General features: G+C 41.5%; 2 protein-coding genes across 2 annotated transcripts; one reads left to right on the top strand and one right to left on the bottom strand.

Annotated features, from left to right (window-relative positions):
- Window positions 1-14863: 14863 nt before the first annotated feature.
- ZNF333 (zinc finger protein 333) lies at window positions 14864-38818 on the top strand. Its single transcript, XM_082836516.1, has 13 exons — window positions 14864-14919; window positions 17730-17773; window positions 18821-18944; window positions 19366-19464; window positions 22811-22893; window positions 25942-26058; window positions 27260-27347; window positions 32572-32618; window positions 32714-32768; window positions 34316-34401; window positions 35002-35128; window positions 36142-36218; window positions 36721-38818. Exons 2-13 carry the CDS (start codon window positions 17771-17773, stop codon window positions 37816-37818), a joined length of 2004 nt encoding a protein of 667 aa, XP_082692642.1. The 5' UTR covers window positions 14864-14919; window positions 17730-17770; the 3' UTR covers window positions 37819-38818.
- Window positions 38819-38987: 169 nt separating this feature from the next.
- On the bottom strand, window positions 38988-71144 carry LOC309959975 (adhesion G protein-coupled receptor E2-like; the record flags this gene model as incomplete). Its single annotated transcript, XM_082836515.1, is given in 12 exon segments — window positions 38988-39029; window positions 44396-44506; window positions 44590-44758; window positions 45740-45816; window positions 46180-46246; window positions 55561-55562; window positions 55564-55797; window positions 56072-56269; window positions 58970-59149; window positions 59333-59553; window positions 59743-59836; window positions 71106-71144. Coding segments are annotated over 12 exon segments (1434 nt in total).
- Window positions 71145-118736: the final 47592 nt, after the last annotated feature.

Below are 118736 nucleotides of genomic sequence, written 5' to 3'. Positions count from 1 at the left end.
GTTATTACAGCATAAAACTCCAGGGACTTCCTTGCTGAAAACCAGACCCTCTAAAATTGTCTCAGTATTTTTTTTAGCATTTCCTGCAGGTCCACCTTACAGATGCCTTTTCTATCCATCCATCCATCCATCCATTCATCCATCCATCCATCCACCCACCCACCCACTTACCTTTCCATCCATCCACTCACCCACCTATCTTTCTGTCCATCCCCAATCCATCCATCCATCCATCCATGCCAGACCTTTCACCTTACTGCCAGGTAGCTGTCTTTGCTACGTTTGACCTCCATGAGGTCACTGTCTTGTGCTGGTTCCTAGCCCTGACATTCATGCCCTAGACTCAGAAACTCTTTCTGCTTCCTCCTGGCTCATCTCAACCAGGTTGTGATGTTTAACAAGACTTTACTGAGGTCAGAGGTAATGTCATCTGGTTAAATCCATGTCGGATCCTGATCCTCCTCTGCTGAGAGTCCATGTGACTCCCACCTCACTCAGAGTAAAAGTCAAATTCCTCACTGTGGCCTGTAGGGCCCTGCATGATCTGCCCCTGTCACATCCTTGCCCTCACCTCCTCCCAGACTCTCCCTCACTTTTTCTGCTTTGACCACACTGGCTCTTTGTCTTTCCTTGAAGATGACAGGCACTCTCCTGCCTCTGGGCCTTTGCCTTTGCTGTTCCCTGTATCTAAATGCTTTTCCTCAGATACCTTCAGGTAACCATATGGCTCACTTCCTCATTTCAAGTTATTGGTTAAGTGTCCCCTTGTCAGTGAGGGCTTCCCTGACTGCCCTGTCTAAAATCACACACACACACACACACACACACACACCCCTTATCCCCATTGCCCAATTATTTTTATTCATTGTACCCACCACCTTCTAATATACAAAACAGTTTGCTGATTTACTTTATTTATTTTGTTTATTGTCTCTCTCCATACTGCAGTGCCAGATCCGTAGGGCAAGGATTTTTGTTTATTCATTGTTGTAACCCTTAGCATAGTTATTGGCTGCTTCAAGTCACTGACTAGCTCCTGAGAGGTCTCCTGATGGTGGGGGCCAGGAGCTCTCAGCAATGGGAATCTCTGGGCATCTACATATCGGAGTCCAGGCTCAATCTCCAGCCTCACCCCAGAGGGCACTGCTCTATTCTTGGTCCAAGGGATAAAATAGTGAACAGACAAAAATCCCCATTCTCATGGAGTCTTGTTTTTGCACACGCTGTTCCCTCTACCTGAAATTTCCTTTCTCTCTCTAACTCTAGCTCCCCTTCCAACTCCCAGACCCAGAAGAGATATTTCCTCCCAGGAAACCTTCACAATAGCTCCAAAAGTAACTTCTACTAATTGATAGACATTCCTTTATGATGTGGTTATCTTAGGCCAGTCTCCTTTTAGCAGATCTTGAGGTAGGAATTAAGATGCACATGCTTTGTTGGGGAATGCACATGCTTTTGTAAGGGTTTGGATGTACTTGATTTGTCTGAGAGGCAGGGTTGTGATCACATGGTTTGTTGGGTTAGTAAGGGTTGGGATGACCTAATTTGTTGGAGGAGTAAGTGTTGGCATGCAAATGATGTTTTTGGAGGGTAACAGTTAGACTGCACGTGATATGTTGGGGGGAACAGTTAGCATGCAAATAATTTGTTGGGGGGTAATTGTTGGGATGTACATGGTTTATTGGGGGCAGGGGGAGAAGGGGTTGGAATGCACATGATTATTTTAGGGAGGATATGGGTTGTCCCAGCTAATTCCAGGGGGGGAGCTCTGGAGTGGGTACCATGGAGATGATCCATCTTGAGGCAAAGCCTTTCATCCCCCTGTTTTAGTCAGTCGTTGGTTATGGGCTGCCTCTGGGGGTAGGGTGTTTACATAACTTGACAGGCAAAGTGATGAATGGGATCTGGACAGAGCACCAGGAGTGTTCACTACAGTACTCAAAACTTTGTCTGGTTATGTTTATCCACTGCCTCAAAAGTTGCTATACAGAATATGAATGTCACTTCCTCTTCATTTTAAAGTGTTCAAAATAATGATTTTCCATAGACCATGTTGCATCATCACATGATAAAGCCAGGGGTGAGCAGCTCACACGTAATTCTTAATTCTTTACAGTCTCAAGGATTATGATGTCACTCAGGCTTAATTCATGTTAAGTGTTGGTGTAGAGGATGATGTTAGTACCTCCCCTGGCCCCATTTCCTTAGAAACCAGTACTCCTTAGAACCAGTTCCATGAAAATATATTTTATTATTATTTTTTTAACATCTTTATTGGGGTATAATTGCTTTACAATGGTGTGTTAGTTTCTGCTTTATAACAAAGTGAATCAGTTATACATATACATATGTTCCCATATGTCTTCCCTCTTGCGTCTCCCTCCCTCCCACCCTCCCTATCCCACCCCTCCAGGCTGTCACAAAGCACCGAGCCAATATCCCTGTGCCATGCAGCTGCTTCTCACTAGCTATCTACCTTACTACGTTTGTTAGTGTGTATATGTCCATGACTCTCTCTCGCCCTGTCACAGCTCACCCTTCTCCCTCCCCATATCCTCAAGTCCGTTCTCCAGTAGGTCTGTGTCTTTATTCCTGTCTTACCCCTAGGTTCTTCATGACATTTTTTTCCCCCTTAAATTCCATATATGTTAGCATACAGTATTTGTCTCTCTCTTTCTGACTTACTTCACTCTGTATGACAGACTCTAGGTCTATCCACCTCATTACAAATAGCTCAATTTCGTTTCTTTTTATGGCTGAGTAATATTCCATTGTATATATATGCCACATTTTCTTTATCCATTCATCCGATGATGGGCACTTAGGTTGTTTCCATTTCTGGGCTATTGTAAATAGAACTGCAATGAACATTGTGGTACATGACTCTTTTTGAATTTTGGTTTTCACAGGGTATATGCCCAGTAGTGGGATTGCTGGGTCATATGGTAGTTCTATTTGTAGTTTTTTAAGGAACCTCCATACTGTTCTCCATAGTGGCTGAACCAATTCACATTCCCACCAGCAGTGCAAGAGTGTTCCTTTTCTCCACACCCTCTCCAGCATTTATTGTTTGTAGATTTTTTGATGATGGCCATTCTGACTGGTGTGAGATGATATCTCATTGTAGTTTTGATTTGCATTTCTCTAATGATTAATGATGTTGAGCATTCTTTCATGTGTTTGTTGGCAGTCTGTATATCTTCTTTGGAGAAGTGTCTATTTAGGTCTTCTGCCCATTTTTGGATTGGGTTGTTTGTTTCTTTGATATTGAGCTGCATGAGCTGCTTGTAAATTTTGGAGATTAATCCTTTGTCAGTTGCTTCATTTGCAAATATTTTCTCCCATTCTGAGGGTTGTCTTTTGGTCTTGTTTATGGTTTCCTTTGCTGTGCAAAAGCTTTGGAGTTTCATTAGGTCCCATTTGTTTATTTTTGTTTTTATTTCCATTTCTGTAGGAGGTGGGTCAGAAAGGATCTTGCTGTGATTTATGTCATAGAGTGTTCTGCCTATGTTTTCCTCTAAGAGTTTAATAGTTTCTGGCCTTACATTTAGGTCTTTAATCCATTTTACTGTAAACATTTAAATATACATTTATGCTTGGAAAACAATGAACACTGTACTTGGATCATGGCAGGGTGCAAATAAGATCCCTTGTTATTAATATTATTTTATTGATTATGATGAGGATGATGGTTGAATCCTATTTGAACTTAAGAGTACTTAGTCCTTACACCATACTGCCACCTTCCGGGGAACCTACGGAATAAGAAATTCAAAGCAGCTTCAAGTGCTGGGTTTATGAAACAGGTCGAAATCTTTGGGATGTGAGGAACTGAAGCAAATCCTACAGAAATATTAACTAGTGCCTTTTTATATCACCTTAAATCTATTAATATGTTCTTATTGCATTTGAAAATTCAGGTCCAAAGATACTCATTAAGTTAATAAGCTAAATTTTGTAACAAGTGCATAAAAATGGGAGGTAGGAACTTTATTCATCCCTCCACCTACCCACCCATCATCCACCCATCCACCCACCCATTCATCCATTCATCATCCACCATCCATTCACCCATCATCTACTCATTCATCCAACAAATGTTTAAGATATACCTTCTCTGTGCTCAGTGATTTTATGTCAGGGTTATTAATTTTACTCAATCTCAATTTTCTCATACTTCAAGTGGGGTTAATCATGCCAATCCATTTACTCTTTAGGGGAAAGAAATACATTCATGGCACTAACAAAATTTGATTTTCTTTCTTTTATTTGTTAAAAAATGCATTGTTCATGCAAATAGTTCTAGGCAATAAAATCAGATAGTTGGTGCAGAGCAAGTTTGGGAATAGAGAAATGCTAGGGGATTAAAATAAAGATGTTGCTATGTAGTTAACTCATAACACTGACATATTTTGAGTAGCTATTGTAAATTATATACCACTTCAAATTTAATGACTTCACCACATTGCATTGTGTGGAATTATTTATTCAATTCCCTACTGATAGACCAGACACTTAGGCTGCTTCCATTTTCACCCTATAATAAATAATACTGCAGTGAACATCCTTATGTGTTTTATCACTGAGATCTTGTGCAAATATTTCTACAGAGTAACTTGTTGGAACTGAGTCAAAGGGTAAAGACCTTTGAGATCCTGACTTATTCTGTCTAAATGGTGCTTTAAAAAGATTTATGATTTATATTCCCTCCTGCTTTGATTGTCTCCTCTTCACCTCTTGGATGAGGAAGGGATTCTTGCCCAACTGTTAATGGGGATAGTGGAACACATGACATCTGATACTGGACAGACAGCACTTTATTAGTCACATATACTCATAGCCCTGGGGGGTGGGAGGATGCCATGTGTCACATAGGATTCCATGTGGCTATACTCAACAACAGAGTGAATAGCCAGGCATTGTCAGAGGCAGGCTTTGTAGTGATAAGAGGATGAAGTGGCCTCTCGTTCCCATGGGTGGATGTGACTGGCTTGTTTGAATAATTCTGCAGGCTGGCAGGGCACTGAAGCCCACTATTCGGGGATCAGCAGGAACTGCTCCTGGTCCCCATGATAAGGAGGATTGTTTGCTAGGGGATCATTTCTGTGGGAGCAGAGCGGGGAGGTGAACTTACAGTAGGCCATTCAAGACCATCCCACTTTTCCCCAGATGTCAAGGCAGTACATAATAGTGGACCTTAATTTTAGGCCTTACACCACACCTCCCAAACAATAAGGTCAAGTCTAAGGAATAAAACAATGAATAATGTAAAAGCTCACCTCCCAGGCACAACCAGGATTAATAGTTGCGACCAGCCTTCCGTCTATCCCTGTCTGCATATCTGCAGAGAGAAGGATGGCAGACCAGGTCAACTGTAGGGAATATTTGTCATTCTTTTTTGACTGCCCAGATCATTTCAACACCTCCTATGCTTCTCACTCTAGAAGTCAGATCCCACCCTTCCTTGCCTCCCTTGTAACACAGGGCTAGGCTCCACAAAGCAGATCCAGCATCACTTGAATCCTAAGCTAGCAATGCAGAAGGCAAGAATTTCAGGGGACACATGCTGGGAGGGTAGTGAAATGGAGAGGACCCTATGGTCCTTCCCTGCCATGACCTCTGCCTGCCTTTTGTCTGCGGAAAATCTTTAGCCAAAGAATGTTTAATCAGAGAAGTGAGAAAATGCAGAAACAAAGGAAAACAGTCAAAGGAGACCAAATAATAGTAGTCATTAAACATAGTCAAGGACCTTTAGTTCCTTCTCAAGGACTATAGATAATATTCTGAGCCAGATCCTCTGAGCTGTCTTAGACATACTGAAACCCTCACCAGGTGGAAGATGTTAACTACATGATGACCAGACTGTAGCAATGACGTAAGCTGCCACAATTCCAAGAATTGGCCTCAAGGAAATGGGAAGAAACCAACCCTGGAAGTGAAGATTAACTGTACTTAAAACAATCAAAATGATGCTGCTCAGACCACTGCATGACCAATTTCAAGATGACTATCAGAGCTGACTGTGCTGTTTCTGCATGTAGCCCCCTCCCTCCGTCTATAAAATCTCTTGCCCACTGATTGTCAGTGGGAGAGGGAGTCAGCCTTTGGACAGGAGTCTGCCCTCCCACTGGTTGCTGTCGTCCAGGATAAAGCAAAGTTTCCTTTCCACCAACCTTGCCTCTTTATTGGCTTTTGAACAGCAAGCAGCTGGACCTCCTATTTTGGTAACAGTAGCAGCAGCTATACAAGGTTTTCTGGGGTTACCAGTGCCAGAGGATCAAGAGTTAGCATCCAGCACCCAGCGTTGGTCACATCATTGTCTGGGTTTTGGTGTCTGTGCCTGCCACGTGGGAAATTACCTTAATGCAATGACAGGCCCCAACTATATCACCAGGCAAGCCATGCTGGAGGTCACAGCATAGAAAGGTTCACAGGCCAAACTGAAATACTTAAATCACATGGTTTACTAAATCAACTTAAAACACAGTGAGGAACAAGAGGAGAGATGGAGTAACACACTTAGGTGTGTGAGTGGACAGACCATGCTGAGTTCTAGGGTACACAATGTTCGTATGTCTTGTCTCCTTCCCTTTGCCCAGTCAGGCTTCCCTGCTGCTGCTGAGGACAGAGCTGAGGTTTGAGCAAGCGGTCCCCAACCAGAAGGTGCCCTGGACAATGACATATGCTTTTGGTCACTGGCATTGAAGTCCAAGGAGCAAGTGAGGAATTCGAGGACTGCAAGGCCAGCTAGTTGCTTCTATATGTGACGGGGAGCTTAAAAAAAAAAGAATGACAAGCTCAAAGTCCTAAAATATTTGCTCAAGTCACTTGTCAGGGAATCAGGGACTCTATCGTACTTTACTAAAAGAATGTCTTATTTCCTACATCCTCAGGCTGAAATAATCTAAAACTAACCTTAAAGTTTTATCTTGCAGGTAGCAGAATTACAGCCACAGATAAACTCACAGCCTCAGTGGATTCTCAATTGTGACAGTGTTTGTGTTAAGGAGACTCCATAACTGTCCTAAAATAATCTCTGGGAACAAGTAAACTCTTAAGAACACTTTTAATTTGTATCTTCTAAAAGATATAACAAGAATAGTTGCAAGTAAAAAAAGAATAAGACAGAGCTTTAAGAAATTAAAATTATGGAAGCCAAGATGAAAATTCAATAAAAGGATTAGATATAAAGTGGTGACACTCTGCAAGAAAGGAGACCAAAAAGATGGAGTCTGAGGAGTTTTAGAAAGAAACAAACAAAAAAGAAAAAAAATCCAAGAGGAGCATGTTATCTAAGAAAATAATATAAAATACTTTCCCAGAGCTGAAAGACATGAATTTCCAGATCAAAGAAGCCTACTGAGTAAACCACAGTGAAATTTTGGAACATGTAGTATATAAAGAAATTATTTTTTCTATTTCTTCATATTTCCCATAATATATAACATTTTAAAATAAGTAACGTGGATGACTTTAAGTTGTCATAACCCTTTCTGTTCTATAGGGCATTTTTTTTTGTCAACTCCTGTTGGGTGTTATTCGTGTTTGTATTGTTGGTGTGGCAAGAGCTCTACTGAGGATATAATCTTCTCTTTATATGAGGAATATATCTCCAAGTTTATCACTTATCATTTACTCTTTACTCTTGTTTAATATAGAGAATGTTATAATTTAAGTCTATTAAATCCATCAGTGTTTTTCTTTGTGATATATTAGAAAAATAAGTATTGAATAACACGGATGATTTTAATAATATAAATACAAAACAAGGCAGAAAGGAAAAAATAATTGATAATCAAGAAACAACACCAAATACTACTCTTAAATTTGACCATAACTTGTACTTTTAAAAATTAACACACTGAAGAAAAGGTGGAGCAAATTGAGAAGAGTAAAGAGAACTGGCTCACCCACCACCAGTCCCTCCCATCAGGAAACTTGCACAAGCCCCTTAGATAGCCTCACCCACCACAAGGCAGACAGCAGAAGCAAGAAGAACTACAATCCTACAGCCTGTGGAACAAAAACCACATTCACAGAAAGACAGACAAGATGAAAAGGCAGAGGGCTATGTACCAGAATAAGGAACAAGGTAAAACCCCAGAAAAACAACTAAATGAAGTGGAGATAGGCAACCTTCCAGAAAAAGAATTCAGAATAATGATAATGAAGATGATCCATGACCTCGGAAAAAGAATGGAGGCAAAGATCGAGAAAATGTAAGAAACGTTTAACAAAGACCTAGAAGAATTAAAGAACAAACAAACAGAGATGAACAATACAATAACTGAAATGAAAATTACACTAGAAGGAATCAATAGCAGAATAACTGAGGCAGAAGGATGGATAAGTGACCTGGAAGACAGAATGGTGGAACTCACTGCTGCAGAACAGAATAAAGAAAAAAGAATGAAAAGAAATGAAGACAGCCTAAGAGACCTCTGGGACAACATTGAACGCAACAACATTCGCATTATAGGGGTCCCAGAGGAGATGACAGAGAGAAAGGACCCAAGAAAATATTTTAAGAGATGAAAGGGAAGAACCTACAACCAAGCTTACTCTACCTGGCAAGGATCTCATTCAGATTCGATGGAGAAATCAAAAGCTTTACAGACAAGCAAAAGGTAAGAGAATTCAGCACCACAAAACCAGCCCTACAACAAATGATAAAGGAACTTCTCTAAGAGAGAAACACAAGAGAAGAAAAGGACCTACAAAAAGAAACCCAGAACAATTAAGAAAATGGTCATAGGAACATACATATCAATAATTACCTTAAACGTGAATGGATTAAATGCTCCAACCAAAAGACACAGATTGGCTTAATGGATACAAAAACAAGATCTATCTATATGCTGTCTACAAGAGACCCACTTCAGACCTAGGGAAACATACACACTGAAAGTGAGGGGATGGAAAAATATATTCTATGCAAATGGAAATCAAAAGAAAACTGGACTAGCAACTCATATCAGATAAAATAGACTTTAAAATAAAGAATGTTACAAGAGACAAGGAAGGACACTACATAATGATCAAGGCATCAATCCAAGGAGAAGATATAACAATTATAAATATATATGCACCCAACATAGGAGCATCTCAATACGTAAGGCAACTGTTAAGAGCTATAAAAGAGGAAATTGACAGTAACACAATAATAGTGGGGGATTTTAACACCTCACTTACACCAATGGACAGATCATCCAAAATGAAAATAAATAAGGAAACAGAAGCTTTAAATGACACAATAGACCAGATAGATATAATTGATATTTATAGGACAGTCCATCCAAAAACAGCAGATTACACTTTCTTCTCAAGTGCACGCGGAAAATTCTCCATGATAGATCACACCTTGGGTCACAAATCAAGCCACAGTAAATTTAAGAAAATTGAAATCATATCAAGCATCTTTTCTGGCCACAATGCTATGAGATTAGAAATGAATTACAGGGAACAAAACATAAAAAACACACACACATGGAGGCTAAACAATACGTTACTGAATAACCAGGAGATCACTGAAGAAATCAAAGAGGAAATCAAAAAATATCTAGAGACAAATGACAATGAAAACACGACAGCCCAAAACCTATGGGATGCAGCAAAAGCAGTTCTAAGAGGGAAGTTTATAGCTATACAAGTCTACCTCAAGAAACAAGAAAAATCTCAAATAAACAATCTAACCTTACACCTAAAGGAACTAGAGAAAGAAGAACAAACAAAACCCAAAGTTAGCAGAAGGAAAGAAATCATAAAGATCAGAGCAGAAATAAATGAAATAGAAACAAAGAAAACGATAGCAAAAATCAATAAAACCAATAGCTGGTTCTTTGAGAAGATAAACAAAATTGATAAACCATTAGCCAGACTCATCAAGAAAAAGAGGGAGAGGACTCAAATCAATAAAATTAGAAATGAAAAAGGAGAAGTTACAACAGACCCCGCAGAAATACAAAGAATCCTAAGAGACTACTACAACAACTTCATGCCAATAAAATGGACAATCTGGAAGAAATGGACAAATTCTTAGAAAGGTATAACCTTCCAAGACTGAACGAGGAAGAAATAGAAAATATGCGCAGACCAATCACAAGTAATGAAATTGAAACTGTGATTAAAAATCTTCCAGCAAACAAAAATCCAGGATCAGATGGCTTCACAGGTGAATTCTATCAAACATTTAGAGAAGAGCTAACACCCATCCTTCTCAAATTCTTCCAAAAAATTGCGGAGGAAGGAACACTCCCAAACTCATTCCATGAGGCCACCATCACCCTGATACCAAAACCAGACAAAGATACTACAAAAAAAGAAAATTACAGACCAATAACACTGATGAACATAGATGCAAAAATCCTCAACAAAATACTAGCAAACAGAATCCAACAACACATTAAAAGGATCATACACCATGATTAAGTGGGATTTATCCCAGGGATGCAAGGATTCTTCAATGTACGCAAATCAATCAATGTGATACACAATATTAACAAACTGAAGGAGAAAAACCATATGATCATCTCAATCGATCCAGAAAAAGCTTTTGACAAAATTCAACACCCATTTATGATAAAAACTCTCCAGAAAGTGGGCATAGAGGGAACCTACCTCAACATAACAAAGGCCATATACGACACACCCACAGCAAACATCATTCTCAATGGTGAAAAACTGAAACCATTTCCTCTAAGATCAGGAACAAGACAAGATGTCCACTCTCACCACTATTATTCAACATAGTTTTGGAAGTCCTAGCCATGGCAATCAGAGAAGAAAAAGAAATAAAAGGAATACAAATTGGAAAAGAACAAGTAAAACGGTCACTGTTTGCAGATGACATGATACTATACATAGAGAATCCTAAAGATGCCACCAGAAAACTACTAGAGGTAATCAATGAATCTGGTAAAGTTGCAGTATACAAAATTAATGCACAGAAATCTCTTGCATTCCTATACACTAATGATGAAAAATCTGAAAGAGAAATTAAGGAAACACTCCCATTTACCATTGCAACAAAAAGAATAAAATACCTGGGAATAAACCTACCTAGAGAGACAAAAGACCTGTATGCAGAAAACTATAAGACACTGTTGAAAGAAATTAAAGATGATACCAACAGATGGAGAGATATACCATGTTCTTGGATTGGAAGAATCAATATTGTGAAAATAACTCTACTACCCAAAGCAATCTACAGATTCAATGCAACCCCTATCAAATTACCAATGACATTTTTTACAGAACTAGAACAAAAAATCTTAAAATTTGTACGGAGACACAAAAAACCGCGAATAGCCAAAGCAAGCTTGAGGGAAAAAAAACGGAGCTGGAGGAATCAGACTCCCTGACTTCAGACTATACTACAGAGCTACAGTAAGCAAGACAATATGGTACTGGCACAAAACAGAAACATAGATCAATGGAACAAGATAGAAAGCCCAGAGATAAACCCACAAACCTATGGTCAACTAATCTATGACAAAGGAGGCAAGGATATACAATGGAGAAAAGACAGTCTCTTCAATATGTAGTGCTGGGAAAACTGGACAGCTACATGTAAAAGAATGAAATCAGAACACTCCCTAACACCATACACAAAAATAAACTCAAAATGGATTCAAGACCTAAATGTAAGACCAGACACTATAAAACTCTTAGAGGAAAACATAGGAAGAACACTCTTTGACACAATTCACAGCAAGATCTTTTCTGATCCACCTCCTAGAGTAATGGAAATAAAAACAAAAACAAACAAATGGGACCTAATGAAACTTCAAAGCTTTTACACAGCAAAGGAAACCATAAAGAAGATGAAAAGACAACCCTCAGAATGGGAGAAAATATTTGCAAACAAATCAACGGACAAAGGATTAATCTCCAAAATATATAAACAGCTCATGCAGCTCAATATTAAAGAAACAAAAAACCCAGTCCAAAAATGGGCAGAAGACCTAAATAGACATTTCTCCAAAGAAGACATACAGATGGTCAAGAAGCACATGAAAAGCTGCACAACATCACTAATTATTAGAGAAATGAAAATCAAAACTACAATGAGGTATCACCTCACACCTGTTAGAATGGGCATCATCAGAAAAATCTAGAAACAACAAATGCTGGAGAGGGTGTGGAGAAAAGGGAACCCTCTTGCACTGTTGGTGGGAATGTAAATTGATACAGCCACTACGGAGAACAGTATGGAGGTTCGTTAAAAAACTAAAAATAGAATTACCATATGATCCAGCAATCCCACTACTGGGCATATACCCAGAGAAAACCATAATTCAAAAAGACACGTGCACCCCAATATTCATTGCGGCACTATTTACAATAGCCAGGTCATGGAAGCAACCTAAATGCCCATCGACAGATGAATAGATAAAGAGGATGTGGTACATATATACAATGGAATATTACTCAGCCATAAAAGGAACGAAATTGGGTCATTTGTAGAGATGTGGATGGATCTAGAGATTGTCATACAGAGCGAAGTAAGTCAGAAGGATAAAAACAAATATTGTATATTAACGCATATATGTGCAACCTAGAAAAATGGTACAGATGAACCGGTTTGCAGGGCAGAAATTGAGACACAGATGTAGAGAAGAAACGTATAGGCACCAAGCAGGAGAAAGTAGTGGTGGTGGTGGTGGTGGTGGTGGTGTGATGAATTGGGATATTCGGATTGACATGTATACACTGATGTGTATAAAATTGATGACTAATAAGGACCTGCTGTATAAAAAATAAATAAAATTAAGAAAAAAGAGAACTGGCTCAAACAACATACAAGAAACACAAATGATAAATAGAAAACATAAGATAAATGTAAAATAAGGTGGCAAAAGTACATTAAACATATCAATAATCACATTAAATGTAAGTGGATTAAGTTCCCCTGTTAGAAGAGAGTTACTTTCAGACTTCCTTAAAAAACAAAATCCAGCTACGTACTATTTCTTTTTTCTTTTGTTTCTTCAGCTATGTACTATTTATTAAAAAACATCAATTAAGAGAAAATGACAAAGAGGTTGAAAACAAGAGACATATCAGACAAATACTAACAACAAGAGCAAGAAGATGTTATGGCAATGTTAGACTAAAATTAAAGGCCAATTTTAAAAAGGGAAGAGGGGGAGATTTTATACTGATATGAGGTTATGTCATCAAAAACTATAATGATAGTAGCCAATATTTATTGAGCACTTATAACATGTCAGGTATTATGATAAGTGTTTTGCATATAGGCATTATATCATCCAATCCTCAGTGCTATCTCATTATTGCCCCCACTCAACAGTTTAGGAAACTTGAGGCACAGAGAAATTAGGTAGGTCACAGGTTGGCTAGTTAAGTATCAAAAACCAGTACTCTTAACCATTGGGCTATGCAACTGATACCATACCTTTGAAAAATATAAAGCAAAATCTGTTAGGAATACTATTCCTATACTTTCATCTAATATCTTAAAGTTCTTTTTTAAGTTTGAGTCAGTCTTCCTGGAATTTATTGTTGTGAATGATGTGAAATGGGGATCTAAGAACTTAATCCTTTAGCCAATTGTCCCACTGCCTCCTTCCCCCATTGATTTGAAATACTACCCCCTAACCCATACTAAAAGTCCATACATGCCTGAGTCTGCTTCTGAGCTATTGTTTCTTTGATCTATTTGTGTATTCCTGTGACAGTAACACACACAAAGAGCTTTAATCTCTAGCCATAACTCATTATTCAGTGTTCCCAGAACATGTATTCCCCCCTTGCCTCTGTGTTTTTGCTCACAATATATCCCCAAGTTGCAACATTTCTCACCCACTGCACTAACCATTCTCCATGACTTGATATTCATCCTTTAAGATCTACTTTCAACAAACTATGCCAAATTTCTTTATTTCTCTTCCACATATCCTTATCAGTTAAAAAAATTATGCTAATACACCACATATGACAATGTGTTGAGTCAGTTTTATTGGAATGGATCAATCTCATCTCTCTCTCCACATCTTCCCTCCAATCCTCCACTTGTAGCACCCTTGCAGAAAAGGGCTTTGTACCCTTAGCATGTAGCAATCAACTGATACTCTGTAGGTTACTTATTGAGAAAAATAATACACGCAGTGCTTGAAATATAAACGATATCAGGGAACTGGTCACAGTGGTTGTTTCTGGGGAGGAAAACTTAGGGATGGAAGGAGATCCCCCATTTGAACTTTTCCTATATGTATGTATTATCTGTACGACATAACAAATACATAATTTTAAAAAGAACAGTCAGATCTATCTATTGTCTTGAATAGAGTTTCACATTTTATTTTTAGTAAGAAAGGCAAATTGTAGAAGAAGTAGACTATATGATCTTATTTTTAGAAGAAATCAGAAATTCTGAACAAAACAATCTTACTTATGGGTATGTTTTTGCAGGGCATTGGGTTAAGGCAAAGGAGAAGGCAGGGCGGGGCAGGGTCGGGGGGAAGGAAGGGGGAGAGGAAAGTAGAACATCAAGCGTGCCAACGAGCCAGCGAGGCCCCGCCTCTATTCCGCCCACCAAGCCCTGGCCCTCTCCCAATCCCCACCCATCGGGCTTCAGCTCTGTCCTTAGCCCCGACCAGTCGGCGTACACTCCGCTCCAACCCCACTCTTTAGGTCCGGTCAGAGCCCACCCCAGAGCTTAACTTCGCCCGCAGCCCTGGGGAAGGAAACTAGAATTTTTCCTCCAAGGTTGGATGAAGGAGTCAACCTTTCCGCCAGTGCCCTGAGGTCCCCTGGCCCTGAGGGCCGGTGCCCCGACCACTTCCGCTCCCGGCGGCCCTGACACCGGAAGCAGAAGTGCGCAGCGGCGGCGGATGGTGGCTGCAGTACGCGGCCGCACGGCGCGCTGCGGTGGGAGTGTCTCCGGCCGTTCTGCAGGTGCGGCCAGGCCCCTCGGGAGGGCGGGGAGGGCTCGGCGGGTGCGGGGAGAGGCCGGAGGGCCTAGGACGGCTGCCCGGGCCGAGGTGCTTCCTCCCCGCGGTAACCCCGGGGCCGGGATGGGAGCCCGCACAGCTCGGCTCTGCAGCCGGGCTCCCCCTTTTCGGTCTGTCGCTCTCAGGTACCCCTTGTTCGGGCCAACAGGACTGTCATCCGCCTGTTGAAGGGGAAGTCACGAAGTACAGCCCAGGTCCCGCAGCTAACAAGTGGTGACACCAGCCGGCCCCAGTACTCACCCGTCTTCCCCGATTTGTAGGCCTACCGTATCTCCCATATGCAGGATAACTGTTTATTAATAAATCACGTTTTATTTCATATTACGTTTCAGGTTATCTAGCTCTGCAAATGGAAATTTAGGTCTGAGTCTACATGTGCAAACTGGTTTGAGTGACTTGGCATGTGAATTTAAAAAATGGAATGTACCCTATATCAAGGGATGAATTAGTTGGTGACTGACAATTTGCACTTGCTTACCTTAGGACCTGTTAACTTAGCTTTCTTTTCCTTTTCCTTTCCTTTCCCCTCCCTCCCTCCCTCCCTTCTGACTTTTACTTTGTATCAGTTTTCTTAACTGTAAGGGGAGCATGTCCTAATAAAAGCTATTTCTCACTTATGTCACAAGTCTTATTAACATCAAAGAAAAGTAAGACTATTCAGTTCTTTTCAAGTTGGCTCCAGCCTGTAAATCGCCGTAAGGCTTCAAAAGATGGGACTCCAGGAAAACATAAGCTTTGTTAGTACCGGGAATTGAAATTGAGTTGGCAGTAAATGGGATGTCTTTTTTTTTTTTTTTTTTCCGGTACGCGGGCCTCTCACTGCTGTGGCCTCTCCCGCTGCAGGGCACAGGCTCCGGACGCGCAAGCTCAGCGGCCATGGCTCACGGGCCCAGCCGCTCCGCGGCATGTGGGATCTTCCCGGACCGGGGCGCAAACCCGTGTCCCCTGCATCAGCAGGCGGACTCTCAACCACTGCGCCACCAGGGAAGCCCGGGATGTCTTTTTTAAATCATAGGGTTAAGACTCACTTCTAATGAGAAATGGAGAAAAAATTAATTCTGGAGGAAAATTAAGCATCAGATTTCAATTTGATGAGTGTGGTGTTTGTTTTTAGAGAGGATTCATGTCCCACCTTGTCTTTCTAGAAAGAGTTAACGTTTCTTAAAGACAGCTGAAATCTAGTGTTGTGATTTTTGTTATATGAACAGGCATTTTAAGTCATTTTTATTTTTGACTTGTGGTGTTGTCTTATGTGTTTGTGTGTGTGTGTGTGTATGTGAGTGTGCATGTGGGCACATGGCTTCTTAGTCTAACTATATTGAATTATTCTTGAGGGGTGTTGATTGTTTGGCACATTTTCATTGGGGGTGCCCTCAATGAGCCAGGCCCTGTACAGGGGAAACAATGTGACTGAAATAGATTTAGTGCTTGCCCCTGTGGAGGTTTTGTTCTAGCTGGGAAGACAGATTTTAAATTAATAATGACAAGGGTGATGTAGAAACACAGAACAGGGGAACTTGAGGAGGAGATCAGCAAAAATATCTTAAATGGGACAAATGTTTGAAATTAAAAGATGAGTTTTATGTAACTAGACAGGGGTCAGGCTGTGGAGTCGGAGTGGGGAGGAGATTTGAAAGAACGGTGGATGCGTAATCCCTCAGGCAGTACAAAGCCTGGTGTATTCCAGGAGCTGAGAAAAGATAGGGAAAGCTAAAACACAGAAGACAAAGTACCGAATGGAAAAGCCGGGAGGAGAGGAGGGCAGGGCCCTGAAGGCCATGGTAAACTTTGGACCTTGTTCTAAGGCCAGTGGGAAGCCACTGAATCAGTGTTTTAAGTAGGGAGTAATATGATTTTGTTTGTGATTTAAACAAACCACCAACTCCTGGGTTGAGCATGGTGCTTAGGATGGACAAGAATGAATGCAAAGTCCACACATATAGCAGCTTGGGTTAGTTCAGGACTCAGACAATTGTGGAGTTGGAAAAGTTGGGGCTTGGTGGTGATCGTGGAATTGAAAAAGTTGGAATGTTTGCGATGCATAAGAGGTAGAACTGAGAGAATTTGGTCCTCGATGTATTCTCTCTACCACATGATATAGAGTAGGGCTTGGCAAACTGTGGCCTGTGGGCAAATCTGCCCCAGTGCTGGTTTCTATTAATAAGGTTTTATTGGAACACGTGTTTGTGTGTTCCCTGTGGCTGTTTCTGTGCTATAACCACAGTTAAATAGTTGCCATACATGTGGCCCATAAATTTTAAGATATTTACTGTCTGGCCTTTTACAGAAAGTTTGCCAACCCCTAGTACGTAAAGTACTTAGTACTTATCAAGTGCGGTTCTGGTGGCAGGATTTGGAGTCCTGAAAAAAGTGGACACAGGTCTATACCTCGAGAGCTTACATCGTGGTTGGAGAGAGAGAGGCAAACTTACCTATACAAATACATATTAAAAAATCGCAACTTGATAAGGGCAGTGGAGGAAATGTAGAGGATGTTAGAGGTGTTTTGAGGGAGGATAAGAGGAGAAATGATCCTTGTATTAGGTGACTGGAGCCAGTAGAAACGGTCAGGGCCTGTGGTGTGAAAGGTGGCTCAGGGCCCAATATGTTCCTTATTGAGATAATTTCCGGGTAAGCATGTTTCGCTTGGCCACCCTGCTGGTCCACAGAAATGGAATTATCTGGGCCAAACCACTGCTTGGTGTTCTGCTTCCACTCTCATTTCTTCTTTTACCTCTGTCTCTCTTATTGCAGGAAGGACACCTACTGAAACTTTAAACCCTGGCGCTGGTGTCATGGTGAGGGGGAAGGAGGTGGTTAGGATGGATGGGGGGGAATAATTATGTACTCTGGGCCCTGTCTTCTCTCTGCCTGCCTCCCAACTGAGGAAGAAAGAAGAGGGAAGTGTGGAGCATCTTTAGCCCCGTCCCCAGGACCTGGCAACCTCTTTCAGTACATGACCTCCGGAGGGAACTGGTTTGGGTGGAGGGTTCCCAAAGCGACCCTGGGGTTCTGTGCCTAATTCCAGAGTCTGACTGCAGTGCGGGGCTCATTTAGAGCCGGCAGCAGCAGAGCTCCAGGGCCATCCCTGCCATTGCTCGTGAGACCTACCAAAAACACATGGCTCTATACAGTAAAATTAAAATTAATTAAAATCCAACAAAATTAAAACCTCAGTTACTCAGTCACCCAAAGTACATTTCTCAAATGCTTAGTAGCCACACGTGCCAGTGGCTGCCTTTTTGGAAAGTGCAGACATAGAACATTCCCATTGAGCTTTACCAGTCAGTGCTGTTGTAGAGAATTCTGAGATTAAAGGCCATCAAGTTTCTCAGATGCAATGAAAGTCCTATTTTAACAAGCATAAAAAATGACTAAATGCTTATCTATGTCTTGGGTGGCGTCCTAGGGACTTCATGAAAACTAAAAGATCAAACCCAAACTTTTGATGTCTTAAATAAGGAGTTTAGGAAAAGCTCTGTAAAGCTGAGAAGAACAGGCTCCGCCATCACTGGTTAGTGGAGTGACAGAGAGCCAAAGTTTATACTTTTGGATCTGTCCAAACGTTAAAAGAAAGTCAGTATTTTCTGCTGGGTCCCAGCAACTCCTCAGTTCTGCCCTTGTAGCACAAAAACTGCCATAGAGATAAACAAAGGGGTGTGGCTGTTTGCCAGTAAAACTTTATTCAGACAAACAGGAGGCAGGCCGGGTTTGCTAAGCCCTGCTTTGGAGAGAACACTCTCTGAATGTTCTTGCATTGGGTCTACCTTCCCCAGGGATAACCCCTCGTCCTGCAGAATGGTGAGGGTGGTCCTTGCTGAGCCGGAATATGTGTACTGTCTTAGGAATCAGTCACCTTGGAGGATGTGGCAGTGGGGCTCATCCAGGAGTGGGCGTTGCTGGATGACGCTCGGAGGAATCTGTGCAGATACGCGCTGCTGGACAACTGCAGGACCCTGGCCCCCCGGGGTAAGGCTGGTGCTACTCCGGTCCTTCCTGTATGCAAATGCTTTTTAAGCGCCTGCCACGTGACCATAGTGATGTAGTGTGGGTTTCCAGTTCATGGGCTTCCACAGGATAACAGCTCCATGCATTGCTTTTACTTAATTCTCTCCATAGTCACTCGTGTGGGTCTCACTGACCTTGAGCTTGGGCTTTGGGACTTAGAGAACCTCAGTTCCATGGGGCAGAGAGGGAGCGTTTGTAGTTTGGGCCCTTGTGAAAGAACCTCACTGAGTTCATTAAAAACTGGGTGTGATCACTTAGGTACCCCATGTACTTGCTCGGGGTCAGGAGCTGAGGTCCAGGTGGAGGGTGGGCAGGCAGGGGAAGCATTTATTTTCCTCTGCAAGCCCTCCCTTCTCTCAGCATGTATGTTTTTCTCCACCAGCAGGGACTCCATCCTGCAAAACCTGTCTGGTCTCCCAGGTGGGGCCAAGAGAAGAGCTGATGACAGCAGAACGAGGCATTCTCTGTGCCACGGGTGTGGGTGAGTACCAGGGGGCGTAGCACATTGTGACCCATCCAGACCGGGGTTTGAGGGTGGGTGCTACTGGGAAGTGTCAGTCTGAGGGCATTTTGAAGGTTCTTTATTTTGAGGGGAAATAAGGTTGTTTGGGGTGAGTTCCTTTAGCTCTTCTTTTTTCACTTTTTAACTCTCTTACTTTTTGTTGGTTTCAGAAAAAGATCTGTTCCAATTTCTCTTTTTTTAAAAAAAAATTTGAGATACATACTGTAAAATTCACCCTTTTAAAGTGTACAATTCAGAGGTTTTTAGTATATTCACAGAGTTGTGCAACCATCACCACTATCTATTTCCAGAACATTTCTATCACCTCCAAAAGAAACCCTGTACTTATTAGCAGTCCCCCCCATCCCCCTTCCTGCAGCCCCCAGCAACCACTAACTCACTTTCTGTCTCTGTGGATTTGCCTGTTCTGGACATCTCATATAAATGGAATCATACGTCTGTGTCTGTCTTCTTTCACTCAGCATCATGTTTTTGAGGTTCTTCCATATAGTAGCATGAAATGCTTCATTCCTTTTTAAGGCTGAGTGATATTCCATTGTGTGGATGCACCACATTCTGTTCATCCATTCATCAGATAATGGCCATCTGTCTTGTTTCCACTTTTTGGTGATTGGGAGTAGTACTACTCTGAACATTCATGTATAAGAATTTATGTGGAGCAAACATCATTCTCAATGGTGAAAAACTGAAAGCATTTCCTCTAAGATCAGGAACAAGACAAGGATGTCCACTCTCACCACTATTATTCACATGGTTTTGGAAGTCCTAGCCATGGCAATCAGAGAAGAAAAAGAAATAAAAGGAATACAAATTGGAAAAGAACAAGTAAAACGGTCACTGTTTGCAGATGACATGATACTATACATAAAGAATCCTAAAGATGCCACCAGAAAACTACTAGAGGTAATCAATGAATGTGGTAAAGTTGCAGGATACAAAATTAATGCACAGAAATCTCTTGCATTCCTATACACTAATGATGAAAAATCTGAAAGAGAAATTAAGGAAACACTCCCATTTACCACTGCAACAAAAAGAATAAAATACCTAGGAATAAACCTACCTAGGGAGACAAAAGACCTGTATGTAGAAAACTATAAGACACTGATGAAAGAAATTAAGGATGATACCAACAGATGGAGAGATATACCATGTTCTTGGATTGGAAGAATCAATGTTGTGAAAATGACTATACTACCCAAAGCAATCTACAGACTCAATGCAATCCCTATCAAATTACCAATGACATTTTTTACAGAACTAGAACAAAAAATCTTAAAATTTGTATGGAGACACAAAAGACCCCGAATAGCCAAAGCAGTCTTGAGGGAAAAAAATGGAGCTGGAGGAATCAAACTCCATGACTTCAGACTATACTACAAAGCTATAGTAATCAGAACAATATGGTACTGGCACAAAACAGAAACATAGATCAATGGAACAAGATAGAAAGCCCAGAGATAAACCCACAAACCTATGGTCAACTAATCTATGACAAAGGAGGCAAGGATATACAATGGAGAAAAGACAGTCTCTTCAATAAGTGGTGCTGGGAAAACTGGACAGCTACATGTAAAAGAATGAAATCAGAACACTCCCTAACACCATACACAAAAATAAACTCAAAATGGATTCAAGACTTAAATGTAAGACTGGACACTATAAAACTCTTAGAGGAAAACATAGGAAGAACACTCTTTGACATAAATCACAGCAAGATCTTTTTTGATCCACCTCCTAGAGTAATGGAAATAAAAACAAAAATAAACAAATGGGACCTAATGAAACTTCAAAGCTTTTACACAGCAAAGGAAACCATAAACAAGACAAAAAGACAACCCTCAGAATGGGAGAAAATATTTGCAAACAAATCAACGGACAAAGGATTAATCTCCAAAATATATAAACAGCTTATGCAGCTCAATGTTAAAGAAACAAAAAACCCAATCCAAAAATGGGCAGAAGACCTAAATAGACATTTCTCCAAAGGAGACATACAGATGGTCAAGAAGCACATGAAAAGCTGTGCAACATCACTAATTATTAGAGAAACGAAAATCAAAACTACAATGAGGTATCACCTCACACCAGTTAGAATGGACATCATCAGAAAATCTACGAACAGCAAATGCTGGAGAGGGTGTGGAGAAAAGGGAACCCTCTTGCACTGTTGGTGGGAATGTAAATTGATACAGCCACTATGGAGAACAGTATGGAGGTTCCTTAAAAAACTAAAAATAGAATTACCATATGACTCAGCAATCCCACTACTGGGCATATACCCAGAGAAAACCATAATTCAAAAAGACACATGCACCCCAATGTTCATTGAAGCACTATTTACAATAGCCAGGTCATGGTAGCAACCTAAATGCCCATCGACAGAAGAATGGATAAAGAAGATGTGGTACATATATACAATGGAATATTACTCAGCCATAAAAGGAGCGAAATTCAGTCATTTGTTGAGATGTGGATGGATCTAGAGACTGTCATACAGAGTGAAGTAAGTCAGAAAGAGAAAAACAAATATCATATATTAACGCATGTATGCGCCACCTAGAAAAATGGTACAGATGAACCGGTTTGCAGGGCAGAAGTTGAGACACAGATGTAGAGAGCAAACATATGGACACCAAGGGGGGAAAGCCACGGGGTGGTGGTGGTGGTGGTGGTGTACTGAATTGGGCGATTGGGATTGACATGTATACCCTGATGTGTATATAATTGGTGACTAATAAGAACCTGCTGTATGAAAAAATAAAATAAAGTTCAAAAATTTAAAAAAAACCGAATTTATGTGGATATGTTTTCATTTCTCTTGAGTATATACTTAGGTGTGGAATTGCTGGGTCATTTTTTAAACTTTTTGAAGAACCGCCAAACCGCTTTCTAGAATAGTCACACTATTTTACCTTCCCACCAGCGGTGCATGAGGGTTCCAATTTCTCCATATCATACAAACAATTATTGTCCAATTCCTCTTTAAACCAAACATTTCTTTGTATGTTCCTTTTCTAATTGCTTCTTCCTTGTTTGCCTGATAACACTGTCTGATAACGTCACTTTCAATCTCCACGGATTCCTTTGCTGGGAAAAAAGTCTCTCATTTCCACCTCATTCCCATCCCTGCCCAGTTGCTACTCTTAGAGCCTCACTTTCTCACTGATATCTTCTTCCATTTCAGTACTGACCCAAGTTTAGGGTCAATATTAAAAAAAAAAAATACATGTTGTGTGTGTCAATATCATGCCACTACTTCTTTCTGAAAGAAGGTAATTTTTTTCTTTCCAATTCATTTTAGACTGGGAATCTCAACTTAAACCCAAAGAGTCTACTCCTCTGCAGGATATTTTGGAGGAAAATTCATCCCATGATTTGCAAATGGTAAGATTCACGGGTGATGATTCTTTACTCCCTCTCATAGAAGAAGTTGAGGAATACGTGAGTTGGACACGCACACCAGCGCCAGGCAGATATTTGAGCCAGGGCTTTTCCTCAAGGACATGAAGTGTCTGGAGGGAGCATCCATGACCCATGAATTTGGGCAAATCCCACCTATCACTTAAGATTCTTTCTTCTTAGAAAGTTCCCCTGAGTAAACATTTCCATCAGTGAGAGTCAGACATTGATTGTATGCAGTGTGATTTACTCTTCAACAGTGATCAGAAACACGCTGTCTGTTAGAGATGCCCCATGTAAGTTCAGGATGTGAGAAAGCCTAGTGGTGGAACCTGCCACATCCTGGAAGAACTCGACCTGTCTGAACAAGGCGCACCTTTGAAAATGCTGAAAACGGGCCCCTGACAAGGAGCATCCCTGGGTGACCTTTTTGTCATCATCCACCGCTCATCAGGAGCAAACTCCTCCTGGAGAGAAGCCACCTGCTGATTTAACCGTGGTGAGAAAGGCTCCTGGAGGAATTATAACTTGGAGCTGAACAAGAGGACCTGCAGGAGAGGGCCACTCTGATAGTAAAGAATGTGGGAAAGTTGTCAGGGGTCCCACACCCCTAGGGAGACAAGTTGAGACCCCACACTGGAAGGAAGCCCTTGTCAAAGAGTGGAAAATCATTCAGAACCAGCTTGCACAGTATGGTGCGTGAGAAAATGCAGAGTCCTGCCATCCCCCCTTTGACCCTGAATTCCTGCCTTCCTAAACTACCGAGCCTCCAAGTTTGAGTTCCCATTCTTGGGGTTTTGAAGCTTAGGGTTAGGGCTAAGATTTGGATAGAGGGACATACAGAGCCCATCTTCACCCCCAGGCCCAGAACCAATGAGGTATCTAGCTTCCCTTCCTCTCCACCTCTATCACGGATGGTGTCAGCCTCAGAGTGTCAGAGACACTGGCACAGTGCATGGGGTGGTGAGGCCGGGGTAGTAGAGACCCCTTTTCCATTCCTGTGCCCTGAGCACGCGGAGCCTCAACCCTGCACAGCCTCGTGAGGAGTGGGCTGCCAGGCAGCTGAAACTCTCGCCCCTGCATGGCTGGCATCAGACCCCAGGGCAGCCGAGCCCTCTCCTTAGTGCCCAGATCCTCCTTGTCCTTGGTTTACACTCTTGTTTTGGAGGAGAACGTCCTCCACTAGCTGCTTGGGAAAGGGCGCTGGCTTTTGAGACCTTAGGATCTGCAAATGTCTTACTGGAGCTGCTGGATCCCAGGGGCCTCGTCTGCTGTTGTTGTTGCAGTAACCCCATTAGAGAGTGTTCTGCGCGCCATTATAGAGCTCTCGATTGATGCCTGTTGAATGAAGGAGTGAACGGATGGGTGCTGGTAAAGATGGCTCCAGGCCCCTACCGGCACCATGCCTCAATCAGCAGATGGACCGTGTGAGGGCGGGAGTACGGGATGATGAGGGACGGGTGTCCTCTGTGGTTTCTGTGGGCTCTTTCCTCTCAGTATGGGGTTCCAGCACTTTCCACAGAACTTCACTGCTAGCTCAGTAGTGAGTACTGAGTGTGGGAGAGGAGGGGCTTCTGCTGTATCTGGAAACACAGGCAGTCACAGAATGTTGTGAGTGGACATAAGTGGTCCACTTCCTTCTATATAGAGGAATCGCCCTACAGTTCCTTCTGTGTAGAGGAATCAAGCAGCTCATCCCTGAATATGCCCCTGAGTGGTCCAGCATATGTGAGGTCGGGAGTCCAATCCAGGCCTGTCTCTAGAGACTGCCGTCTTAGCCACCAGGGTCTTCTGCTTGAGGATCGCACATCCTGATACTTGGTCGATGTGGCTGAACCTTTGGTTATCCCTTCTAGGCCACGTGGGTGTCACTGAGCCTTGTCGCAATCACTGGGGCCCCTTATGGCAGCTCTGAGGTCACGTGTGAATAAGTGCTGGTGGCCAGGGACAGACCAAGGCCCTGTAGCCCCAAAGAATGGGCATCTCCAGGCTCAGCCTTCCTACTGTCCCAGGGCCACCCACGCCACCTCTCCTGCACAACACCCAGCTCCTCCAGGCTGTGGTTTCACCTCTTCTGTTTTCTGCTGGATCCACAGTGCCTGTACTAGCAGTGCTCAATAAGTACGTGTTGAGCAAATAGGCAGAACTCCTAAAAACCTTCAAGAAGAGTGATCTGTGTCAGAATTATTCTGATGAAAACATTTGTCTCAAAATGGTACCCCCGGGATTTCAATTTACGGAGGTGACTGAGTGATGACATGGAGAGGCCAGTGACAGTGACTTAACATTTCTTGAGAGGAGGGGGCTGGCCACGCCACACAGGGCTACACGAGGAAGCACCAGCATCAGTCAGGAGGCTGACAGGAGTGAGGGGAGACTCTAGGCCAGAGCCTTCATTGGTTTTCTGTAGGAAAGGCGAGGCAGGGCAGGGTAAACATCTTAGGATTGGTGAGTTTGAGTAATAATTCTGAGGGATCTTGAGGCGCAGGGGCTGTTCCCAGTTGTCTGGTTCCTGGCCTTGGTGATTTAGGGCAGGGGGAATGTTGGCTTGGTGCGTGAGAACTAGATAAAGGAGGTGGTTCGGAGTACGAGCTGTGGATCACAGGGGAGATGTAAACAGCTGTGGCCATTAGTTTGGCCCTGTGATTGATGGATGCCAGGGGCATCCTCAAATGTGGAATCTAAGAAAACAGAATGAAGTTCATATTCAGAGCCAAGGGCTCCCAGCCTTTCTATAGCAACCTTTCTAGTAAAATATCTTGTAGCACCTCCAAGGGCTTGTGGCCTGACCTCCAGACAGGGCCTCTCCAGAACCAGAAAGGGGTCAGGTCTGTCTCTTAAGTCTCTGGCATGATCAGTCCTCATTGGTGGCAGGGGCCCACAGTGCAATAGGGGGAGTCACGAGGTCTGAAACTACCCGGCCCACGTTCCCCAAATTCTGATGGCACGAGCCCCAAACTTAGGGTCTCTGAGGGTGAGAACAGCCTCCATACCGCCTCTGTCCTGCTCAGCACCCTCCATGCCTTTTCCCAGGGGCTGGGGCTGGACCTGAGGATGCAGATCAAGCCCATGATGGGAGAGAGGGGGACACCTCTGACTCCAGGGGACCGGTCAGCTCTCCAGGAGTCACCTTGGTCTTCTGAGGACACAGTAAGCCTGGGAAGTGGTTTGCTGGGAGGGCCCCAGCCCCATCCAGGAAAGCCTAGGGTTCAGGAGTTTTGTTAGGTGGGGAGGCAGGAGGGAGGGATGAATCTAGGGCCAACTGCCAACTGTTGGGGGAATTGGGAACATGCTGGAGGCCCAGGCTTACCTCCTGGTAGGAACTGCTGGACATGCCGTGGCATTTCTGCGTTGAATGTAAATATCCCTAGTGTGATGTCAGGCCCAGAGCAGTCCTAGGGGAGGGGCTAGCACCTAGGGTTCAGGCCCTGCCTCTCTTCGTCCAGTCCTTCCACCCTCATTCCCACCCTGTCCATGGCCAGGAAACCTACAGGAATGAGTGGGTCCAAGGGCTGTGTGAAGAGTGTCCAGGCCGGTAACCAAGCACTTGGCTCAGGGCCTTGTGTTTTGGTACTGAGGTGGACAGAGTTACCGAGAAGGACACTTCAAGGTGTGCTATGAGCCCCGCGCTGAGGAGGAGGGGCCTCCTCTCACCTGTCCCTGCCCATCACCTGCCCTGAGGGACCTGCCACATTTACTTCCCATCCACCACCAAGTCCTACAAACTTTTCCTCCAAAATATAAACCTACCTCTGACTGCTCCTTCTGTTCCTGGTGCCACCACCCTGCCCAGAGCCACCGTTATTTCTCCTGGACCCCTGGGAACTGCTCCTGACAGGCTCCTGCTGCCACTGGGCATCACCCTGGACACCGAGGCCAGAGGCATCCCTTAGAAATGCAAGTCAGTTCAAGTACCCTTCCCAAGGGAGTGGCTGGCGGTAGAGGAGAGTTCAGGTCCTTTCTCCCACAGCAGGGCTTCCCCTCCGGAATAGTTTACTAATGTCCCCTCATTTGCAGGGATCCACCTCTGCATCCTCCCTCTACCCCTCAATCTGCTGGCCATCCACTGCCCCTCTCTGCTCCAGCATTTCCCCCACTACCAGAGGCTGCTCAGAGGAGGCCTCCCTTACCCAGGCCCCCTCTCTCCATCCCATCTTGGAGTTGAAATTCCACGACAGTGGCTAACTTTATACTGAAGAATTGTAAACCTGGACAAGGGAACAGGGCCTGTCCCTGTATGTTCAGTGTGTTTCCCCAAAGCAGGGCCAGTCATGCCAATTCAGTCTGGGTGAGCAGGTGTGAGTGGATCCCACTGACTGTGTGACTAATATGTTCCTGTCACTCTGTCCAGGGGCTGAAGGTGGCTGTGCAGATTCAGAGGGTGGCCACGCCGGAGCCTGCGCTGCGCCTCCTCAACCTGTTGGGGGCTGGGGATTCTGGTGAGTGAGAGCTGGGTGGAATTGACAGCCAGAGGGCCCCGCTTTGCTGTGTTGTGTCTGGGAACTTGCATCCGCCGCCTTTTCCTCTGACTGCAGTCGTTGCCACAGGGAGAGAATGTATGAAGCAATCTCTCATTACTTACATACGCAAGGGGAAAGGCACTTTCTAGGGATTGTGGGCTGGGATTCTTTTTTTGTTTTTTTTGGTCTCGGATCTTTCTGTTATGGAAGAGCAGTCCCCACTCAACTATGGCAAAGGCCAGACCTCTTTTGGGGCATGGTTAAATTCTCCACTGCGCAAGCATGTCGATGCTGAAGGTTACAGTTGAATTTACTATAAGTGGCACATGTTTGAACTGAGCTTTTAAAAAATGAGGCTAAAAGCCACATCTCCTGAGAAGTGGGGGAAAAAAATTAATTCTGGAGGACAAATAACATTGTAGCTTGTACTGCAAGGCCTTTGTTTCCTTCCATCTTAATTTATTGTAAGAATAATAAATTTTGATTATTAATCATATCATCCAGTCTTGCATTTGGAATCTGTATTATGCCACTGACAGGAAGTAATGCTTAGATTTGGGTTATATGTTGTTGTTCTATATATTTTTGGTACGCCTTCTGGGCCAGGCTCTGCCATAATGTACTCGTTTTATTTATTTATTTTTTAAATTTTTATTAGCGTATAGTTGGTTTACAATGTTGTGTTACTTTCTGCTGTACAGAAAAGTGAATCAGTTACATATATCCATATATCCACTTTTTTTTAGATTCTTTTCCCTTTAGGTCATTACAGAGTATTGAATAGAGTTCCCTGTGCTATACAGTAGGTCTTTATTAGTTATCTGTTTTATATATAGTAGTGTGTATATGTCAATCCCAGTCTCCCAATTTATCCCTCCCCCCCTTTCCCTCCTGGTAACCATAAGATTGTTTTCTACATCTGTGACTCTATTTCTGTTTTGTCAATAACTTCATTTGTACCGTTTTTTTAGATTCCACATATAAGTGATATCATATGATATTTGTCTTTCTCCGTCTGACTTATTTCACTCAGTATGACAATCCCTAGGTCCATCCATGTTGCTGCAAATGGCATTATTTCATTCTTTTTTATGGCCGAGTAATATTCCATTGTATACGTGTACCACATCTTCTTTATCCATTCCTCTGTTGATGGATATTTAGATTGCTTCCATGTCCTGGCTATTGTAAATAGTGCTGCAGTGAACATTGGGGTGCATGTATCTTTTCAAATTATAGTTTTCTTCGGGTATATGCCCAGGAGCAGGATTGCAGGATCATATGGTAGCTCTATTTTTAGCTTTTTAAGGAACCTCCATACTGTTCTCCATAGTGGCTGTACCAATTTACATTCTCACCAGCAGTGTACGAGGGTTCCCTTTTCTCCACACCCTTTCCAGCGTTTATCGTTTGTAGACTTTTTAATGATGGCCATTCTGACCTGTGTGAAGTGATACCTCATTGTAGTTTTGATTTACATTTCTCTAATAATTAGTGATGTTGAGCATCTTTTCATGTGCTTTTTGGCCATCTGTGCCATAAAGTACTGTTGAAGTACTTGGTGTGCTCTGTGCTTTTGAAGTACTCTGGAAGGTACTCTTGAAGTACTCACCGCTGTCATCCTGTGGTGAGATGGGCACTGGGAAACAATTGCAGACCAAACCCTGAGGCCCTCCCCCATGGAGTTCACAGTCTGGCTTGGTGGTCAGATTTTTCAATGGAGACTGGAATGCAATGGAAGCATATAACAGGAGGGCTTTATCTTGGGGGGCAGGGAGGAACTCTGGGAAATTTAAGTTTAGACCAAGTTTCTCAACTGCAGCACTGCTGATACAGGGGCTGGATCTCTGTGGTGGGGGCCATCCTGCATGTTGTAGGATGTTTAGCAGCATCCCTGGCCACCACTCCCTAGCTGGCAGTACCACCTCCCCCTGTATTAGTTTGCTAGGGCTCCCATAACAAAGTACCACAGGCTGGGTGGCTTAAACAATAGAACTTTGTTTTCTCACAGTTTTGGAGGACAGAGGTCCAAGATCAAGAGGGCCGTGATCTGTTCTTTGGCTTGTTGATGTCCGTCTTCTTCCTGCATTTTCCCTCTGTATGTGTCTGTGTCCAAATTTCCACCAATTACATTGGATTAGGACCCATCCTACTGACCTCATTTTAATTTAATGACCTCTGAAAAGACCCTATGTCCAAATACAGTTATATTCTGAGATTCTAGGGGTTAGGACTTCAACATATGAACCTTTGGAGGGACACAGTTCAGCCCATAACACCCTAGTCATGACGACCAAAGACATCTTCAGGTGCTCTGGATTGTCCCCCTCTAATGCATATGTTGATGCTGTAACCTCCCATGTGGCTGTATGGGAGACAGGGCCTTTAAGGAGGTTGTTAGGGTTAAATGAGGTCTTAAGGGTGGAGCCCTGATCCCATAGAATTGGTGTCCTTATAAGAACAGGAAGAGAAAAAGCAGAGTTCTCCACCATGTGAGGACACAGTGAGAAGGCAGATGTCTGCTAGCCAGGAAGAGCATTCTCACCAGAGCCGGACCATGCTGGCACCCTGGTCTCAGACTTCCAGCCTCCAGAACTGTGAGAAAATAAATTTCTGTTGTTTAAGCCACCCAGTCTGTGGTATTTTGTTACAGCTACCCGAGCTAAGATACTAGACACTGCCACCTGACCTCTGGGGACAGGGGTGGCTTAAGACCATAATAATTACTGTATCGTTTAAATGTTGGTCTGTTTGGAGGTTTGGGGAGAGGAGTTCAGGCCTAGGAATGGCATCTGTAAAATCCACTGGGCACCGGGGAAGAAGAGCCTGGTCCTTCAGCACCTGGGAGGAGGATGGGCCTCGGGAGGATATGAGTGGTGGGTGGAGGCAGTTAGGAAAAGGATGGTGGTGGCCCAGAGTTGGGGGTGAGTGTGGAGTAGGTGTGTCAGGGGTCCCTAAGACCACTCCCAGGTTTGACGATTTGCTAGGAGGACTCAGGACTTAGCTTACAGTTGTACTCATGGCTATGATTTATTCCATTGAAGGGATGCAAAGCAAAGTCAGCAAAGGGAAAAGCCTCATGGGGTGAAGTCTGGAGGAATTCAGGCACAAGTTTCTGGAGTCCTCTCCCAAGGGAGTCGCATGGGACACGCTTAATTCCCCCAGCAACAAGCTGTGACAACACGTGTGCAGTATTATCTACAGGGAAGTTCATTAGAGACTCAGAGCCCAGGGTTTTCCCTGGGGGCTGGTCATGTAGGCACCCTCTGCCAAGCACATACCTAAATTCCAGACTTCCAGAAGGACAACAGGCATTCAGCATAAACCACACTGTTTGTACAAACAGTTTAAGCAGAGAGTGAGCCCCTCTTATCAGTTAGGGTGGTGGGAACCCTCTCGAAATCCAAGTTCCCAGAGGCCAGCTAAGGGTCAACCTTGCTGGCAGGCCTTGCTGAGGAGAGCAGTCAGGCCTGCTGTGTTAACTCTTGTCTGCACACCAGGTAAGCTAGGAACCATGTAAGATGTACACAGGAGGTCGAGTTGAGATAGTTTGGTGAGTCATGTGTGCATTCGTTTACCAGACATTCCAGGGCTTTTTTTTTTTACATCTTTATTGCAGTATAATTGCTTTACAATGGTGTGTTAGTTTCTGCTTTACAACAAAATGAATCAGTTATACATATACATATGTTCCCATATCTCTTCCCTCTTGCGTCTCCCTCCCTCCCACCCTCGCTATCCCACCCCTCCAGGCGGTCATAAAGCACCGATCTGATCTCCGTGTGCTATGCGACTGCTTCCCACTAGCTATCTACCTTACGTTTGGTAGTGTATATATGTCCATGCCACTCTTGCTTTGTCACAGCTTACCCTTCCCCTTCCCCAGGGCATTTTTATATGCCAAGCACGGTTGGGGGGTGAGGGTGTAGCAAAAGGAAAAGGACCCCAGGCTTGTTCTTCCGAAGCTGCCAGTCCATTGGGGGAGATGGAAGATAATCACCTAAGGTAGCAAAAAAAAAAAAAAAGTAGCTGGTTATAGATAGGTAAGGGCTGTGAAGAAAGGAGAGGGTCTTTTTAGAGAAAAGAAGGGTATTGGGGAGGAGAGACTCTCCGAAGGAGTGACATTTAAGTGGGTCCAAATGAGAAGGTATGATATAGGCATTCCCCATAGCAGGGACAAGGTGGGAGGAAGGGGAATGGGGTGGGTGGAGGTGGGGAGGTGGGTGTAGAAATGTCATCACTGATTTTTTTTTTTTTGACTGATCGTTGGGGTCAGAGGGGGGGGATTGCTCATCTGAGATCAGGGACACTGGAAGAAGGACAGGCTTTGAGAAGAAGGTGATAAGTGCATTTTTTTTTTTTTTTTTTTTTTTTTGGATGGAGTGGGTGAAACAACAGAAATTTCTATCTCAGTTAGAGGTCAGAAGTCTGAAATCAAGGTGTCGGCAAGGCCATGCTTCCTGTGAAACCTGTAGGGAAATAATCTTTCTTGCCTCTTCCTAGCTTCTGGTGGTTGCTGTAAGCCTCAGTATTCCTTGGCTTGTGGATGCATCGTTCCCATCTCTGCCTGCCTTGCCACGTGGCTTTCTCCCCTCATTCGGTATCTCTTCTCCTCTTACAAGGACACCATTTGTATTGGATTAAGGGCCCTCTACTCCACCATAACTTTATCTTAACATCTGCAAAAACCCTATTTCCAAGCAAGGTCATATTCTGAGGTACTGGGGGTTAGGACTTGTTATTTTTTGGGGGGACACAGTTCAACTCATAAAGTCTGCTCTCTGAACCCCCCCAAATTCATATCCTCCTTACATGCAAAATACAGTCACATGATCCCAACATCCCCAAAGTTTTTACCCATTCCAGCATCAACTCTGTCTAAAATCTCATCTAGATATTGACCCAGAATATCCCAGATCTTATCATCTAAATAATCTAAATCAGGTATGGTGAGACTGGGGGTGTGATCCATCCTGGGGGCATAATTCCTCTCCATTTGTAAATGGGTAGAACCAGAAAACAGGTTCTCTGCTTCCAAAATACAATGGTGGGGCAGGCATTGGATAGACATTCCCATTCCCAAAGGGAGAGGAAACAAGGGTCCCGGGTCTCACGTACGTTTGAAACCCAGCAGGGCAAGTCCAAAGCCTGAGAATGATCCTCTGTGGCTTGAATCTCTGTCCTCCGCCTCCTGGGGCAACAGCTCACCCCATCCAGCTCATTTTGGATGTTTCATTCGTATTCCCCCAGGTAGATGAGTGGAGATATCGGAGCCAATGGTTGTGTATATGGGTCTGGAGTGCAGATGTGAGAGTCAGCCTGGAGATTTGGGCCTTGTCAGGTAGTTGGGAATTGACGCCCAGAGCCGGGGACGGTGCCTTCCGAGGCGGAGACTACAAGGTGAGAAGAGGAAGGTGTGCACCTTGGGGACACCAGCAAGTGATGGAGGAGGAGCCTATACAGGAAACCGGGAGGGAGGCTGCGGGGTGGGGGTGGGTTTTAAGATGGAGGGATTGGATGACTGAACATGTCAACTAGATCCCCACTCTGGATGGAGGTCACAGGTGATCCTAGTGAGGTGCTGGTCCTTGGAATGGTGATGTTGGGAAGTGAGTAGGAGGTGAGAAAATGGATACAGAGATTGCCCACGATGGGGAACAGAGAGATAGAACAGTAGCTAGAGGGAAGTGTGGAGTATTACAGCTTGAATTGTGACCACCCCCAAAAAAGCTATATTGAAGTCCTAACCCTCAGTACCTGTGAATGTGACCTTATTTGGAAATAGGGTCTTTGTAGGTGCCATCAAGTTAAGATGAGGTCATGATGGTGGGCCCTAATCTAATATGAATGGTGCCCTCGTAAGAAGGGGAAAATGCCATGTGAAGACAGGAACACATGGGGGGAGGACAGCCATGTGATGACAGAGGCAGAGATTGGAGGGACACGCAGTTACAAGCCCAGGATTGACCTTCACCACCAGAAGCCAAGAAGAGGCAAGGAAGGACTCTACCCAGAGTCTCAGAGAGAGTGTGACCCTGCCCACACCTTGATTTTGGGCTTCTGGCCTCCAGAACTCTGAGAGAATACATTTCTGTTGCTTTAAGCCACCCAGTTGTGGTACTTTTTTACAGCAGCTCTGGGAAATTAATGACATGGGGTCAGGGATTGGATGTGATTCAGGTTTAATTACCAAGGGGAAAGGTCCCATCGAGAGGGGAGGTGAGGGTGCAGGGAGACAAGGGTTGGCTGGGGAATCACTTGCTCCTCTGTAACAGGCCAGAGTGAGGAGGCCTGGTGCGGATGAGGGATGTTACTGATTTGAAGGCAGGAAAGGAAGGATGCTTCCTTCTCAGGCACACTCACAGGGAGGTGGCGGTTTCTCTGTCCCCTACTTGTGGTAAGTCCTAGGGTGCTATCGGCCCTGCAGAGTTGGGGCAGAGGAAGGGGCCCAGCAGCTAAGGCAGGACAGCTGACCCAGGGCTGAATCAAGGGGGGTGAAGGGGTGCCCCAGAAGCTTCAGAGTCTGTTGGTGACTTGAGACTGTGGCTCCAGAGATTTGGAACAGAGGAAACGTGTGTGTGTGTGTGCATGCGTGTGTGCATGCATGTGTGTCTGTGTGTCTGTCTGTATATTTCTGTGTGTTTGTGCTTGTCAGTGTGGGTATGTGCATACTGTGTATGCGTGGTGTGTATGTAAACATTTGTGTGAGTGTATGCATGCGTGTGTACTGGTGTGTGTGAGTGTACATGTGTGCCCAAGCAGCTGGGAGTGTGTGCAAGCATATGTGCATGCATCTCTCTGTGTACATTACATGTGTGTGTCCCTGGGAGTGTGTGCATATGTGTGTGCACATGCGGTCATTCACAGGGTGGGCAGCCCTTGGCCCTGCAAGTGGGGTCACTGGGCCAGGGCCAGACCCTAACGGCTCCCCTCTTCTCCTCCAGCAGTGCTTGCTCAGGACCCCACCTGGCTCCGGGAGGAGAGCACAGAGGAAGAAGCCGTGGCTCCTGGGACACTGAACACTTGTCTGCAGGTAAGTAACAAATACTTGTTCTTCTTGCTTTGCCTCCTTGTCCCCTTCCCCTGTCTGGGAGTTTCTTGACCCCAGAGGACTGGTCTCCAGGCTTCCAGGCACTGGGCCTCTAGTGGTGGGTGGGCAGTGACCCCACTCCCTCATTCAGGCCTTCCCCCGGTTATCAAGGGCCATGTTCAGCTGAATGTCAGGAGGGAAAGCAGGGCGAGGACGTGAGCTGTCCTTGTCTTATAGTCATCATGGTCTCCCAAGAGCAAACAGTTGTCATTTACCAAACATTTTTCTCTTGCCTGTAACGCGATCAGGTCTGCTGGACCCTGGGGCTAGAGGGGAAGGACTTCCCAGCTAGTTGTTAATAACTAAGTCCTGTCATGAAGTTTAGGTCCTTTTCTGCCACCCCTTGGGATGCTGTCATTTAGGGAGGGAAGAGTAGATGGAGAAGAGTTCTAGTTCTGAGGCCTGAGCAGAGAGACCTCAGAACTGTGTCTGAACATCTTCTACATGTAAGTGTCCCTTTCCCAGGCCTGCAAGCCCCACACTGTCCTCTTGAGTATTGGTCGGGGTGGCCCCTGGCTGAGCAGGGACGGGTGTGCGTTTTAGGAACCAGTCACCTTTGCGGATGTGGCCGTGCTGTTCACACCGGAAGAATGGCTGTTTCTAGACTCTGCTCAGAGAAGCCTGTACAGAGACGTGATGCTGGAGAACTACAGGAACCTGACCTCTGTGGGTAAGGCTGGCCTCGCTGCTTCATCCACACACTTGCGCAGCTACTATGGTTTCCCGGAACTGTGCTGGTTTCGGAAATCGAGAGGTGAAGAGACAGGAAGGTCCTGCCTTCATTGTGCTTATAGTCTAGTGGTTTCTTCTTGGAAATGAAGATCTGTCCATTGTTTCTGGTCTTCTCAAGTTTGTCCCTGAGCCAGGCGCCGGGTTTTGGGGACTGGAGAATCCCACTGTCCTTTGGGACCCAGTGAGGGAGCTTGTACTTTGGTTCCTTAGTGAAAGAGCTCAGCCGTGTCATCAGAATATAGGTGTGTCCATTTTGCTATTCCTATCTCCAGTGACCCTAAAGACTTCAGAATATCGGCTCCCGTTGCATGGCAGGCACAGTTGCTCATACCCTGCATCTTTTCCCATGAGCAGGAGATCAACTCTGCAAAGCCAGGACATTTTCCCATTTGGAGCAAAGAGAAGAGCTGTGTGTCACTGAGAGAGGGATCTTCCCAGGAACCCACTTAGGTGAGCACCAGGCAGATTAGGGGTGCTTAGTGCCCTTGATGGGGAAGGCTGTTGGGTTGAGCTCCCTCAGTAAATTCCACTTTCTTTCCTCTTTCTCTTCTCTTTTTATCTCTAATGCTTTACTTTGGCTTCATAGAAAGATTTATCCTACCTCCTTTTCACATTTAGCACGTCCATGTGTATATTTCATCCAGTTCCTCCCCACTGTATGTTCTTACTAATACTTCCTCTCAACATCAGTCCCAATCTTCATAGAATCCCTTCTTAGTAAATTATCTACTATTTCCATTCCTTGTTCCTATGATTATGTGACTCCTCACGTAGCCAAATGCCTTAAAATTTTCCTTTACCCTCTGATACATTCCTCTTATTCATAGTTTCTTCCCATATTTAGGATCAGTATTAAAAAAAAATCTGCACATGCCTAGCTTTTTTTGTCATCTTGATCCCACAGTTTCCTTCTCTGTGCGCTTAATATTTCTTCCCCTTAATTCATTCCAGAACCTCAACTTCAATCACAAGACTCAATTCCTAACCAAGATATTTTTGCAGAGATTTCATCCATTGGCACAAAAAGGGTAAGGCATAAAGGGGTTATTCTTGTTCCTCTACAGTAGGAAATGTCTGGGATTGCTGTAGGTTAGAAACACAAGAAACCCAGAGAGAGATTCAAGGCAAGTGGTACTCACCTAGGAGAAAGCAGTTTCTTGGGAGAGAGTCTGTGAATGTCATGAATTGGGGGAAAACTCTAAATGTAGATCAAGACGTGGCTTTACAGAGTTCCCAAAGCTAACCATTTTCGTAAATTTGACACAGATGTAGAACATTTAAAACTTAATTTAGCCTTACATAATACAGAAAAAGTCTACATCTAAGAAGTCCCATGAAAGTAATGAAAATGATAGCTCTTTGTGGCAGAGTATCTGCTTGAAGGAACTCAGGGTAGAAATGGTATAGATACGCTAAAATGGTAAAATCTTCAGCTATAGGAATGTCTCTTTCCTACACTCAGTTCACTTGGGGGAGAATATCTGTGAATGCAATAAAGCCTCTGGTCTTCCCATTTTCCTCAATTGACAGGAGCAACCTCAGACTGGAGAAAAACTCTATAAATGCAATGTACTAGGGAAACCTATTAACAGCATCAAACCACTTTTTCAGTACCAGAGAATTCCTGCAGGAGGGAACCCCTGTGAATGCCGAGAGAGTGGAAAACCCTTCTTCCAGACTGCTCACCTAATCGTGTCTGAGAAAATCCATAGCGGGGATAAAACCTATGCATGTAACAAATGTGAAAAATCGTTCAGATACAGCTCCGATCTCATCAGGCACGAGAAGACTCACACTGCGGAGAAGTGCTTCGAGTGTCAGGAGTGCAGGCAGGCCTTCAAGTATTCCTCAAATCTGCGGCGGCACATGAGAACTCACACTGGAGAGAAACCCTTCGAGTGCAGTCAGTGTGGGAAAACCTTCACGAGGAACTTTAACCTGATCTTGCACCAGAGAAACCACACGGGCGAGAAGCCCTACGAATGTAAGGACTGTGGGAAAGCTTTCAACCAGCCATCCTCTCTGAGGAGCCACGTGAGAACTCACACCGGAGAGAAGCCTTTTGAATGTGGCCAGTGCGGGAAAGCCTTCAGGGAACACTCATCACTGAAGACACACCTGCGGACCCACACCAGAGAGAAACCGTACGAATGTAACCAGTGTGGGAAGCCCTTCCGGACGAGCACTCACCTGAACGTACATAAGAGGATCCACACAGGGGAGAAGCTTTATGAGTGCGCCACCTGCGGGCAGGTCTTGAGTCGTCTCTCGACCCTTAAGAGTCACATGCGGACCCACACGGGAGAGAAGCCCTACGCGTGTCAGGAGTGTGGGCGAGCCTTCAGTGAGCCCTCATCCCTCAGGAAACACTTGAGGACCCACACCGGCAAGAAGCCCTACGCGTGTCAGGAGTGTGGGCGAGCCTTTGGCCAGTCTTCACACCTTATCGTACATGTGAGAACCCACACTGCAGGGAGACCCTACGAATGTAATCAGTGTGAGAAAGCCTTCAGGCACAGCTCTTCACTTACTGTGCATAAAAGGACTCACGCCAGGAGAGAAAACGTCAGGACTGGCGCCCTGCCTTTATCAGTGTCTCTTGCATACAGTGGGCCCCATGCTGATTAACTTCCAATTTGTAAAAACATAAACATCCAAGGCTGTGATCATCTCTCATAGTACTCGTTAAGCAACATCCCATGTTTTGATGTATAATATTTTCATTTTGGTTTAATTCTCCATATTGTCTTAGTTTCTTTTACCACTTATTCTTTGACACACGAGTTAAATGGAATTAGGTTTTTAAATAAAAGTACATGGGTATATTTTTATAGAGGCATAATTGTAGTGAAATGCATAAATCTTAAGTGTACAGTTGGATGAGTTTGACAGATGTATACTTGTATGTAATCAATACTCCATTCAGGATATAGACTGTTTCTGTCGTCCTGGAAAGTTCCTGCATATATATGGGTGTTTCTTTTTAGTTGCCTTTTTGTTGTTGGTTTCTAATTTAATTACACTCTTAGCAGGGTGTGTGGTCTTTATGTTGTTGAATGTTAAGTATTTGTGGAGATTTGCTTTTAGGTCTAGTGTGGCGCGTCCTGTTAGTTGCCTACCAAAATTGCCCCTTCTTGCTTACCAAAGCACTTAGGTTTTTTTTTGTTCAGATTGGGTCTGTGCACTATTTTTTTTTTTTTTTTTTGTGGCTTAAAACAACAGAATTTTATTATCTCAGAGTTCTGGAGGGCAGAAGTTGAAATCAAGGTGTCTGCAGGACCACACTCCCTCTAAATGCTCTAGGGGAGGTTCCTTCCTTGCCTCTTCCAACTTTTGGTGGCTCCAGGTGTTCCTTGTCTTGTGGCAGCATCTCTCCCATCTCTGCCTCTGTTTTCAAATGGACTTCTCCTCTGTGTGTCTGTGTCTTCTCCTCTTCTGTCTCTTTTAAGGACACTTGTCATTGGATTTAGGGTCCACCCAGATATCCAGGATGGTCTCATCTCAAGATCTTTAATTACATCTGCAAAGACCCTTTTCCAAATCAGATCACATCCATAGTTTCCAGGTGGACATATCTTTTGTGGGGGCATCATTCAAACCACAACACCATCAGGGAATGTGCACTATTAAAACACCTCCATCTTCCTGTCCTTGCTGCCAGGCGAGGCCACATCCTCCAGTCCTGGCCAGTATGAGACATCGCTGGGTGTGAGTCCTGGGAAAGATGTTGCAAAGGAGTGGTTTCATTTAGCCAGATCCCTCTCCTTCTTCTGTACAAGCAGACACCATGTCCAGGGCTAGAGGAGCCATCCTGTGACCATGAGGGTGAAAGCCACAGGCTAAAGAGAGTGTGGCCAGAAGTCACAACCATCCTGGTTCCCCAGTTGGTGTCCTTGTATGGCTGTACCAGCCCTGGATTGTTTATTTCTGGACATTCTGTTACACGAATAAGATGTACCTCTTGCTGGTACATGACATTGTCTTTTTTGGGGGGAGGCTGGGGGAAGGCAGGGATGGGTTTATTATGGCTGAATGCAGTCTCTAACTGGTACACTTAGTATATGGTCAATTTTTATAAATGCTTCATGGGTAGTTGAAATCAATGTATTCTACATATATTCACTAGATGGAGCATATTATTTGTGTTTAAAAGTCTTTTACACATTTTAAAATATTGATCTCTGTCTTAGCTCAGGCTGCTATAACAAAAATACTGTTGACTGGGTAACTAATAAACAACAGAAATTTATTTCTCACAGTCCTGGAGGCTGGAAGTACAAGATCAAGGCTGGTAGATTTGACGTCTGGTGAGGGCCCACTTCCTGGTTCATAGATGGCCACACTCTCGCTGTGTCCTCATGTGGCAGAAGGGGGAGCAAGAGAGCTCTCTGGGGTCTCTATAAAAATAAGGGCACTGATCCCATTCATGAAGGCTACATCCCCATGACCTAGTTACCTTCCAAGGGCCCCACCTCTTAATACCATCCTCTTGGGGCTGAGGCTTCAGCATGTGAATTTTGGGGAGCACAAACATACAGTCCTTAGCAGTTTCTGATCTATCATATACTGAGAAGCCTCTCAGTATATGATACTCTCCCACCATAAGTATGGATTACTGAATAAGTCTTGTAATTCTGTCAATTTTAAGTTTCATATATTTTGAAGAAATGGAATTAAATGAAAATATTTTTGACATTTTATAAGTTTCCAGATAATTGTTCCTTTTATTCTTATAGTGACCATCTTTCTCCCTAGCAATGAATATTCAACCATTCATCATCATACTAGCAAATAATTATTTAGTGCTTATTATTACTAGATAGTAGCTACTACCCTAAACTTCGTATCTTTTAGGTTATTTAGTCCTCACAGACTTTCAGGAAGGTACTGGTTATTATCCCCAATTCACAGATGAGGAAACTGAGGCCTGGAAAGTTGAGGTGAGTTTACAGAGGTATGTAAGGTGGTAAGTGACAGAGTCTGGCTCTTTCTACAGAGCTTCACCCCAGGGGGCCATTCTCCATTTTAACCTGTACTCACATGATTCTATTTTTGTGTTTTAAAGTTCTTTAATTGAGGCATAAATTAGGTAAAATTTCATAAGTTTTAGTATATACCTTAATGAATTTTATATATGTCTATACCACCCACATCAAATATAAAATATTTTATCTCCCCAGAAGTTTCCCTTGGGCCCTACCCCAGTCAATAAGCCCCATCATCAGAGGTAACCAGTATTCTGACTTCTATCACCATAAATCTGTTTTTCCTGTTCAGAGAAATAGAACCACACAGTATGTGGTTCTATTTCTGGTGTCTGGTGCCTGGTGTCTGCTGTTTTCACTTAATATAGTGCCCATGAAATTTATCTTTGTCACATTATCAGCAGTTTATTCTTTTTTTTAATTAAATTTTATTTTTTTTACATCTATATTGGAGTATAATTGCTTTACAATGTTGTGTTAGATTCTACTGTATAACAAAGTGAATCAGCTATATGTATACATATATCCCCATATCCCCTCTCGCTTACGTCTCCCTCCCAGCCTCCCTATACCACCCCTCTAGGTGGTCACAAAGCACTGAGCTGATCTCCCTGTGCTATGCAGCTGCTTCCCACTAGCTATCTATTTAACATTTGGTAGTATATATATGTCAATGCTACGCTCTCACTTCGTCCCAGCTTATGCTTCCCCCTCCTTGTGTCCACAAGTCCATTCTCTACATCTGCGTCTTTATTCCTGTCCTGTTCCTAGGTTCATCAGAACCTTTTTTTTTTTTTTGATTCCATATGTATGTGTTACCATACGGTATTTGTTTGCTTTTTCTGACTTACTTCATTCTGTATGACAGACTGTAGGTCCATCCCCCTCACTAAAAATAACTCAATTTCATTTCTTTTTATGGCTGAGTAAAATTCCATTGTACACGTGTGCCACATCTTCATTATCCATTCATCTGTTGATCGACACTTAGGTTGCTTCCATGTCCTGGCTATTGTAAACAGTACTGCAATGAACATTGTGGTACATGTCTCTTTTTGAATTATGGTTTTCTTGGGATATATGCCCAGGAGTGGGATTGCTGGGTCGTATAGTAGTTCTATTTATAGTTTTTTAAGGAACCTCCATACTGTTCTCATAGTGGCTGTATCAATTTACATTGCCTCCAACAGAGGGTTCCCTTTTCTTCACACCCTCTCTAGCATTTATTGTTTGTAGATTTTTTGATAATGGCCAGTCTGACTGGCGTGAGGTGATACCTCATTGCAGTTTTGATTTGCATTTCTCTAATGATTAGTGATGTTGAGCATCCTTTCATGTGTTTATTGGCAATCTGTATATCTTCTTGGAGAAATGTCTATTTAGGTCTTCTGCCCATTTTTTGGATTGGGTTGTTTGTTTTTTTGATATTGAGCTGCATGACCTGCTTGTATATTTTGGAGATTAATCCTTTGTCAGTTGCTTCATTTGCAAATATTTTCTCCCATTCTGAGGTTGTCTCTTTGACTTGTTTATGGTTTCCTTTGCTGTGCAAGAGCTTTTAAGTTTCATTAGGTCCCATTTGCTTGTTTTTATTTCCATTTCTTTAGGAGGTGGGTCAAAAAGGATCTTGCTGCGATTTATGTCATTGATTGTTCTGCCTATGTTTTCCTCTAAGAGTTTTTGAGTGTCTGCCCTTACATTTCAGGTCTTTAATCCATTTTGAGTTTATTTTTGTATATGGTGTTAGGGAGCGTTCTAATTTCTTACTTTTACCTGTAGCTGTCTAGTTTTCCCAGCACCACATATTGAAGAGGCTGTCTTTTCTCCATTGTGTATTCTTGCCTCCTTTACCAAAGGTAAGGTGACCATATGTGCGTGGGTTTATCTCTGGGGTTGCTATCCTTTTACACTGATCTATATTTCTGTTTCTGTGCTAGTACCATATTATCTTAATTACTGGGGCTTTGTAGTAGAGTCTGATGTCAGGGCGCTGACTCTGCCAGCTCCGTTTTTTTTTCCTTTCCCTCAAGATTGCTTTGGCTATTTGGGGTCTTTTGTGTCTCCATACAAATTGTGAAGCTTTTCGTTCTAGTTCTGGGGAAAATGCCATTGGTAGTTTGATAGGGATTGCATTGAATCTGTAGATTGCTTTGGGTGTATAGTCATCTTCACAATGTTGATTCTTCCAATCCAAGAACATGGTATATCTCTCCATCTGTTTGTATCATCCTTAATTTCTTTCTTCAGTGTCTTATAGTTTTCTGCATACAGGTCTTTTGCCTCTTTAGGTAGGTTTATCCTTAGGTATTTTATTCTTTTTGTTGCAATGGTAAATGGAAGTGTTTCCTTAATTTCTCTTTCAGATTTTTCATCATTAGTGTATATGAATGCAAGAGATTTCTGTACATTAATTTTGTATCCTGCTACTTTACCAAATTCATTGATTAGCTCTAGCAGTTTTCTGGTAGCATCTTTAGGATTCTCTGTGTATAGTGTCATGTTACTGCAAACAGCTTTACTTCTTTTCCAATTTGGATTCCTTTTGTTTCTTTTTCCTCTCTGATTGCTGTGGCTAAAACCTCCAAAACTATGTTGAATAGTAGTAGTGACAGTGGGCAAGCTTGCCTTGTTCCTGATCTTAGAGGAAATGGTTTCAGTCTTTCACCATTGAGAACGATGTTGGCTATGGGTTTGTCATATATGGCTTTTATCTGTTGAGGTAGGTTCCCTCTATGCCTACTTTCTGTAGAGTTTTTATCATAAATGGGTGTTGGATTTTGTCAAAAGCTTTTTCTGCACCTACTGAGATGATCATATGGTTTTTATTCATCAATTTGATAATATGGTGTATCACATAGATTGATTTGCGTATATTGAAGAATCCTTGCATTCCTGGGATAAACCCCACTTGATCATGGTGTACAATCCTTTTAATGTGCTGTTGGATTCTGTTTGCTAGTATTTTGTTGAAGATTTTTGCATCTATGTTCATCAGTGATATTGTCCTGTAGTTTTCTTTTTTTCGTTAAATCTTTATCTGGTTTTGGTATCAGGGTGGTGGTGGCCTCATAGAATGAGTTTGGGAATGTTCCTCCCTCTGCTATTTTTGGAAGAGTTTGAGAAGGATAGGTGTTAACTCTTCTCTAAATGTTTGATTGAATTCGCCTGTGAAGCCATATGGTTCTGGGCTTTGGTTTGTTGGAAGATTTTAATCACAGTTTCAATTTCATTACTTGTGATTGGTCTGTTCATATATTCCATTTCTTCCTGGTTCAGTCTTGGAAGGTTATACCTTTCTAAGAATTTGTCCATTTCTTCCAGGTTGTCCATTTTATTGGCATAAAGTTGCTTGTAGTAGTATCTTAGGATGCTTTGTATTTCTGCGGGGTCTGTTGTAACTTCTCCTTTTTCATTTCTAATTTTATTGATTTGAGTCCTCTCCCTCTTTTTCTTGATGAGTCTGGCTAATGGTTTATCAATTTTGTTTATCTTCTCAAAGAACCAGCTTTTAGTTTTATTCATCTTTGCTATTGTTTTTTTTGCTTCTATTTCATTTATTTCTGATCTGATCTTTATGATTTCTTTCTTCTGCTAACTTTGGGTTTTGTTTGTTCTTCTTTCTCTAGTTCCTTTAGGTGTAAGGTTAGATTGTTTATTTGAGATTTTTCTTGTTTCTTGAGGTAGGCTTGTATAGCTATAAACTTCCCTCTTAGAACTGCTTTTGCTGCATCCCATAGGTTTTGGGCCGTCGTGTTTTCATTGTCATTTGTCTCTAGGTATTTTTTTATTTCCTCTTTGATTTCTTCAGTGATCTCCTGGTTATTTAGTAACGTATTGTTTAGCCTCCATGTGTTTGTGTTTTTTACGTTTTGTTCCCTGTTATTCATTTCTAATCTCATAGCGTTGTGGACAGAAAAGATGCTTGATATGATTTCAGTTTTCTCAAATTTACTGAGGCTTGATCTGTGACCCAAGATGTGATCTATCTTGGAGAATGTTCTGTGCACACTTGAGAAGAAAGTGTAATCTGCTGTTTTTGGTAGGAATGTCCTATAAACTTTCTTTCATGATAGATGAATGTCTTGGGTGATTCTAGATGTAAACCACTGTGAGCTATCATAGGGTATCACCTGCTTTATACCCAATTATTCAGCATGATAAGCATGTGCTGCTCAATGGATCTTTTAGTGAAGTGCTCTGGGAGCAGTACATGATCTTACCACACTGTGTTTAGAGGGATCCGACAAGGTCTTGCTGGAGAGTGTGTACTCCTCAGACTCGGCTTTGGTTTTCTTCATCCTTTTGAACCATGTCCTGTACTGCTCTTTGACCTGTAGATGCAAAACGTGGTCTGGGTCAGAACAGAGAGGAATGAGGATGGGAAGAGTTTTGAGTAGGAGTCAGACAGTGATACCTGATGGCTTAGGAGGCAGTACACCAGGAAGATGAAGACACCCAGCAGGCTGTTGATGATGGTGAAGAGGTAGGCCATGATGTGGGCAGCCGGTCCCACCTGCAGGATTCCCAGACACCATGTACATCCCAAGATGAAGAGCTGAGCTGTGGCTTTAAATGTCATCATCCTGGGTAGGAAGCGAAAGGAGGCTCGTGATGCACCCTGAGCAAAACAATCAAAGCCATTTCTTTTCTACACCATGGATGCCTCTGACTGAGTTGTGGCCACTCTGATATTTACTGTCAGTGATTCTCGAAAAGAAATGCTTTTTCGATCCTGGATGGCATTTAGACTTGGACTGAAGTTGGTAGTGACACTTCATAATGTGGGTTTCAGTAGTATGATGTTGCATGAATATCCCCAGTTTCAATCAACTGATATTACTGTGGATGTTCTGTACACCTGGCTGTGTGTTGGACCCTGTGCATTAAAAATAACAAGGGCAAGATTTTTGTTTTCACAAACCTTACAGTCTACTGGAAAGCCAAATACAAATGGTCAATGATTAATTTGTGAATATTAGGTACCTCTGTCCTTGGTCCCTCCGATGCTGTTCTTATCCTTTTCCTCTCTATGAACTGACCCAGAGCATGCTTTGCCCAGATGATTCATTCTTTGTAAACTTGAGGAAAGCAAAGCACATCCCTAGCCTCTTAGAAGATGTGATATGTGGCTAATGAACCTGATTTCATCAGGTAGCGCAGTGTGGTTGAGGGTAGCAGGAGGAGCTTAAATAAAGGTATGGGCAGGAAAGGGCATCCTGGGTTCTGGGTCAGGTATGTAATTTCCTAAGTGGTTTATAAGTATGTAAATGTTCTCAGGACCTTTCTCATAGAGCCATGGTAGTAATCCCTGTTTTTCAGAACAAAGTTAATTCTCTTTGTAGCTGATGTAGTTTCATTCTTGGGTTATAGACGAATGGAATGTTTCCGGCTTGGGTGTCAGCAGAAAAACACTGTATCTGAACTTCCAAGGTGTGTGGCTGTACATCTTCCCTCAAGTCTGCTTAGAATTCCTGTGAATGTACATCAGGAGCTTGGAACCATATGGCCTCACTCCCGGGTCATGCTTTTTATGAGGAGCAATGTGTACCTCTGATCCATCTCACCTAGTGATCCAGAGAGTGGACATCATCAGTGTTGAGAGCTTGTTTTTCACAATCCAGAAGGTTATCAGGAAATTAATCTGCAGAAACACCATAAGGCATATTGAATACATCCACACCTGCTAAATGTTCCTCCTGGCTCATCCAACACCTAAACCAGCAGGTAGGAAGGTTTTTTATTTCACTACAGTCATAGAACACCAGACCAAACACCCAGTAACTCAGTTTGCATGGGAATTTACATCTTTAAACACTGAAAGTCCCGTGTCTAAGGAAACAATCCTTCTTGGTTTTAAAGTGGAAATTCCTGCATCCTGGGGGTCCACTCATTCCTGAACAAACTGGAAAAACTGGTCACTCTGCCTATACTCCTCTTTAGACCTCTGCTTTTGATTCACGCTCAACCAGATAGGAAGGATGCTCTGACGTCATCCATTACTCACAGAGAAGATGGTGCAGACAGGGCCAAGAAAGGTCCATATAAATCCTTTGTCTGTGTGGAGCCAGCATCTATGAAAGAGGTGGAAGGAGATTCAAGAATATATTGGCCTTACCAGTCCCCTCCACCAGGAAGTCTACACAAGCCACTGAACCAACATTACCCACTGGGAGCAGACAGCAAAAACAATGGGAACTACAAACCTGCAGCCTGCAAAAAGGAGATGCCAAACACAGTAAGTTAAACAAAATGAGAAGACAGAGAAATATGCAGCAGATGAAGGGGCAGGGTGAAAACCCACCAGAGCAAACAAAAGAAGAGGAAATAGGCAGTCTACCTGAAAAAGAATTCAGAATAATGATACTAAAGATGATCCAAAATCTTGGAAATTGAATGGAGAAAATACAAGAAACGTTTAAAAAGGACTTAGAAGAAGTAAAGAGCAAACAAACAATGGTGAACAACACAATAATTAAACTTCTCTAGAAGGAACAATAGCAGAATAACTGAGGCAGAAGAATGGATAAGTGACCTGGAGATTAAATAGTGGAAATAACTACTGCAGAGCAGAATAAAGAAAAAAGAATGAAAAGAACTGAGGACAGTCTCAGAGACTTCTGGGACAACATTAAAAGCACCAACATTCGAATTATAGGGGTCCCAGAAGCAGAAGAGAAAAAGAAAGGGGCTGAGAAAATATTTGAGCAGATTATAGTTGAAAACTTCCCTAACATGGAAAAGAAAAGAGTCAATCAAGTCCAGGAAGTGCAGAGGGTCCCATACAGGAAAAATCCAAGGAGAAACACACCAAGACACATATTAATCAAACTATCAAAAATTAAATACAAAGAAAAATTATGAAAAGCAGAAAGGGAAAAGCAATAGATAAAAAAACAAGGGAATCCCCATAAGGTTAACAGCTGATCTTTCAGCAGAAACTCTGCAAGCCAGAAGGGAGTGGCAGGACATATTTAAAGTGATGAACGGGAAAAACCTACAACCAAGATTACTCTACCCAGCAAGGAACTCATTCAGATTAGACGGAGATATTAAAACCTTTCCAGACAAGCAAAAGCTAAGAGAATTCAGCATCACCAAAGCAGCTTTACAACAGCTGCTAAAGGAACTTCTCCAGGCAGGAAACACAAGAGAAGGAAAAGACCTACGAAAACAAACCCAAAACAATTAAGAAAATGGTAATAGGAACACACATATCGATAATTACCTTAAACATATATAAAATAAATGCTCCAACCAAAAGACATAGACTGGCTGAATGGTTACAAAAACAAGGCCTGTATATATGCTATCAACAGAGACCTGCTTCAGACTTAGGGACACATACAGACTGAAAGTGAGGGGATGGAAATAGATATTCCATGCAAATGGAAATCAAAAGAAAGCTGGAGTAGCAATTCTCACATCAGACAAAATTGACTTTAAAATAAAAACTATTACAACAGACAAAGATGGACACTACATAATGATCAAGGGATCAGTCCATGAAGAAGATATAACAGTTGTAAATATTTATGCACCCAACACAGGAACACGTCAATACATAAGGCAAATGCTCACAGCCATAAAAGGAGAAATCGACAGTAACACAATCATATTAGTGGACTTTAAACCCCACTTTCACCAATAGAGATCATCCAAAATGAAAATAATAAGGAAACACAAGCTTTAAATGACACCTTAAACAAGATGAACTTAATTGATATTTATAGACATTCCACCCCAAAACAGCAGAGTACACTTTCTTCTCAAGTGCTCATGGAATATTCTATAGGACAGATCACATCTTGTGTCACAAATAAACCTTGGTAAATTTAAGAAAATTGAAATCGTTTCAACTATGTTTTCTGACCACAACGCTATGAGACTAGATATCAATTAGAGGGGAAAAAAATGTAAAAAATCGAAACACAATGGATGCTAAAAAATATGCTGGGGCTTCCCTGGTGGTGCAGTGGTTGAGAGTCCACCTGCCAATGCAGGGGACACGGGTCTGTGCCCTGGTCCAGGAAGATCCCACATGCCACGGAGTGGCTGGGCCCATGAGGCATGGCCACTGATCCTGCGCATCTGGAGCCTGTGCTCCGCAACAGGAGAGGCCACAACAGTGAGAGGCCCATGTACCGCAAATAATAATAATAATAATATATATATGTATATATATATATATACATATATATATGTGTATATATATATATGCTACTAAATAACCAAGATATCACTGAAGAAATCAAACAGGACATCAAAAATACGTAGAAAAAAATGACAATGAAAACATGATGACCCAAAACCTAAAGGATGCAGCAAAAGCAGTTCTAAGAGGGAAGTTTATAGCAATACAATCCTACCTCAAGAAACAAGAAAAATCTCAAAAAACAAACTAAACTTACACCTAAAGCAATTAGAGAAAGAAGAACAAACAAAACCCAAAGTTAGCAGAAGGAAAGAAATCATAAAGATCAGAGCAGAAATAAATGAAATAGAACAAAAAAAACCCCAAAATAGCAAAGATCAATAAAACTAACAGCTTGTTCTTTAAGAAGATAAAGAAAATTGATCAACCATTGCCAGACTCATCAAGAAAAAAAGGGAGAAAACTCAAATCAAGAGAATTAGAAATGAAAAAGAATTAACAAATGACACTGCAGAAATACAAAGGATCATGAGAGATTACTACAAGCAACTATATGCCAATAAAATGGACAAACTGGAAGGAATGGACAAATTCTTAGAAATGCACAACCCTCCGAGACTGAACCAGGAAGAAATAGAAAATATGAACAGACCAATCACAAGCACTGCAATTGAAACTGTGATTTAAAATCTTCCAACAAACAAAAGTCCAAGAACAGAAGGCTTCACAGGCGAATTCTATCAAACATTTAGAGAAGAGCTAACACCTATCTTTCTCAAACTCTTCCAAAATATAGCAGAGGGAGGAACACACCCAAACTCATTCTATGAGGCCACCATCACCCTGATACCAAAACCAGACAAAGGTGTCACAAAGAAAGGACTCTACAGGCCAATATCACTGATGAACATAGACGGAAAAATCCTCAACAAAATACTAGCAAACAGAATCCAACAGCCCATTAAAAGGATCGTACACCATGATCACGTGGGGTTTATCCCAGGAATGCAAGGATTTTTCTATATACGGAAATCAATCAATGTGACACACCATATTAACAAAATTAAGGATAAAACCATATGGTCATCTCAATAGATGCAGAGAAAGCTTTCGAAAATATTCAACACCCACTTATGATAAAACCCCTCCAGAAAGTAGGCATAGAGGGGACTTATCTCCACATAATAAAGACCATATATGACAAACCCACAGCCAACATCATCCTCAATGGTGAAAAACTGAAACCATTTCCACTAAGACCAGGAACAAGACAAGGTTGCCCACTCTCACCACTATTATTCAACATAGTTTTGGAAGTTTTAGCCACAGCAATCAAAGAAGAGAAAGAAATAAAAGGAATCCAAATGAGAAAAGAAGAAGTAAAGCTGTCACTGTTTGCAGATGACATGATACTATAGATAGAGAATCCTAAAGATGCTACTAGAAAACTACCAGAGCTAATCAATGAATTTGGTAAAGTAGCAGGATAGAAAACTAATGCACAGAAATCTCTGGCATTCCTATACACTAATGATGAAAAATATGAAAGTGAAATTAAGAAATCACTCCCTTTTACCATTGCAACAAAAAGAATAAAATACCTAGGAATAAACCTACTGAAGGAGATAAAATACCTGTATACAGAAAATTAAAAGACACTGATGAAAGAAATTAAAGATGATACAAACAGATGGAGAGATATACCATGTTCTTGGATCGGAAGAATCAACATTGTGAAAATGACTCTACTACCCAAAGCAATCTACACATTCAATGCAATCCCTGTCAAACTACCACTGGCATTTTTCACAGAACTAGAACAAAAAATTTCACAATTTGTATGGAAACACAAAATACCCCGAATAGCCAAAACAATCTTGAGAAAGCAAAACGGAGCTGGAGGAATCAGGCTCCCTGACTTCAGACTATACTACAAAGCTACAGTAATCAAGACAGTATGGTTCTGGCACAAAAACAGAAATATAAATCAATGGAACAGGAAAGAAAGCCCAGAGATAAACCCACACACATATGGTCACCTTATCTTTGACAAGGGAGGCAAGAATATACAGTGGAGAAAAGACAGCTTCTTCAATAAGTGGTGCTGTGAAAACTGGACATCTACATGTAAAAGAATGAAATTAGAACACTCCCTAACACCATACACAAACATAAACTCAAAATGGATTAAAGACCTAAATGTAAGATCAGACACTGTCAAACTCTTAGAGGAAAACATAGGCAGAACAGTCTATGACATACATTACAGCAAGATCCTTTTTGACCCACCTCATAGAGAAATGGAAATAAAAACAAAAATAAACAAATGGGACCTAATGAAAGTTAAGAGCTTTGCACAGCAAAGGAAGCCATATACAAGGTGAAAAGACAACCCTCAGAATGGGAGAAAATATTTGCAAATGAAGCAACTGACAAAGGATTAATCTCCAAAATTTACAAGCAGCTCATGCAGCTCAATATCAAAAAAACAAACAACCCAATCCAAAAATGGGCAGAAGACCTAAATAGACATTTCTCCAAAGAAGACATACAGATTTCCAACAAGCACATGAAAGACTGTTCAATATCATTAATCATTAGAGAAATGCAAATCAAAACTACATTGAGATATCATCTCACACCGGTCAGAATGGCCATCATCAAAAAATCTACAAACAATAAATGCTGGAGAGGGTGTGGTGAAAAGGGAACCCTCTCGCACTCTTGGTGGGAATGTAAATTGATACAGCCACTATGGAGAACAGTACGGAGGTTCCTTAAAAATCTAAAAATAGAACTACCATACGACCCAGCAATCCCACTCTTGGCCATATACCCTGAGAAAACCATAATTCAAAAAGACTAATGTACCACAATGTTCATTGCAGCTCTATTTACAATAGCCAGGACATGGAAGCAACCTAAGTGTCCATCGACAGATGACAGGATGAAAAAGATGTGGCACATATATACAATGGAATATTACTCAGCCATAAAAAGAGACAAAAATGAGTTATTTTTAATGAGGTGGATGGACCTTGAGTCTGTCATAGAGAGTGAAGTAAGTCAGAAAGAGAAAAACAAATACCATATGCTAACACATATATATGGAATCTAAAGAAGAAAAAAATGGTTTTGACAAACCTAGGTGCAGGACAGGAATAACGATACAGACGTAGAGAATGGACTTGAGGACATGGGGTGTGGGAAATGTAAGTTGGGAGTAAGTTAGAGAGTAGTGCTGACATATACACACTACCAAATGTAAAATAGATAGCTACTGGGAAGCAGCTGCATAGCATAGGGTGATCAGCTCAGTGCTTTGTGCCCACGGAGAGGGGTGGGATATGGAGGATGGGAGGGAGAGCCAAGAGGGAGGGGATATGGGGATATATGTATACATATAGCTGATTCACTTTGTTATACAGCAAAAACTAACACAACATTGTAAAGCAATTTTACTGTAATAAAGATGTTAAAAATAAAAGAATATATTGGCCTTTGTGGATAAAGAATCGATGAATAAACATATCCCTCATCCTCCAAAGTATTTTTCTGCCTCCGTTATTAATAATAATAATAAATATTATTATTGCTTTTTTTTGGTAAGAATATTTCACATAAGAGCTACACCCTTAGCAAATTTTAAATATACAACACACTATTATTAGCTATAGGCACTATGCTCTGTATTAGAGCTCCTGAAGTTATTATTTTGCAGAATTGAAAGTTTGTGTATGCCCTTTATTTTGGTAAGGGACATGGCTGTATACTTATTCCCAATTTATCAGGCTGTATACATGAATTATGTGCAGCTTTTTACATGTACAGCAAAGTTAAAAAGTGGTTTTAAAAAAAAATTTTTTTAAAAACGTGTTTTAAGTTTTGGTCTTCAGATACACTGGCAGAAAAATATACATGTTTTAAAGAAAAAATGAATAGAGAAGTTAATTTATGGTTTATTGGAGCAATATTGAGTGTCTCCTCCTGTATAAGGATTTGTACTTGGTTTTGAAGGCCCAGTTCTTGTTAAGATAGAGTGATGTCTGTCATCAGGGAGTTCCTAGCTAGGTGGGCACATCAACAATCAGAAAATAGAAACTATCAAAATGATGAAGTTTACAATCAAATATGAGGAGCTGTCTGAACATGTAGCTGGATCTATAACCTAGTCAGGGTTATAGGAGATTCAGATATTGGGAAGGATTCCCTGAGAGAATTGAATTGTGTTTATGCTGAGATATGGATGATGAGTAGGTGTAGATAGGATAAAAAAAATTGGGCCAGCCAAGGAGAGAGAGAGTGAGAGAGTATGAGAGACAGAAACAACAGTAAACCTGACACTGCTATGGCAGGGTTCATGTGCATTATGTAATTTATTCTTCATGACAACATAGGTAATCAAATGATCACAGGTCAGACATCTGAGGCATAAGGATACAAAGTCAGTAACTGAAGTTCACACTGATAGAAATGATCAAGTTGGTGTTTCATCCCAAGTAGGGAATTGTGAATGACTTGGGAGGTGTGAGGACCATGGAGAGGGTTAGCTGGATCCACCAGGAAGAACCTAAGAGAGAGCTACTAAGGCAGGAGTTAGCAAACTGCAGCCTGTGGTCCATGTTGGGCTGCTGTCTGATTTTGGAAATGTGTTTTACTGAGTCACAGTCACATTCATTTCTTATAGCTTTTCTGTGGCTGCTTTTGAGCTACAAGGATAGAGGTGAGTCGTCACAACAGAGACCATATGACCCACAAAGCCAAAATATATACTATCTTGCCTTTCACAGAGAAAGTTTGCTGACTTTTTTGCTAAGATATCTAGGAAGGCCGGCATGCCAGGGCCCATCTGATGCAGTTTAACATTAATTTTTATCAGCATAGGACTTTGTTGTGGGTGACAGTCTGCACTTGCTCACATCTCTGCTACCGATAACCTGATTTAAAAATGGCAGGAGAGCTGAATAGACGTTTTCCAAAGAAGACATAGAGATGGTCAGCAGGCACATGAAAGAATGTTCAACATCACTAATGTTAGGGAAATGTAAATCAAAACCACAATGAGATGTCCCAGCACAGCTGTCAGAATGGCTCTTATCAAAAAGGCATGAAATAACAGTGAGGATGTGGAGAAAAGGGAACCCTTATATTACTGTTGGTAGGGATGTAAATTGGTGCAGCCACTATGGAAGACAGTATGGAGATCCTCAAAAAAAAAAATTAAGAATAGAACTGCCATCTGATCCAGGTATCTCACGTCTAGATACTTATCCAAATACTACAAAAACACAACTCAAAATGATATATGGACCTTTATGTTCACTGCAGCATTATTTACAATAGATAAGATATGGAAGCAACCTAAGTGCCCATCAATGGATAAAGAAGGCATGATACACACACACACACACACACACACACACACACACACACACAGAGCCACACCAGCCATGGAGTACTACCCAGCCATAAAACTGATGAAATCTTGCCATTTGTGACAACATGGATGGACATTGGGGGTATTGTGCTAAGTGAAATAAGTCAGGTGGTGAAAGACAAATACAGTCTGATTTCGTACATATGTGGAATACAACAAACTATAAACAAACAAAAGAAATGAACAAACCAAACCAAACAAGCCTCCTCCCCCTGTAGATACAGAAAACAGAGTACTGGCTGTCACAGGGGAAGGGGCATGGTTGAGGGGAGGCAAAATGGGTAAAGTGGGTCAACTTTATGGTGATGGATGGAAACTCAATTTCTGGTGGTGAGCAAGTTGTAGGTATACAGAAGTAGAAATATGAAGTTGTATACATGAAACGTATATAGTGTTACAAAACAATGTTACTTCAGTAAAAAAATATATCTTAAAAAACTAAAGTGCTATGTTGGTTCTATGATGGCCATGGTCATGCTGGAGAAGATAAGTACAGTGGAGATTTGCTTTTTTTTTTTTTTTAACATCTTTATTGGAGTATAATTGCTTTACAATGGTGTGTTAGTTTCTGCTTTACAACAAAATGAATCAGTTATACATATACATATGTTCCCATATCTCTTCCCTCTTGCATCTCCCTCCCTCCCACCCTCCCTATCCCACCCCTCCAGGCGGTCACAAAGCACAGAGCTGATTTCCCTGTGCTATGCGGCTGCTTCCCACTAGCTATCTACCTTACGTTTGTTAGTGTATATATGTCCATGCCTCTCTCTCGCTTTGTCACAGCTTACCCTTCCCCCTCCCCATATCCTCAAGTCCATTCTCTAGTAGGTCTGTGTCTTTATTCCTGTTTTACCCCTAGGTTCTTCATGACATTTTTTTTTCTTAAATTCCATATATATGTGTTAGCGTACGGTATTTGTCTCTCTCTTTCTGACTTACTTCACTCTGTATGACAGACTCTAGGTCTATCCACCTCATTACAAATAGCTCAATTTCATTTCTTTTTATGGCTGAGTAATATTCCATTGTATATATGTGCCACATCTTCTTTATCCATTCATCCGATGATGGACACTTAGGTTGTTTCCATCTCCGGGCTATTGTAAATAGAGCTGCAATGAACATTTTGGTACATGACTCTTTTTGAATTATGGTTTTCTCAGGGTATATGCCCAGTAGTGGAATTGCTGAGTCATAGGTAGTTCTATTTGTAGTTTTTTAAGGAACCTCCATACTGTTCTCCACAGTGGCTGTATCAATTTACATTCCCACCAACAGTGCAAGAGGGTTCCCTTTTCTCCACACCCTCTCCAGCATTTATTGTTTCTAGATTTTTTGATGATGGCTATTCTGACTGGTGTGAGATGGTATCTCATTGTAGTTTTGATTTGCATTTCTCTAGTGATTAATGATGTTGAGCATTCTTTCATGTGTTTGTTGGCAGTCTGTATATCTTCTTTGGAGAAATGTCTATTTAGGTCTTCTGCCCATTTTTGGATTGGGTTGTTTGTTCTTTTGTTCTTGAGCTGCATGAGCTGCTTATAAATTTTGGAGATTAATCCTTTGTCAGTTGCTTCATTTGCAAATATTTTCTCCCATTCTGGCAGTTGTCTTTTGGTCTTGTTTATGGTTTCCTTTGCTGTGCAAAAGCTTTGAAGTTTCATTAGGTCCCATTTGTTTATTTTTATTTCCATTTCTCTAGGAGGTGGGTCAAAGAGGATCCTGCTGTCATTTATGTCATAGAGTGTCCTGCCTATGTTTTCCTCTAAGCGTTTGATAGTTTCTGGCCTTACCCGGGTGGGTGTTCCATAAAGATGGGGCCTGGATGCTGCAGAAATGACCACAATCACAGCCGGGACTCCGTAGCCCACTGGGAATGTGAGTTTCTTCATGAACTTGTTGACACTGGAGTAGTTGACCACCGTCAGGTTGTGTGCAGTGAGGAAGAGGTGCAGGCCCTCCAGCAGCATCCAGGTGAAGGAGGCCAGGTAGAGATAGTGCAAGGCACCTGCAATGATGGCACATAGCACCTGGGGAAGGAGGAAGGTGTAACCAGGAGGGATTGTCAGTGTGTAGCATGACCCCAGGACCTCTTCTACACTTCATCACTGGGGAGAACTCTGACGTATATGGAGGAGTTGTCAATGGAGTGTCTTCTAATTGTGCCAGTCAGTGTGAAATTGGCTACTTACATATCTAACTTTACCTGGAATGCCATTTTATTAAGGAGTCCAAGGCAGCATGGCTTCATGAACTCAGCATCCCCTGGGGCAGAGCAGGGGTATTTTGGGACAATTTAAGCACCTTTATCTCGGTTCTGTTGATGGCTATTAGGAAGAGCAGGTGGGCCAGGAAGAGGCAGAGTGAGAGCTGCAGGTGGAGCGAAGTGCTGGTGTTCTGGATGGCTTTGCACAGCAGGAGGGTGAGGGCTGCCAGGAGGAGGCACAGCAGAGAGAGGCTCAGCCCCACGTAGGTGATCACAGTCAGTGTGGGATCCTTCTCCTGGGACACATCAGAGAGGACATCACAGTCACCCTTTCCTGCTCTGGGGTAATGATGCTTCCACCATTTTTGTTTTTATTTTTAGGCATATAAAAACCAGGAATGGAGGAGCCAAGTAGATATGTGATGTTTATGGCTAACTTTCTACAGGTTCAGAATGTTAGAATTTTATGGGATCTGATACGATTAATTCTGTCTCTGGAAGGATTGAGGGACAGGAGAGTCCTTAGTCAAGACCAAGCCCTGGAACTCACAAGGGTTTATTTTCCTTTAGACTTTTGGGCATGACTAAGCTTATGGGTCACCACGAGAGGTTCACATAGGCATGTAGTTCCATATTGAGCAAGCCTCCATCCCCATCATGTGATGGTGTGTGACATAGTCTGTACCTGGAGTCATGATGTCCAGGTATAAACCCTGACCCTGAACTCCACACACCTCATCCTGTAATAATTGTTCCCGACTCGTCACAAATCCTTACAGATTTAGAATTAAATCCTTGGTTAAAAGAGGAAAACTGATACATTTTGTTGACAGTGGTGGGTTAAAATTCATATTTTTCTGCCACTTTTGGGAATACATCCTAAAATCCCCGAGGACAAGGAAAAAAACTCTCACCAATTCCCTTTTAGTGTAAGTCAGGGAAGGAGAGAGATCGAGAGATGGAGAGAGGTGGAGAGAGAGAGAGAGACAAAGAGAGGAAAGGATGAAGGAGACAATGAAGATTAAAACATTCAAAGTAGGTGCATCTGGATAAAGAGCAATTGAGTATTTTTAGCACAAATTTTATTTTGCAACATATCTCTATGTTTGATTTTGTTTAGGAATAAAATGTTTAAAAATAAATAATGAGGCCACCAGATGATTTTGATGAACTATAAATTTTGAGAATATTTGGTTTATTGAATAAAACTAATTTTCCTACTGTATTAAGAGCTCCCCCAAATCCATAAGAAATTTACCAACAAGACAGTGGAAAAATATACCAAGGATGTGAACAAATTGTTTCCAGAGACAGAAATACTAATAGCTCCTAAATGAAGATGTTACAGTCCATTAATAATAAAAAACACACACAGTTTTTCCTAGATACGATATTTACATCTTAGATGGGTAAACATCCAAAAATTTGCTAGTAAACTTGTGGTAATGGTGTGAGGAATCACAGACTTTTACATAATACCTGTGTCAGTGTCCATAGGTGCGACCTCAAGATGTTGAAATACGGAAATATCTACCAACATGCAATTATGAATTTGACCCAGTATCCATTCTAACTGCATATTCAAACATGAGATCAATGAGGTAAGTGTAAACAGTTGCAACATTATTTGTATTAGTAAGTGATCTAATAAAAACACCCATTATGAGAGGCCTTGATATAGAATTTACAGCACATTCACACAACAGAATGTGTTTGGCCAGAAAATAATGAAGAATCCTTTGACAACGCAAGAGAATAATCTATCAGCTGTGTGAAAAACGGAGAGCCAAAGAAGAAATACATATACTATATTTATATGTGTAAAATATCTATTGAAATTTGCAGGAGAAATTAACAACTTTGGTCGTTGAAGCAAGAGGAACTAAGTGTCTGGAGCTAAGATTGAGATGGAGAATCTCCAGTGTTTCCTCTCTTGTTCCGTTGGAATTCAAAACTCAACTATCTGAACTCTTCAATAAACAGGAAGCAGTATATAAGTAAAAGTATGAATATTGTGGTATTTAGGGACATGGCTGTAGGAAACATGGACTCGGAGTATCGTTCAAACTTCTGGGGGCTCCTAAGAGGCCTGACCATGGTGCTGTGATCATTTCCATGCTGACTTTCATGTGAGTGCCACCTTTATTTCAGTAAATTCCCCATTACTTGAGATCACCAGAGAGTATTTGGTTTTGGTGAACCAGAGAAAGTAAGCAGCTCACCTGGCCAGGTGAGGAGGCAAAGATTTCTCCTGATCCACCTGTACTCACTGGCTCCCTTGGCCCCGTCTGCTATCACCAAATCTTCCTTTATGCAACCCCTGTGCGTCCCTGGTCTGAAGACCCCTGTGGTAAGCAGAATTCTAATTGGCAATCATATCCCATCCCCTGAGGTACACATAACCACTTCCAGGTTTGAAGTCAAATGCCAATGTAGGTTCTGCTGTGAAGGGATTTGCAAATGGAATTCATGTCCCACATTAAGTGATGTTAAGAAAGTTTATCCTGCATGGGCTTGCCTTAATCATGTGAGCTCCTAAGAGATCTGGGCTTTTTATTGGAGAAAAGATCCAAAGTTTGAGAGAGTTTTGATGTGAGGAAGCTTCTCTTGCTGGCCTCCAGATAGGAACACTGATACACTGTGAGAGGGCCCAGGAGAGGTCCACATGAGAAGGAATGCAGGTAGCCCCTGAGAGCTAAACCTGGACCCCTGCTGACAGATAGGAGACAAGGAGACCTCAGTCCTACCATCACAAGGAACTGAATTGTACCCAGAATCAGAGGGTTAGAGGAGGACCCCAAGCCTCAGATGAGAATGCAGTCCAGGCTGACAGAATGATTTCAGCCTTGTAAGAACCTGAGCAGACAACCTAGCTATACCATGCCAGATTGCTGACCAGCAATAACTGTGAGATAATAATTTTTTCAGGTTTTACATATGTGGGAATTTGTTACACAGTGGCTGACATTGAATGCAGCCCTTCTCAGGGCTCTCACCTGCACATCGTATTGGGCCATGAGGACAGCAAAGCTGCTGAGGTGGGTGCATTGGAAGATGATGCTGTTGTCTCTGGTGCTGGCCATCCTGCAGCCTTTGGCGGCCCAATGACCAATTCCATTCTGGCCACACTCCCAGAAAACACAGCATATCTTCTCCCTTGGCCCAGGGATCACTGACTTTAGGAACAGGAAATAGGTGTGAGATGGTGGTTCTGTAACTCAGAAATGCTGACCCAAATCTGGCTCATGAAGGGCTTTCCTGGGGATATTATGCACCCATGGGGGAGCCCCCTGAAGCCCAAGGCTGTGCCCAGGACACAGGGGTCTTCCACCCCACAGGTCCATCCCACCTGGACTCACATGTTGGAAGACAAAGGTGACTGGGGAGCTGAGGTTCTGGGTGTTATTGCTGGTGATAAAGGTGGATACAACATCTGACAGCAGGATGTGGGAGATTTCTTGCAGCAAACCCTTGTGTGTCTCATGCAGAACTGCCTGTTCTTCAGTATCCAGGACCAGGGGGACTTTATCCAACAACTTCCCTATCCCTGGGGTGGAGACAAGGCCCACCACAATAGTACCTGCAGGATAAGAGCAAGGTTGACATCTTGGGAGTGCCCAACATGACCCCTCCTTTAGATGGACTCTTTCCTTGTGGCCCCACCATAACCCGCAATTCCCTTTAAAGTTTAGTTTTCTGTTTGTCACTTCTTTGTGTATCTTTTCCCACTGTGAATCCTCAGGGACCGTTTCCCTGCCTCAACCATTACCTGAGTCATTAGATTCGTGCACTGTATCCCAGGTCAGCATCATCTGTGTCTGACTCTGAATCAAGGTGATATTCCTGTCTTCTTCCTCCAACACCTTCAGGGACAGTTCTAAGAGTTGTGGGGGTTATACAAGGAAGTTAGATTAGCAATTGTGCCTACAGTGGTAAACATAATACTATTATTTGTATATATAAGAAAATAAATGTTTTACTATATTATATAAATATGTAAATACTTTATATATTACATAACATATATTATATATAATGGTATTATTTGTTATAAGTACTAACATTTGGTACACATAATAATGGTATATCTGTATATCTTTTGAATCTACAAAGGATTACAATAGAACACTATAAGAAATTTATTCCACAACAAGTTAGGCAACCTAGATGAAAAGGAGAAATTCCTAGAGACACACAAAATACCAAAAGTGACTTAAGAAAATGGAAAATCAGAATGATCTGGTAACAGGTAAGCAGGTTGAATCAGTATCCAAAACTTCCCCAAAAGAAAAGAACAGAACAGATGGCTTCTATGTTGAATTCTCCCAGCCATTCATGGAAGAGTTAACACTAATCCTTTGTAAACCTCTCCATAGAATAGAAGAGAAAGGAACACTACCAAAATATTCTATGAGACCATCATTACCCTATAAATAAAATAAGATAAAGACATCACAAAAACCCCATAGACCAATATCCATTATGAACATGGATACACAAATAGTCAATAAAATATTAGGAAAAATTTTATCCAAGGAAACTCAAGACACATATTGAAAACTACAAAAGATTGTTGAAAGAAATTAGAAACCCTAAATATATCATGAGACATCCTATGTTCATAGACTGGAGAGTTCATATTGTTAAGGTTCGTATTGTTAAGATGGCAGTAGTCCCCAAAGTGGTCTACAGGTTCAGTGCAAGCCATATGAAAATTCTGACATCATTAAATTAATTTTTTGGGAGAAATGGAAAGCTCATCCTAAAATTCATAGGGAATTACGAGTGGCCTGGCTATGCAAAGCAATCTTGAAAATGAAAAACAAATTCGGAGGAGTTACAATTCCTCATTTCAAAACTTACTACCAACCTATGTTCCAGCCACTCTGGGGTCCATGTGTTTGTGGTCAGCATACAGTTAACTTCTTCCACCTGGTGGGAGTTTTATTATCAGGAAAACAACTCAAAGATACAGCTCAGATTATTATATATACCCTTGAGGAGGAACTCAAGTCCTTGGCTTTGTTTTCTGGCTAAACTATTATTATTTTGTCTTGCTTGACCCTTTTCCTTTCTTTCAGCATTCTCCCCCTTCCCTTATTAAATTTGCTCTTTGGAACTCCGGGAAGGCCTAGGAGGCTAAAGATTTTCTACAATATAAACATCAGGTGGGGGATACAGGGGTCTTTCCCCTGTAAAGTCCCCACGGGTTCTGCTTGGTTTGATATGGACTGAATATTATATGATACCAAAATAGTCTCAACTTTTGAAGCGTGGTATTGGTATTATGGTTACACAGGACAATGTCCTGATTCTGGGTGATTCATGCTGAAATATTTAATGGTGAAGTGTCATGATATTTTCAACTTTCAAATGGTTCAGAAAAAAATTATACATCTACATGCAGTCAGTTCTGCTATAATGCTTGTTTGAAAACATGATATTTTTCTGGGTATTGATAAATTTGGAAACAATTTGAACATAATGTAAATTTCATGTTCGCTTATGTGCAATTTCATCAGCAAGGCACACAAGAGAAACAGGAGTTAACTGCAGAAAACTGCACCCAGGTGAACCTAGCTGCTCAGAAATACACAAAACACATGCGCACAGCTCAAGACACCGCCAGCTCATTCAGTGCCTCTCAGGTGTTATGAGGGATCCCCATATCCATCTGGGTTCTGACTTTCTGTCTGATTTTAGGTAACTCTCCCTCCACCTCTTCATTATAACTCACAAGTGTCAATCCTTCTGATGATCACTTCTACAAGCAAAGGACAGGCCTCTTTCAAGGTAAAGTGCTCTGTTTCTTGTAGTGCTTTTGTATTTCTTAATCATTCAATATATGTAAGATGCTGTTTTATTAGATTCCTTTTTTTAAATGTCAGTGACAAGTTTTGAGTGTTGAACCCCACCCAATCCCATTTTTCCCATAAGCCCTGTGGCTTTCACTGTGTGATTATGCACAATATTGGTTAGGAACACCTATGAAAAAATCTTGTTTAAGAGCAAACTTCCCTGGAGGGGGCAAGTTCCCTCCCACGGGCTGAAACTCATTATGTTCAACCACGTGACCTTCTGCCCTGTTGTCACTCAGGGAAAGGGGGTGGGTTCTCATGAACTGTCCAGTCAGGGGCGCAGCACGGGAAGGTGGGTGGGGCAACACTTAGCCGACCACTTAAAGGCTCCTGTAGGTGCTCAGCATCAAGTTTCATCTGCTCTCCCGGGTGCCAGGTGTCTCTCTGTAGCGTATGTGATGCTGTGAACTACAGAGGCGGCAGGAGTGGAACGGAGGACCCCAGGGGGACCCCAGAAGCCAGGAAATGGTGAGTTGAGGGGCCAGGTGTCCCAGGACAGGGAGGAGGGGTTGAGTCGGAACCTGCCACTGTGGGACCCGGACCCTGCTGCGGTCAACTCCGGAGTCTGCAGACCGAAGTCCGCCCGGGGCTCAGCTCAGACCTAAGCCCCCTCCAGCTCTCAGCGCGGGGGCTGGGCCAGCAGCCGAGACGTCGGGCGTCCTGTCCCATCACTGTGCGTGGTGACTTTGGCCCCGGAGCCTCTCTGGGCAGCTCTGCACCCGCAACCCGTCTCTCCTCAGATTGTGCATTGACCTCGGGTAGAGTCTTCAGACTCTGTGTCTGGTCTTTAAGTGTGGGTGGAGCTTTTGTCTGTGGGGACCCCCGTGCCAGTTTTCTCCCCAAGAGGACCCGTTTTCTCCTGAGTTTTCCAAATGTTTGGGGAAGCAGAGTCTCAAATCCACGAACCTGTCGCCCCAGCCTAGCTCTTCCTAGGGCTGGCATTAAATCCATAAATTCCAGGTCCCTCCCCGCCTTCCCAAAGCCAACTGCGTCTCTAATTCACAGTATCATTATCAACTATTTGTCCTCCGTGGTGCATGTCAAACAGACGCCGTATTTTTCTTTCCAGGGCAGAAAATTTATGTGTTCATTTAATTAATAATAAAATCAGGGCTTCCCTGGTGGCGCAGTGGTTGGGAGTCCGCCTGCCGATGCAGGGGACCCGGGTTCGTGCCCCGGTCTGGGAAGATCCCCCATGCCGCGGAGCAGCTGGGCCCGTGAGCCATGGCCGCTGAGCCTGCGCGTCCGGAGCCTGTTGCTCCGCAACGGGAGAGGCCACAGCGGTGAGAGGCTCGCGTACCGCAAAAGAAACAAACAAACAAAACAAAACAAAATAATAAAATCAATAGTATTATTAATGGAAATAAAAATTATTTAATGCTCACCATATATCAGAGACTGTGCAGACACCTTACACAGATCTCATTTAATCCTAACATGCAATAAATATTAAGCTCACTTTTTAGAAGCAAACATTGAAGGATCCAAGAAGTTAAATCCTTACACAGGGTCCCACAGCCACTCTTTGGCAGAGGGGGATGCAGAATTTTGTCATTTTCCCACAGCCAATGAGTGGCTCATGTTTAAAGGTGTAGTTTTTGGTTTTCCTCTCTTTACCATGAGAGGAAAACAGAGAATAATCACCTGTATCTAGGCTGTGTGAAACCCTTGGGTGTCTCCACCCAGAGTCTTTCCTGGGCACAGACATCCTGTATCCTATGGGAAGCCCGAGGGTGTAGCTACCCCCTGAGAAACGTTCCTGCTCCTCCATGGGTTTGTCACCCTAAAAAGTTTTATTCACTTTTTAGTCACTGTTTTACAGTAATTGTAAACTAAAGAAAGAGGTGAATTTCAGAAAAGTATAATATAACATTAGTACACTGCCTGTGTTAAAATTTGTTTCCCTTTCTTCCTGCCCTTAGCGGGTGTTTCTGAAGTCTTTTGCTTACTTTTGGGTGCTTTCGAATGTATCAGTAATTCCAGGGCTTAGGCTTGCAGAGCAGAAGTGCTCAAGTATGATTGTTTACAAAAGTTTCTTGTCATGGAAATAATAACCAGCATCATTATTTTCTGGAGTCAATAGATACTCGTGGCTTTTCTTGTTGAGCTGGCAGAATGCCTTACAATCTTCATTTTTTTTTTTCCTTCTTCATTTTTCATGAAGTGTTGTGTTGCTGTCTTTGCATTTGAAGAAACAGTCACCTCCTCCAGTTTTTACTGACTGGCTTTGGGAGAGAAACACCCTCACCATTCAACCCAGATGGATATTCTGAGCTTCTCTCAGGCTTTTTCTGTGGATGCCCACTTCATGCCTCTTGTTCCCTCTTTTGGACAGAATTCTTAAGATTCTATGCCTTTCCTTGATCCCTCACATCCAGGCTGGATGCTGTGTTTGCTTCCCCTGAAATGCTCAAGTCTGTATGTCTTCCCAATCCCACCTAGTCATGTGTGTGCTTATGAGCTACATGTGTGTGCTTACTGTGCAGTCTTGTGCTCCTCACCTGGGGGTCATGTGAGGAGCCAGACATAGGGTGGGGGTTGACGTATATGGAGCATTGGGTGTGCCCATGGCCAGTTGGAAGTGTCTGCAGGCAGAGTATCCCAAGCAGCTGGTGTGCAAGGCTCCTGATGGATTCAGTGAGCAATTAGTAGGGTGTGCAGCCCTTTTTTGGACTTCCAAGCCCTGGTTGGTGTGAGTCCTCATGACTTCCTGGTACCAGCCTTCCAGCCACTCATCCATGCTGACCCCCTTGGTATTCTTATTTATTTATTTATTTATTTTTGGCTGTGTTGGGTCTTCTTTGCTGCATGCGGGCTTTCTCTAGTTGCGGTGAGTGGGGGCTACTCTTAGTTGCAGTGCATGAGCTTCTCATTGCGGTGGCTTCTCTTGCTGCGGAGCACTGGCTCTAGGGCACGTGGACTTCAGCAGTTGTGGCTCACGGGCTCTAGAGTGCAGGCTCAGTAGTTGTGGCGCATGGGCTTAGCTGCTCCATGACTTGTAGGATCTTCCCGGACCAGGGCTCAAACCCATGTCCCCTGCATTGGCAGGCGGATTCTTAACCACTGCGCCACCAGGGAAGCCCAGTTTTGTTTTGTTTTGTAATCTACTGTGACAGGTTTTTTTGGTTTCACTTATTGTATTTAGACCACCGATGTTTAAAGTGATTATTGATATAGCTGGATTAATATCTACCATATTTTAACATTTTTTATTTGTTGCCCTTGTTCTTTGTTTCTTTTTTGTCTTCCACTTCTCTTCTGTCTTCTCTACCTTTTAGGGGATATTTTACTTGATTCCATTTTTTCTCTTCTCTTAACATATCATTATAACTTCTTTTTTTTACATTTTTGGTCATTGCCCTTGAGTTTGTAGTATACATTTACAACTAATCCAACTCCTCTCTGAAGTAACACCATAGCATTTCACTGGATGTGAAAATTCTCTCCCTTGCCCCTTGTAACATTTCTGTCATTCATTTCACTCATCTAAAAGCTATAATTACTGAATATGTTGCTGCTATTATTATTTTCAACAAAATGTTATGTCAGATTAATTAAGAATAACAAAAACAAATGATTTTATTATTACCGTCATTTTTTCCTTTTCTAACACTTAACCTTTATCATTTACCTTCTTCCTGATGAATTTCTTTTAACTTTTTTTTGCAAAGCAGGGATATTGGTGACAAATTCCCTCCATTTTTTTGGAAGTCTTTATTTCTCCCTCACTTGAAAGATAATTTGCTTGACACAAAATTCTAGTTGGGTGGTTTCTCTTTCAACGCTGTGTTTCACAAAACTCTCTTCCTGCTTGCATGGTTTCTGAAAAGTCCAATTTACTTCTTATCCTTGTTTCTCTGTAGCTAAGGTTTTTTTTTTCCCTGACTTCTTTCAAGATTTTTTTTGTTTTTGATTTTTCTTGAGTTTGAATATATATTTCTAGGTGTGCATTTTTAGGGTTTTTATCCTGTTTGGTGACCTCTGAGCTGCCTACATCTGTATTTTGGTATCCATTATTAATTTGGGGGAAAATCTCATTATTATTTTATGTATCCTGTTTATTTCTTCTCCTTCATGTATTCCCATGTCGTATATGTTACACCTTTTTTAATTGTCCCAAAGCTCTTGGATTTCTGTTCTGTCTTTTTACCCTTTTCTTATCTTTGCATTTCAGTTCAGAAGGTTCTAGTGACAGCTCCTCAAGGTTGCCGATTCTTTTTTCTCACACATTTCCACTGCAATGATAAGGTCCCCCCAAAAAGGAATTCTTTACTTTTGTTCTGTTCTTTTGCTTTTTTAAAAAAATTTCTTTGATTTCCCTTTGGTTCTTTTTTAGAGTTTCCAGCTCTACACATGTTACCTATCTGTTCTTGCAGGTCATCCATTATTTCCATTAGAGCACTTAGCATATGAATCATGGTTGCTTTAAATTACGGGTCTGATAATTCCAGCATATCTGCTACATCCGAATCAGGTTCTTTTGCTTGTCCTAATCCCAGAGATGTGTTGGGGTGGTTTTTTTTCTCTCTCCCCACTTTTTGTTATTTTTTTAGGAGATGTGTTTTTTAAGTCTTTTATTGTGCCTTTTAATCTTTTGTTGAATACCAGACATGACGTACCATGAAAAGGAACTGAGGTTTTTAGGCCTGTAGTATGAGATTTTAGGTTTATCTGACTAGGGTTTGGACTTATTATTTGCTGTGGCTGTTAGAGGCTAAAATATCTTCAGGTGTCCTTGCTTTTGTCTCCCATGTCATCTTTAGGAGTACTATAGAGACTTGTAAATGAGTTCTGAAACATACAGTTCTGTCAGTGTTTTATACTGTTACTAGGTGTCTTCTTGATGTGGTGGTATGTTGAGGGTGGAAAGGAAATGTTTTATAGTCGCATGATTGGGTCTCAGTATGTGACCATGGACTGTGACCCTTCTGTGGTATAAGAAGGATATTTGGTCTTTGTCCATGGTTCTTAGCAAAGACCTCCTAAAGCCCTTGGAATTTCCCATGTGATAAGGGTGATAGTAGCATCTTATGTTCTAATGAGGCAACTGTTTCCAGACCCATAGATAATTTCATGATGGGGGATGGTTACCAGGAAGAACAAAGCTATGATTAGAGGCTTAGAACTTTCAGCCCAGCCCACCCTCAAGCCCCCAGTGTTGAAAACTCCATCAAAACCCCTAAACTTCGGGATTCAGAGAAATCTGAGTTGGTGAACACATCACTGTGCTGGGAGGCTGTCATGCCAGGAGAGGGCATGGAACCTTCCTGCCCCTGTTCTCCTACTTTGCCCTGTGCACCCTTTCCATTCGGCTGTTCCTGACTTGTATCTTTTCAAATAAACTGATTATAATAAGTAAAGCATTTTTCTTAGTTCTAATATTCTATCAAATTAACAGACATGAGGGGTTATAGGGAACTTCCGAATTTGTAGTCAGCCATCCAGAAACGTGTGTGGCCTGGGCCTTGCATTTGCAGCTGGCATCTGACACGGGGGCCGTCTTGTGGTGTTGCAGGAAGGGGAACCCCTTCCTGGGCCTGAGAATGGGCTCTTGTCTAACACTCAGAAATGAATTGTCCAAGGAGACACACATGCTGACAAAGCGAGAGATTTCACTGGGAAGGGGTGCCCGGGTGGAGAGCAGCAGGGTAGGGGAACCCAGAAGAACTGCTCTGCCACATGGCTCAAAGTCTCACGTTTTATAGTAATGGGGTTCGTTTCTGGGTTGTCTCTGGCCAATCATTCTGACTCAGGGTCCTTCCTGGTGGCACGCCCATCGCTCAGCCAAGATGGATTCCAGTGAGAAGGATTCTGGGAGGTTGGTAAGATACACGGACTGGCATCTCTTCTCTCCTTTTGACCTTTCCGAATTCTTACGGTTGGTGGTAGCTGTTAGTTCATTCCTTACCAGAACCTCCTGTTGTAAGATAACTCATTGCAAGCGGTTACTATCGTGTCTGGCCAGGGTGGGCAGTTACGGTCAGAGGTTCCCCCAACAACAGGACTTGGCCCTTCAACTATGGAATCTGATGTTAACTTTGGTTAGTGTTAGAATTGAGTTGTAAGACACCCAGTTGGAACTGGAGAGCTGGTGAAGTGGTTTCGGAAAACACACCACGTATTTGCTGTTGGGGTTTAAACAAAACAAAACAAAACTCTCAACCTCACAAGTCTTTCTGAGGTCCCCTCAACTTAGGTTAGGCAGAAAGGCTAGAGGAGACTCAAGTTAGCAATTTTCCCTGTTGCCAGAAAAACTTGGCTCTCTGTGCACTGATATTGAACAGGAATATGGAGACAGGGTTTTTGGAGGAAAAGAAAGATAGCTTTTAATTCTTTGCCAGGCAAAGGGGAAAACACAGCAGGCTAGCGCCTCAAGAACTGTGCCCTCACTTCCCTAGGAATCAGAGGAGATCTTATAGGTGGGGCTCGAAGTCCGGGGGTGTATGATAAGGATCGAAGTCATGAAGGTCTTGCATTTTTTCTTCTTCTTGCATTATTTCAAAACAGTCACAGCTGGAGTCAGGCAGCCCATCCCGGTAACTGGGCCTGTTTGTCTCTGGTTGATTGGCCTGTGACCTTCTTTCTGAAATGCAAAAAGCGACAAGGGGTGACTTGTAACAAGGGAGTACAGGGAGCTTAAACACCAGGTGCAGGATGTAATTTACATCACACAGAGCTAGGGGGTGATAGGTGCAGGATGTAATTCACATAGTGTCAGGTAGTGATAGGTTAGCTTTGTGAAGGACTAATCTAGTTACAGACACTACAGATTAGTACCAGTTAAAATATAGCTAGACGTGATTAACTCTTTCAGACCTGTTGGTTTCTTCACTAGCCTGATCACTGTTCCCTTAACTTTCCTCGTTCTCAGGAGAGGAAAAACTTCATTTCTATTTTTGCTGCAACAAACTCCCCACTGCTAGTTCATTCCCTCCATATCAGTGGAGGAAGGGAAACGGGCATCATTCTTGTCTGGCTGAGGACAAAACTTCAGTTTTGCTCCACTTGACAAACACCAGCTGTCTGGCCCAGGGGCCCATCCATCTCCTACTTCACCCTCCCACCATGTCAGTTAGGCACTGGCAAAACAGAATCTTTTGAGGACAGGCATTGTTAAGAGCAGAATATTGTGGGCATATTTCAAATTTTCTATTTTACTGTCTGTCCAATTTTGGAGACAGCAGTCGGCCCTGTGATTAATGGTTTGATAGATCCGAGTCGTTAATTTTAGGTTTGTTTGCTTTTTCTAGTGAGGATTATAGGCATGTCCCCTTCTATGCTCGTTACATGCCAGATGAGAATCTAGAAGTCTGACTCCGTTTTTTTATGTTTGACTGCTGGCAACTTTTTTTTTTTTAACATCTTTATTGGGGTATAATTGCTTTACAATGGTGTGCTAGTTTCTGCCCCATAACAAAGTGAATCAGTCATACATAAACATATGTTCCCATATGTCTTCCCTCCTGCGTGCTGACAACTTTTAAAGCCTCATCCTTCCTTCTCCTGGTGCCCCACATCTGTACAAGATGACAAGAAGCCCTGGGTGCTTACTTCTTTGGTGCTAGTAAGAGATGAAATCCTTGGTAGCCTCTGCCTTTATGTGCAAAATCTCACACTAGTCCACCTCCTAATCTCAATTCAAACAAACAAACAAACAAAAACCTCAGGCCAAAATTTGCAGCAACATGGATGGACCTAGAGATTCTCATACTGAGTGAAGTAAGTCGGACAGAGAAAGACAAATATCATATTATATCGCTTATATGTGGAATCTAAAAAAATGGCACAACTGAACTTATTTATAAAACAGAAATAGAGTCATAGATGTGAAAAGCAAACATGGTTACTGGGGGGAAAGGGGAGTGGGGAAGGTTAAATTGGGAGATTGGGATTGACATATACACACTAACATATATAAAATAGAGGGATTTCCCTGGTGTCCAGTGGTTAAGACTCTCCACTTCCAATGCAGGAGGCACAGGTTCAATCCCTGGTCTGGGAACTAGACCCATGTGCTGCATGGTGTGGCCAAAATTTTTTTTTAATTAAAATAAAATAGATAACTAATAGGGACCTACTGTATAGCACAGGGAGCCCTACTCAGGACTCTGTAATGACCTATATGGGAAAAGAATCTAAAAAAGAGTGGATATATGTTTATGTATAATTGATTCACTTTGCTGTACAGCAGAAACTAACACAACATTGTAAATCAACTATATTCCAAAAAAAATTAAAAAAACAAAAAACTCAGGCCAGGCTCCTTTCCTTGTTCTGTCAAGGCATTTCCCACCTGCTTAAGAGGCCTTCCCTGCCCTCCCCAGACACTTCCATTATGGAAGTAATAAACTCTTTCATATGTTCCTGGCAGTAATGTGTTGTCAATCAAACCTAGGGTACGGACCCCCCTAACACAGTAGGTTACCATAACAGTTATAGAAGGGGTAAGGTATTGTCAACTGAAAAAAAATATTCACAACCTGAAAGTTGAGAGTTATGTTTTCTTCAGTGGACGTACTGAGGAGTTCAAGTCCGGAGGCAGCATTTCAAGTAACCCTGAGAAAACTGCTCTGAGGAGGCGAGAGGGGAGCTAGGATATATAGGAGTTTTGCAACAAAGGGCAGGTAGTAGGAACAAAAGGTTACTGTTAATAAAAGAAAATTAGGTACAGTAAGTCCCCTACATAAGAATGAGTTCTGATTCTGAGAGCACTCTCATCAGTCCGATTTGTTTGTAAGTCCAACAAAGTTAGTCTGGGTACCCAGCTAACACCATCGGCTATATGGTACTGTACTGTAATAGGTTTATAATACTTTTCACACTAATAATACATAAAAAACAAAGAATAAATAAAACATTTAAAATCTTACAGTACAGTCCCTTGAAAAGTACACTAGTACAGTACAACAGCTGGCATACAGGGACTGGCATCGAGTGAACAGGCAAGAAGAGTGACTGACTGGAGGAGAGGGAGGAGGTGGGAGATGGTAGAGCTGAAGGATCTTCAGCAATAGGAGGTGGAGGGCAAGCTGCAGTTTCACTCAAGCCTAACGTTGATGGAACGCTCATTTGCATCTTTGAAAGTTTGCAACTTGAAGGGTCGTTTGCAGGGACTTACTGTATCTCAAGTTAAGGAATTTAGCGCTTTTCTGTGTTTGGGAAGATGCAAGAGTCTGGGCTCACTGAAATCATTCCTTTGATATGCACCTCAGCTATCTGGGGCCAGTATCCTGTGTTTTCACATCCTGAGCTTCCTCCTGGCTCACCGGCTCACCTTTTCGGCACTGCAATGGCTGATGACTGTGACATACATCCTTTGCTTACTGATATGGCAGGCAATATTTTATTTCTCAGTATATTTATCAATACACTTTGCTTAATTGTTCTATTGATAAATACTCCAGATTTTTATGTATCAATGCACGCCACCCTTTATTTTTAAAAGGTACATATGATGATGAATTTATGTAATCCATTTTTTCTAAATATTGGGTTGGCCAAAATGTTCATTTGGGTTTTTCCATAAGGCGGACCATAATGTGGAAAAACCCAAACGAACTTTTTGACCAACCCGATAGATACATGGCTTGTTACTGTGGATGAAAAATGCTGCCTGCCATATCGATAAACAAAGGATGTTGCAGCCATCAAGTCATCAGCCATCAAGCCATCCCCAACTGTGCACCCTGAGGGGATTCAGGGTGGAAAAAAGGATACTGGCCCTAGATAGTGAAAGTGCATATCAAAAGAATGTTTTCAGTGAGCCCAGACTCTCGCATCTTCCCACATGTAGAAAAGCGCTAATTCATTAACTTGAGATATCTGGTTTTCTTTAATTAACAGTAATCTTTTGATGTTCCACTACCTATGGCAAAACTCCTGTATATCCTGGCTTCTCCCTTACGTCTTTGGAGCAGTCCCTCAGAGCTACCTGAGAGACGGCCTCCCAGGCTTGAGTCCTCAGAAAGTCCGCCAAATAAAACATAATTCTCAACTTTTATCTTGTGCATTTTTTCAGTCGATATTACTAATTTTTGCTGCCAAAACCATGAATGAAAACTCAGATTGCCGCCTGACAGGGCAAACAAACATATACAAATTATGTTACTTTCCAAACTGAATTTCTTCTTAAAATTTTTATCATAAAATATATTCAGGGAAAAGTGTACAAAATGTTTTGTGGTAAGATTTAGTAATGATATACACATCCTTGGAATCATCATGAAGATTCTTAAATGGCCTGTGGGCAGTGGTGAGAGTGTCCTGATGTTCCCATCCCTGACTTATCTCCATCCTGCCCCATTCATGACCACTGTCCTGATTTTTTGTTTATATACATACCCTTACCATCTAAATATTATTTTTCACTCAGCAGTGTTCTTTCAGTTTTACCTGCTTTGACCTTTCGACAATCGAGTATTAATGGAATTCCACTGAAAAGGTTTTCCGGTGGTTTCTCTGCCTGTGTTTCACACATGCTAGTGTCTGAGGCTTCAGGGCTGGTCTAGGACTGTGGGGTTCATCCTCCCACCGGAGCCAAGTGGCCCTGAGGCAAGGGGACTTTTTAAAGTACCAAATGAGTGGGGGTGGGGAGGGAGGGACAGAATTCTCCTAAAGGAAATGGTGAAAGATGAAAGTAGAACGGAACAGTCTTTTTTTTGGTGGGGGGGGGGGAGTGGGAGAGCTGCTCTGCGGGGCTTGCGGGACTTTGGTTGCCAGACCAGGGATCCAACCCGTGCCCCCTGCAGTGGAAGCATGGAGCCCTAACCACTGGACGGCCAGGGAATTCCTGGAACAGCCTCATTATTAGTGAATAGTGAGGACACAAAAGTGTCCATGTTTGTGAAGGGTCACAGTTCTGTGCCAGGCCTCAGTGGCCTTATGGTTTGACGCTGGGTCCTTGGAGAGAACATTTCCCACCCACTGGCAGGACAAGGTCGGCTCAAAGACGCGACCTCCGACCTCCTGTCACTCAGGCACCGGAGGGCGGGGCCCTGTGAACTGTCCAAACAGGGGAGTCGCCGATTATTTTATGGGGCGGTGCTGTTCCGATGGCGGCGGAGGCGTGGATTGCATGCTCAGTGCCGCTGGCTATGGCAGTGGCCGCATCAGCTCCTGCTGCCCTTAAAGGCTCCAGGTGGTTATGCCGCATTCTGTGTCGCTGTGACCGGCGTGCCGCGGCGGTCATGGGGTGGACAACTGGAAACTCCAGAAACCGAAAAACGGTGAGTGTGCGGGGTCGGGTGTTGGGAGAGGGAGGCGGTGGGACTGATGGAACCGGGCCTCCTGCGCGGCCAACTCCAGAGTCTGCGGACCCGAGTCAGCCGGTGGCGCGCCACACAGCCTAGGGGCTGGGTCGACAGCCGGGACCCCCGGGTGTCCTGTCCTGTCCCTGCGAACCCGAGTCTCCCCCACACGGCGCGGTGGCCATAGGGAGGGACTCGGTGCAATCGTGACTCGGTCTCTGGGGTACACGTGTGGGAGCAGCTGTGGTCTGGGGGTGTCCGGTTCCCCCTTTCTCTCCAGGGGAATCATTTTACTCTCACTTTTTAAAATGTTTGAGGAACAGGATCTCAAATCCACGACCCTGTCCCCCCAGCCTAGCTCTTCCTAGGTCTGGCAATAAATCCCTAAATTTACAGATGTTTCCCCGCATTCAGAAATGCCATCTTCCCCTCTGCAGTTCATAGTATCACTAATAACTGTTTTTCTCCGTGGTGCGTTGCAAACGGATGCAGTATTTTAATTGTTTAATCATTTATCAACGGAGCCATGGATGGCTCTTTTTAAAGATTTATTGTTACAGCTGTTTTACTTGAGAGGAAAGCAGAGACCCACTACCTGGAATATGTTATGTGGAATGCTTGTGCCTCTCCTCTCAAAATCTTCCTTGGTCACGGACATCCTATGGGAAGACCTTTGGGTGGAGGGTCCTCTTGAGAAACTTTCCTGGGTGATCTTTTTTCAGCACTGCCTCCGTTCCTGAGTTTCTCTCTTTGAAAAGATTTATTCACTTATTTGAGACTCAGTTTTTCAATAAGTGTAAATTTTATTTATTCAGTAGACCTGGGGAGACAGTATAAAGTTTTTCCAAAGAGGCAAGAAAGGTGAATTTCAGAAAAATATTTCATTATTACATTCTGTGTATGAAAATTTTTGTTTCCCCCTTTTTTTTCTCCACCCTGAGCGGATGTAGTAATATTCTGAGGTCCTTTGGGTGATCTCCAATAGCATATCAGGACTTAGACTTGCAAAATCTAGAAGTGTTCCAATATGATTGTTTACAAATCAGTTTCTCTTTTTGGAAATAAGTCATTGACATTTTCATTTTCCGACAGGAATAGATGTTTTGGGATTTTCCTGTTTAAAAAATAAAATTGTCTTACAGTCTTCTCTCTTCCTTTACACATAAACACTGGGTTGAGTGATTTTTCTGGATTATTGAAACACTGGGATTATGTCATTTAAATTATCAGTGGTGATCCAAAGTATTGTGACTGGAGCAGAAGCCTGAGGCCAGTGACTCCAAACTAAAGTTCCCATCTGGAGCCGGCAGTGGGGGGGGGGGGGGGTTCTTTGGCCTAGATATTTTATGTTTGAGTTCTGCATCCATGATATAGGTGCACCTGGAGTATATTTTGTGTATTAAAAAAGCCTGTGGTCAGGAGTTCTGTCTCCTGGACAAAAAGTTTATGAATTTGGGAGTTTGAGTCGGATATTAAACTGAATCTGCCTGAGAGTTTCCTCACGTGAGAATGTGAGGAGAGCTCTCTCCAGTGACTGCTCAGGTGTCCCTACCCTCCTTCACCAGGGACTGACCCACCTTAGGGGCTGTATCTCAATCTGGGTATCTGGACCCCAAGCTTGGGAATGTGTTTAACTTTCTGAATGTGGGTTTTCGGTCTTAACTGTGGGTAAGCAGGCTTCTTACCTGAGCTGATTTGAATATTTGTGTTTCTTTTCTTTAGATGCCTTTATCTATTGGATATTTCAGTCCTTTAACTCTAGTTTCCCTTAGCAGTTTGAAATTTTATTTCCTTGGTGAGTATATGATTTTTGACTTCTTAGACTTTGAAAAATATAAGTTGATTGAAAAATATGTGTGTAAGACAAGAAAATCCTGGAACCAAACAGAATTTCTGCTCCTTTTAGGCAACAGAATCTTAAGCTGTGAGATGGGTATGTTTAGGTTCTCAGGCACATTTTTCATTTTTAGATCAGTTTTTGTATGTGCTTGTCCCTAGAGAACTTTGATATTTGAAAGGCCGTACAATTCTTAAGGCAAGTAAATTTCTACTTGTATTGATGAGTGAGAAAAACTATTGAATTTCTGTTTTAATTGATATGATAAAAACTACTCAAACTTAGGGGAATCTCTGAAAATCCTAGTATGTTTCTTCATGGATTAAATGCAAACCCCTAATGCATTATAATACGATACTCATTCCTGACCATATCCTGAGTGTGAAATATAGTGGAGGGACAAACTATGATGTCATTTGTCCTTTTAGTTAGACAGACATTTGAAGTCTTTCACTTTCTACAGTTTGCAGTTTTATACCCAATAGTGTTTAAAGAATTAAATTTAGAATGATTTCCTTTGTAGAAAAGTTAAAATTAATTTAAAAATAAATTTAAAGTAGCAGAAGTTAATTAAAAACAGACTACTAGGTAGGAAAGTATGGTGTATATAAATTTCTCTCAATTTTAAATAATGCTTATAAAGGATTTATAAAATTGTAAGATATGAAACAGTAAGATTTCCGGTTTTTTAGGACATTTTAGGCTTACAGAAAAATTGATCAGAAAGTACAGAGAGTTCCCACTTGACCCCTCTGCATCCACACAGTTTGTACTGTGTTTTTACATCTCATATTATTATGGTATATTTGTTACAATGGATGGATCAATATCGATGCTATAAAGTCCACTGTTTATATTAGCCTTGACTCTTTGTGTTATACAATGTAGGGGTTTTGGCAAATGTATAATGACATGTATCCATCATTTCTATATCATATAGAATAGTTTAACTTTGCTAAGGATACCCTGTGCTTCACCTGTCCATTCGTCCCTCCCTCAAACCCCCAAATCCTTCCCAAGTAAAGATCTTTTTACTGGCTCATAGTTTTATCTCTTCCAGAATGTCCTATACTTGGAATCATACAGTATGTAGCCTTGTCAGAGTGTCTTCTTTCACTTAGCGATATGCTTCTAAGTTTCCTGTTTCATTCAGGCAAATTATGCTCAGAGACTGAGACTGTCTTTGCCAGTAATTTATTTAACACAGGTTCACTGCGGGAATTATAATTTATAATATTTCACAAGCCAATAGCAAATAGGATAATGTCTCTTAATAAGCCAGTAAAGAAATAACATACCCCAAACCAATGATAGTTTAATTACATTGTTGTTCCAGACAAAGGGAAGATGAAAGAAATAAAGTCCAAATTTAGTTGAGTTGCACCTTTATATGAATTGGTTCTTGATAGCGTCAGTCCTTCCAACTAAAAGCTGGGTATCAGATGCCCGCTTAGATCCTCCCTGCTGGGCAAAGGCACTAGTGTTGGCAGGCAAGGTAGGCTGCTTGGTCCAGGGACCATTTCATGGCTTGCACCATTGCCTATGAGGAGTAGGCTCGCCAAGGCAGAAACAAATATGTCCCTTCTCTTCCTGAGACTGCTGCTTGGTTTAACTCCACTGCTATCCAAGAGTAACCTGGCCACAGCAGGAGCAAGTGTCTCGTGATCCTCTGAGAGCTTTTTAGATTAACAAAGAGTAGCCTTGCCCAGACTGAACACCCAAATTAAGTCCTCACAAATTCCTGGTATTTAAAGTTTAAATGTCCGTCACATGATTGTCACTCCTCCACATGTTCATAATGGTAAGCACAATTTTGATGGCGTCATCCTGACATGGCCTCCCAAAGTAAACAAATTCACTCTTGGACCAAAACATCTTTACTTGAGCCACAAACAAGTAGATCAAAACAACTTCACTTAAGCCATAAATGCGTAAATTTAAAATTATAACAAACCAATACACAGCAGTTTCCTCCTTGCCTGTTCATGGCTTGATAGCTCATTTCTTTTTATCACTGAAAAATATTTTATCATGTGGATATACCACTGGTTGTTTATTCATTCTACTATTGAAGGATATCTTGCTTAACTGTAAGTCTTGGCAATTATGCATAAAACACCTGTAAACACTAATTTGCATATTTCTGTGTGAAGACAAGTTTTCAACTCATTTGGGTAAATATAAATATACAAGGAGTATAATCTAGGAGCTAGATCCTGTGATAAGGGTATATTTAGTTTTGTGAAAAAACTGCCTGTCTTCCAAAGTAGGCATACCATTTTCCATTCCCATCAGCAACGAGTAAGGATTCCTGTAGCTTTACATCTTCATCAATATTTGGTATTCTGAGTGTTTCGTATTTTACCCATTGTAATAAGCGTTTAGTGGCATCTATTTGTTTTATTTGCAATTTCCTAATGACATTTGATGTTGAGTTTCTTTTCATATGCTTATTTAACATCTGTATATCTTCTTTATTGATGTGTGTGCAAATCTTTTGCCCATTTTTCCCCCATGTTTGGGACTTTATTTTTTCCCCCCAGGGATTCTTGTTTTATTTTCAACTTTGCCCCCATTTTTTTTTTTTTGGCTGTGCCACATGGCATGTGGAATCTTAGTTCCCCAACCAGGGATCAAACCCCCACCCCCTGCATTGGAAGCGTGGAGTCTTAGCCACTGGACCACCAGAGAAGTGTCCCGAATTTTGCCCATTTTTTAACTGGGTTGTTTGTCATCTTACTGTTGCATTTTAAGGGTTTTTTAGACATGTTGGATACCAGTCCTTTGTCAGATAAGTGTTCTGAAAAGATATTTTTCCCAATCTGTGACTGTCTTTGTATTCTCTTACCACTGTCTTTTGTAGCACAGGGGATTTTAATGAAGTGAAGCTTATTGTTTCCTTTCTTGGATCTTGCTTTTGGTGTTGTATCTTAAAATTCATCAATTAACACAAGGTAACCTTGATTTTCTCCTACGTTATCTTCTAGAAGTTTTTTACTTTTGCATTTTACATTTAGAGCTATGGTCTATTTTAAGTTTTGTGTAAGGTCTGTGTCTAGGTTTACTTATTTGTTTTTTGCATGTGGATATCCACTATTTCCAGCACTGTTTGTTGAAAAGACTTTCTTTTTTCCATTGAATTGCCTTTTAGTCCTTTATCAAAGATCAGTTGGCTATATTTCTCTGGGTCTATAAGAAAGCAGTTGACTTCTGTATTCTCAGTCTTTCTATACTCTCATTAATTCCTGGAGGGATCTCTGGTGTTACGGTTTCTTTCAGATATTTTCCATAGAAAATCATGTCATATACAACGAAGACAGTTTTATTTCTTTCTTCCCAATCTGTATACATTTTATTTCCTTTTCTTGCCTTATTGCATTAGGTAGGTCTTCCAGCACAGTCTTAAATAGGAGTGGTGAGAGGAGACTTCCTTACCTAGTTTCTTATCTTACAAAAAAAAAGCATCTAGTTTCTCACCATTGTGATGTTGCCTACAAGTTTCATGAAGATGTTCTATCTCAAGAGCCTGAACTCCCCTCTATTCCTAGTGTGTTATCATAAGTGGATGTTAGATTCTATCAAATGCTTTTGCATTTTACTTACCCTCCTTTCATTCCTGATATTACTAACTTCTGTCTACCTTCTTTTCTCAGTTAGCTTGACTAGACCTTTATCAATTTTACTGATTATTTCAAAGCACACCAGCTTTTGGTTTTGTTGATAGTCTGTATTCCTGCAATTTTTACGTCTTCCCTAATTATTTCTTTTTTTGGTCATTTTACTTATTTTTATTGAGATATAATTGACATATAACATTGCTTTTAAGTGTACAACATAACGACTTGATATTTGTATACATTGTGAAGTATTACCACAATAAGTCTAGTTAACTAGACTAACATCATCACACATAGTTTTTTTTCTTGTGATGAGAATTTTTGAAATTTCCTCTTTTCAACTTTCCAATATGCAATAAAGTATTATTAATTATAGTCACAGTGCTGCACATTATATCCCCTGACTTATTTTATAACTGAAAGTTTGTAACTTTTGATCTGCCTTCACCTGTTTCACCCACGCCTTGACACACACACACCCACACACACCTTCACGTCCCACCTCTGGCAACCACCAATCTGTTCTCCATTTCTGTGAACTTGGGGTTTTTGGTTTATTTGTTTGTTTTGCTGCGTGGCTTGCAGGATCTTAGTTCCCTGAACAGGGATTGAACCCAGGCCTATGGCCGTGAAAGCACCACGTCCTAATCACTGGACTACCAGGGAATTCCCAGGGTTTTCTTTCTTTGTTTCAGATCCCATATATAGGTGAGATCATATGGTATTTTTCTCTCTGACTTATTTCACTTAGCATAATACCCTTAAGGTCTATCCATGTCACAAATGGCAAGATTTCCTTTTTTATGACTAATATTCCATTATGTGTGTGTGTGTGTGTGTGTGTGTGTGTACATTTTTTAAATCCATTCATCCATCATTGGGCACTTAGGTTGTTTCCATGTCTTGGCAATTGTAAATAGTGTTGTAGAGAACATGGGGGTGCAAATATTGGGTTGGCCAAAAAGTTTGTTTGGATTTTTTTGAGGAACCTCCACACTGGTTTCCATAGTGGCTTCATCAATTTACATTCCCACCAACAATGCGCAAGAGTTGCCTTCTCTGCACTTCCTCACAGTTTTTGTCTTTTTGATAATAGTCATTCTAACAGGTGTAAGGTGATACCTCATTGTGGCAGTAATGTTGAGCACATTTTGTGTACCTACTGGCCAACTGTATGTCTTTGGATAAGTATCAGTTCAGATCCTCTGTTCACTTTTCTTAATCATATTGTTTATGTGCAGTTGAGTTGTATGAGTTCTTTATATATTTTGGATAGTAATTCCTTATCAGATATGATTGCAAGTATTTTCTCCCACTCAGTAGTTTGCTTTTTCATTTCATTGATGGTTTCCATTGCCGTGCAGAAGCTTTGTAGTTTGATGTAGTCCCACTTGTTCACTTTTGCTTTTCTTGCCTTTGTTTTTGGTGTCAAAACCAAAAAAATCATCTCCAAGACTGATGTCAGAGAAGTTACCGCCTGTGTTTTCTTCTAGGATTCTTACGGTATCGAGGCTTATGTTCAAGTCTGCCATTTAAAAAAATTTTTTTATTGGAGTGTAGTTGATTTACAATGTTGTGTTAGTTTCAGGTGTATAGCAAAGTAAATCAGTTATAAACATATCCACTCTTCTTTAGATTCTTTTCCCATATAGGTCATTTCAGAGTATTGAGTGGAGTTGCCTGTGCTATACAGTAGGTCCTTATTATCTTTTTTAGAAAATAAATTTATTTTTGGCTGTGCTGAGTCTTCGTTGCTGCATGTAGGCTTTCTCTAGTTGAAGCGAGCGGGGGCTACTCTTCGTTGTGGTGCACAGGCTTCTCATTGCAGTGGCTTCTCCTGTTGCAGAGCATGGGCTCTAGGCGTGCAGGCTTCAGTAGTTGTGGCACATGGGCTCAGTAGTTGTGGCACATGGGCTCAGTAGTTGTGGCACATGGGCTCAGTAGTTGTGGCTTGTGGGCTCTAGAGAGCAGGCTCAGTAGTTGTGGTGCACAGGCTTAGTTGCTCTGTGGCATGTGGGATCTTCCCGGACCAGGGATGGAACCTGTGTCCCCTGCATTGGCAGGTGGATTCTTATCCACTGCACCACCAGGGAAGTCCTCTATTTTTTATATATTAGTGTGTGTATGTCTATTCCAGTCTTCCAATTTAGTTAATCCATTTTGAGTTGATTTTTGTGTATGGTGTAAGATAGTGGTCCAGTTTCGTTCTTCTGCATGTAGCTGTCCAGTTTTCCCAGTCTGTTTATTGAAGAAACTCTCCTTTCCCCATTGTAAATTCTGGGTTCCTTTGCCAAAAATTAATTGACCGTATAAGCATGGGTTTTTTTCCTTAGACTCTTTATTCTGTTCCACTGATCTATATATGTCTGTTTTATGCCAATACCATACTGTTTTGATTACTTTAGCTTTGTAATGTAGTTTGAAATCAGGAAGCATTATGCTACCAGATTTGTTCTTTCTCAAGATTGCTTTGGCTATTCAGGGCCTTTGTGGTTCCATACAAGTTTTAGTATTGTTCTATTTTATGGAAGGTGCCATTGAAATTTTGATAGGGATTGCATTGAATTGTTCATTGCTTTGGGTAGTAAGGATATTTTTCCAATCCATGAGGGCAAAATATCTTATTTGTATCTTCAATTTCTTTCATCAACACCTTATAAATTTCAGTATACAAATCTTTCACGTCCTTGGTTAAATTTATTCTCAGGTATTTTATTCTTTTTAATGCAGTTGTAAATAGGATTGTTTTCTTTCTTTTTTTGTCATTGAAGTAGAGAATTTTTTGGTTTTTTTGCAAAAGATAAAATTTAAATTTATACTGATGTTTCCACAGGACTACAGGATTTTAGTGTCTCTACTAAATGTGTATCTGTTTTCTCTCAGACTGAACTTCCTGGTTTTCAAGAGTTTGATCTAATCAGAATCTTATCTGATTTGCTAATTACTAATTTGTTTTTTTCTAAAAAATTGAAGTATACTTGATTTACAATGTTGTGTTTCAGGTATACAGCAAAAGTGACTCAATTATATATAATCCTTTTTCAGATTATTTCCCATCATAGATTATTACAAGATATTGAATATAGCTCCTTGTGCTAAATAATAGGTCCTTATTTATCTATTTTCTGTATAGTAGTGTGTATCTGTTAATACCAAACTCCTAATTAGTATTGTTTTCTTAATTTCTCTTTTTGATTATTCATTGTTAGTGCATAGAGATAGATTTTTGTATACTGATATTGTATCCTGCAGCTTTACTGAATTCGTTTATTGGTTCCAACAGATATGATGGAGTCTTTAGGGCTTTCTATATATAATGTCATGTCATCTTCAAATAGTGACAATTTTACTTCTTTCTTTCCAATTTGGATGACTTCTGTTTCTTTTTCTTGCCTAATTGTTGTAGCTTATCATCCAATACTATGTGGTGGGCATCTTTGTCTTGTTCCTGATCTTAGAGGGAAAACTTTCAGCTTTTCTGTATATTAATTTTGTATCCTGAAACTGTACCGAATTCATTAATGAGCCCTAGTAGTTTTTTGGTGATGTCTCTGGGATTTTCTATGTATAGTGTAATGTCATCTGCAAAAAGTGACAATTTTACTTCTTCCTTTCCAATTTGGATTCTCTCTCTCTCTCTCTCTGATTGCTGTGGCTAGGACTTCCAATACTATGTTGAATAAAAGTGGCAAGAGTGGGCATCCGTGCCTTGTTCCTGATCTTAGAGGGAATACTTTCAGCTTTTCACTGATGAGTATGATGTTAACTGTGGGCTTGTAATATATGGTCTTTACTATGTTGAGGTACATTACCTCTATACCCACTTTATTGAGAATTTTTATCATAAATAGATGTTGGATTTTGTCAAACGCTTTTTCTGCATCTATCGAGATGACCATGTGATTATTATCCTTCATTTTGTTAATGTGGTGTATCACATTGATTGATACTCAGCTGTTGAACCATCCTTGCATCCGTGGAATAAATCCCACATGAACATGGTGTGTGATCCCTTTAATTTGTTGTTGAACTTCGTATAATAATAGTTTCTTCAGGACTTTTATATCTATGTTCTTCCTGACCTGTAATTTTCTCATGGAGTCCTTGTCTGGTTTTGGCCTTGTAAAATGAGTTTGGAAGTGTTCTGTCCTGTTTTTTTGGAAGAGTTTGCAAAGGATTGATCATAGTTTTTCTCTAAATGTTTGTTAGAATTCACAAGTGAAGCCAGCTGGCCCTAGACTTTTCTTTGATGGGAGGTTTTAGATTACTGATTGAATCACCTTACTAGTAATTGGCTTGTTCAGATTTTCTATTTCTTCATGATTCAGTCTTGGTAGGTTGTATGTTTCTAGGAATTTCTTCTAGGCTGTCCAATTTTGGGGGAATGTAATTGTTCATAGAAGTATCTTCTGATCCTTTATATTTCTGTGGTACCTATTGTAACGTCTCTCATTTCTGATTTTATTTATTTGGATTTTCTCTTTTTTGTATTCGTGAGTCTAGCTAAAGGTTTTTCAGTTTATTTTATATTTTATTTTTTAACATCTTTATTGGAGTATAATTGCTTTACAATGTCATGTTAGTTGCTACTGTATAACAGTGAATAAGCTATACATATACATATATTCCATATCCCCTCCCTCTTGCAGCTCCCTCCCACTCTCCCTATCCCACCACTCTAGGTGGACACAAAGCATGGAGCTGATCTCCCTGTGCTATGTGGTTGCTTCCCACTAGCTATCTGTTTTACATTTGGTAGTGTATATATGTCAATGCCACTCTCTCACTTCATCCTAGCTTACCGTGCCCCCTCCCCATGTTCTCAAGACCATTCTCTATGTCTGCTCTTTTATTGCTGTCCTGCCCCTAGGTGCATCAGAACCTTTTTTTTTTTTTTAGATTCCATACATGTGTGTTAGCATACGGTATTTGTTTTTCTCTTTCTGACTTACGTCACTCTGTATGACAAACTCTAGGTCCATCCACCTCATGACAAATAACTCAATTTCGTTACTTTTTATGGCTGAGTAATATTCCATTGTATATATGTGCCACATCTTCTTTTTCTATTCATCTATCAATGACACTTAGGTTGCTTCCATATCCTGGCTTTTGTAAATAGTGCGGCAGTAAACATTGTGGTACATGACTTTTTTTGAATTATGTTTTTCTCAGGGTATATGCCCAGTAGTGGGATTGCTGGGTCATATGGTAGCTCTATTTTTAGTTTTTTAAGGATCTTGCATACTGTTCTCCATAGGGACTGTATCAATTTACATTCCCACCAACAGTGCAAGAGTGTTCCCTTTTCTCCACACCCTCTCCAGCATTTATTGTTTCCAGATTTTTTGATGATGGCTATTCTGACTGGTGTGAGGTGATACCTCATTGTAGTTTTGATGTGCATTTCTCTAATGATTAGTGATGTTGAGCATCCTTTCATGTGTTTGTTGCCAATCTGTATATGTTCTTTGGAGAAATGTCTATTTAGGTCTTCTGCCCATTTTTGGATTGGGTTGTTTTTTATTTGCATATTGAGCTTCATGAGCTGCTTGTATATTTTGGAGATAAATCCTTTGTCCGTTGCTTTGTTTGCAAATATTTTCTCCCATTCTCAAGGTTTGTCTTTTGGTCTTGTTTATGGTCTTGTTTCCTTTGCTGTGCAAAGGCTTTTAAGTTTCATTAGGTCCCATTTGTTTATTTTTGTTTATATTTCCATTTCTCTAGGAGGTGGGTCAAAAAGGATCTTGCTGTGAGTTTTGTTATATAGTGTTCTGCCTATGTTTTCCCCTAAGACTTTTTTTTTTATGTGTTTTTTTTTTTAACATCTTTATTGGAGTATAATTGCTTTACAATGGTATGTTAGTTTCAGCTTCACAACAAAATGAATCAGTTATATATATACATATATTCCCATATCTCTTCCCGCTTGCGTCTCCCTCCCTCCCACCCTCCCTATCCCACCCCTCCAGGCGGTCACAAAGCACCGAGCTGATCTCCCTGTGCTATGCGGCTGCTTCCCACTAGCTATCTACCTTACGTTTGGTAGTGTATATATGTCCATGCCTCTTTATCGCTTTGTCACCATTTACCCTTCCCCCTCCCCATAGCCTCAAGTCCATTCTCTAGTAAGTCTGTGTCTTTATTCCTGTTTCACCCCTAGGTTTTTCATGACATTTTTTTTTTAAATTCCATATATATGTGTTAGCATACGGTATTTGTCTCTCTCTTTCTGACTTACTTCACTCTGTATGACAGACTCTAGGTCTATCCACCTCATTACAAATAGCTCAATTTCGTCTCTTTTTATGGCTGAGTAATATTCCATTGTATATATGTGCCACATCTTCTTTATCCATTCATCCGATGATGGACACTTAGGTTGTTTCCATCTCTGGGCTATTGTAAATAGAGCTGCAATGAACATTTTGGTACATGACTCTTTTTGAATTATGGTTTTCTCAGGGTATATGCCCAGTAGTGGGATTGCTGGGTCATATGGTAGTTCTATTTGTAGCTTTTTAAGGAACCTCCATACTGTTCTCCACAGTGGCTGTATCAATTTACATTCCCACCAACAGTGTAAGAGGGTTCCCTTTTCTCCACACCCTCTCCAGCATTTATTGTTTCTAGATTTTTTGATGATGGCCATTCTGACTGGTGTGAGATGATATCTCATTGTAGTTTTGATTTGCATTTCTCTCATGATTAGTGATGTTGAGCATTCTTTCATGTGTTTGTTGGCACTCTGTATATCTTCTTTGGAGAAATGTCTATTTAGGTCTTCTGCCCATTTTTGGATTGGGTTGTTTGTTTTTTTGTTATTAAGCTGCATGAGCTGCTTATAAATTTTGGAGATCAATCCTTTGTCAGTTGCTTCATTTGCAAATATTTTCTCCCATTCTGAGGGTTGTCTTTTGGTCTTCTTTATGGTTTCCTTTGCTGCGCAAAAGCTTTTAAGTTTCATTAGGTCCCATTTGTTTACTCTTGTTTTTATTTCCATTTCTCTAGGAGGTGGGTCAAAAAGGACCTTGCTGTGATTTATGTCATAGAGTGTTCTGCCTATGTTTTCCTCTAAGAGTTTGATAGTTTCTGGCCTTACATTTAGGTCTTTAATCCATTTTGAGCTTATTTTTGTGTACGGTGTTAGGGAGTGATCTAATTTCATACTTTTACATGTAGCTGTCCAGTTTTCCCAGCACCACTTATTGAATAGGCTGTCCTTTCTCCACTGTACATTTCTGCCTCCTTTGTCAAAGATAAGGTGACCATATGTGCGTGGGTTTATCTCTGGGCTTTCTATCCTGTTCCATTGATCTATCTTTCTGTTTTTGTGCCAGTACCATACCATCTTGATAACTGTAGCTTTGTAGTATAGTCTGAAGTCTGGGAGCCTGATTCCTCCAGTTCCTTCTTTCGTTCTCAAGATTGCTTTGGCTATTCGGGGTCTTTTGTGTTTCCATACAAATTTCAAAATTTTTTGTTCTAGTTCTGTGAAAAATGCCAGTGGTAGTTTGATAGGGATTGCATTGAATCTATAGATTGCTTTCGGTAGTAGAGTCATTTTCACAATGTTGATTCTTCCAATCCAAGAACATGGTATATCTCTCCATCTATTTGTATCATCTTTAATTTCTTTCATCAGTGTCTTATAATTTTCTGCATACAGATCTTTTGTCTCCTTAGGTAGGTTTATTCCTAGATATTTTATTCTTTTTGTTGCAATGGTAAATGGGAGTGTTTTCTTGATTTCACTTTCAGATTTTTCATCATTAGTATATAGGAATGCCAGAGATTTCTGTGCATTAATTTTGTATCCTGCCACTTTACCAAATTCATTGATTAGCTCTAGTAGTTTTCTGGTAGCATCTTTAGGGTTCTCTATGTATAGGATCATGTCATCTGCAAACAGTGACAGCTTTACTTCTTCTTTTCCGATTTGGATTCCTTTTATTTCCTTTTCTTCTCTGATTGCTGTGGCTAAAACTTCCAAAACTATGTGAATAAGAGTGGTGAGAGTGGGCAACCTTGTCTTGTTCCTGATCTTAGTGGAAATGCTTTCAGTTTTTCACCATTGAGGATGATGTTTGCTGTGGGCTTGTCATATATGGCCTTTATTATGTTGAGGAAAGTTCCCTCTATGCCTACTTTCTGCAGGGTTTTTATCATAAATGGGTGTTGAATTTTGTCAAAAGCTTTCTCTGCATCTATTGAGATGATCATATGGTTTTTCTCCTTCAGTTTGTTAATATGGTTTATCACATTGATAGATTTGCGTATATTGAAGAATCCTTGCATTCCTGGAATAAACCCCACTTGATCATGGTGTATGATCCTTTTAATGTGCTGTTGGATTCTGTTTGCTAGTATTTTGTTGAGGATTTTTGCATCTATGTTCATCAGTGATATTGGCCTGTAGTTTTCTTTCTTTGTGACATCCTTGTCTGGTTTTGGTATCAAGGTGATGGTGGCCTCGTAGAAGGAGTTTGGGAGTGTTCCTCCCTCTGCTATATTTTGGAAGAGTTTGAGAAGGATAGGTGTTAGCTCTTCTCTAAATGTTTGATAGAATTCGCCTGTGAAGCCATGTGGTCCTGGCCTTTTTTTGTTGGAAGATTTTTAATCACAGTTTCAATTTCAGTGCTTGTGATTGGTCTGTTCATATTTTCTATTTCTTCCTGATTCAGTCTTGGCAGGTTGTGCATTTCTAAGAATTTGTCCATTTCTTCCAGATTGTCCATTTTATTGGCATAGAGTTGCTTGTAGTAATCTCTCATGATCTCTTTTATTTCTGCAGTGTCAGTTGTTACCTCTCCTTTTTCATTTCTAATTCTATTGATTTGGGTCTTCTCCCTTTTTTTCTTGATGATTCTGGCTAGTGGTTTATCTATTTTGTTTATCTTCTCAAAGAACCAGCTTTTAGTTTTATTGATCTTTGCTATTGTTTCCTTCATTTCTTTTTCATTTATTTCTGATCTGATTTTTATGATTTCTTTCCTTCTGCTAGCTTTGGGGTTTTTTTGTTCTTCTTTCTCTAATTGCTTGAGGTGCAAGGTTAGGTTGTTTATTCGAGATGCTTCCTGCTTCTTAAGGTGGGCTTGTATTGCTATAAACTTCCCCCTTAGAACTGCTTTTGCTGCATCCCACAGGTTTTGGGTCGTTGTGTCTCCATTGTCATTTGTTTCTAGGTATTTTTTGATTTCCTCTTTGATTTCTTCAGTGATCACTTCATTATTAAGTAGTGTATTGTTTAGCCTCCATGTGTTTGTATTTTTTACAGATCTTTTCCTGTAATTGATATCTAGTCTCATGGCGTTGTGGTCAGAAAAGATACTTGATACAATTTCAATTTTCTTAAATTTACCAAGGCTTGATTTGTGACCCAAGATATGATCTATCCTGGAGAATGTTCCATGAGCACTTGAGAAAAATGTGTATTCTGTTGTTTTTGGATGGAATGTCCTATAAATATCAATTAACTCCATCTCGTTTAATGTATCATTTAAAGCTTGTGTTTCCTTATTTATTTTCATTTTGGATGATCTGTCCATTGGTGAAAGTGGGGTGTTAAAGTCCCCTACTATGAATGTGTTACTGTCGATTTCCCCTTTTATGGTTGTCAGTATTTGCCTTATGTATTGAGGTGCACCTATGTTGGGTGCATAAATATTTACAATTGTTATATCTTCCTCTTGGATTGATCCCTTGATCATTATGTAGTGTCCTTCTTTGTCTCTTCTAATAGTTTTTGTTTTAAAGTCTATTTTGTCTGATATGAGAATTGCTACTCCAGCTTTCTTTTGGTTTCCACTTGCATGAAATACCTTTTTCCATCCCCTTACTTTCAGTCTGTATATGTCTCTAGGTCTGAAGTGGGTCTCTTGTAGACAGCAAATATATGGGTCTTGTTTTTGTATCCATTCAGCCAATCTGTGTCTTTTGGTGGGAGCATTTAGTCCATTTACATTTAAGGTAATTATCGATATGTGTGTTCCTATTCCCATTTTCTTAATTGTTTTGGGTTTGTTATTGTAGGTCCTTTCCTTCTTTTGTGTTTCTTGCCTAGAGAAGTTCCTTTAGCAGTTGTTGTAGAGCTGGTTTGGTGGTGCTGAACTCTCTCAGCTTTTGCTTGTCTGTAAAGGTTTTAATTTCTCCATCAAATCTGAATGAGATCATTGCTGGGTAGAGTAATCTTGGTTGCAGGTTTTTCTCCTTCAACACTTTCAATATGTCCTGCCACTCTCTTCTGGCTTGCAGAGTTTCTGCTGAAAGATCAGCTGTTAACCTTATGGGGATTCCCTTGTGTGTTATTTGTTGTTTTTCCCTTGCTGCTTTTAATATGTTTTCTTTGTATTTAATTTTTGACAGTTTGATTAATATGTGTCTTGGCGTATTTCTCCTTGGATTTATCCTGTATGGGACTCTCTGTGCTTCCTGGACTTGATTAACTATTTCCTTTCCCATATTAGGGAAGTTTTCAACTATAATCTCTTCAAATATTTTCTCAGGCCCTTTCTTTTTCTCTTCTTCTTCTGGAACCCCTATAATTCGAATGTTGGTGCGTTTAATGTTGTCCCAGAGGTCTCTGAGACTGTCCTCAGTTCTTTTCATTCTTTTTTCTTTATTCTGCTCTGCAGTAGTTATTTCCACTATTTTATCTTCCAGGTCACTTATCCGTTCTTCTGCCTCAGTTATTCTGCTATTGATCCCATCTAGAGTACTTTTAATTTCATTTATTGTGTTGTTCATCATTGCTTGTTTCATCTTTAGTTCTTCTAGGTCCTTGTTAACTGATTCTTGCAATTTGTCCATTCTATTGTCCATTCTATCTCCAAGATTTCGGATCAACCTTACTATCATTATTCTGAATTCTTTTTCAGGTAGACTGCCTATTTCCTCTTCATTTGTTAGGTCTGGTGGGTTTTTATCTTGCTCCTTCATCTGCTGTGTGTTTTTCTGTCTTTTCATTTTGCTTATCTTACTGTGTTTGGGGTCTCCTTTTTTTTTTTTTTGCAGGCTGAAGGTTCGTAGTTCCTGTTGTTTTTTGTGTCTGTCCCCAGTGGCTAAGGTTGGTTCAGTGGGTTGTGTAGGCTTCCTGGTGGCGGGTACTGGTGCCTGTGTTCTGGTGTATGAGGCTGGATCTTGTCTTTCTGGTGGGCAGGTCCACGTCTGGTGGTGTGTTTTGGGGTGTCTGTAGACTTATTATGATTTTGGGCAGCCTCTCTGCTAATGGGTGGGGTTGTGTTCCTGTCTTGCTAGTTGTTTGGCATAGGATGTCCAGCACTGTAGCTTGTTGGTCGTTGAGTGAAGCTGGGTGCTGGCGTTGAATGGAGATCTCTCGGAGATTTTTGCTGTTTGATATTATGTGCAGCTGGGAGGCCTCTTGTGGACCAGTGTCCTGAAGTTGGCTCTCCCACCTCAGAGGCACAGCACTGAGTCCTGGCTGCAGCACCAAGAGCCTTTCATCCACAGGGCTCCTTAATTTGGGATGATTCGTTGTCTATTCAGGTATTCCACAGATGCAGGGTATATCAAGTTGATTGTGGAGCTTTAATCCGCTGCTTCTGAGGCTGCTGGAAGAGATTTCCCTTTCTCTTCTTTGTTCTCACAGTTCCCAGGGGCTCAGCTTTGGATTTGGCCCCGCCTGTGCGTGTAGGTCACCGGAGGGCGTCTGTTCTTTGCTCAGACAGGACGGGGTTAAAGGAGCCGCTGATTCGGAGGCTCTGGCTCACCCAGGCCGGGGGGGTAGGGAGGGTCACGGAGTGCAGGGCGGGCCTGCAGCGGCAAAGGCTGGCGTGACGCTGCAGCCTGAGGCGCGCCGTGTGCTCTCCCAGGGGAGCCGTCCCCGGATCCCGGGACCCCGGCAGCGGCGGGCTGCACAGGCTCCCCGGAAGGGCGTGTGGCTAGTGACCTGCGCTCGCACACAGGCCTCCTGGCGGCGGCAGCAGCGGCCTTAGCGTCCCATGTCCGTCTCTGGGCTCCGCACTCTTAGCCGCGGCTCGCGCCCGTCTCCGGAGCTCTCCCAAGCAGCGTTCCCAATCCCCCCTCCTCGTGCACCAGGAAACAAAGAGGGACGTAAAAGTCTCTTGCCTCTTCGGCAGGTCCAGACCCCTCCCCAGACTCTCTCCCGGCCAGCCGCGGCGCACCAACGCCCTGCAGGCTGTGTTCACGCCGCCAACCTCAGTCCTCTCCCGGCGCTCCGACAAAAGCCGGAGCCTCAGCTCCCAGTCCCACCCGCCCCGGCGGGCGAGCAGACAAGCCTCTCGGCTGGTGAGTGCCGGTCGGCCCGATCCTCTGCGCTGGAATCTCTCTGCTTTGCCCTCCGCACCCCTGTTGCTGTGCTCTCCTCCTCGGCTCCCAAGCTCCCCCACTCCGCCTCCCGAAGTCTCCACCCGCGAAGGGGCTCCTAGTGTGTGGACACTTTTCCTCCTTCACAGCTCTCTCCCACTGGTGCAGGACCCGTCCCTATTCTTTTGTCTCTGTTTAGTTTTTTCTTTTGCCCTAACCAGGTACGTGGGGGGTTCCTTGCCTTTTGGGAGGTCTGAGGTCTTCTGCCAGCGTTCAGTAGGTGCTCCGTAGGAGTTGTTCCACGCGTAGATGTATTTCTGGTGTATCTGTGGAGAGGAAGGTGATCTCCGCGTCTTACTCTTCCGCCATCTTCCCGGAACTCCTTCTCTAATTCTTTACCTTTTACATGTCTCAGCCTCCCCTAAGACTTTTATAGTGTTTGGCCTTACATTTAGGTCTTTAATCCATTTTGAGTTTATTTTTGTGTATGGTGTTAGGGAGTGTACTAATTTCATACTTTTACATGTATGTGTCCAGTTTTCCTAGCTCCACTTTTTGAAGAGGGCTGTCTTTCCTCCATTGTATATTTTTGCTTTATCAAAGATAACGTGACCATAGGTGTGTGGGTTTATCCCTGGGATTTCTATCCTGTTCCATTGATCTATCTTTCTGTTTTTGTGGCAGTACCATATTGTCTTGATTATTGTAGCTTTGTAGTATAGTCTGAAGTCAGGGAGCCTGATTCCTCCAGCTCTGTTTTACGTTCTCAAGATTGCTTTGGCTATTCGGGGTCTTTTGTGTTTCCATACAAATTGTGAAATTTTTTGTTCTAGTTTTGTGAAAAATGAGAGTGGTAGTTTGATAGGGATTGCATTGAACGTGTAGATTGCTTTGGGTAGTAGAGTCATTTTCACAATGTTGATTCTTCCAGTCGAAGAACATGGCATATCTCTCCGTCTATTTGTATCATCTTTAATTTCTTTCATCACTGTCTTATAATTTTCTGCATACAGGTCTTTTGTCTCCTTAGGTAGGTTTATCCCTAGATATTTTATTCTTTTTGTTGCAATGGTAAATGGGAGTGTTTTCTTGATTTTACTTTCAGATTTTTCATCATTAGTGTAGAGGAATGCCAGCGATTTATGTGCATAAAATTTGTAGCCTGCTATTTTACCAAATTCATTGATTAGTTCTAGTAGTTTTCTGGAAGCATCTTTAAGATTCTCTATGTATAGTAACACGTCATCTGCAAACAGTGAAAGCTTTACTTCTTCTTTTCTGATTTGGATTCGTTTCATTTTTATTCTCTGATTGCTGTTGCTAAAACTTGCAAAACAATGTTGAATAATAGTGGTGAGAGTGGGCAACCTTGTCTTGTTCCTGATCTTAGTGGAAATGCTTTCAGTTTTTCACAGTATAGGACGATGTTGGCTGTGGATTTGTCATATATGGCCTTTATTATGTTGAGGAAATTTCCCTGTATGCCTACTTTTTGCAGGGTTTTTATCATAAATGGGTGTTCAATTTTGTCGAAAGTTTTCTCTGTGTCTATTGAGAAGATCATATGGTTTTTCTCCTTCAGTTTGTTAATATGGTGTATCACGTTGATTGATTTGCATATATTGAAGAATCCTTGCATTCCTGGAATAAACCCCTCTTGATCATGGTGTATGATCCTTTTAATGTGCTGTTGGATTCTGTTTGCTAGTATTTTGTTGAGGATTTTTGCATCTGTGTTCATCAGTGATATTGGCCTGTAGTTTTATTTCTTTGTGACATCCTTGTCTGGTTTTGGTATCAGCGTGATGGTGGCCTTGTAGAATGAGTTTGGGAGTGTTCCTCCCTCTGCTATATTTTGGAAGAGTTTGAGAAGGATAGGTGTTAGCTCTTCTGTAATTGTTTGATAGAATTCGCCTGTGAAGCCATCTGGTCCTGGGCTTTTGTTTGTTGGAAGATTTTTAATCACAGTTTCAATTTCAGTGCTTGTGATTGGTCTGTTCGTATTTCCTATTTCTTTCTGGTTCAGTCTCGGCAGGTTTGCATTTCTAAGAATTTGTCCATTTCTTGCAGGTTGTCCATTTTATTGGCATAGAGTTTCTTGTAGTAATCTCTCATGATCCTTTGTATTTCTGCAGTGTCAGTTGTTACATCTCCTTTTTCATTTCTAATTCTATTGATTTGAGTCTTCTCCCTTTGTTTCTTAATCAGTCTGGCTAATGGTTTATCAGTTTTGTTTACCTTCTCAAAGAACCCGCTTTTAGTTTTATTGATCTTTGCTATCATTTCCTTCATTTCTTTTTCATTTATTTCTGATCTGATCTTTATGATTTCTTTCCTTCTGCTAACTTAGGGTTTTTTTCCCCTTCTTTCTCTAATTGCTTTACGTGCACGTTTAGGTTGTTTATATCAGATGTTTCTTTTTTCTTAAGGTAGGATTGTATTGCTATAAACTTCCTTCTTAGACTGCTTTTGCTGTATCCCATAGGTTTTGTGTCATCGTGTTTTCATTGTCATTTGTTTCTAGGTATTTTTTGATTTCCTCTTTGATTTCTTCAGTGATCACTTAGTTATTAAGTAGTGTATTGTTTAGCCTCCATGTGTTTGTATTTTTTACAGACTTTTGCCTGTAATTGATATCTAGTCTCATAGCGCTGAGCTCGGAAATGATACTTGATACGATTTCAATTTTCTTGAATTTACCAAGGCTTGATTTGTGACCCAAGATATGATCTATCCTGGAGAGTGTTCCATGAGCACTTGAGAAGAATGTGTATTCTGTTGTTCTTGGATGGAATGTCTTATAAATATCAATTAAGTCCATCTTGTTTAATGTATCATTTAAAGCTTCTGTTTCCTTATTCATTTTCATTTTGGATGATCTGTCCATTGGTGAAAGTGGGGTGTTAAAGTCCTCTACTATGATTGTGTTACTGTTGATTTCCCCTTTTATGGCTGTTAGTATTTGCCTTATGTACTGAGGTGCGTCTGTGTTCAGTGTATAAATATTTACTGTTGTTATCTCTTCTTCTTGAATTGATCCCTTGATCATTATGTAGTGTCCTTCTTTGTCTCTTATAATAGTCTTTATTTTAAAGTCTATTTTGTCTGATATGAGAATTGCTACTCCAGCTTTCTTTTCATTTCCATTTGCATGGAATATCTTTTTCCATCCCCTCACTTTCAGTCTGTATGTGTCCCTAGGTCTGAAGTGGGTCTCCTGTAGACAGCATATATACGGGTTTTGTTTTTGTATCCATTCAGCCAGTGTATCTATGTCTTTTGGTTGGATCATGTAATCCATTTACATTTAAGGTAATTATCAATATGTATGTTTCTATTCCCATTTTCTTAATTGTTTTGGGTTTGTTATTGTAGGTCTTTTCCTTTTCTTGTGTTTCCTGCCTAGAGAAGTTCCTTTAGCATTGTTGTAAGCTGGTTTGGTGATGCTGAATTCTCTTAGCTTTTGCTTGTCTGTGAAGGTTTTAATTTCTCCATTAAATCTGAATGAGATCCTTGCTGGGTAGAGTAATCTTGGTTGTAGGTTTTTCTCCTTCATCACTCTAAATATGTCCTGCCAATTCCTTCTGGCTTGCAGAGTTTCTGCTGAAAGATCAGCTGTTAACCTTATGGGGATTCCCTTGTGTGTTATTTGTTGTTTTTCCCTTGCTGCTTTTAATATTTTTCTTTGTATTTAATTCCTGACAGTTTGATTAATATGTGTCTTGGTGTGTTGCTCCTTGGATGTACCCTGTATGGGACTCTCTGTGCTTCCTGGACTTGATTAACTACTTCCTTTCCCATGTTAGGGAAGTTTTCAACTATACTCTCTTCAAATATTTTCTCAGTCCCTTTCTTTATCTCTGCTTCTTCTGTGAGCCCTATAATTCGAATATTGGTGTGTTTAATGTTGTCCCAGAGGTCTCTGAGGCTGTCGTCAATTCTTTTCATTCTTTTTCCTTTATTCTGCTCTGCAGTAGTTATTTCCACTATTTTATCTTCCAAGCCACTTACCGTCCTGCCTCAGTTATTCTGCTATTGATCCCTTCTAGAGAGTTTTTAGTTTCATTTATTGTGTTGTTCATCATTGTTTGGTTGCCCTTTAGTTGTTTTAGTTCCTTGTTAAACGTTTCTTGTGTTTTCTCTATTCTATTTCCAAGATTTTGGACCATCTTTACTATCATTATTTTCAATTCTTTCTCAGGTAGACTGCCTATTTCCTCTTCATTTGTTCAGTCTGGTGGGTTTTTATCTTGCTCCTTCATCTGCTGTATGTTTCTCTGTCTTCTCATTTTGCTTAACTTACTCTGTTTGGGGTCTTCTTTTCACAGGCTGCAGGCTCATAGTTCCCGTTGTTTTTGGCGTGTGTCCCCAGTGGCTAAGATTGGTTCAGTGGGTTGTGTAGGCTTCCTAGTGGAGGGGACTAGTGCCTGCCTTCTGGTGGATGAGGCTGGATCTTGTCTTTCTTGGGGGCATGTCCATGTCTGGTGGTGTGTTTTGGGGTGTCTGTGGCCTTATTATGATTTTAAGCAGCCTCTACGCTATTGGATGTGGTTGTGTTCCTGTCTTGCAAGTTGTTTGGCATAGGATGTGCAGTGCTGTACCTTGCTGGTTGTTGAGTGAAGCTGGGTCTTGGCGTTGAGGTGGAGATCTCTGGGAGATTTTTGCCATTTGATATTACATGGAGCTGGGACGTCTCTCGTGGACCTGAAGTTGGATCTCCCACCTCAGAGGCACAGCCCTGACTCCTGGCTGGAGCACCTAGACCCTTTCATCCACATGGCTCAGAATAAAAGGGAGAAATACTAAGATAGAAAGAAGGAAAGAAGGAAAGAAAGAAAGAAGATTAAAACAAATTTATTAAAATTAAAAAAAATTATTAAGAAAAAAGTTTACAAAAGAAGAAAAAAACAGATGGACAGAACCCTAGGACAAATGGTAAAGGCAAAGCTATACAGACAAAATCACGCACAGAAACATACACACTCACAAAAGAGTGAAACAGGGGAAAAAATATATATCTTTGCTCCCCAAGTCCACCTCCTCAATTTGGATGATTTGTTGTGTATTCAGGTATTACACAGATGCAGGGTACATCAAGTTGATTGTGGAGATTTAATCCGCTTCTCCTTTGGCTGCTGGGAGAGATTTCCCTTTCTCTTCTTTGTTCGCATGGCTCCAGGGTTTCAGGTTTGGATTTGGACCCACCTCTGCGTGTAGGTTGCCTGAAGGCGTCTGTTCTTTGCTCAGACAGGACAGGATTAAAGGAGCAGCTACTTCAGGGACTCTGGCTCACTCGGGCCGGGGGTGGGGGTTGGGGAGGGAGGGGCACGGAATGCGGGGCCAAGCCTGCGTCAGCAGAGGCCTGTGTGACGCCTGTGTGACATTGCAACAGCCTGAGGCATGCCGTTCATTCGCCCAGGGAAATTGTCCCTGCATCACAGGACCCTGGCAGTGGCGGGCTGCACATTCTCCCGGGATAGAAGGTGTGGAGAGTGACCTTCTTTATGGCTATAGCAGCAGTCTTAGCGTCTCATGCCCGTCTGTGGGGTCCACGCTGATAGCTGCAGCTCGCTCCCATGTCTGGAGCTCCTTTAAGCGGAGCTCTTAATCCCCGCTTCTGGAGCAGCAGGAAACAAAGAGGGCAGCAAAAGTCTCTTACCTTTTCAGCAGCTCCAGACTCTTTCCTGAGACTCCCTGTCGGCTAGCTGTGGTGCACTAGTCTCTTCAGGCTGTGTTCCCACAGCCAACCCCAGTCCTCTCCCTGGGATCCAAGTGAAGCCGAGCCTCAGCCTCCAGCCCCCGCCCGCCCTGGTGGGTGAGCAGACAAGCCTCTCGGGCTGGTAAGTGCTGGTCGACACCGTTCCTCTGTGCGGGAATCTCTCCGCTTTGCCCTCCGCACCCCTGTTGCTCCGCTCTGCTCTGTGGCTCCGAAGCTTCCCCCCCTCCACCACCCGCAGTCTCCGCCCACTAAGTGGCTTCCTAGTGTGTGGGAACCTTTCCTCATCCACAGCTCCCTCCTACTGGTGCAGGTTCCGTCCCTAATTTTTGTCTCTGGTTTTCCTTTTCTCTTTTGTCCTACCCAGGTAGGTGGGGAGTTTCTTGCCTTTTGGGAGGGCTGAGGTCTTCTGCCAGCATTCACAAGGTGTTCTATAGGAGCAGATCCACGTGCAGATGTATTTCTGATGTAGTTGTGGGCAGGAAGGTGATCTCCGCGTCTTACTCTTCCGCCATCTTGAAGCTCCTCCCTTTCTTTATTCTTCTTCTTCTGGGACCCGTATAATTCGAATGTTGGTACATTTAATGTTGTCCCAGAGTCTCTGAGACTGTCCTCAATACTTTTTTTTTTTATTATTCTGCTCTGCAGCAGTTATTTCCACTGTTTTATCTTCAGGTCATTTATCCTTTCTTCTGCCTTATTTATTCTGCTAATGATTCTTTCTAGGGAATTTTTAATTTCATTTATTGTGTTGTTCATCGTTGTGTGTTTGCTCTTAGTCCTTCTACATCTGTGTTACGCATTTCTTGTATTTTCTCCATTCTATTTCCAAGATTTTTGGATCATCTTTTCTATCGTTAGTCTGAATTCTTTTTCAGGTAGGCTGCCTATTTCCTCTTCATTTGTTTGGTCTGGTGGGTTTTTACCTTGCTCCCTCATCTGCTGCATATTTCTCTGTCTTCTCATTTTGATTAACTTACTGTGTTTGGTGTCTCTTTCTCGCAGGCTACAGGTTTGTACTTCCCGTTGTTTTTGGTGTCTGCCCCCGGTGGGTAAGGTTGGTTAAGGGGCTTGTGTAGGCTTCCTGGTAGAGAGGACTGGCGCCTGTGTCCTGGTGGGTGCGGCTGGATCTTACTGGTGGGCAGGGCCGTGTCCAGTGGTGTGTTTTGGGGTGTCTCTGAACTTAGTATGATTGTAGGCAGTCTCGCTGCTAATGGGTCGGGTTGTGTTCCTGTCTTGCCAGTTGTTTGGCATGGGGTGTCCAGCACTGGAGCTTGCTGGCCGTTGAGTCAGCTGGGTCTTAGGGTTGAGACACAGATCTCTGGGAGAGCCCTCGCAGATTGATATTACATGGGGCCCGGAGGTCTCTGGTGGTCCAGTGTACTGAACTCAGCTCTCCCACTTCAGAGGCTCAGGCCTGACAGCAGGCCAGAGCACCAAGACCCTGTCAGCCACACGGCCGGGTACATGGGAAGTTTCTTGCCCTCTGGGAAGTCTGAGGTCTTCTGCCTGCCTTTAGTAGGTGTTCTGTAGTTGTTCAACGTGTAGATGTATTTGCGGTGTATTTGTGTGGCGGAGGGTGATCTCCACGTCTTATTCCTCTGCCATCTCTATTGGATATCTATCTTATATTTTAAAAGCTCTTAGTTTCATTGATTGTTTTTCTCTTCTCATTTTAGTCTTTTTCATTTATTTCCACTGTTTGTTATTTCCTTCACTTTACTAACTTTGGCATCTGCTTTTTCTTCTTTTCCTAGTTCCTTGATATGTAAAGTTAGGTTTTTTGAGATCTTGTTTGTTTCTTCATTTATCACTATCACTATGAATGTCCCTCTTGGAAATTCTTTTGCTGCATCCTGTAAGTTTCAGTATGTTGCACAATAGTCCCCCTTTATCTGCAGTTTTGCTTTTTACAGTTTCAGTTACCTGCAGTCAACTGTGGTCTGAAAATATTAAATGGAAAATTACAGAAGTAAACATTTTTTAAATACTTTAAAATAGAGTTTTGAATTGTGCATTGTCCTGAGGAATGCAATAAAACGTTGTGCCACCCTTCTCCATATTGCCTGGGATATGAATCATCCCTTTGCCTGTTGTATACACACTGTGTGTGCATGTGTGTGTATAGGGAAAGACATAATAATTGTGGGTTTAATTACTATTAATGGTTTCAGGCATCCACTCAGTGTCTTGGAATGTATCCCTCACAGATAATGGGGTTCTACTATATTTCCATTTCATTTCTCTCAAGGTACTTTTTAAAATTTCTCTTTTGATTTCTTTAACCTATTGGTCGTTCAGTATCATTTTTAATCTCCATATGGGAATTTTCCAGTTATCTTCTCATGATCGATTTCTAGTTGTATTGCATTGTGGTTGGAAAACATGCTTAATATGACATTAATCTTTTAAAATTTATTAAGACTTCTGTTGTGGCCTAACATATTCTCTCTCCTGGAGAATGTTCCATGTGCCCTTGAGAAGATTGCTTATGCTGTTGCTTTTGGATGGAATGACTGGCCTAATGTGTCACTGAAGGCCAGTGTTTCTTTCTTTTTTTTTTTAACATCTTTATTGGAGTATAATTGCTTTACAATGGTGTGTTAGTTTCTGCTTTATAACAAAGTGAATCAGTTATACATATACATATGTTCCCATGTCTCTTCCCTCTTGTGTCTCCCTCCCTCGCACCCTCCCTATCCCACCTGTATAGGTGGTCACAAAGCACCGAGCTGATCTCCCTGTGCTATGTGTCTGCTTCCCACTAGCTATCTTTTTTACATTTGCTAGTGTATATATGTCCATGCCACTCTCTGACTTTGTCACAGCTTACCCTTCACCCTCCCTATATCCTCAAGTCCATTCTCTAGTAGGTCTGTGTCTTTATTGCCATCTTGCCTGTAGGTTCTTCATGACCTTTTTTTTTCTTAGATTCCGTATATATGTGTTCGCATACAGTATTTGTTTTTCTCTTTCTGACTTAACTTTACTCTGTATGACAGACTCTAGGAACATCCATGCCACTACAAATAACTCAATTTCATTTCTTTTTATGGTTGAGTAATATTCCATTGTATATATGTGCCACATCGTCTTTATCCATTCATCGGTTAATGGACACTAAGGTTGCTTCCATGTCCTGTCTATTGTAAATAGAGCTGCAATGAACATTTTGGTACATGACTCTTTTTTTTTTTTTACTGGAGTATAATTGCTTTACAATGGTGTGTTAGTTTCTGTTTTATAACAATGTGAATCAGTTATACACACATATGTTCCCTTATTTCTTCCCTCTTGCGTCTCCCTCCCTCCCACCCTCCCTATCCCACCCCTCTAGGTGGTCACAAAGCACCGAGCTGATCTCCCTGTGCTATGCGTCTGCTTCCCACTAGCTATCAGTTTTATGTTTGGTAGTGTATATATGTCCATGCCACTCTCACTTTGTCACAGCTTACCCTTACCCCTCCTCATATCCTCAAGTCCATTCTCTAGTAGGTCTTATTCTTTATTCCTGTCTTACCCTTAAGTTCTTCATGTCATTTTTTTCCCATAAATTCCATATATGTGTTAGCATACGGTATATGTCTTTCTCTTTCTGACTTACTTCACTCTGTATGACAGGGTCTAGGTCCATCCACCTCACTACAAAGAACTCAATTTCGTTTATTTTATGGCTGAGTAATATTCCATTGTATATATGTGCCACATCTTCTTTATCCATTCATCTGATGATGGACACTTAGGTTGTTTCCATCACCAGACTACTGTAAATAGAGCTGCAGTGAACATTTTGGTACATGACTCCTTTTGAATTATGGTTTTCTCAGGGTATATGCCCAGTAGTGGGATTACTGGGACATATGGTAGTTCTCTTTGTAGTTTTTTAAGGAACGTCCATACTGTTCTCCATAGTGGCTGTACCAATTCACATTCCCACCAGAAGTGCAAGTGTGTTCCCTTTTCTCCACACCCTCTCCAGCATTTATTGTTTCTAGATTTTTTGATGATGGCCATTCTGACTGATGTGAGATATCTCATTGTAGTTTTGATTTGCATTTCTCTAATGATTAATGATGTTGAGCATTCTCTCATGTGTTTGTTGGCAGTCTGTATATCTTCTTTGGAGAAATGTCTATTTAGGTCTTCTGCCTATTTTTGGATTGGGTTGTTTGTTCTTTTGTGCTTGAGCTGCATGAGCTGCTTGTAAATTTTGGAGATTAATCCTTTGTCAGTTGCTTCATTTGCAAATAGTTTCTCCATTCTGAGGTTGTGTTTTGGTCTTGTTTATGGTTTCCTTTGCTGTGCAAAAGCTTTGGAGTTTCATTAGGTCCCATTTGTTTATTTTTGTTTTTATTTCCATTACTCTAGGAGGTGGGTCAGAAAGGATCTTGCTGTGATTTATGTCATAGAGTGTTCTGCCTGTGTTTTTCTCTAAGAGTTTGATAGTTTCTCGCCTTACATTCATGTCTTTAATCCATTTTGAGCTTATTTTTGTGTATGGTGTTAGGGAGTGATCTAATCTCATACTTTTACTTGTACCTGTCCAGTTTTCCCCGCACCAATTATTGAAGAGGCTGTCCTTTCTCCACTGTACATTCCTGCCTCCTTTATCAGAGATAAGGTGACCATATGTGCATGGGTTTATCTCTGGGCTTTCTATCCTGTTCCATTGATCTATCTTTCTGTTTTTGTGGCAGTACCATACTGTCTTGATTACTGTAGCTTTGTAGTATAGTCTGAAGTCAGGGAGCCTGATTCCTCCAGCTCCGTTTTTCGTTCTCAAGATTGCTTTGGCTATTCGGGGTCTTTCGTGTTTCCATACAAATTGTGAAAATTTTTGTTCTAGTTCTGTGAAAAATGCCAGTGGTAGTTTGATAGGGATTGCATTGAATGTGTAGATTGCTTTGGGTAGTAGAGTCATTTTCACAATGTTGATTCTTCCAGTCGAAGAACATGGTATATCTCTCCATCTATTTGTATCGTCTTTAATTTCTTTCATCATTGTCTAATAATTTTCTGCATACAGGTCTTTCGTCTCCTTAGGTATGTGTATCCCCAGATATTTTATTCTTTTTGTTGCAATGGTAAATGGGAGTGTTTTCTTGATTTCACTTTCAGATTTTTCATCATTAGTGTAGAGGAATGCCAGCGATTTCTGTGCATTAATTTTGTATCCTGCTACTTTACCAAATTCATTGATTAGTTCTAGTAGTTTTCTGGTAGCATCTTTAGGATTCTCTATGTATAGTAACACGTCATCTGCAAACAGTGAAAGCTTTACTTCTCCTTTTCTGATTTGGATTCGTTTTATTTCCTTTTATTCTCTGATTGCTGTTGCTAAAACTTGCAAAACAATGTTGAATAATAGTGGTGAGAGTGGGCAACCTTGTCTTGTTCCTGATCTTAGTGGAAATTCTTTCAGGTTTTCACAGTATAGGACGATGTTGGCTGTGGATTTGTCATATATGGCCTTTATTATGTTGAGGAAAGTTCCCTGTGTGCCTACTTTCTGCAGGGTTTTTATCATAAATGGGTGTTGAATTTTGTTGAAAGCTTTCTCTGCGTCTATTGAGAAGATCATATGGTTTTTCTCCTTCAATTTGATAATATGGTGTATCACGTTGATTGATTTGCATATATTGAAGAATCCTTGCATTCCTGGAATAAACCCCACTTGATCATGGTGTATGATCCTTTTAATGTGCTGTTGGATTCTGTTTGCTAGTTTTTTGTTGAGGATTTTTGCATCTATGTTCATCAGTGATATTGGCCTGTAGTTTTATTTCTTTGTGACATCCTTGTCTCGTTTTGGTATCAGTGTGATGGTGGCCTTGTAGAATGAGTTTGGGAGTGTTCCTCCCTCTGCTATATTTTGGAAGAGTTTGAGAAGGATAGGTGTTAGCTCTTCTGTAATTGTTTGATAGAATTCGCCTGTGAAGCCATCTGGTCCTGGGCTTTTGTTTGTTGGAAGATTTTTAATCACAGTTTTAATTTCAGTGCTTGTGATTGGTCTGTTCGTATTTCCTATTTCTTTCTGGTTCAGTCTCGGCAGGTTTGCATTTCTAAGAATTTGTCCATTTCTTGCAGGTTGTCCATTTTATTGGCATAGAGTTTCTTGTAGTAATCTCTCATGATCCTTTGTGTTTCTGCAGTGTCAGTTGTTACATCTCCTTTTTCATTTTTAATTCTGTTGATTTGAGTCTTCTCCCTTTGTTTCTTAATCAGTCTGGCTAATGGTTTATCAGTTTTGTTTACCTTCTTAAAGAACCCGCTTTTAGTTTTATTGATCTTTGCTATCATTTCCTTAATTTCTTTTTCATTTATTTCTGATCTGATCTTTATGATTTCTTTCCTTCTGCTAACTTAGGGTTCTTTTCCCCTTCTTTCTCTAATTGCTTTACGTGCAAGTTTAGGTTGTTTATATCAGATGTTTCTTTTTTCTTAAGGTAGGATTGTATTGCTATAAACTTCCTTCTTAGAACTGCTTTTGCTGCATCCCATAGGTTTTGGGTCGTCGTGTTTTCATTGTCATTTGTTTCTAGGTAATTTTTGATTTCCTCTTTGATTTCTTCAGTGATCACTTAGTCATTAAGTAGCATATTGTTTAGCCTCCATGTGTTTGTATTTTTTATAGACTTTTGCCTGTAATTGATATCTAGTCTCATAGCGCTGTGCTCAGAAAAGATACTTGAAACGATTTCAATTTTCTTGAATTTACCAAGGCTTGATTTGTCACCCAGGATATGATCTATCCTGGAGAGTGTTCCATGAGCACTTGAGAAGAATGTGTATTCTGTTGTTCTTGGACGGAATGTCTTATAAATATCAATTAAGTCCATCTTGTTTAATGTATCATTTAAAGCTTCTGTTTCCTTATTCATTTTCATTTTGGATGATCTGTCCATTGGTGAAAGTGGGGTGTTAAAGTCCCCTACTATGATTGTGTTACTGTCGATTTCCCCTTTTATGGCTGTTAGTATTTGCCTTATGTATTGAGGTGCTTCTGTGTTCGGTGCATAAATATTTACAGTTGTTATCTCTTCTTCTTGAATCGATCCCTTGATCATCATGTAGTGTCCTTCTTTGTCTCTTATAATAGTCTTTATTTTAAAGTCTATTTTGTCTGATATGAGAATTGCTACTGCAGCTTTCTTTCCATTTCCATTTGCATGGAATATCTTTTTCCATCCCCTTACTTTCAGTCTGTATGTGTCCCTAGGTCTGAAGTGGGTCTCCTGTAGACAGCATATATACGGGTTTTGTTTTTGTATCCATTCAGCTAGTGTATCTATGTCTTTTCGTTGGATCATGTAATCCATTTACATTTAAGGTAATTATCAATATGTATGTTCCTATTCCCATTTTCTTAATTGTTTTGGGTTTGTTATTGTGGGTCTTTTCCTTCTCTTATGTTTCCTGCCTAGAGAAGTTCCTTTAGCATTGTAAAGCTGGTTTGGTGATGCTGAATTCTCTTAGCTTTTGCTTGTCTGGGAAGGTTTTAATTTCACCATTAAATCTGAATGAGATCCTTGCTGGGTAGAGTAATCTTGGTTGTAGGTTTTTCTCCTTCATCACTCTAAATATGTCCTGCCAATTCTTTCTGGCTTGCAGAGTTTCTGCTGAAAGATCAGCTGTTAACCTTACGGGGATTCCCTTGTGTGTTATTTGTTGTTTTTCCCTTGCTGCTTTTAATATCTTTTCTTTGTATTTAATTCCTGACAGTTTGATTAATAGGTGTCTTGGCGTGTTGCTCCTTGGATGTATCCTGTATGGGACTCTGTGCTTCCTGGACTTGATTTACTACTTCCTTTCCCATATTAGGGAAGTTTTCAACTATACTCTCTTCAAATATTTTCTCAGTCCCTTTCTTTATCTCTGCTTCTTCTGTGTGCCCTATAATTCGAATGTTGGTGCGTTTAGTGTTGTCCCAGATGTCTCTGAGACTGTCCTCAATTCTTTTCATTCTTTTTCCTTTATTCTGCTCTGCAGTAGTTATTTCCACTATTTTATCTTAGTGTCACTTATCCGTTTTTCTTCCTCAGTTATTCTCCTATTGATCAGTTCTAGAGAATTTTTAATTTCATTTATTATGTTGTTCATCATTGTTTCATTGCACTTTAGTTTTTCTAGGTCCTTGTTAAACGTTTCTTGTGTTTTCTCTACTGTATTTCCAAGATTCTGGATCATCTTTTCTCTCATTATCTGAATTCTTTCCCAGGTAGACTGCCTATTTCCTCTTCATTTGTTCGGTCTGGTGGGTTTTTACCTTCCTCCTTCATCTGCTGGGTGTTTCTCTGTCCTCTCATTTTGCTTAACTTACTGTGTTTGGGATCGCCTTTTCAAAGGCTGCTGGTTCATAGTTACCATTTTTTTGGATATGTGTCCCCAGTGGGTAAGGTTGGTTCAGTGGATTGTGTAGGGGACTAATGGAGGGGACTAATGCCTGTGTTCTGTTGGATGATGCTGGATATTGTTTTTCTGGTGGGCAGGTCCACATCTGGTGGTGTGGTGTGTCTGTGGCCTTATTATGATTTTAGGCAGCCTCTCTGCTAATGGATGGGGTTGTGTTCCTGTTTTGCTAGTTGTTTGGCATAGGGTGTCTAGCACTGTAGCATGCTGTTCGTTTAGTGAATCTGGATCTTGGTGTTGAGATGGAGATCTCTGGGTGATTTTAGCCATTTGAAATTATGTGGAGCTGGTTGGTCTCTTGGGGACCAGTGTCCTGAAGTTTGCTCTCCCACCTCAGAGGCACAGCCTTGAATCCTGGCTGGAGCACCTAGAGCCTTTCATTCACACAGCTCAGAATAAAAGGGAGAAAAAATAAGATAGAAAGAGAGAAAGAAGGAAAGAGGAAAAGAGCGAAAGAAAGAAGATAAAAAAATAAACTTATTAAAATAAAAAATAATTATGAAGAAAAAAATTTTAAAAAGTAAAAAAACCAAAAACGGACAGAACCCTAGGACAAATGGTAAAAGCAAATCTATACAGACAAAATCACACACAGGAGCATCCACATACACACTCACAAAAAGAGAAAAAGGGGAAAAATATGTATCTTTGCTCCCCAAGTCCACCTCTTCAATTTGGGATGATTCGTTGTGTATTCAGGTATTCCACAGATGCAGTGTACATCAAGTTGATTGTGTAGTTTTAATCTGCTGTTTCTTTGGCTTCAGGGAGAAATTTCCTCTCTCTTCTTTGTTCGCACAGCTTCTGGGGTTCAGCTTTGAATTTGGACCCGCCTCTGCATGTCGGTCGCCTGAAGGCATTTGTTCTGCACTCACAAAGGACGGGGTTGAAGTAGCAGCTACTTCGGGGCCTCTGGCTCACCGAGGCCGGGGAGAGGGAGGGGCACAGAAAGCGGGGATAGCCTGCTGCAGCAGAGGCCAGTCAGTGTGATGTTGCAACAGCCTGAGGCATGCCGTGCATTCTCCCGGGGAAGTTGTCCCTGGATCTCAGGACCCTGGCAGTGGCGGGCTGCACAGGCTCCCAGGAAGGGAGGTGTGGAGAGTGACCTGTGCTTGCACAGAAGTTTCTTTATGGCTGCAGCACCAGCCTTAGCGTCCCGTGCCCGTCTCTGGTGTCCGCGCTGATAGCCGTGGCTCGCGCCCATCTCTGGAGCTCCTTTAAGGGGCGCTCTTAATCCCCTCTTCTTGCACACCAGGAAACAAAGAGGGAAGAAATAGTCTCTTGCCTCTTTGTCAGCTCCAGATATTTTCCCAGACTGCCTCCCGGCTAACTGTGGCTCACTAGTCCCTTCAGGCTGTGTTCCCACAGCCAACCCCAGTCCTCTCCCTGGGATCCAACCGAAGCCTGAACCTCAGCTCCCAGCCCCCGCCCACCCCGGCGGGTGAGCATACAAGCCTCTTGGGCTGGTGAGTGCTGATTGGCACCATTCCTCTGTGCAGGAATCTCTCCACTTTGCTCTCTGCACCCGTTGCTGCTCTCTCCTCCATGGCTCCCAAGTTTCCCCCTCTGCCACCCAGTCTCTGCCCGCGACGGGGCTTCCTAGTGTGTGGAAACCTTTCCTCCTTCACAGCTTCCTGCCTTGGTGCAGGTCCCATCCCTATTCTTTTGTCTTTTTTTTTTTCTTTTGGCCTATGCAGGTATGTGGGGAGTTTCTTGCCTTTTGGGAGGTCTGAGGTCTTCTGCCAGCATTTAGTAGGTGTTCTATAGGAGCAGTCACATGTGCTGATGTATTTCTGATGTAGTTGTGGGGAGGAAGTTGATCTCTGCATCTTACTCTTCCGCCATCTTGAAGTTCCTCCCTTTCTTTTTTTCTTCTTCTCATGGGACCCATATAATTCGAATGTTGGTACATTTAATGTTGTCCCTGAGGTCTCTGAGACTGTCTTCAATTCTTTTCATTCTTTTTTGCAGCAGTTATTTCCACTATTTTATTTTATTTCCACTATTTTATTTCCATTCTGTATTCTTCTTTGCAGCAGTTATTTCCACTATTTTATCTTCCAGGTTATTTATCCTTTCTTCTGCCTCATTTATTCTGCTCTTTATTCCATCTACGGAATTTTTAATTTCATTTATTGTGTTGTTCATCGTTCTTTGTTTGCTCTTTAGTCCTTCTAGGTCCTTGTTAAACATTTCTTCTATTTTCTGCATTGTATTCCCAAGATTTTTGGATCATCTTTTCTATCATTACTCTGAATTCTTTTTCAGGTAGGCTGCCTATTTCCTCTTCATTTGTTTGGTTTGGTGAGTTTTTACTTGTGCTTCTTCATCTGCTGCATAATTCTCTGTCTTTTCATTTTGTTTACCTTACTGTGTGTGGTGTCTCTTTTTCACAGGCTACAGGTTCATAGTTACCATTGCTTTTGGTGTCTGCCTCTGGTGGGTAAGATTGGTTAAGGGGCTTGTGTAGGCTTCCTGGTACAGAGGACTGGTGCCTGTGTTCTAGTGGGTGGGGCTGGATCTTGTCTTTCTGGTGGGCAGGGCAGTGTTCATTGGTGTGTTTTGGTGTATGTGTGAACTTAGTATGATTTTATGCAGCCTCTCTGCTAATGGGTCGCATTGTGTTCCTGTCTTGCTAGTTGTTTGGCATGGGGTGTCCAGCACTGGAGCTTGCTGGCTGTTTAGTGGAGCTGAGCCTTAGGGTTGAGAAAGAGATCTCTGGGAGACCCCTCGCCGATAGATATTACATGGAGTTGGGAGGTCTCTGCTGCTCCAGGGTACTGAACTCAGCTCTCCCACCTCAGAGGCTCAGGCCTGACAGCAGGCCAGAGCACCAAGACCCTGTCAGCCACACGACTGGGTACATGGGGAGTTTCTTGTCCTCTGGGGAGTCTGAGGTCTTCTGCCAGCGTTTAGTAGGTGTTCTGTAGTTGTTCTACATGTAGATGTATTTGTGGTGTATATGTGTGGAGAAAGTTGATCTCCACATCTTATTCCTCCACCATCTCTACTGGATATCTATCTAATATTTTAAAAGTTCTTAGTTTCATTATTGTTTTTCTACTCTCTTTTTAGTCTTTTTCATTTATTTCCACTGTGATCTTTGTTATTTCCTTCATTTTGCTAATTTTGGCATTTGCTTTTTCTCTTTCTACTTCCTTGATATGTAGTTAGGTTTTTTGAGATTTTTTGTTTTATAACTATCACTATGAACTTCTCTCTTGGAAATGCTTTTGCTGCATCCTGTAAGTTTCAGTATGTTGCACAATACTCCCCCTTTATCTGCAGTTTTGCTTTTTACAGTGTCAATGACCTGCAATCAACTGTGGTCTGAAAATATTAAATGGAAAATTACAGAAATAAACATTTTTTAAATACTTTAAATATTTTTTAAAATAAAGAATTGTGCAGTGTCCTGAGGAGTGTGATAAAACTTTGTGCCATCCTTCTCCATCTTGCCTGGGATATGAATCATCCCTTTGTTCGTTGTATACACACTGTGTGTGCATGTGTATGTATAGAAAAAAAGCATAATATTTGTGGGGTTAATTACTATTCATGGTTTCAGGCATCCACTCAGTGTCTTGGCATGTATCCCTCACAGATAATGGGGTTCTACTATATTTCCATTTCATTTCTCTGAAGGTACTTTTTAAAATTTCTCTTTTTATTTCTTTAACCTATTGGTTGTTCTTGTATCGTTTTTAATCTCTACATGGGAATTTTCCAGTTATCTTCTCATAATCGATTTCTACTTATATTTCATTGTGGTCGGGAAAGATGCTTAATATGACTTTAATCTTCTTAAATTTATTAAGACTTATTTTGTGGCCTAACATATGCTCTGTCCTGGAAAATGTTCCATGTGCCCTTCTGAAGATTGTGTATACTGCTGCTTTTGGATGGAATGACTGGCCTCATGTGTCACTGAAGGCCAGTGTTTCTTTCTTTTTTTGAAACATCTTTATTAGAGAATAATTGATTTACAATGGTGTGTTAGTTTCTGCTTTATAACAAAGTGAATCAGTTAAACATATACATATGTTCCCATATCTGTTTTCTCTTGTGTCTCCCTCCCTCCCACCCTTCCTATCCCACTCCTGTAGGTGGTCACAAAGCACCGAGCTGATCTCCCTGTGCTATGCATCTGCTTCCCACTAGCAATCTATTTTACGTTTGCTAGTGTGTATATGTCCGTGGCACTCTTTCATTTTGTCACAGCTTACCCTTCCTCGTCACCATATCCGAAATTTCATTCTCCAGTAGGTCTGTGTCATTATTCCCATCTTGCCCCTAGGTTCTTCATGACAATTTTTATTGTTTCCATTTATATATGTTAGCATATGGCTCTTGTTTTTTTCTTTCTGACTTATTTCACTCTGTATGACAGACATGAAGTCCATCCACCTCACTACAAATAACTCAATTTCGTTTCTTTTTATGGCTGAGTAATATTCCACTGTATATATGTGCCACATTTTCTTTATCCATTCATCTGTTGATGGACTCTTAGGTTGCTTCCATGTCCAGGCTATTGTAAATAGTTCTGCAATGAACATTTTTATACATGACTCGTTTTATTTTTTCTTCTTTTTCTTTATTGGGGTATAATTGCTTTACAATGGTGTATTAGTTTCTGCTTTATAACAAAGTAAATCAGTTATAAATATACATATGTTCCCATATCTCTTCCGTCTTGGGTCTCCCTCCCTAACCCACCCCTGTAGGTGGTCACAAAACACCGAGCTGATGTCCCTGTGCTATACATCTGCCTCACAGAAGCTACCTATTTTACATTTGGTAGTGTATATATGTCCATGCCACTGTCTCACTTTGTCACAGCTTACCCTTCCCCATCCCCATATCCTCAAGTCCATTCTCTAGTAGGTCTATGTCTTTATTCCCATGTCACTCCTAGGTTCTTCATGACCTTTTTTTTTTTTTCCTTAGATACCATATATATGTGCTAGCATACGGTACTTGCTTTTCTCTTTCTGACTTACTTCACTCTCTATGACAGACTCTAAGTGTATCCACCTCACTACAAATAACTCAATTTCGTTTCTTTTTATGGCTGAGTAATATTCCATTGCATATATGTGCCACATCTTCTTTATCCTTGCATCTGTTGATGGACACTTACGTTGCTTCCATGTCCTCGCTATTGTAAATAGAGCAGCAACGAACAGTTTGGTACATGATTGTTTTTGAATTATGGTTTTCTCAGGGTATATGACCAGTAGTGGGATTGCTGGGTCATATCGTAGTTCTATATTTAGTTTTTAAGGAACCTCCATACTGTTCTCTGTAGTGGCTGTATCAATTTACATTCCCACCAACAGTGCAAGAGTGTTCCCTTTTCTCCACACCCTCTCCAGCATTTATTCTTTCTAGATTTTTTGACGGTGGCCATTCTGACTGGTGTGAGATGATATCTCATTGTAGTTTTGATTTGCATTTCTCTAATGATTAATGATGTTGAGCATTCTTTCATGTGTTTGTTGGCAATCTGTATATCTTCTTTGGAGAGATGTCTAGGTTTTCTTCCCATTTTTGGATTGGGTTTCTTGTTTTCTGGATATTGAGCTGCATGTGCTGCTTGTAAATTTTGGAGATTAATCCTTTGTCAGTTACTTCATTTGCAAATATTTTCTCCCATTCTGAGGGTTTTATTTTGGCCTTGTTTATGGTTTCCTTTGCTGTGCAAAAGCTTTTAAGTTTCATTAGGTCCCATTTGTTTGTTTTTGTTTTTATTTCCATTTCTGTAGGAGGTGGGTCAAAAAGGATCTTGCTGTGATTTATGTCATCGAGTGTTCTGCCTATATTTTCCTCTAAGAGTTTGATAGTGTCTGGCCTTACATTTAGGTCTTTAATCCAATTTGAGTTTATTTTTGTATATGGTGTTAGGGAGTGTTCTAATTCCATACTTTTATATGTACCTGTCCAGTTTTCCCAGCACCAATTATTGAGGAGGCTGTCTTTCCTCCACTGTATATTTTTGCTTCCTTTATCAAAGATAAGGTGATCATATGTGCGTGGGTTCATCTCTGATCTTTCTATCCTGTTCCATTGATCTATCTTTCTGTTTTTGTGCCAGTACCATACTGTCCTGATTTTGTAGCTTTGTAGTGTAGTCTGAAGTCAGGGAGCCCAATTCCTCCAGCTCCATTTTTCGTTCTCAAGATTCCTTTGGCTATTCGGGGTGTTTTGTGTTTTCATACAAATCGTGAAATATTTTGTTCTAGTTCTGTGAAAAATGCCAGTGGTTTTTTTGGTTCTTCCTTCTTTAATTGCTTTAAGTGCAAGGTTAGGTGGTTTTTCGAGATGTTTCCTGTTTCTAAAAGTAGGATTGTATTGCTATAAACTTCCCTCTTAGAACTGCTTTTGCAGCATTCCATAGGTTTTGGCTCGTCATGTCTCCATTGACATTTGTTTCTACGTATTTTTGGTTTTTCTCTTGGATTTCTTCAGTGATCACTTGGTTATTAAGTAGTGTATTGTTTAGCCTCCATGTGTTTGTATTTTTTACAGATCTTCTCCTGTAATTGATATCTAGTCTCATACCATTGTTGTCAGAAAAGATACTGTATACAATTTCAATTTTCTTAAATTTACCAAGGCTTGATTTGTGACCCAAACATGATCTATCCTGGAGAATGTTCCATGAGCACTTGAGAAAAATGTGTATTCTATTGTTTTTGGATGGAATGTCCTATATCAATTAAGTCTATCGTGTTTAATGTATCATTTAAAGCTTGTGTTTCCTTATTTACTTTCATTTTGGATGATCTGTCCATTGGTGAAAGTGGGGTGTTAAAGTCCCCTACTATGAATGTGTTACTGTCGATTTCCCTTTTTATGGTTGTTAGTATTTGCCTTATGTATTGAGGTGCTCCTATGTTGGGTGCATAAATATTTACAATTGTTATATCTTCTCCTTGGATCAATTCCTTCATCATTATGTAGTATCCTTCTTTGTCTCTTCTAATGGTCTTTATTTTAAAGTCTATTTTGTCTGATATGAGAATTGCTACTCCAGCTTTCCTTTGGTTTCCATTTGCATTGAATATCTTTTTCCATCCCCTTACTTTGAGTCTGTATGTGTCCCTAGGTCTGAAGTGGGTCTCCTGTAGACAGCATATGTACAGGTTTTGTTTTCGTATCCATTCAGTGAGTCTATGTCTTTTGGTTGGAGCCTGTAATCCATTTACATTTAAGGTAATTATCAATATGTATGTTTCTATTCCCATTTTTAAATTGTTTTGGGTTTGTTATTGTAGGTCTTTTCCTTCTCTTCCGTTTCCTGCCTAGAGAAGTTCCTTTAGCATTTTTGTAAAGCTGGTTTGGTGATGCTGAATTCTCTTAGCTTTTGCTTGTCTGTGAAGGTTTTAATTTCTCCATTAAATCTGAATGAGATCCTTGCTGGGTAGAGTATTCTTGGTTGTAAGTTTTTCTCCTTCATCACTCTAAATATGTCCTGCCAGTCCCTTCTGGCTTGCAGAGTTTTTCCTGAAAGATCAGCTGTTAACCTTATGGGGATTCCCTTGTGTGTTATTTGTTGTTTTTCTCTTGCTGCTTTTAATATTTTTTTTGTATTTAATTCTTGACAGTTTGATTAGTATGTGTCTTGCCATGTTTCTCCTTGGATGTACCCTGTATGGGACTCTCTGTGCTTCCTGGACTTGATTAACTACTTCCTTTCCCATATTAGGGAAGTTTTCAACTATACTCTCTTCAAATATTTTCTCAGTCCCTTTCTTTAACTCTGCTTCTTCTGTGAGCCCTATAATTCGAATGTTGGTGCGTTTAATGTTGTCCCAGATGTGTCTGAGACTGTCGTCAATTCTTTTCATTCTTTTTCCTTTATTCTGCTCTGCAGTAGTTATTTCCACTATTTTATCTTCCAAGCCACTTATCCGTCCTGCCTCAGTTATTCTATTGATCCCTTCTAGAGAGTTTTTAGTTTCATTTATTGTGTTGTTCATCATTGTTTGGTTGCCCTTTAGTTTTTGTAGTTCCTTGTTAAACGTTTCTTGTGTTTTCTCTATTCTATTTCCAAGATTTTGGATCATTGTTACTATCATTATTCTCAATTCTTTCTCAGGTAGGCTGCCTATTTCCTCTTCATTTGTTCAGTCTGGTGGGTTTTTATCTTGCTCCTTCATCTGCTGTGTGTTTTTCTGTCTTCTCATTTTGCTTAACTTAATGTGTTTGGGGTCTCCTTTTCACAGGCTGCAGGTTCATAGTTCCCGTTGTTTTTCGTGTGTGTCCCCAGTAGCTAAGGTTGGTTCAGTGGGTTGTGTAGGCTTCCTAGTGGAGGGGACTCATGCCTGCGTTCTGGTGGGTGAGGCTGGATCTTGTCTTTCTTGGGGGCAGATCCACGTCTGTTGGTGTGTTTTGGGATGTCTGTGGACTTACTATGATTTTATGCAGCCTCTACGCTAATGGATGTGGTTGCGTTCCTGTCTTGCAAGTTGTTTGGCATAGTGTGCCCAGCACTGTAGCTTGCTGGTATTGAGTGAAGCTGGGTCTTGGCATTGAGGTGGAGATCTCTGGGAGATTTTTGCCATTTGATATTACATGGAGCTGGGAGGTCTCTCATGGACCAGTGTCCTGAAGTTGGATCTCCCACCTCAGAGACACATCCCTGACCCCTGGCTGGAGCACCTAGAGCCTTTCATCGACATGGCTCAGAATAAAAGGGAGAAAAAATAAGAAAGAAAGAAGGAAAGAAAGAAAGAAAAGAAGATAAAATAAAATAAATTTATTAAAGTTAAAAATAAAAAATAATGACTAAGAAAAAAATTTAAAAATTAAAAAAAAAACAATAAAACAGAAGGAAAGAACCATAGGACCAATGGTAAAGGCAAAGCTATACAGACAAAATCACACAGAGGAGCATACACATACACACTCACAAAAAAGTGAAAAAGGGGAAAAATTATATATCTTTGCTCCCCAAGTCCACCTCCTCAATTTGGAAGATTTGTTGTGTATTTACGTATTCCACAGATGCAGGGTACATCAAGTTGATTGTGGAGATTTAATCCGCTGCTCCTTTGGCTGTTGGGAGAGATTTCCCTTTGTCTTCTTTGTTCGCATGGTTCCCAGGGTTCAGTTTTGGATTTGGACCCGCTTCTGCGTGTAGGTCGCCTGAAGACATCTGTTTTTGCTCAGACAGGACAGGGTTAAAGGAGCAGCTACTTCAGGGACTCTGGCTCACTCAGGCCTGCGAGGGGAAGGAGGGTCATGGAATGCGAGGTGAGCCTGTGTCAGTAGAGGCCTGTGTGACGTTGCAACAGCCTGAGGCATGCCGTGCACTCTCCCAGGGAAGTTGTCCCTGGATCACGGGACCCTGGCAGTGGCAGGCTGCACAGGCTCCCGGGATAGGAGGTGTGGAGAGTAACCTGTGCTTGCACACAGGCTTCTTTATGGCTGCAGCAGCAGCCTTAGCATCCCATGCCCATCTCTGGGGTCCACGCTGATAGCCGCAGCTCGCACCTGTGTCTGGAGCTCCTTTAAGCGGTGCTCTTAATCCCCTCTTCTGGAGCAGCGGGAAGAAAAGAGGGAAGCAAAAGTCTCTTACCTATTCGGCAGCTCCAGACTCTTTCCCAGACTCCCTCTCGGCTAGCTGTGGCTCACTAGACTCTTCAGGCTGTGTTCCCACGGCCAACCCCAGTCCTCTCCCTGGGATCTAAGTGAAGCTGAGCCTCAGCCTCCAGCCCCCACCCGCCCTGGTGTGTGAGCAGACAAGTCTCTCAGGCTTATAAGTGCTGGTTGACACCATCCCTCTGTGCGGGAATCTCTCCGCTTTGCCCTCCGCACCCCTGTTGCTCCACTCCCCTCTGTGGCTCTGTAGCTTCCCCCCTCCACCACCCGCAGTCTCCGCCCACACAGGGGCTTCCTAGTGTGTGGAAACCTTTCCTCCTCCACGTCTCCCTCCCAGTGGTGTAGGTCCCATCCCTATTCTTTTGTCTCTTTTTTCTTTTGCCCTACCCAGGTATGTGGAGTGTTTCTTGCCTTTTGGGAGGTCTCAGGTCTTCTGGCAGCGTTCAGTAGGTGTTCTATAGGAGCAGTTCCACATGCAGATGTATTTCTAATATAGTTGTGGGGAGGACTGTGATCTCCGTGTCTTACTCTTACACCATCTTGAAGCTTCTCCCTTTCTTTTTTTCTTCTTCTTGGACCCCTATAATTCAAATGTTGGTACATTTAATGTTGTCCCAGAGGTCTCTGAGACTGTCCTCAATTCTCTCTTTCTTTTTTAAATTTTTATTCTGCTCTGCAGCAGTTATTTCCACTACTTTATCTTCCAGGTCATTTATCCTTTCTTCTGCCTCATTTATTCTGCTAATGATTCTTTCTAGGGAATTTTTAATTTCATTTATTGTGTTGTTCATCGTTGTGTGTTTGCTCTTAGTCCTTCTACGTCCATGTTACACATTTCTTGTATTTTCTCCATTCTATTTCCAAGATTTTTGGATCATCTTTTCTATCATTACTCTCAATTCTTTTTCAGGTAGGCTGCCTATTTCCTCTTCATTTGTTTGGTCTGGTGGGTTTTTACCTTGCTCCTTCATCTGCTGCATATTTCTCTGTCTTCTCATTTTGTTTAACTTACTGTGTTTGGTGTCTCTTTTTCGCACACTACATGGTCGTACTTCCCGTTGCTTTTGGTGTCTGCCCCTGGTGGGTAAGGTTGGTTAAGGGGCTTGTGTAGGCTTCCTGGTAGAGAGGACTGGCACCTGTGTTCTGGTGGGTGGGGCTGGATCTTACTGGTGGGCAGGACCGTGTCCAGTGGTGTGTTTTGGGGTGTCTCTGAACTTAGTATGATTTTAGGCAGTCTCTCTGCAAATGGGTCGGATTGTGTTCCTGTCTTGCCAGTTGTTTGTCATGGCGTGTCCAGCACTGGAGCTTGCTGGCCGTTGAGTCAGCTGGGTCTTAGGGTTGAGATACAGATCTCTGGGAGAGCCCTCGCAGATTGATATTACATGGGGCCCGGAGGTCTCTGGTGGTCCAGTGTACTGAACTCAGCTCTCCCACCTGAGATGCTCAGGCCTGACACCAGGCCAGAGCACCAAGACCCTATCAGCCACACGGCCGGGTACATGGGGAGTTTCTTGCCCTCTGGGAAGTCTGAGGTCTTCTGCCTGCCTTTAGTAGGTGTTCTGTAGTTGTTCAACGTGTAGATGTATTTGCGGTATATTTGTGTGGCGGAGGGTGATCTCCCCGTCTAATTCCTCTGCCATCTCTATTGGATATCTATCTTATATTTTAAAAGCTCTTAGTTTCATTGATTGTTTTTCTCCTCTCTGTTTAGACTTTTTCATTTATTTCCACTGTTATGTTTGTTATTTCCTTCATTTTACTAACTTTGGCACCTGCTTTTTCTTCTTTTCCTAGTTCCTTGATATGTAAAGTTAGGTTTTTTGAGATCTTGTTTGTTTCTTCATTTATCACTATCACTATGAACTTCCCTCTAGGAAATTCTTTTGCTGCGTCCTGTAAGTTTCAGTATATTGCACAATAGTCCCCCTTTATCTGCAGTTTTGCTTTTTACAGTTTCAGTTACCTGCAGTCAACTGTGGTCTGAAAATATTAAATGGAAAATTACAGAAGTAAACATTTTTTAAATACTTTAAAATAGAGTTTTGAATTGTGCATTGTCCTGAGGAATGCAATAAAACGTTGTGCCATCCTGCTCCATCTTGCCTGGGATATGAATCATCCCTTTTTCTGTTGTATACACACTGTGTGTGCATGTGTGTGTATAGGAAAAAACATAATATTTGTGGGGTTAATTACTATTCATGGTTTCAGGCATCCACTGTCTTGGAATGTATCCCTCACAGATAATGGGGTTCTACTATTTCCATTTCATTTCTCTCAAGGTACTTTTTAAAATTTCTCTTTTGATTTGTTTAACCTATTGGTTGTTCAGTATCATTTTTAATCTCCACATGGAATTTTCCAGTTATCTTCTCATAATCAATTTCTAGTTGTATTGCATTGTGGTTGGGAAACATGCTTAATATGACATTAATCTTTTAAAGTTTATTAAGACTTGTATTGTGGCCTGACATAGGCTCTCTCCTGGAGAATGTTCCATGTGCCCATGAGAAGATTGTGTATGCTGTTGCTTTTGGATGGATTGACTGGACTAATGTGTCACTGAACGCCAGTGTTTCTTTTTTTCATCTTTATTGGAGTATAATTGCTTTACAATGGTGTGTTAGTTTCTGCTGTATAACAAAGTAAATCAGTTATACATATGTTCCCATGTCTCTTCCCTCTTGTGTCTCCCTCCCTCCCATGCTCCCTATCCCACCTGTGTAGGTGGTCAGAAAGCACCGAGCTGATCTCCCTGTGCTATGCATCTGCTTCCCACTAGCTATCTATTTTACGTTTGCTAGCGTATATATGTCCATGCCATTCTCTGACTTTGTCACAGCTTACCCTTCACCCTCCCCATATCCTCAAGTCCATTCTCTAGTAGGTCTGTGTCTTTATTGCCATCTTGCCCATATGTTCTTCATGACCTTTTTTTTCTTAGATTCCATATATATATGTGTTCGCATACGGTATTTGTTTTTCTCTTTCTGACTTCACTCTGTATGACAGACTCTAGGTCCATCCACCCCACTAAAAATAACTCAATTTCATTTCCTTTTATGGCTGAGTAATATTCCATTGTATATATGTGACACATCTTCTTTATCCATTCATTGGTTAATGGACACTTAGGTTGCTTCCATGTCCTTTCTACTGTAAATAGAGCTGCAATGAACATTTTGGTACATGACGCTTTTTTCTGTTTTTACATCTTCGTTGGAGTATAATTGCTTTACAATGGTGTGTTAGTTTCTGCTTTATAACAAAGTGAATCAGTTATACGTACATATGTTTGCTTATCTCTTCACTTTTGTGTCTCCCTCCCTTGCACGCTCCCTATCCCACCCCTCTAGGTGATCACAAAGCACCGAGCTTATCTCCCTGTGCTATGCGTCTGCTTCCCACTAGCTATGTGTTTTACGTTTGGTAGTGTATATATATCCGTGCCACTCTCTTGCTTTGTCACAGCTTACCCTTACCCCTCCTCATATCCTCAAGTCCATTCTCTAGTAGCTCTGTGTCTTTATTCCTGTCTTACCCTTAGATTCTTCATGACATTTTTTTTCTTAAATTACATATATATGTGTTAGCATATGGTATTTGTCTTTCTCTTTCTGACTTACTTCACTCTGTATGACAGACTCTAGGTCCATCGACCTTGCAACAAAGAACTCAATTTTATTTTATAGCTGAGCAATATTCCATTGTATATATGTGCCACATCTTCTTTATCCATTCATCCGATGATGGACACTTAGGTTGTTTCCATCACCAGGCTATTGTAAATCGAGCTGCAATGAACATTTTGGTACATGACTCTTTTTGAATTATGGTTTTCTCAGGGTATATGCCCAGTAGTGGGATTGCTGGGTCATATGGTAGTTCTCTTTGTGGTTTTTTAAGGAACCTCCATCCTTTTCTCCATAGTGGCTTTACCAATTCACATTCCCACCAGCAGTGCAAGAGTGTTCCCTTTTCTCCACACCCTCTCCAGCATTTATTGTTTCTAGATTTTTTGATGATGGCCATTCTGTCTGGTGTGAGATGATATCTCATTGTAGTTTTGATTTGCATTTCTCTAATGATTAATGATGTTGAGCATTCTTTCATGTATTTGTTGGCAGTCTGTATATCTTCTTTGGACAAATGTCTGTTTAGGTCTTCTGCCCATTTTTGGATTGCG

The sequence above is a fragment of the Leucopleurus acutus genome (genome assembly GCF_964270905.1).
Source record: "Leucopleurus acutus genome assembly, chromosome: 3".
Taxonomy (NCBI): domain Eukaryota; kingdom Metazoa; phylum Chordata; class Mammalia; order Artiodactyla; family Delphinidae; genus Leucopleurus; species Leucopleurus acutus.
This window is presented reverse-complemented; position numbering and strand designations above follow the sequence as displayed.

Coding starts and splice junctions, on each gene's coding strand:
- ZNF333 (XM_082836516.1), top strand. Junction 32,619..32,713: donor TTTCATTCGTATTCCCCCAG/GTAGATGAGTGG, acceptor CTTGTCAGGTAG/TTGGGAATTGACGCCCAGAG. Junction 32,769..34,315: donor TCCGAGGCGGAGACTACAAG/GTGAGAAGAGGA, acceptor CTCCTCCAGCAG/TGCTTGCTCAGGACCCCACC.